The 101,094-nt window shown below is 37.0% G+C and overlaps 12 protein-coding genes across 22 annotated transcripts; 6 read left to right on the forward strand and 6 right to left on the reverse strand.

The window, feature by feature from the left end:
- The first annotated feature begins 642 nt into the window (after nt 1-642).
- Nucleotides 643-4,250, forward strand: LOC133862878 (transcription elongation factor TFIIS). Its single transcript, XM_062298787.1, has 3 exons — nt 643-1,027; nt 1,178-1,352; nt 2,993-4,250. The coding sequence occupies exons 2-3, from the start codon at nt 1,197-1,199 to the stop codon at nt 3,992-3,994; spliced, it is 1,158 nt and encodes a 385-aa protein (XP_062154771.1). The 5' UTR covers nt 643-1,027; nt 1,178-1,196; the 3' UTR covers nt 3,995-4,250.
- Nucleotides 4,251-5,361: 1,111 nt separating this feature from the next.
- LOC133862879 (uncharacterized) lies at nt 5,362-5,876 on the reverse strand. The gene has a single exon (XM_062298788.1). It carries the CDS (start codon nt 5,832-5,834, stop codon nt 5,406-5,408), a length of 429 nt encoding a protein of 142 aa, XP_062154772.1. The 5' UTR covers nt 5,835-5,876; the 3' UTR covers nt 5,362-5,405.
- A 951-nt stretch (nt 5,877-6,827) lies between these two features.
- On the reverse strand, nt 6,828-24,182 carry LOC133862877 (uncharacterized). Its single transcript, XM_062298786.1, has 20 exons — nt 24,031-24,182; nt 22,798-23,623; nt 22,445-22,651; nt 22,224-22,285; nt 21,198-21,702; nt 20,546-20,746; nt 19,707-19,962; nt 18,503-18,743; nt 18,215-18,384; nt 17,531-18,124; nt 15,874-16,040; nt 14,980-15,196; nt 14,729-14,893; nt 12,723-12,839; nt 12,294-12,536; nt 11,987-12,191; nt 10,610-10,824; nt 10,380-10,531; nt 7,590-7,854; nt 6,828-7,417 (listed from the first exon to the last, which is right to left on the reverse strand). The coding sequence occupies exons 2-20, from the start codon at nt 23,619-23,621 to the stop codon at nt 7,157-7,159; spliced, it is 5,067 nt and encodes a 1,688-aa protein (XP_062154770.1). The 5' UTR covers nt 23,622-23,623; nt 24,031-24,182; the 3' UTR covers nt 6,828-7,156.
- A 158-nt stretch (nt 24,183-24,340) lies between these two features.
- Nucleotides 24,341-33,865, forward strand: LOC133862979 (uncharacterized). 7 transcript variants are annotated; one of them, XM_062298926.1, is made up of 7 exons: nt 24,341-24,681; nt 25,587-25,971; nt 30,857-31,121; nt 31,662-31,790; nt 32,089-32,164; nt 32,986-33,112; nt 33,451-33,865. In XM_062298926.1, the coding sequence occupies exons 4-7, from the start codon at nt 31,677-31,679 to the stop codon at nt 33,650-33,652; spliced, it is 519 nt and encodes a 172-aa protein (XP_062154910.1). In that variant the 5' UTR covers nt 24,341-24,681; nt 25,587-25,971; nt 30,857-31,121; nt 31,662-31,676; the 3' UTR covers nt 33,653-33,865. The 7 variants fall into 7 exon arrangements, with proteins under 7 accessions (XP_062154910.1, XP_062154911.1, XP_062154912.1 ...); XM_062298927.1 differs by having other exon boundaries at nt 30,872-31,121; XM_062298928.1 differs by lacking the exon at nt 25,587-25,971.
- A 1,110-nt stretch (nt 33,866-34,975) lies between these two features.
- Nucleotides 34,976-41,648, forward strand: LOC133864949 (uncharacterized aarF domain-containing protein kinase At5g05200, chloroplastic-like). The gene is made up of 10 exons (XM_062301400.1): nt 34,976-35,240; nt 35,443-35,585; nt 36,135-36,248; nt 36,574-36,762; nt 36,846-37,001; nt 37,371-37,636; nt 37,738-37,835; nt 39,671-39,849; nt 40,482-40,598; nt 41,262-41,648. The coding sequence occupies exons 1-10, from the start codon at nt 35,033-35,035 to the stop codon at nt 41,439-41,441; spliced, it is 1,650 nt and encodes a 549-aa protein (XP_062157384.1). The 5' UTR covers nt 34,976-35,032; the 3' UTR covers nt 41,442-41,648.
- Nucleotides 41,649-42,611: 963 nt separating this feature from the next.
- On the reverse strand, nt 42,612-47,727 carry LOC133862930 (protein ENHANCED DISEASE RESISTANCE 4). 2 transcript variants are annotated; one of them, XM_062298852.1, is made up of 3 exons: nt 47,303-47,727; nt 45,776-46,027; nt 42,612-45,338 (listed from the first exon to the last, which is right to left on the reverse strand). In XM_062298852.1, exons 2-3 carry the CDS (start codon nt 45,894-45,896, stop codon nt 42,919-42,921), a joined length of 2,541 nt encoding a protein of 846 aa, XP_062154836.1. In that variant the 5' UTR covers nt 45,897-46,027; nt 47,303-47,727; the 3' UTR covers nt 42,612-42,918. The 2 variants fall into 2 exon arrangements, with proteins under 2 accessions (XP_062154836.1, XP_062154837.1); XM_062298853.1 differs by lacking the exon at nt 47,303-47,727 and adding an exon at nt 47,160-47,179.
- Nucleotides 47,728-60,468: 12,741 nt separating this feature from the next.
- On the forward strand, nt 60,469-63,915 carry LOC133862886 (methylesterase 17). The gene is made up of 4 exons (XM_062298798.1): nt 60,469-60,817; nt 60,938-61,078; nt 63,255-63,389; nt 63,492-63,915. Exons 1-4 carry the CDS (start codon nt 60,563-60,565, stop codon nt 63,771-63,773), a joined length of 813 nt encoding a protein of 270 aa, XP_062154782.1. The 5' UTR covers nt 60,469-60,562; the 3' UTR covers nt 63,774-63,915.
- A 183-nt stretch (nt 63,916-64,098) lies between these two features.
- Nucleotides 64,099-68,629, reverse strand: LOC133862885 (probable inactive receptor kinase At5g58300). Of its 3 annotated transcripts, none has more exons than XM_062298796.1 (4): nt 68,479-68,629; nt 68,249-68,374; nt 65,646-67,038; nt 64,099-65,110 (listed from the first exon to the last, which is right to left on the reverse strand). In XM_062298796.1, exons 3-4 carry the CDS (start codon nt 66,958-66,960, stop codon nt 64,491-64,493), a joined length of 1,935 nt encoding a protein of 644 aa, XP_062154780.1. In that variant the 5' UTR covers nt 66,961-67,038; nt 68,249-68,374; nt 68,479-68,629; the 3' UTR covers nt 64,099-64,490. The 3 variants fall into 3 exon arrangements, with proteins under 3 accessions (XP_062154780.1, XP_062154781.1, XP_062154779.1); XM_062298797.1 differs by having other exon boundaries at nt 68,245-68,374; XM_062298795.1 differs by lacking the exons at nt 68,249-68,374; nt 68,479-68,629 and adding an exon at nt 67,436-67,603.
- Nucleotides 68,630-71,861: 3,232 nt separating this feature from the next.
- On the reverse strand, nt 71,862-75,425 carry LOC133864719 (uncharacterized). Its single transcript, XM_062301128.1, has 3 exons — nt 74,656-75,425; nt 73,334-73,606; nt 71,862-72,432 (listed from the first exon to the last, which is right to left on the reverse strand). Exons 1-3 carry the CDS (start codon nt 75,268-75,270, stop codon nt 72,163-72,165), a joined length of 1,158 nt encoding a protein of 385 aa, XP_062157112.1. The 5' UTR covers nt 75,271-75,425; the 3' UTR covers nt 71,862-72,162.
- Nucleotides 75,426-76,766: 1,341 nt separating this feature from the next.
- LOC133862220 (large ribosomal subunit protein uL16-like) lies at nt 76,767-79,663 on the reverse strand. The gene is made up of 4 exons (XM_062297990.1): nt 79,505-79,663; nt 78,129-78,630; nt 77,230-77,311; nt 76,767-76,986 (listed from the first exon to the last, which is right to left on the reverse strand). Exons 1-4 carry the CDS (start codon nt 79,512-79,514, stop codon nt 76,918-76,920), a joined length of 663 nt encoding a protein of 220 aa, XP_062153974.1. The 5' UTR covers nt 79,515-79,663; the 3' UTR covers nt 76,767-76,917.
- Nucleotides 79,664-81,233: 1,570 nt separating this feature from the next.
- Nucleotides 81,234-86,305, forward strand: LOC133864527 (hydroxyacylglutathione hydrolase cytoplasmic). The gene is made up of 7 exons (XM_062300890.1): nt 81,234-81,491; nt 81,618-81,740; nt 81,894-82,055; nt 83,739-83,817; nt 84,380-84,493; nt 85,518-85,694; nt 85,941-86,305. The coding sequence occupies exons 1-7, from the start codon at nt 81,445-81,447 to the stop codon at nt 86,013-86,015; spliced, it is 777 nt and encodes a 258-aa protein (XP_062156874.1). The 5' UTR covers nt 81,234-81,444; the 3' UTR covers nt 86,016-86,305.
- Nucleotides 86,306-87,484: 1,179 nt separating this feature from the next.
- LOC133862891 (uncharacterized) lies at nt 87,485-95,207 on the forward strand. Of its 2 annotated transcripts, none has more exons than XM_062298802.1 (8): nt 87,485-88,203; nt 90,663-90,739; nt 90,852-91,020; nt 91,478-91,566; nt 91,676-91,834; nt 91,954-92,031; nt 93,856-93,959; nt 94,839-95,207. In XM_062298802.1, exons 1-8 carry the CDS (start codon nt 87,690-87,692, stop codon nt 94,942-94,944), a joined length of 1,296 nt encoding a protein of 431 aa, XP_062154786.1. In that variant the 5' UTR covers nt 87,485-87,689; the 3' UTR covers nt 94,945-95,207. The 2 variants fall into 2 exon arrangements, with proteins under 2 accessions (XP_062154786.1, XP_062154785.1); XM_062298801.1 differs by having other exon boundaries at nt 87,486-88,203; nt 91,670-91,834.
- The last annotated feature ends 5,887 nt before the right edge of the window (nt 95,208-101,094 follow it).

Consider the following 101,094-nt stretch of genomic DNA (forward strand, 5'->3'; position numbering starts at 1 on the left):
ATGTCATCACCCCACTTGAAATCGTACAAAATGTAAAAGATCGAGATCGAATCATATTTAAGTTTAAACTCAACGAAAAATGTGTCTATACAATTTTAGTTAAAATTCTCTTGATTGATTGGTGAAAATATTTAGCAATCCGACTGAAAGTCGATATATAATAGGTCGTTTCGGTTCATCCCATTTTCTTAAATTGAAACAAAAATGTAATACCTCGATTAGATATGGATACCTAAGATTCAGACACGTGACCCAAGTTAAACAATATTTTGATGTGATTTTTTTTTTTTTTTTAAATGATAGTAATAAGTGATTGATGTGATATAAAATAGAAAGAATTTATATAAAAAGTAAAAAAAAAATTGTATTATTATGAGTTTTTTTTTATTTAAATAGTAATAAAAAAATTATTGATGTGATATAAAAAATAAAAAAAATTAGAATTCTTTAAAGTTAATTATATATATTTTGTTTTTTTGATAAAAGTGAAAAAATAAAGGAAGAAAAAAAAGGATAAAGTTGTCAAACGGGACCAAAATTGCTAGAATATCTATCCATAACCAAATATAAATAACAATGATGATATAGCTATTTGGGTGAATCTAGGAATTATTCCACAAGAATCCATGACTGTACACCGTTAAGAAAGGCGCCTAAATCTGAATCCATGATCCATCCAAATTCGGCAACAAAATCCAATCAGACGAGTAGGAGTAGGAGTAGGAGTAGGAGTAGGAGTAGGAGTTGGAGTATGACCAGTTCCAAAGTTGGGTCTGAAAGACCAATCTAGATTACCAAATCTGCAAGTATCCTTACTTACACGTGCGCCAACAGCAGCCGTCGATCTCCCAACTCTCTTATGATACCTTCCCCTATATAGGTGACCGAAACCCTTTTTTGGGGCCTCTTTCCGTCGCTACCGCGAGAATCCACACACACATTAGGGATTTGGTTTCTGAAAAATCAGCAGATATCAAGAAAGAAGAGGAGCTGGCTAAAGCCCTCTCGCCTCCAACGGCCGATCTATGTTAGTGATTCACACCCTACTCCGTTTTTTTTTTTTTTTTTTCCTTTCTTTCTTTTCTTTTACAAGGGTAATATTTTCTTATGATGTTCGCTGTTGCAGGTTTGATATTGTTGTTTTTAATTTAATAATTTTTTTTTTTGAAATTTAAAGCGAATAAAGTGTGAGGATTATGGAGAGAGAGCTGGTGGAATTGTTCGAAGCAGCGAAGAAAGCGGCGGACGCTGCGGCCTCCGCTGACGGAGGGTCCGAGGAAAGTCGATGCCTCGATGCCTTACGCCAGCTCAAGGATTTTCCTGTCACTTATCAAGTTCTTGTCTCCAGCCAGGTACTCTATTTATAATTAAGTTGTTTTTGTGAAAGACTTTATTGTCGTTTTTATTTTTTGGATTGCTTAAATAATTTATGAAGAGCAATGGGATTTTGCACATTTGTGAAGAAGGTTCGGGCTTTGAATTTATTTATTTTTTGGAATTTGGGATTTTGCACGTGTGATTGATTATTCTGGTCATTTGGTGGGCAGTTTTGAAATTTTAGTGCTGAGCTTAAAATTTAGTCTAGTTTTGAACACAAAAGAAAACTGGAGACAGAAAAAAGAAAGTGAAAATGTTGCTTCTTGTGTCTCTTGATTCATATTTTGTGGATGATGTGCTTTCGTGAGGTAAATATAAAAGAGAAATGGTATTTTCCAAAATGATAGATCTCATGGGATTGTGACATCATGTTGGAACCAAATTTTAGAAAATTGGGATGTCTAGCCTTCCTCATTCAGATCATACTTTCTTTTTACTCTATTATCAATTTCATTATATGTTTTATTAGCATAAATAGTGATCATTTGATAAGCATAATAAAAGTGGAAAGAATAGACACCCCCCGTGGCGACTGCCTTTCGATTTTTATCTTCCTGCTTGTTGGATAGCCCCTCAACAAACTAATGTTGATAATCAACTTGGATGGTACTCCAAGGTAATTGTTAAAAACATGTAAAGAATGTTCATGGTGATATCTAAATTTGATCATGTAGTGGCACTCAATCTTCACCAATGTGTATATATACTATGTATTTTTTTTGGGTCTTGTTTTTTGATTTGGTCTTAAGAAGCACTTGGGATCTGGACTGAAAGATTCTTCCTGAATTTTTTTTTTTTGTGGGTCAAAAAGCTGTAGAATTTAATCTGCTATAAGGAGGATGTATACTGAAGCAATAACAATTTGGCTCTCAATCTTCACCTTTGGGTATGTTTGATAATGATTTTGAAAAAGTGTTTTGATGTGATATAAAAAGGGTGAGAGATGTTTTTTGGTAGGTCCTCATTTGAAAAGTGTTTGTGTTTTGAATTGTTTCCTAACGGTTTTGAGAACAGAAAAGTACTTTTAAAACCTTTACCAAATGAGGCCAATGAATACAAAAAAAAAAAAATTGCCGAGTGCTGACTACCTTCTGCATTCAGCAGTTTTCTGATCACTCGATTACTCTGTTGCATTGGATTATTTCATTTTGTTTTGTCTGCACAAAAAAAGTCTGAAACTGTGGTTTAGAATCTTATAACCCTTTATTTTCTAGTATTTCTCGTTAATTAAATAGAGTATTTAATGTCCTTGATAGAATGATATCCTGGTTCTTCTTTTGTGCCTTTCTCTTTTCCTAGAACTCTTTTTATTCATTGCAACTATCCTTAAGGAAACATATCAACCTGTTTCATGTCCTGGTGAAGCTCGTGTTCATACTTGCAATTGGATCCCACTATAGGCTCTATAGCTGGTGGTTGAAATACTCCTTTTATTATATTCAGAACATTTCCTTTTGATTGGTGTTCTATGTTCAGAACATTGAAATATTGTAAGAGAAATAATATTTAGTTTTTAGATCTATGCTTGTTAATGTTGCAGTGCTGTAATTTCTTTGATTTTATTCCTTGGGAAAATGGATTTGAGATTTGGTGTGTTCTTTAATATGAAATTCAGGTTGGGAAGCGTCTTCGACATCTGACAAAGCATCCTAGGAAGAAAATCCAATCGTTTGCTTCTGACCTGATGGAGATATGGAAGGACATTGTTATAAAGGAAACAAACAAAAACAAGAAAAGTGAAAACTTGGATGATAAGAATTCTGTCAAAGTTGAGTCTGTAAATGCACAGACTGCCAAGGCCGAGAAGGATCAGAAGACATCTTCCATCAAGGTTGAGAAGGTTTCAAAGGCTGAAAGCATTAAGGTTGAGAAAATTTATCAAAATGGTATGCCAAGCATGGAGAAAGTTTCAAGGCCAGATGCTGTCAAGACAGGGAGAAAGGTTTCAAGTGTTGATGTTGTCAAGGTTGAGAAAACTCATTCAGCTGAGAATGTCAAGGTTGAAAAGATAACCAAAGAGGAGAAGCAAGCTTCTGGAGTGAAGAAACCATTGCCGGGCCCTGGTGCTCCCCCAAAGCTGACATCAATGATTAAATCTAATGATGCCACACGGGACAAAGTACGAGAAATTCTTCATGAAGCTTTGTCTAAAGTTTCTGGTGAGGCTGAGGAGTATATTCAGGAGGAAGTGAGTGCATGCGACCCTATTCGAGTTGCTGTTTCTGTAGAGTCTGTTCTGTTTGAGAGATGGGGCAGTTCTCTAGGGGCTCAAAAGGTTAAGTATAGATCTTTAATATTTAACCTTAAGGATGCTAACAACCCAGATTTTCGAAGAAGGGTACTTCTTGGACATGTCAAACCAGAGAGGCTTATCAACATGAGCACAGCAGAAATGGCAAGTGATAAGAGGCGACATGAGAATCAAAAGATTGAAGAGAAAGCATTATTTGACTGTGAGCGTGGAGCGCCACCCAAAGAGACAACTGATCAATTTAGGTGTGGTCGATGTGGGCAGCGCAAATGCACCTACTACCAAATGCAGACGCGGAGTGCTGATGAGCCAATGACAACGTACGTAACATGTGTAAACTGCAATAATCATTGGAAATTCTGTTAGTTTTAGTCTCTTACCAGCTGCTAGCCATTTTTTATTGGTTACCATCATGAGATAATTTATGAAGCCGCTTATGATATTTATGTGAAGAAACTATGAATGTAGAATTTTATTGTTGTTTTTGTAGGACTGTTAGGTTTTAGTTGTCTGGAATTGGATCAACGGGTTTATTTGGTTCACCATTTACACGTTTGCTCTTTGTATGGATGTTTCTCTATGAATTGGAACAAAATGTATGCTATAACTCTGGGTTTGCCTAGTCTCTTGCAGTCGGAAGCTTTACTGGTATTTCGAGGTAAGTTGTGGCTTCTTTTTGTGATTACTCAATGATGGCCTTAATCACCTTTTCTGCGATTTCTGGTAAATCAGAACACATGCTACACGCTCGTTGGAAATGGTACACAGTACACAGTACCTAATAAGATGCATAGTGACACTTTTTTGCACGTGGATGGGGAACTTTTCCTGTTGAGTAATGTTGATGATGGCAAATAGATTATGGTTTTTTCAACCTTACACGCTGCATAAGAATTTCTAGATGTGGATGCAGAAATGTGGATTGTGGATAGTATTTGGTTTGTATGCGATGGTTGCATTTGGTAAGAGATGGGCAGTGAGAGAATACTTTGATTGATTTCTAATGGATTGTATGATGTTGGCAATTTGTATTCACTTGTCGGATTTAATAGTGTCGAGATGTGTATAACACTATATAAACTAATTTTAATTCAACACGTTCAATTAAATAAGCTAGACTTTTTAACCTTAACTTACAAATTTTATATTCATGATATTGTTCCGATTCGATATCGTCGAGATGTAATTCATCCCATTGAATATTGAATTTACATGCTAAAGATTTATTAGCTTGGGATGAGATTCCGAGTTATTGCGAATTAAATAAAAATGAAACGATGAGATTATAGAAGTAAATATTCTCGCATTTATATTGAGTTTGTGTTTAGTTCACGAATCATATCGAGACATGAGTAGGGACAAGACTTTTCCTCCAAATTAAGTTGAAGGAACTTCCAATCTAGTCTAAAAAAAATGCCGTGTGCATTTCACATTTGACAAGTATTTTTTACTTTCAATTGCAAAGAAAAGTAAGAAAGCAAATACATTTTTAATAAAATAATTTCCAACTTTGTTCTTGCAATTAAATAAAGTACGTGTTTTTTACATGCAAAGGAATATATGACATTTTTATAGACCGAGTTAGAAGAACTTATTTCAACTTAGTTTGGAAAAAAAAATTTGTCTAGTAAAAAACTACATAATCAACTTTGGATAATCAACTTTGGAGTAATTCGACCGGTTTAATTAAATGGGTCAAATTGAATTTTCTTGCTAAAAATTGCCAAATCATATATCATAAAATATCATTGCCATTATTGGATAATTCACTACATTTTCATGCGAGTTCTCTAGAAGAGGCTTTACGTTCCTTGAGAGCCTGGAAAACGCTGGAACTCTTGTGAAAGATTTGAGCCCGTCGGTTGTAGTCAGTAGGCTCTCTTCCTTCATCTTCTCCCATAATTGCTTCGCGTTCCAAACACTCCAACAGCTCCACCACACCTCTTTTCTCTCCACACTTGTGTCTCAACCACCCCACTGATGCCATCCACTCCTCCTTATCTGGGTTCATCTCAGCTTCCCATTCCTTTTCTATTTCAGCCTCCGAAGTTGCGCATCTCACTGCTAATCCACAATTCAATCCCCACTTGCCAACCTTAAAGCTCAAGCCAGTCTCTGGACGATGGTGTTTGATTTTGCGTTGGGGACGAAAAGAAGGGAGGTTGGGTGTTTGGGTGCCGTGACAGACCGAGACTTCCATGGCCATTTCTCAGCCACTCGTCTATGTTTCCGAGGCTAAGGTTCTTTGCGGATTTCATGTATTTATATGAGGTTGGGCTTGCTTGTCCACATGTTGCTTCTGGGTTTAGAATGCACGCGTCACATGCACAGTGTGCCACGTGTAACACAATTGATAGAGTGTTCGAGATGTTCGTAGTGGCCATTGAGCTGCAAGCGCTTCGAACTTCGAAGCCTCATTGCCACGTTCTAGTCAAACATTGTGTGCGCGCAGATTGTCTACTACACGAAATGTTTGAGTAATTCTATCCATCCGAAAGGGGAGAGGTAGCCCTGCTAATTTTATGACAATCAACAATAACATATACTCTAATTGGTTAATAATTTTTTATACGACCTACAATATAAACATAACATTAGGATATTAGGGTCGAGCAGTATGGACCGTCTAATTAAATATATCAGGTTAGAAATGACTTATATGATTTTATATATATGTTTTAATACAATTAAATGAGCCACGCTAGGATCAACTTATATAGTCTCATATATCTTCGTTTTGATACAACTCAAATCCAACACGAAAACGCAATCGCCAACCCTACTTTCAAAAAAGTCAAAATTGAAACATTATTGGGTCTCATGCCAAATCCTCTCCATTTCACGGTTAATATTTTATTTTGTCATATTTCACTTTATATATATAGTATCACGTCATTTAAAAGTTTTAAATGATATAACAACATCATTAAATTAATAAAATTTAATCTGAATTATACAATAGTTCATCATATCATATCAAAACTTTGCTAGAATTTGCTTTATCGTATTAGGGGGATTCCACCCGGATGGTACTTCCCTTGTCGTGAGAACTTGTCTCGATCTTAAGAATTGTTTTACATGTAATACACAGCCTATTACATTTCTTAAAAGAGAAAGAGGGAAAGCCAAATAAACTTCATTGGATTAGAACGAAGTTTTTTGTCCCCTCTAGTTGAGGGGGTAGTTAATAATTATCAGATTTTCCATAGAAATACATTATTTATTTACTAATGAATCAGTTTATTACAATGAATTCCTATTTTAAATTAGCCTGGCCCTCCCTATTTGTCATCACAGAGATCTCAACAAATTTTCTTTATCAAGGGAAAAAAGGAAGAAACATCTAAATATATGCAAAAAGGAAAATGATTTGCTACAAGAAACAAAATTTTAATTAGAGAACCTGGGGTGACACGATGCAATATCTTTGCCCTAACGGACACGGGGTTGCCATGCTTATGATGAGAACATCTGGCTGGACCCAGAAAATTGCTTTATCGCACATCTATCAAATAACTTGTCGTATGCTCATGAAGAACATGTCGCATGCTCCTTGAGTCTCCTCTCAGCTGCTAAACCAGCAGCAACCGAAGGAGGCAAATGTCTGAGACTTTCAGTTAAATTTTCATCATTTTCTGGTACAGCTGTCGCAACTGTTGCAAATAGGGATTCAACATCTTTAAGCGTCAAAACAGGCTGATCTTGATTTTTTGTGTTCCCACTGATGAATGAATTGGTATCCCTGCTTCTATTCAATTTGTATAGGCTCTCTTCAACAGTGTCTTTAACCTGTACAAGAAGAAGAGAGAGTTAAGTACACCACTTGTCCATGCATCTCTACTTGATCAAATGATAAAAGTATTAGTGGGGGCATCGTATTTGTTGTTTGTGAGAGGGGGTGTGTATGTATATTTCATGTATATATGTGACGGGATTTGCATAACTAGAAAGATGCACCTACCATAAAACGATGAACGAGTGTCCTATTTTCCTGCCCAATTCGGTGTACCCTGCTGATAGCTTGTGCTTCTGCTGCTGGATTGAGTAGCGGCTCCACTAGAACAACATGCTTTGCTTCTAAGAGATTGAGGCCATTGGCTCCATGTTGGATTAGGATCAATAACACCTGGACAAAATTTGATGCTGGTTGCTGGGCATGTGTTTTCCGAGTTCCCTGTGCACCGTTTTCGTGTCCTCTAAATTTGCTTATGGCAACATGTGATTTCCTGTACTTACGAAGCCATAACCATAAGCAATATGAAAACGTGCGCACGCACACATACTTGTCAAAGCCAGTAAGTGCATGACAAGTACTACTTCAAATCTGACAACTGAGGTCCCCCAGTGCAAAACTGTTCAATTTCCTTATGCATACCAAATGGGAGCTTTTATATATAAAGCATTATATTGATATTTGAAGAATAGATGCCAAGCTCTAAGTTCCAAATCTACCAATGTGTCTCTCACACTTAACATGTTATATTAGAAGGTTGGACAGATAACATTAGGTGCTTTATATCCTCATTACCAATCTTTTTCAATCTGTTTTCCATTAATTACAAGAAACAATTGCATCAAGAGTTATCAAAACAGAACCAGAAGTTGACATGGACAAGGGAATGGCTCCCTAGTTCACAGTTCAACTGTTAGGTCAATATCCATATTATGTTTACCTTTTACTTGTTGGAGTATTTAAATTTAGGGAAATTGTCAAACAGCCCCTGAGTTTTTGCTTGTTGCCAAATCAGGACCTAAGTTTTTAATATTACCAATTAAGGGCCTCGGTTTTAACCGATTACCAAATAATTTTTTCCGTCCTAATGGGAGGTCTGTCAGGTAGGGCTGAGCACTGGCCTCTCAGATTTGTGCTTAACCCCTACCGACAGCCGAGTTGATGGTCGTCGGTAGTCAGTCTCAGTACTGACTAACCGACAATAGGGATTGGCTATTGGGGCAGAACCGGCCCCCTTTGGGTTGGTAGGCAGTCAGTTTACTGACCAACCAACCCGATGGCGAAGGCGAAGGATTGATCGACAGTAGATTGGCTGCAGCAAAGTTGTAGATCGGCCTAGCAGAGCCAATCGACATGCTTTAGGAAGAAAAATAAGGTAGTCATCAGGGTTAGTTTGGATGGAGCCACGAGGTACTCATCCTCCAAACTGCCTGTCCTAGCTTCCCCTCTGTTCCTGGTTCCCAACTCCATATTTATTACACTTTTTCTTGCAGTTCTTCCTCTTCTTTGTCGTGCTTTTATTATTTTTCTTTTTCATTGTGTTCTATCATTGCTGAGAATAACTTCTATAGGACCTGGCATAAACTTGTGGAGATAAATGAAATTTAAAAATTCGTTTTCAAATCTAACATCGCAGCTCTCTCTACAAGCGGTATCGTGTTATTGGTATGACATGTATAGTTGGACACCTGGTAGATCTTTAATTAAAAATTAGACAGAATGACCTATTTGACAATTGACTAAAACTGAGGTCCTTAATTGGCGAAATTAAAACTTAGGTCCTGATTTGACAGTGAGTTAAAACTCATGGGGGTTTTCGACAATTTCCCTTAAATTTACTCTGTTTTTATGAGATATGAAAAATTAGTCCAATGATCGTAGTTGAAGTTAGAATTTTGTCAAAATCAACCCTTCCCCCCAAAGCACCCGTGTCATAGATTTGAAAGTTTTAAGGTTACGACTAAGGGTGATTAAGGGAAAGGGTTTTGGACAGGGACTGAGAGCTGTAAATTTGTTTAATTGAATGCTATCAAATATGCTCATTGCAGGTACCAAATAAAAATCTAACTTCATAGATTCTTCTAGAAAATTAAGGAGGGTGGAAGGGAGGGGGGAGGAATAACTGAATATCCTAGGAGATCACACCTATGAAAGAAAGAAATTGCAACGCTAAAAGGAGCTCAAAAGCTACTGGGAATTTTACTGTATTTGACTCAGTGACGTACTGAAAGACTAGATAAATCTGATCTATACTGCTGGAAACCCATGCTCTATTAAGACTACGAAATAGGTTCCCATTTATGAAATTTGAGTTTCAGAAAGTGTGTAATACAACAAGATGTAAACAACTAAAAAACCAGAGATGAAGACCCTATAATAGAAATGATCCTGACTTGTGAAAGCAGGTGAACAACCAATTTATGGAGATTGCAACAGGAAGTGTCAACGGAAGGCCTGAATGCCTTGATTCTACACCTATATTATGTGGCAAGATTAAGATTGGGGCCCACTTGGGAAGTTTCCTAGTCATTTGGCTGTGTCTAAGACTCTTCATTTCACTTCATCTTATCTTTGAGGTTATTTGAGTTACTTATATTTTTATTATGTTTTACTAATTTTGGGGTTATGTGATAATTTGGAGATTTTTCTGGAGTGTGCTGTACTAGTGGCTCATGCATCTTATATTAGTAATTTTTCCATTCAGATTCCTCTCCTAAAGAACCGGGTTGAACACATGGCTCTGCATAAACCTGTAGATTCAATAGGATTAGACCACATTTTGACTGGTTCACTTATGCAGTCTAGTGAATGGACAGAACCAAACAAGGGGCTGATTTACTAGTTTTCCGGCCAAACTGGCCTGTCTGGTCCTATTCTCCGTAACTTCATTTGTGACTACCTAATATACTAAAAGACTTGGGTCATTAACATTGGATACCAGATAAAGTGCTTTGTCTTATTACAGTCAACAAAATCTGCAAAGTAAATTCCTAATGAATTGTCGAAAGGATCTCTCACCTGCCTCCTTTCATTCGGATATAAGTGATGTCATTAGTCGTGAAGGCGTGTTCCAATACATCAAGGACATCATTCCAACTTGAGAAAACAAGAAGTTTGGCTTTTGGATCTGTATGCTTGATCCACAAGATTCTTCTTGTGACTGCTTCAATCTTCAGAATAACCAAGATAACATTAATATGGCACCAATACCCAACTAGCTTGTGATAAGGCGTTAGTAGGAAGCATACCTTTGTTCCATATGAACCCTGAACAAACATAGATGCTTCAGACATTGCATAACCTTGATTTGTATGCCCCACAGACGAACTAAAAGTTTCGTTTTGTCCATCATCAGCATAAGCAATATTTTCAAAATCTGTATGTTGTCGACATGTTGGGCACATTACCCATTTGGCTTGAAACTTATTATCATGTACCCTCTGCTCAGTCATTGAAAATAAACCTGCAAGAGGGGAATGTGAAATTGCAATTAGATGAAATTTATTAGAGAGGAAATTGATCAAAATGACAGGAATTACCAATCAAGAGAGAAGCCCACAAAAACCAGATGGTTGTGTATGGGAAACAATAATAAACATAGCCCCTTGAGTATCATGGTTTAGATTGCTGATATGAGCCTCATTTTATTATTGTTCACTGAAGGAAGTACAACTAACCACATCACAAATGGCATTTTCCTCCAATTAAGGGATCTCTGGGATTTTCTTTTTGAAGTGGTTAAGATTTTTCCAATAAAAAATTTGGGGTTATGTTTGTTATTGTATTTGGGTATAAGTGTTTTTTTGATTTTGGTTTGAAAAGTGTTTTTTTTTTTTTTTTTTTTTTTTTTTTTTTTTTAAGTAATCAAAATATTGTTAAAAGCGTAAGGCACCCTAGGTACACATGAAGTATACAAGAGAAAACACCTAGTTAATAGAAAATAGAATAAAGATATCATGATAACTAATCACCAAAGGAGAAACAAAAATAGATGTCCAAAGATACAAAGTTTTGAAGAAAGTTCTCAAAACTTTTGTCATTTCTTTCCCTCCATAAACACCACAAAAGACGTGAAAGTACCATCTTACACACAGCAGCACTCCGAGTGCTGCCGGTTGTCCACCAACAAGCATACAAGTCGACTACTCGTCTAGGCATAACCCAAGACAGCCCAAAATTACTGAAGAAAACATTCCACAAGGCACTAGCGACCTCACAATGGAGTAGAAGATTGTTCACGGACTTCCCATTTCTTTTACACATTAATGCCTATCAACCACAAAGATATGCCGATTCCTAAGATTGTTCATAGTAAGAATCTTTCTTAAGGCCGTCGACCAAGCAAAAAAGGCTGCCCTCAAAGGAAACTAAGTCTGCCAAACACTCTTCTAAGGAAGCCAACATTACAACCAAAGACACTATTGAAGGATCTTACATCGAACAACCCTCTTTTGGTGGGTTTTGCAGGTGTTTTTCATCTCTTCCCTCTTTTTTACTGTTTTGGCGTCCTTTTTGTATACTTTTTGTATGCTTAAGGGTGCCTTTACGCTTTTTATAAACTTCTTTGCTTGCTTATTTATAAAAAAAAAAAGAATAATGCATGTGCACAAGAGATGAAGACTTACATTTACAGCATGTAACGTGTCCACATTGAAAAACCATTTTTTGATTGCTCAACTTTTCTTGACAAACTGGGCATGTTTCCTCATGAGCTTTAGGTACACATCCACTTTTCAGTTCCGAAGAAGTTGACAAGCTACCTGTCTCTTGAGTTAATGAGGAATCATTTGGGCTTTCCCGTGGTGATCTTTGTTTTGACAGTGCCAAACCCTGGAAATGATACATAGACTTTTAGTACCAACAGCAACAAAGGAAATATACCGATGAAAACTATTCATAAACTTGAAACTTTCCAATAGACTGTGTTTGTACCTTCAAATAACGAAGTTTCCCTTTTATACGTGACACCAACGCCAAAGAGATGAACTTGTCATCAGAGTATTGTACACTAGCTGAAGGCAATTCCTCTTGACTTAAGGCATCAACAGTTATATCATTCTCATTTTCTTTAATGTGTAATCGTGTTGTTGCCATTTTAATTTCATCATGCGCACATAGAACTTGAGCTTGAGCTATTGCCAAGGACCGTGCATGGCCATACTCCTTTCGCATGCCCTTAACCAAGTGAAAAGAAAAGGTAACATATTTAAAAAATCTTTGACTTGCATAGTTGCATGCAGTATATTGACTAAGGACTCCTGGAAAGTTTTGAGCAGGTAAGTTAACAGGTCAATAAAATAAGGAATGAGGTTTTCTACTTCAAATCATTCAGGGCAGTGAAAGGGATTGATTAGGCTATACCTCAAGAATGTATAGCTGCTTCTTGGCTGCCAACATACCCTCTCTCCCTAACTGAGCCTTGCAATAGCTCTTTATAACTCCAAGAACAATTTCCAACTCAGATGGAGATCTTGAGACCTATCAGTCGATATCATCAACAGAAGGAATTATGAGAACAAGAGCTATTCACCTTTTTAAACATCACATTAAATACTTATCAAAAAAAAAAAAAATCACATTAATTGCCACGAATGAAAATGACAACAATAAATTCCCAGAATATCTGCATCAAACCCAAACCTAGTTATAGTTGCTCCCGGTACTTGTGGGTTTAAGGGGTAATGAACTGTGGATTTAAATTCTTTCATTGTTTGAAACATCATAAACAGAAAAATAACAAGGAAGACAGTGAGGGGGAGGAGGGCAACAAATATGTGGTCATATATAATTCAACTCCAGGCTGGAGAAACATTAGTTTTATAAAATGCACTCCAGACAATGATTTAGCTTTGGCTTGTTGTACACAACTTCATCCTATGAACACCACAAAATAAGGAATAAAAGACTACTGATGCAGATGACAAGGCACAAATTTTATTTTAGTTTAGATCTTATTAATTAATTTTTTCTTGATAAGTAAAGTAATATTTCATTAAAAAGCGCAAAGGGGCGCAACCCTACTACACAGGAAGTATACAAAAGAGCCCCTAATTAGAGGAGATAAACGAACATGAAAGTAAAAAATCAGCAAATGACATAAAACCCGGACTATGCGCCGATACCCACAGATATAACACATTGAACACATTTCTACAAAGAGCCCCAACCGTAATCTCCACATCCTCAAAAAGTCTAGAATTTCTCTCTCCCCACAAGCCCCACAAAACACATAAAGGAACCTTCTTCCAAATACGGATAGCAGAACCACGACCTAGCAAAGTGTCCCAACCACTCAATAAATCCAAAACACTACTAGGCATAACCCACTCCACCCCGAATAAGCTATAGAAATAACTCCAAACAACCCGTGCCACATCACAATGTAGAAGAAGGTGATCAACGGATTCCCCATGCTTTTTGCACATGACACACGATTCTACCACCACAATACCACGCCTACGTAAATTATCATGAGTTAAAATCTTTCCTAAAGCAGCTGTCCAAACAAAGAATGCCACCCGCTTCGGAGCTTTAACACGCCATATACCCTTCCACGGAAATAGGCCACTTCGTGACAGTTTAGATCTTATTAATTAATTAGGTTATTAATATTTGGTTTTATGATTTTGGAGTCAATGGTGTTTTTGGTAAGTCTAGCTTATTTTAGGTAATTCAATAAATGGCGTTGTCCTAGACCATGTTAGGTAAGTCAATAAATGGGCATTGCCCTAGGGTTTAGTCGTGACTCTATTGAAGCATGATTTGTGTTCCAATGAAAGCAGACTTTGATGGAATAAAATATGAGAAATTGATTCTCTCCCCCTCTTTCTTTCTTTCTCTTCTCCCTATCTTCTCTCTTCTCTCTTCTCTCTCTCTTTCTCGGCTTCCTCTTCTCTTGGCATCCTTCTTCTCTCTTTTGCACTAATTTCACTGTGTATTGTTGTTATCAGAATTTTGTCCCGCATTAACTACATAACAAAAAAAAGGGGTTGGTGGGTGGGGGGGAATTGGGTGACAAGAGAATACATAATTGCATTGTGTCAATATAAAAGGCCCACTTATGACACAATTCAGATAGTCAGAATCATAAAGTCTAGGGTCATCAATGGAGTAACACATGACCCTCTAGTAAATCATAGCAAAAATGTATACTACAAATAAAGCAATCTGCTTCAAACATCTAAACCCATAAAAGAAAGAACGAGAGATTGTTTCAAGGGTCTGAAATTCAGAAAGAAGGAGAACAAGGCTTCAAATATCTGGAAAATAAAATAAAAAATTCTCAATTTCATAGGTGTAAGCAAAACATGGATGCACTTTAAGCATCATTTCAGGATACATAAAAAGGCAATGAAATTATAACTAACCACAACTCTTTCCCCAGCATCTCTCTTCTCGCTGAGTAGCTTTGGTTTGCTCCAATCATAATGATTGAGCGCAGATTTTTTCTTCTGAAAATGTAAGGCCTCTTCAGCAGATGTAATCATCTCTCCATGTTCTTTATTAAGGCGAAAGAGCCTGGCTTCATAATCCTGGAGAAAGAAGTCAAGAATTCTGAAAAACCATCATGAATTTAATTGTCAAGGAGTTAAGGTTATAGAAGAGTTGATTACCAAACCTGAAATAATCCGTCCAATTCACATGCAACACATGCAGGGCCATCCCCATTAACATTGCAATTTTGACAGTATCTCACCCGTTCAATATCCTCCTCTTTTGGTTTCTCCATTGTTTGATCAATTTCCAGGAGTCGATCAAGTAACACTATCCTAGAGGCTTCCAATAGATCCAAACCAGTCTGGATATGATACTTTAGAGAACTTATGCTCCGAAATCTGGACTAGAAGCTACAAAAATTATTATCTAATAGAAACATAATATTTCACAAGGTCACATTTACTAGTTACCTTCTATTGAGAACAGTAGGCAAAGGGTTTTACCTTTGCCTTCTAACATAGTATATTCCTAGTTACAATGGAATTCTATGATTTCTAGCACTCTTTTCCTCTTTGAAAAGCCGGATACCGAGGGCCAACATCCATGTTTACACCATGGGGTGTATTGTCACTGATTCTGATGCAACTGCTATTAGATTTAAATCAAGAATTGTTTACATAATGACTACAATACATCACTAATTTTAATGATTCCAAATTTATGTAATTAATCTTTTTGCACAAAGTACCTGCATAGTGACATTCTGTAATCTTAGTAAGATAGGGAGTCAATATGAAAAATTAGAACTTGACCCAATTTTGAGTGTGTTCTGTTCTATGCCAAACACTTTTCAGAGACAAACAATTCAAGACTAACAAGTAGATGTCTCTTCACAATAATTGATGATAATAAGCGAGTATCCCTCAGCAAAAATATGAGGTGCTGTCTTGAGATGGAAAATATATCTCATTACAGGTTAAGACAATTACGAATAATGATTCAGGAAATAAAAAAGATAAAGTCAGAATATTTAATGCAAAATAATGTAATATAGAGGAGTAAAACAATAACTAACCGGGATGAAATTCTTGATGACCTTGAATTGTTTGGAGTTCCTGAGATGGCTTCTTCAATCTTTTTGATAAACTCACTTGAGAAGTTCTTGTTCTGCTCAGTATGATGCAGGGCTTCCAACCACCAAACTGTATGTTGATTTGTTCTGTCTCTAAGCGCATGACAAACCTCCCAAAAAAAAAAATCATACTTGATTTAAGATAAACTATAAGAAACAACCTTTAACAAATAAACATTAAGATCAGCCTGTTCCAAACATTTTTTTTTTTATAAGTATATTCAAAAGGCGCAAGGGGCGTAACCCATAGTACACAGGACGTATACATGAAGCCCCTAATTCAAAGAAAAAAGAGAGCACCTATCTATAAAATCAAAATAAGAACACTCATGCATAAACTGAAATTTCTCTCTCCACATAAACAACGTTTGTAACATCATTCTTTTCAAATGCATCAAATCAGTCTCACAATCTTCAGCCTGTTCCAAACATAAAAAAGGAACTCCTAAAGAAGTCAACTACCATGAGTTATGGTGATAAATAATGAAATCTTAAAATGTGTTGCACTATAACATTCTATCACATGGCAGTGATTAGTTTAACAGTAGATTTGTCAACCATAAGAATAAATAATACATCTTAAAAGTTTTCTAAAAAGCAAGAGAAAACATGTTTTTCTTTCTCTTTGTTGCTGCAAAGCAAAAACAAAAGAATTGTAGGGAAATTGCTACGGAAGATATTTCAATGAAAAAAAAAGCACTCAAGGATGTGTATTACTGTCCATTTTGTGCAGAATTCTGTAACAAGTTACTAATGGTGGTGGGGGCCTCCTCCTGTTGGTGGTGGTTGGTTGATAAAGAAGGTCATTACACCAGTGTGAGAAGTGGCTCCTAGGTAGGGGGTGATAATGGATCACTAGAGAAGGCTATTGTGCGCTCTCGCTTTAACTACTTCTCCTACATCAGTGAAACATGAGTGGGAATTTATCTGATTTGTCATGTAGTTGGGAAGTTGAAGAATTTGAGAAATATTACCACTGCTATTGACTCAACAAATGCAAAGGACTGTTGGTGATCCTAAAGAAGTCCCTTGGAGGGTGAGAACAGTTGTCGGGAAGATCTCTAAATTGGCTGGAGGTTTGATTCTTGGAGGTCTAGACATGCAACTTTATGTAGTTAGATACTATTCTTTGGTGAGCTTCCTCACGGAGCTTTGGTGTTGTATGAGAAAGATGCAAATGGATCTACATTTTTTAGATGATTCTTCAGCTCAATAGGCTAAATAGATATGGGATACAGAAGGATCGGAGGAATCTCGATTAAGCAAATAGGAAGGGACGGGGTAGCTCGTAGACAAGCGAGCGGGAGCGAGTTAAGCAAATAGAGTTCCACCTTGCTCAGCACAACAATAGACCCGCAGTTACCCACTTTTACAGTTTACTCGGGGGATAATTTTTCAAATTTCCCAAAAAACTCTGATTGCATATAGACCAGTCATTAATTGTAAATACATAATCAGATTGCAGCACAAATTGATAACAAATCCATACCATCAATGTGCACTATCCGCATTTAACATGATAAAATCGTAAAATATCACGAAATGATAATATCACGTCTTAAATCTCCATATGCCATGGAACATCATGAAGGAAACATACCAGAATGTTAGATTTTCTGAACTCTTGTTGAGCTATGGATAGCTTTGAACTGAACACAGATAAGTACTTCTGCTTTATATTCTCACACACTGATCTTAAATATTTTTCACTGATGTAACTGGATGATTCATGGGGCTCAATATCACGTTCTTGGTCACCATTTAAGCCATTTTCTGATATGACAGTTGTACAACCTGTTGCATTCCCAGCATCAATGGTGAAATCCATAGAGTCTTCCCCACTCACTTTTCGCCTCTTCACAACATGTTGATCACACTCTTCAATGCCATGTAATTTGGAGGCCTTCTTTTCAAAGCTTTCAGGGAAATGTTGTCCCTCTGAGTAGAGTTGTTCTGAGTAGTTTGAAGCCAATGGGAGTATCTCAGCAAGATTATGATGAATGTGAATATTCAATAGAGGGTCCAGATGGAAATCTTCGGAGTGCTCTTCAGCTAAAGTCAGTGCTTCCTTGTACAATGATACTGCTTGACGAAAATTATTCTCTATTATAGCTATCCCAGCAAGCCCGTTTAAAGCAACAACCATTCTCCTGAGAGCTTCCTCCCCTTCTATCTTCGTCTTACCAATGAGAACCTACAGAATACAATCTGTTTAGACAGAAAGAACTATTTGCAAAAGTTTTTCTATAAAATGAGACCAATAATTATCTCATAAGTCACCCACCATCAATATTTCCTCCATAGTCATGGGGGATTGTTGCAAAGAACGCAGCCCTGAGCTTCCCACTTGAGGATGGCAGCAGGCCTGGCGAAGCTTCAAGAGTGTGTTCAGCAGTTTTCCAGCCTCCGCGTGAGTTATGAAAGGATCAAAAGAAGCATCAGAAGATACACAACCTGGAAAAAGTAGCATGAACATAGTGTAAACTTTAAAAATTGCTTGTCCTAAATGAAAAAATTGGTATATTTCTTGTAACTGACTCTTAAATGAAGTCACAGAATAAAAATTAATAACCTTTGACTTTCCTCTTTAGAAAATCATCTTTCAAAGTTTCAATAACTTCACGGGCATAACTCACACAAGTTTCATGTTGCCTTTGGTAAAAGTGCTCTTCAATTGGTGAGAAAGTGAGCCAAGAGACACACTCATCCTGAGGGGGAAGCTGCAACTCATCTGCTAAATATCTTTTTGATGAACGCCACATGATTTGTTTAAAGAACTTATGTGTAAATTCCATAGCTCCTGCATCTCTCCTCTGGAAAGGTAAAAAGCAAAATTAAGAAACTGGAGCAATATACAAATATTTGGAACACCACAAAGACTCAGTCAAACCGCTCAAAAAAAGAGACTAAAGTAGATGACAACATGACGAATGTGAAAGCAAGGTGTGGGTATTTAGGTCATGTTTCATTACTTGGTTTTGCCCCAACTCCTGTGAGAAAAATATGCAAGGTATCTCTTATGTTAAATATGACCAATGAATTTATAAATAAGTAATCAGTTAAGAAGCAGTCAAAATATAACATTCGAATAGAACATTTGAAGAGTTTTTACATGCTACTTAATGCCCTTTACATGTCTTTACTGGAATCATTATATAAACTTACAAAAGCATAATTGCTTACTACTTCTGTCACAAATTCCATCATGTCAACTGTTTAGCAACCTAATGCTAGCTTATACATGTCATAGAGACGTGAATATATTTCATTTTTTGTCCTTGCTTTTGCATGGTTGTAAATGAACACTTCTATAAAATGTCATCACAATATCAAAGTCTATCTCTCATTTTTTCCGCAAAGGAGGAGCACCTCTAAAATGTTTTTGAAACCCTCCGAGATTGTTGACATCAAAAACTTTTCCTTCTATGTATGTTTAGCGTAAGTACGGCATACCTTACAAAAAATAAAATGGTCTTTTTTTTTTTTTTCCAAGGCTAAACCCAAGGTATAAGTGTTAACATGTATTAGTTAAGCCATCTGTAGAAATTTTGTGATGAAATATAAAATGGAGAAATTTTGTGAAGCCATTGAAAGGACTTTGGGGTAAAAGAGAAGGAAAAGCAAGCCAGTTTATCACCTCACAAGGAATTTGTAGCATAAAGGACTACACTTATTTCCAATCATACAAAATGCAGTACCAAGTGTAGCATGCATAACCCTTACAGTCACTTTGCAAATACTGGATCACCAAAAGATGAATATAGAGAACCGTATACCTCATATGGATCTCGTATAACCTCAATCCACCACCTAGAAACATCAAAAGGACTTGCTTTAAGAAATCGTAGAAGTCCATATAAGTCGTCCAGTTTGCGTTGTATAGGAGTCCCTGTTATGCACCAACGATGCTTAGCATATAACCGAAGAGCCATTTCAGTGGCAGCAGCAGCATTACTCTCCACCATTTGACCCTCATCCAAACAAATCCTCCACCAAAATATTCTGGTAAGAAGAGTTGGAATAACTGGAAACCTGCAACCAAATGACCTCCCATCGTAAAACATTCAACTCAGAGAGCTCTGCATCCGAAATCAACCCATTAATGTTTCTAGGGAATAGTATCGAAGGAAAAAGGAAAGTCTTTTTACACCTGGACTGCATAACTCTTTTGTAATTGATGAGTATTTATAGGTGACCTAGAAATGATAAATATTCATAAAGTGTGACCATTTTCTTAGCTGGCCTTCAACCTATCTAGGCCTCCTCCTCCTTCTGGTTTTGGAACTGACTATGCAAAAATCTAAAAATTGACCATGACAGAAATGGAGTTTACAACAGATAACTGTAGTTGACTTTAGGAACGACACATCATACTGAAGAATCAGAAATAAAACATAGAATACTTCTGAAAACTGAAATAAATATCATTACCTAATGTTGGTTGTAAGTAATCACATTAAAATTAATTTCTGAAGAAAAAGTAAATTTGGTGCAACTTAATACTTGTTCTCAGAAATTTGTACAGAGTAGAGTAAAATATTTCAAAAATAAGGCATGGAGCAAAGTTTGGGCAAAGAAAAGAGGTCATCACAAACAAAAACATTAAATCACAAACCTCTTCTGGAATCTCATGAAGCGTCGATCACCTTCATGCCTATCAGAGTCATGTGACAGATCTTCTTTAAGTATATCATATGTGGTCAATACGATGTCAGCACTAACAAGCTCGCTGATATCCACTATAGATGCATCTGAAAGAGAAGTGATTTTCGCGCCCTCGTAGATACAAGTTTTTAAAGAACCTGGACGTGTATGACTAGGATAATAGATTACAAACAATGCGTCAGTTGGTGCATATGGTATCAGCAAGGATGAAATTTAGAATCTGTGTGTGTGCAGATGAGCACAAGAATATAAATGTTCATGATCACACTTATGAGCAATTGTTCTCCCACAAACACAATGGTCGACCCATGTGTAGCTAAAACTTTTCCTATAATGGCTTCCCTATGGCCCTTAGTGCAAACGTGGTTCTTGGATGACCGGAAAGCTGGCTAAAGCTATAGGGATTGGAGATCTTCTCATCATGTCAAATGCTAAGGAAATCCAACATCTTATGAACATTAATTGTTTGCAACATATATCTCAAGAACAAGTTCATCTTACAATTCAACCACTTAAGCAAAATACGAAAATTAAGCCAAATGCACTATTAAGGGATACTGAGATTTAAGAAGAATGGGGGTTAGTAAACGCTCAAACTATACCGTATAATTTCAGCATGCCATTGAGACAATATGGGAGCCGGGCAGACTATAAGAGTGGCACCAGTAGCAACAGGAGAGTTAGTTGCTTGCATCAGTTCTGAGCATAGTGGGCAAATGTGTTCCCCTTCTCTCACAACTATGTTGGCCGTATTTTTCTTTCTTGTGTGCTTTTTTGTATCAGCCATTGACCTCTTTTCACATCCTTGTCCGCCAGAAACTTCACTCGATTTTAGATGTTTTCCTTTAGGTGAATACCCAACACAATCTGCATGTTGCCAAGCATCACACATGTCACACTGTACCCATAATCCTTTATACTTTCGACTTTCATTGACAGCTCCACAGATACACTCAACACGCTCCCTTTTCAATCTCTTAAGATCAGATTTCTGGTGACAAGGAACCTCAGATTCAGTATTAATAAATATGCCATCTTCAGATGCTGACTTCCGATGAGCAAAGATGCAAGCAAGCAGTTCAACTGTTTTCCCCAAACCCATCTCATCTGTGGAAGTCATAAGAGTCATAATCATCATGGTCAAATCAATCAGAGCCACACATCATATTCGAACAGACTTACTACACTTAACAATATGAAATTACATAAACCCAAAAAAACCATTCTCAGAAGATCTGTTTTATGTTTTTGTCTTCAATTAATTAATCACATTGAATCGAGGGAAAATAAAGCTTGCAAAAAGAAGTTCTTCAGTGTATTCCTCTCCTTACCTTCTTCATTTGCCCTGAGTGGCAAGAAAATAATACAAATTTTAGAAAAGGTGAGTTAGGACTAGTCAATATCATGACTAGTATTCATTCAAGCAGGCTTACACATCCAAGCTATAGAAACAATTTTGTGTAGGACACTAAATTTTCAAGACATAAATATGGCCAATTTTATGCATAATATCTAATTTTGAACAACATTAATTTTTTAACAATTTGTTAATGAAGTTGCAGAAAAAGAAAACAGAAGATATCATTAAAGCTTTGACATATGCAGGTCAGTATGGAAGCGGCGCCTACCAGCAAGAATTCCACCAAAGACATATGGCGAAGATTGCTCCGGCTGCAAAGAAACATTTCCACTGAAAAAAATACATTACAGAAGTAAAAGTAAGCATAGAGAGAGAGAGAGAGAGAGAGAGAGAGAGAGAGAGAGAGAGAGAGAGCTGAAGATAAAGTAAATCCAAATGAAGAATGCAAAAACTTTCCACAATACACAGGCTCAATTGAGAAAATGATACCTGAATGGATTATAGAACATTTTTGTACATGTGTCGAGAAAATCCACAGGCAAACATAAAGGAGACAAAAACAAACTTTTCCCACTTCCTACCAAGCTTCTTGAATCTCCATTCTCTCGTTGTACCATCCAGTAGGCTGCACGACGCTGATATGGTCTCAGCTCAGTAAGCAAGTCAGGTATGTCATCTGCAAGCATTGGATCCACTCTGTACAGAAAATATGCCATTGACTTAAAAAGGCAGGATTAAACCAGAAAATTTAGAAGTTGGAAAGAACAAATGAAGGTATTGCATAACATAATATAGCATTAAACGAAGAATAATGGTAAGAGAGACACGCCACTATTACTCACTTGGATGGCTTAATGGCTTCATAAAACCCAGCAGCATCAAGCCTTGCACGCTTTTTTGTGTTGAGATTACCATCTCCCATCTCCGTAAGGAGATCATTTTCCATTTCTGTTGATATACTAACGCCATACCTAGCCTCTGAAGTCATTACTTCTGGTCGCAGCCAAGCCATGACATTCATCATACTCCTTTTCCATTGTTGCCTCTTATTCTCCAAAAGTGACTCACAAGCTTCAAAGACACTTCTAAGAATCTCCACCCTCACTCTGAGAGATGAAACGTTCTCTAATGATGTAATTCCCATAACTGGCCTAAGCGTCATAAACTTCAAACTTCCCAAGTGAAGAAGACCAGAAATACCCTCATCCGGTCCATCAAAACTCCCTGATAAAATCACCGAGTGTGTCTCTGTATCATCTCTTGTGCATATTTTTATGAGTTCTAAAGATACATCACTAGAGGATAACACAGGCCAATGACCTAGTTTAATACGACCAAGAAACTCATTTACATTGCACACCTTAAACCTTAAGGTATACTTCGAATCCTGGAAAAAATCCTCACTCACTTCACACCCAGAAAACCCTTCCCGCAAAGTCAAATCAGTTAGAACAATTTCCGAAACATCAAGGTGCTCATCTGAAACCCAAGAAGCTCGATCAACTTCCACGAAATACGGCTCCTCATCAACTATATCAAATTCATTATTTTGCACTTGCTCGGTATTGATAGCTTGCTGATTCTGCAGCCCTGCTTCACGGGTATCATGGATTTCTACTATTACCCTACCCGAATGATGGGGATGTCTTTGCTTCCTTCTACCCATCACTATAAGCAAAAATTACTCATAATTGGCAACTTAATTCTCAGATGGCATCGATGTAAATTCAGATAGGAAATTTCATAATTCAAGTAATTATCAATGTGCAACAACAAGAAGAAAGACATAGTAACGAGCATACGTTGAATTGAAAGGTAAGGAAGAGCACCCAGGTACTCTTGACTAAAATTAGAAACAGAATATGAAAAAACAAATATAGAAGAATGGCGCAACTCAGGCAATTGCTAGAGTTGGTAAATAACTTTGATACAAAGAGAATGCACGGAAACATAGCAAACATATTTAGTATCTGTATCAGGGAACAATAAAAGTAATTTAGGAGCCATAATACTAAAGAATGAGTTAAGAGCGAATTATTTTTAAGGAAAAAAGAAAGCAGCCATAGATTTCGAACCTGAAACCGGAGTTGTGTTGTGCAGAGTCGTAACCAAGAACAGGGCTAGATTGAAGTCCAGTTGCAAATTTGCAACGTTAGAATTAGAATGCAGAGACAAAATATGGTTTTTTGTAAATATGCAACATTCTTGGTTGCTTCGTGTACTTACTGTTTAGGGCTACGCTAACCTGACAGGGTACTCCAGTCACCTGCAGGTAAACGTTGCGAGTCCCTCGATTATGAAATTACCATTATACCCTGGAGGGCAGTCCAATCGGATAGATATATATATATATCATTAGGTAAAAATATATAAACTTTAATGAGCATGTTTGGTGAAACGTGAGTTTCTGTGTCTCCAGACTCCTGGTCTCTCCAAAACTCCCCACCCACGGTGCGCACACTGCAAATTCTAAGAGCATTCCATTCCCAACAAGCTTCTTATTTTGAGACTTTCAACAAATATTAGAGAAGAAACTCTCTCCAAGCTTTATATCATTTTTTTTTTCCCTTTCTCACGCTTCTACACTTTCCTTCTTCGCGCCTTCTTCCTTTCTGTTTCTCTCTCACTCTTTCTAGTGATTTTGAGAAGAAACCCAAGCCTGCCGCTTCCAGCCCAGCTTCAACAGAGATACCTCGGCGCCGCTTCCAGCTCCGCCGCCTGCTTCGGTACTTTTCTCTCTCTCTCTCCGTCTCTCCCTTTGCTATAAAATACAGAATATGGAAAATTTCAATTTTTTTTTGACAAAGATATAATTTTCTTTTTTTCATCCGAGTGATTTTCTGCTTTCAAAGATTTAATTTTTTCATCTAGGTAATTTTGTTAATATAAATAATTGAAACAGTCAATACCAATAAATAACCCCAAGGATAGCTCAATTGATTAGAGCATGGGACAATAGGTTCGAATCTTTATCTTCCTCTTGGGCCAGCCACCTGAGTTGTGTGGGAGAGTTTTTGCGGATTTCTGACTATCTGCTCATGATTTAAGGTCAAATGTCTAGAGTGACGTCGAATATTATGTTAGGATTTAGTTTTTCATTTCCGGACAAAGCAGTCATCGTGTTCAGAAAATTTGGTTACCACTTTAGTGAGATAGTCGTTTAATGAACGAGGTACATTCCGACCTACATGGTTGGAATACTGTAATTAAAAAAAAAAACCAATAAAGCTGTGTAATTTTTTGCACAGTATCTTTGTTGTTTGTTGTTGCTTATGCACACTATTGGATGATTGTTTTGTTCCCGCCTTTGATTTGGAAGTGTGGCTTTCTTGATTTCTTAGATAAATTTTATATAAGAACATTTTCAATGAGGTAGGCAACTTTAGGCTAAAATAACTAAAAAAAAAAAATTTGAGAATGGATTGTTATACAATTTTTGATACAATTTTTGTATAACTGTTTTTTTAAAGTTATTAGAATTATACTAAAGGACTACTAAATATGTAAAATATCAAGTCTCAAATGTAAAACAGATTTTTAACCCATTTGTTTACATATGGGTCTTTATTTTATTGTTTCTCCGCGGGCGAAAAAGACGGAAAGTTCTGATTTTTTTTTTTTCCTTTTCCAGTTTCCCTCCGCCTTTTCTTTCCCTCATCTCCTCTCTCTGTCTCGCAAGGACACTGCGTCTCTCTCTGTCTCTAAGAGGGAACAGTATTGCTTATCTTTTGGCAAGCCAAGACCCCCCATATTTCTTCCCCAGTTCCTCTGCTTCTCGCCCATCTCCCTCACGCGTCTTTTCCCATTCTGCACACCGAAAGAGAGAACGGTGACGAAAGAGAGAGAACTGAGACGTGAGGCGTTGATCGGGAAGTTCAGAGGCGGTGGACACGCCTCTCACCTCCTCTCACGGTGGAATTCCGAACTGCTGGTCCTGCCATATCCGGTGGTTCGCGGGTGCTGCTGAGACCACGATTGGGCTTCCCTTAAACAGCATCATCTTCACCAAATTAGGGGTAAGTTAATTCTCGAATTTTCAAGGTTTCTCGTTGTTTAATTGTAGATAGTAGTGGTTGAACGGTTTGTGTTTCTGTAACGGTTTGGGTCAAATTTGTTTGGGGTTTTTGAAGGATGGAGTGACACTTTGTGTTCCACGCTGTGAGTGGCATGGTTTTGGGTCTGGGAGAGATTCTGTCACGGTATTCCTTAGTGTATCTCTTTGTTTACTTTTCTTTCAGAATGAGTACTGGGAAATTTTTGTGCAGTCATGCTGAAATTTCCCAGATGTATCCTTCCGGTTTGCACTTGTATTGGTTTCAATATCAAAAGACGGGCTATCTCCCTTCTCGACCAGACGAAGGAGATATGAATTCAATTCAGGCAGAACCCCAAAAGAGTCCCATTCGCTTAGCTACAGGAACAAACTATGGATAGCTATCAAAAGATAAACTACATCTGTTATGAGCCTAAATTGCTGAAATTGAAATGGATAGAAATAAAACAGTGAATTGACACTTCGAGGGGTCAAGGCCTCCTTTCTTTACTTCTGAACTTTTCTTCTTGTTTCATTCATACTCATAACCAGCTTAAATACAAGCTAAATTTCAACTGAAGATACCTACTAACTGTCGTGCATACCTAATGCTACGCACCACTTACCCACTAACAACCTGAATCACATGCAGTACCCAAGTTCCTACTTCTGAGGAGAAGTGGACTGGTTTTTAGGGAAAGACAACTAACATAAGTAACTAACACCAACATGAGTAGTCGGCAACACCACTAACACGTGTACTTAAATGAACGAAGGCGAAGAAGCAGCATCCAGCTATCTCCAACTGCCCAGCTGTCCAACTGAGGTCCATGCACGTGTCCCATGAAGAACTGGATCAATTCCACAAGTCGCAAGCTGAACTCCCAAGAACACTCTAGACACCCAAGATACCAGGCACATAACAACATCCTACTGTAAGGAAAGACATCTATCTTCTCCTTGCTTCCATCCCTTTTCCTTGCTTCAAAGAGGCACTTACTCAAGAAATGAAAGAATTCTTAAACCTGCCCAGTAATATAGTAGATGCCTTTCCCAAAAACCACTTAACAATTCAACATTTCTACTCTTCTGTAGGAAAAAATACATTACAATAGTTGTTACCCTTTAGAGAATAATAACTACGGTGGGTGTTGTTACTCTATAGGGGAATACAAGAGTTGTTTCTCTAGAGGGAATAATCAATTTTGATTGCTTCCATCTGCCTATCAGCTCTTTTTTAACTGACCTGAAGGGTTGTTTTATATAATAATTTGGGAAAAATTTACATTTAATTATTGTGCTACTTACAATTGACACACTTTTTCTGCTTTGAAAGCAAAATGTAAAGAATATAGCACATCTGATATCATGTACAAACTCCTAAAGTGGTTTCTGATACAAAAATGGTCATATTCTGATGGCTCCTACACTTCTCTGCAACCAATGATGCAATGATTTCCTTGTGACCTTTAACCTCTGTACAATCACATTTAGTCTCAAGACACGGTGGTATTTGTGTTTAGATATTTCTGTTGTATTGGTAATTTGGTGACTAAAAATAAATAAGATCTGCATAGGTAGCAGTTGATAGGTAATCTGCTTTTTAGGGTTGAATTTGTATTTTACAGCATCTGACCCGTTATAACAGAGCTTGGTCCCTCTGCTTAAGACGTAACCTTATCATTTTATAACGTGGGAAGTTGGATTTCATTTGACATATGACTAAAGCAGGTTCCATCATTGGCCCTTGTAACAATGTTACATTACATAGAAATTTCACTATGTACAGAGCAGACAATATTTTCAACTCTGAATATGGTAATAATTATAAGTATAAAATTTCCAAAGTAGCCTGGCACAGGCAAGTCTAATTTGCAAGCCTGTTGCCAAGATCTTTGCTATATGCCTGAATTAACCCACTGTTGTCAGCCGTTTGAAGCTTCTCATTTAACATGGCCTTGTATTCAAAGGGTTTGAAGGATTCGTGACCAACACCCACTTTAACTTATAAATTGAGTTTTTGGGCTTGCTGATAGCTAGGCATCTCCAGTGCACACCTAGTAATTCTGAAGTCATTTGAACTTGAGCAAAAAGAACCAATGCCATTAGAATGATTCCGGTAGTATTTTGAACTTCAACATTAAATGATTATTAATGTCATGCAAATACAGCACCAGGGAAAAATATTTATAAATATGCTTGATATTGGTATAAGGATATTATATTTATACTTATCATTGGCAAATACAATTGTTAAAAATATTAGTGTTAGAAAAATGATAAATTTAACAAAACGACTACTGAAAAATGACTGTTAGAAAAATGGTTGTTTGAGAAAAAATGACTGTTGAAAATTTTGCGTTAAAAAAATGACCGTTTTAACAAAACGATCGTTGACAAATATGACCAAATATGACCGTTTGAAAAACATGACAGTAAAAAAATACGATAATGAAAAAAGTAATAAAAAGGAATAAAGAAAGAGTATAGAGATAAAAATAGACAATCTTTGAAAGATGAATATTATTCTGATGGAGTGGTATTATATGTGTCAGGCTTCTGGAGAGTTCATTGATCATTTGTTCATGCATTGTATGGTTGCTACAAAGTTGTGGAGTATGATCTTGCAACTGTTTGGTGTGGTGTGGGTAATGCCGCGATCAGTGAAAGATATGTTGGGAAGTTGGAGGGGGCAAAAGGGCAACCAGACGTTGATACTAATTTGGCAAATGGCTCCATTGTGTGTGATGTGGTGTGTTTGGAGGGAACAGAATGCACGCAATTTTGAAGACTGTGAGACTAGTTTGATTAACTTGAAAAAATTAGTGATACAAACTTTGTTTTTGTGGAGAGTGAGACTACAGTCTATGTCTGAATATTCTTTTTTTTTTATATATAAGTAAAATGTATTGAAAAGGCGCAAAGGGGCGCAACCCAAAGTACACAGGATGTATACAAGGAACCCCTAAAGTAAGGAAGAAAGAGAACAACTATATAAGAATTCAAAATAGGAACATTCATGCATAGTCTTAATTCTATCCCTCCACATAAACAACATTTGAAACATCTTTCTCTTCAGATTTGACAAATCAGTCTCACAATCTTCAAAGCAGCGAGCATTCCGTTCCCTCCAAATGCACCACATCAAACACAACGGAGCCATGCGCCAAATCTGTAACGAGGTTCGATTACCCTTCTGGCCCCTCCAACTCCCCAACATGTCTTTCACCGACTTCGGCATTACCCACTCCACCCCAAACAATTGCAAGAGCGCCCTCCATAATACATTAGCCATTATACAATGCAGAAATAAATGATCAATGGATTCTCTAGCGGATTTACACATAGAGCACCAATCCATTACGATAATGTTTCTCTTACGAAGATTATCCAAAGTTAAAGATTTTCCTAGAGTAGCCGTCCAAACAAAGAAAGCCACTCTCGAGGGAACATTAACTTTCCAAATACTTCTCCATGGAAATGAAGACTGAGTAGGACTCGACATCAACTGATAGTAGGACTTTACCCCAAACGATTTTTTACGTGCTGGCACCCAACACAACTTATCCTCTCCCTCGCTGCTAACTTTGATGTTGTACAAAATCCCAAAAAACCTACTAACCGCTTCGACCTCCCAATCATGAACAGGACGAGCAAACAAAATATTCCATGAGATGATGCCATTTTGTCTCTGCATAATATCCTCTACCCAAGCATCCTTTCTTCTAGCAATAAGAAACAACTCAGGAAAGAGGATCTTCAAAGGAATTTCCCCACACCAAACATCATGCCAAAACAGAACTTTTGAGCCATTCCCGATCTCATATCTCACATGCGCAGCAAAATCATCCCATCCCCTCCTAATGCTTTTCCACACGCCAAACCCATAAGGACCCCCAACCTCCTTAGAACACCAACCACCCCTCAAACTACCATATTTGACCTCCACCACCTTTCTCCAAAAAGCATCTCTCTCCATAGCAAATCTCCATAACCATTTACCCATCAAGGCTTTATTGAATCTAACCAAACTTCTCACTCCTAACCTCCCCGAAGCTTTAGAAGAACAAATCGTACGCCAATTAACCAAATGAAATTTGAATTCATCTCCGACACCACCCCAAAGGAAATCTCTCTGAAGTTTCTCCAACCGATTAGCCACACCCACAGGAATAGGGAAAAGAGAAAGAAAGTACGTAGGTAAGCTAGAGAGAGTGCTATTAATCAAAGTTAACCTCCCCCCTCTAGATAAACACACCTTCTTCCACCCTGCTAGTCTAGCTTCCATCTTCTCAATAACATTATTCCATATATTAGAATCTTTATATTTAGCACCCAACGGAAGGCCCAAATACTTATTCTGATTTTCTAGATAAGTGCTCTCTTTTATCTTTGAATTAGGGGTTTCATGTATACATCCTGTGTATCATGGGTTGCGCCCCTCTGCGCTTTTTGAAATATACTTTACTTATTAAAAAAAAAAATTAGCTAAACTAGATAAAGTAGGTTTTGGTTAGCTATTTTACATAAAAATTTACATAAGCCATTGAGAGTGCTCTAACTACTATACAGGAGTAGGAAGAAGTGCATGGAGGTTTTTCACCCCCCCCCCCCCCCCCCCTCCCTCCCCCTTCTGTCCCTACCCCCTTTTATCCCCTCTTCCCTTTGCTTTTGTGGGAGTAGAAAATAATTGAAATGTAGTTGCTGGCTCCCTTTTCTGTCCTTCAAAATCAATAAAAAAATAATATTTAGTTAAAGTCGAGAAATATTTAGAGAGTTTGATGTATGAAGTTTTTTAAAAGTGAGAGTTAAAATAACAAAAATAGAATTTTTAACTAAAATTTGGAGATCTTGTTGGGAATGCTAAGTTTATACGCAAATAGAGTGCCCCTTGGAGAAAGAAAACGATGGAGCCACAGAAGCACTTGATCAAACCTCAATCACCACCATGCCGGTAGCCGATGAACCAGCAACAAAGACGTGGAATCTTTAGCGAGGAAAACCGGCGCCGAAGCTTCCCATTGGTGACAGCGACAACCTGAGAGTTTAAGAGAATCTGAGTAAGAGCGACATGGAGATTTGGCAAGAAAAAAGGGAGGAAGGAGAAGAACTTAACATCTACTTATTCAATCCGTAAGCTTTTTGCTCAATCTCTTTCTCTGTACTTGTTCTTATACAGCGGATATTCGAAAAAAAACCCAATGGCATGCGGTTCCTCTTTTTGTTTCTTTTTAGTTATTTGTTTCTCTTTTGATTGTTTCCCTTTCAGTTTTGTTTGGTTTTGTGTGGAAGGTGTTGAATAGTTGTTGCCCACTGTTAGCTATAGAGAAGAGGAGAAGATAAAGGGTACTTAAGATCAAGTTGGGTGATTGTGCTGACCGTGGAAAATAAAGGGTAGTTCATAATGTTTGAACTACTCTAGACTTTTCAATTAACCATCACTTTTTGGACAATGTGATTATATATATATAAACCCTTTAACTTCATGCATCTATAATTTTTAGAAATATGAAACTGGGGATATGACAAGATGCATCCGAGTGGCATAAAAGGGTCCATATCTGACCCCAATTAGTAGGGATTGTGATTTACTCGAGTTGAGATGGTTTGGCATGAGCAACAAAGAAACTGGTTTTTTTTTTGGATAAATAATTCAATTCTTGATATGCGCAGAGTAAGAAAGGCGACATGAAAGGAGGAAGGAAGAATATGAAGAGGGCAGCAGAGGAAAACAACTTGAATCTGCGGGATGGGCAGGGCATTATGCAAGTGCTCTCTCTTCGAGGTTCTAATCTCATTGAGGTACAAAGCCACCCTTTTTTTCTTTCCTTTTCAACTTCTTTTACACGATGGTTGCTTTCTCTGTGTGTGTGTGTGTAGAATGAGTGCTGGCCCGAGAAATGTCTTAGCTTTTCGTTTTTGACCTTTTGGTCATGCCCATGTAGTTGATTCTTTATCAATTCTATGAATTGCAAAGTGCAACGATCTTATGGAATTGGATTCTACCCAATATTGATTAACTAGCACTTTTCTGAAGAAACATATCTCCCCTCCTTCCACTGACATGCTTTAATCCTGCTACGTTTATCTATCTCCTAAGGTAATGGATGCAAAAGGCGAGAAATCACTGGCATTGTTTCCGGCCAAGTTTCAAAAGAGCATGTGGATTAAACGAGGTTTGCTTCATGTTAACTCAATTCAAATTCAGAAAAGTCTTGAATCCCAAGTAGTTGAGCTTTCTTCCATGTAAATTTACAGATCATTCCTGCAGTTTTATGGAATCTTTGGGTCAAGCCAATTTCCATCTGGAAAGCCATCAAACTTATACGTTGTTAATATTATGATAGTTGCTTGTTATTATTTGTCTGTGGTTGATCAATTACTTTTGTGTCATATATGTTTTTCACTTCCATGAACTTCATGATATAACCCTTTCTGTCAGTGAATTAACTCTTGGACGGAGCTTAAACTCTGAGTTAACCTTTGTCTTTGCTTCTGGTTTTTCTTTTATCAACTAGCCATCTATAGATGTTATCAGTCCATTTTACTTTTTAGGAAATAGTAGGTCATTTGGTGGAGGATTAAAAGAAGTTATGTTCCCAAACTTTAAAAACATATATTATACAGTTATCTTTTTGCAAGTAAAAAAAGATATTATAAATGTTGTTTGGCTGGATTCAGAAACAGTTTTCTGAAAATTTCCTGAATGCCTTGTAGTTTTCTGTACTTTAAGCTTGTGCTGGCCTTCTAACCACTAATTATCTGAGAACAAGAAGCTCTCAAAAATGAAAAGGATTTAATTTGTAATCGGTTTTCCAAGTTCAAAATCCAATTTGGCTTTGCTACTAAGATGGCCCTTAGTTACTGAATGTTTAAAAGTTGGTGGGGGCTGGAAGAGCATTAAGATGAATTGTTATTTTTAGGTTTGTGTGTTTGGGGTTGACATCTTCTAGAGGACTAAATTACAATATGGAATAGCTCTTTCATCAATATGCAGGTAGTTTCGTTGTGGTTGACATAAGTGGAAAGGAAAAGGCTCTTGAATCAGGTAGCAAGGTGGCATGCATTGTTTCCCAAGTTCTGTTTTATGAGCAAGTTCGTGCAATTCAGAAATCTCCAGAATGGTGAGTTTTCTTCGCATCTTAACAACTCTTCTTTTTATGGTTTTGTTGGTATCCTTTCTTCCTTCAATATCATAACCAAGAGGTACTAGTGAGTTGAAATTGAGTCCGGGCAGTACTTGAAACCAACAGGCACCTAATATGATAGCTTTGTGGATAATGCAAACCTTGTCAGATGTCAATGTTGGCTTGTGAAGTTTGACGCAAATGAATCAGTTAACTAGTAGATGTAGCAGTTTATTTTCTCTATACTCTCATTGGGAAACATGAGCATGCAGGTTTCCATGTTTGTTCTTTTTGGTTCCACGTTCCTTATATCCTGCTTCTACCCCTCATTGCAGGCCAGAAATATTCAAATCTACAAATGTGGATGATTCTAATGGGAGTTTGCATGGGCAGACCTCCCAACAAGAAGAAGAACTTGGATCTAGTGATGATGATGAGGGACTTCCCCCAATTGAAGCCAATACCAACAGAATCAAACCCTTTGATGAATTTCAACCAGATGCGGAATCAGATTCCAGTTCAGATATAGATTCTTAAGTTATTCTATACGAGACCCCTCAGCTTTATTGTAACAATTGCAGCCGCAGCCAACATGACTAATCTGTGGATGGGAAAGAATTTCGTCTTAACTGAAATTTGTGTCCAATTTGCTCGATGGGATTTTTGTTGAATTGATGATGTACACAAATCTTGAGAGTGAAAACACACCCAGCAATAGATTTTTATATATTTGGTTCAAAGTGGTGCTCATATGATTCTGAAATGTCATAATTAAGTGAGCTTGAATATTTTAGGTTGATCCTTTCAAGCAGTTCATCACCAAAACCTTTGTCCTTGCATTTGAATTAAGGTGGACAATTTTTTACACGAACAACAAAATTGACACAAATTCAATATGAAATTAGCAGATTAAGATTGAGGAGTTCGACCCTTTTAATTAAATTGGTCGGATTATGGTTAACTACTATAATCTTATACTCATGTTTTGGTAGGATTCAAACTTGGCATGCTACATTTGAGCTAATAATTTTTTATGCAATTTGCGAACTCAACACGAAATTAGAATGTTAAGGTTGATAGGTTTTGATTCGTTTAATTTAATAGGTTGGGTTACGATTAATTTATGCATTCTTATATTTATACTTTGATACGATTCAAATTCTCATCACAAATTGCAAGAATTCTTTTGCTGCCGGTAGAGTCACAACATGTGCATCTGTTTGTGGTTTGTATGTATTAGTAAATGTTGTCTCTGTGAGCTCAATCAAGCTTTTAGCCGGCCGAGTGCCGATAATGAATGCACTATTAAGTATTAAGGTTGCCAACAACTCTTTCCAAAGCCTTGTTATGTGTAAAGAAGTATGGTGCAACATGAAAATTGTGTCCATCTCATTTAACTAATCACGTAAAACTAAAATTTTAGGAATGTATTAGTTGCGCATCATAAAGGTGCACAATATTTACACAACAAAACATATTGGTAGGACTCATACATGTGGTATTCACATGCATGTGAGAATGTGTTAGTTACATAATATAAAGGTGTACAACAAGATATATTGATGGGACTCATGCACGGGAGATCTACATGCATAGTCTTATTAATGTTGTAAAAATTATTTTTCGAAAATCTGGCAATGGAGGTGCCACGTGGTGGTCTCACTTTCTCGGTTCTCCTTATTCGTTGTGTCGGTTATGCGTAACGAATGAAAGGCCCATTAGATAATTTAGATGCAGAGGCCGCAGAGCACACAACTAGACAAACGACGTCGTTCGCAATTTGTTTGTGAGCCGTCCTTTCCTTCGGCTGTATTACTTCTCCACGTGTCAATCAATAATAAAAGAAGAGAAAATAAAATAAAAATTTCTTGGATTTTGGACGAAAGGCAGCGTCTGGAGCTGAAGTTTGAGGAGGAGATGGCGGTTTCAGCTGTGAGAGGCAGTCGCTTACCAATAATACCGGTGTTCCATCTTCATCATCATCTTCATTGTCCTCAGATGTTATTCTCGGAAAAAGATAACTCTTCAAAAAGAAGGCAGCCGAATGGTCGTGGCTCAAAGCGTTTCACTCTTTCTGCCCGTTATTCTCAAGCCCAGGATCTTTTCTCTTCCACCCGCCTCCAAGGTACTTTTCTTTTTCTTTCAATGGGCATGTTTCTTTCAAGACCAGCGTGCTAAGTAGCTGAGTTTATCGAATTTCAGTGGCAATCCAAATACTCATCCGACTATCATTTCTTTTGTTAAGTTTGGTGATTTTCATGATCCAAATGTAAAGTTGTATGCTTAAATCGATATATATTTTATTAAATCATTGTTGTTATTTTCAGATAGTTTAGAGAGGCTGCCTAAACTGGTTGAGGATATTGTCCAGACATCCGTAGACACTGGTCCACGTGGTGCCATCAGGCTGGCCCAAGGTCTCCAAGCATTTATCGGTGTTGGCGGCGAATGGCTTTCTGATGTGTCCAAGGTACCTCTTTCACACCTCTCTCGCTCCTTTTGGGATGTTCTTCCCGTTCATTATCGGTATCTCTTTCTGGGAAATTCATCAGGTGAGAAAAGAGTGCGTAGAAAAGTCAAAGCCCTTATTGCAGTGTGGCTTTGAAGGTGAAGAAAATGAGCACTTGTGATATGCTTCAATTGAAAGCAATGCAAAGGTTATTGCCAATGATGTGTCAACTTAATAAAAGTGTAATTGTATGTCTATGAGATTGTCTTTTCCTTCACTGTCCTATGACCTGATTCTATCTATTATCTTGTTTGGAATGAATGGATATGCTCAATAATAATTTGGCGTCCTAAACCTCAAACAAATCTGGTGACACTCTATAAAGTTAAGTTGGATTGGTTTTGATGATGTTAAATGGGTGTCAAGTCCCATAAGTGATTTTAGAGAGCTGTAATTGTAACTTTGGCTAGTCTTTTTGGAGTATAATACAGATATGACTAATGCTTTCCTCGAGTTGTGACAAATTTGACGATGTTGACAGAAATATTGACAGCTTTTCATCTTTTGCAGTCAACAAATTCATCTGCTGGATTACCAACCCAATTGCAGCTTGGACTACTTTCCCCCCTTTATTTGAGGAGATTGTTTGAACGCCTGGGGGCAACTTATATCAAATTAGGTCAGGTAAGTCTTGATGGGTTTTTTTCCAAGAGTTCTCTCTCTCTCTCTCTCTCTCTGCATTCCCCCCCCCCCCCCCCCCCCCCTCCCCCCCTTCAAAAAAAAATCATTGAGTTATACAAAAGTAAGATGTACTTCTTAAGGCTGAAGTGAAATATTTTAGTTATATGACAATAAAAAATGCAGTCGAACTTGTATGGCCACTTAATTAAGTGCATTCCTTCCCTGTAGGATATAAATTTCTTTTGTGATTCTCATTCTTTGCTGTTAATTTATCTTCTATATGCGAGATACATTGTAACTAATGAATAACTTGGCTTGCAATTGGTAGTTCATAGCATCTGCACCCACATTGTTCCCACCAGAGTATGTCCAAGAATTTCAGAACTGTTTTGATAGAGCTCCTGCAGTTCCTTTTGAAGACATTCAAAGCATTTTGCAAGAGGAATTGGGGAGACCCATAGATAGTGTCTATGAATATGTTGACTCGACTCCTATTGCTTCAGCCTCAATAGCACAGGTTCATATCTTCTTTCCCCCTCTCTTTCGCCTCTTTAAATAATATATTTCTGACTGATTTAGATTAGAATTTACTATGTCTAGGTTCATGGTGCAAGGCTTAGAGGCTCCCAAGAGGATGTAGTTATAAAGGTCTTGAAACCTGGAATAGAGGATATATTGGTGGCAGATCTGAATTTTGTTTACGTTGTTGCTCGCATATTGGAGTTTTTGAATCCTGAATTCAGCCGTGCATCACTGGTACAAATTTGGAACTAATTACTTTAATGATTATTTTGGATGACTAGTATAAACACCTCCTCAAGATATTTCATACATTTAACAATTATCTTCCATTAGCATTTTCTTTAGTTCTACTTCTGCATTGTTGCAGTCAAATTTGGGGGTGTAAATTCAAGTTTTAGTTACACCCAACTTATCAGCATGTGATAGTCTAATGCAGTGATGACATATTATGTTTTTGTTGTGGTGTATTTACTTTTCTGCCCTTATTGGAAAGGATCATTGACATTTTCCTTATTATTCATGAATTTTGTTTGATTATTTTTTCACTGTTTCTAGAATGATGATAGCTTGAAGCTTTCATGTAATTAAACTTCCTTTCAGTAGGTTGGTATTGTTAAAGACATACGTGAGTCTATGCTTGAAGAAGTTGACTTTCACAAGGAGGCTGCAAATATTGAGTCCTTTAGGAGATATTTAGAAGACATGGGACTGACGAGGCAGGCTACAGCTCCAAAAGTGTATCACCACTGCAGCACCCGACGAGTTCTGACAATGCAGAGACTTTATGGAGTTCCTCTTACTGATCTAGAATCTATAAGTTCGCTTGTTTCTAGTCCAGAGGCTAGTCTCATAACTGCCCTTAATGTATGGTAGGACCAATGGCTTATTTTCCATGCATGTGCTTGCAAGGTTGATGTTTATTTCAGTCTAGGTGTTAAAACATGAATTTCTTGATGAAATGTTAATACAGGTTTGGTAGCTTGCTTGCCTGTGAATCCTTCCATGCAGATGTGCATGCAGGCAATTTGTGGTTGTTACGTGATGGCCGTATTGGGTTTCTTGATTTTGGTAAGCATTTTTCTTTTATTATGGGTTTTAATTCATGTTTTAGTTTTAGCTGTGATCTTTTAGGATATAATGTATGCTAGGACCAAAGTCTTAGTATGTTTTTACATTACTCACTCGCACATTTACCGGTCAAACCATCTTAAGTGGCACCCCTTTATCTTTTAGGAGTCACCCCTAAGTTTGAACAGATGAATTATTTCCAACAAAAAGAGTCCCGGGACTTCCTTGTCACGTCTCGAATGAATTCAATGACATATTCGAAGAAATTCTGACTGTCAGTAGGAATTGTTTGTGGATTACGAACTGGGACCCTCAGTAGCATCTAGCTTTTGGGGCAAGTAGGTTTCCTTGGTCATTCAAGCTCCTCTTTCCGTCCGCTCTCCCCGAAGTGAGCTAATTGCATGTAGTGATCCGTAGGTAGGAGATAGCAGGATTAGACGAACAATGGTTTACAATGGGGAAGGAATCAATGTCTGCACCCTAGAAATCACAGAAGCCCTAGGGATAAGTGAAAAAGACTTTACCCCTTGTATCACAACCGTCAAGGGTCAACCCAAGAATCACTAGGGACTATTTGCCTTAAACTAAGGGAATGCAATCGAGAGAGTTACACAATTTTCCATGTAGTTCAGTGCAAGACCACATTCTATGCTTTTAAGCAAGCATCATTTAGATAGATACGCTCCAATCGAATAACCTAAGGGGCAGGATTTCATCAAGAAGAATAGGATTTTTTGCGTTCCGAAGAAGGGGGGGTCGACCTGAGCTGCGTCAACTCTCGCCTTGTACCACCACGGCAATAAGCCAAACAAAACAAGCTTTAACCCGAGAAAAAGCTTCATCAGGGTCTTGATCTTGCATCTGACCTACACCATACAGGTACTATGTGATCTGTCCTGTTGGTAACTAAGATGAGGCAGAGACAGATCAATAGCTCAACTCGCAGTAAAGGAAAGACAAGCGCAAATAGATGACTATTAAGTGGATTAAAGACAATGTATTACTTAGCTTTAGTAAGATGAGGAAGACCTTGCTCTCAACATAAGAGAAGGAAGCTACAATTATTGGGATATCAGCTACGACTATCGAGTGAGTAAGAAAACCGTTCCATCAGGGGCTCCCCAAACTCTTTCTATTGCGGGCTTAAGCATCTACTTCTTTGTCCGTAATCACTGGCTTTCAAGGTGTATACTTAGAGCAAAAGGTATTATTATCGCTTAGCGCGTGTGGTTGCGATCCATTGTGATTCGGTTGCTTGGTGTGGATGAAAAATGAGAGATAGACAGGCCACTTCACCTCAGGATACATCCAACGATGCACAAGAATCAGATTCTGACAGTATCTGAAAACATATCTTGGGGACGCCCTAAAGCGCTCATGGTATCATATTTATAAGCTTGTTTACCCTATAGACTTTCAAACTGGAACTTGCAACCTTTTCCATAAAATTCCCACTGCCAAGGTTGCGATATCCCCTCAGATGATATGTTAAGCACATTTAATGAAATAAATTCACTATAATGTAATATGGAAGTTACAAATTAAATTGATTCAATTCCTAGAAAAAATCCTTTAGTTAATATTTAATGGAGCACAAAGGCAAGGTGACTAATTCCTGCCTGCCCATCCCAGAAAAGGGGGATACTTAAGTGAATCCGTCCCTTGGAGACAGCTGATTCCAGAGGAGGCTTGAAGCATTGTCACATTAGCCTTACCAAAACAATGATTTATGAGTACTTTAGATTTGTGAACTGATTCTTGTTATTATTAACATCAAGTATTTGTACATGAAAGCATTCTTGCATGTAACACAAATTACATTTTTTAAATTACAGGAATTGTTGGGCGTATATCCCCAAAAACATGGGCTGCTATGGAAGTATTTTTGGCATCAATTGCAACTGAAGAGTATGAGTCAATGGCATCTGCCTTGATTGAAATGGGGGCTACAAACAAGGATATTGATTCTAGGGCCTTTGCAAGAGACTTGGAAAAGATATTTTCGTCAATACAGGCAAGAACTGTCTACGTATGCAGTTGATATCTATTGAAATTTTTGGTCCAAAACTAACTATTATGTTTAAGAATGCCATGGCTTTACATGGGTCCGAAGTTTACCTAACAGTGGTGAGTACACGAAGTGGCCATACCTTAGAGAGATTCCTTGTCATAAAAATAAAATAAAATAAAAAAATACAGACGAAGAAGAAGAAAAGAAAAAAAAGAAAAAGAATGCCATGGCTTTATAGCTCTATGAAGTAAATGAGTAAGGGTCCTAGGTAAAGTAGTTATTTTGTAATAATTTTTTGTTCCATAAGTTTGTGGTGCTTAATATGAAGCCTGCGATAGTTTAATTTGATGGTGGGGGAAAAAAGGGAAATTCGAGGCTAAAGATAAACTTGTTTCTTTTTTCTTATAAAGCTTTATTGCTTATCAAAAAATTATTATTATTATAGGTATTGTTGTCATTGTTGTTATTGTGGTTGTTGTTGTTTATTGTTATTATGTGGTGAAAGAATATGAACTGTTAGAGGTTTCCTTGGCCAAGTATATGTATTTCCACAGTTGGGTGATTAATAATTTAAAATGTACAACTGAAGTTCTAGGTCCAGAATAATTTTTTTTTTCTTTTGATTGTTAATGCAGGATTTGGATACAGAAATAGTTGTAGCAACAGCCAGGGGGACAACAACAGGGGCAACTGCTGTCTCTGCTAATCTAGTTGTTGATGAGAGGCAAATGAATGCACTCTTTCTTGATGTGGTAAGCTGTTTTACAATATATTGTTCAATACAAATGGCTGCTATTTTTTTTTTCTTTTCTTTTTATAAGTAATCGAAATATCATTAAAAGTGAAAAGTACTACTCAAGCACATGGGAAGTATACAATAGAAACACTTAACTAGGAGAAGAAAAAAGAACAAGAAAATTATGAAAACACCAAAGACGCCTCACGGTCCTCAAAATTTGTCATTTCTTCCAACCTTGTTTGGACGAAAACTGTCCTTAATTTAAACTTAGATGCCGGACTTGGAATTATATGCAATACATAGAATTTCATGAAGAATCCAAAGTTATCATGTCATGCATTATGGAGCTAAATGTGCATGGTTACTTACACAGGTAAAAGTATTATTTAAGATTTCCAATAGCCTATTGTCTGCTGACAATCCCTGCCTCTCCCTAAAGAGGAGGCTGAGGTTCTAGTTCTGCAAGGGGCATTGATTGGGGATTGGGGAGTAGTTCTTGGGGCACCCAGCCTGTGGGCTAGGTTGGGGGGATAAATTGTCCTGTACTATAAAAAAGGTATTATGTAAGACTAAAAACGTTGGGGAATTTCTTGTATTGGTAGGTGACTGTATTCTTGGGTCTGCCAAATGGTAATCACTAGTTTTAAACTGTTTTATATTTTTCACTGTTCCACAGGTTCGGGTTAGTGAATCATATGGATTGAGATTTCCTCGTGAATTTGCACTTCTCATGAAGCAGCTTCTGTATTTTGACCGGTACACCCGGTTGTTGGCTCCCAACTTGAATATGCTTCAGGACCAAAGGATATCCATTGTTTCAAATCGAAGAAGCAAATATGGAGACAGTTTCAAGTGAATCTCAGTTGTATAGATATACATCCTCCTAGGTCAAAAGGCTTTATTTTGTTTTCACTTTTGTAGATATGACTAGAAGTACTTCAGAGTTGGAATTATACACATCCAATAATACTAAGCAAGAAGGAAAATATTTACTTTGTGATTTTACTTTTTAATTCAAGTACTCTTGATGATTTAGTAATAATGGGACTATTGTTATTTCTGCCGTATGAGCATTAATTTGGTTCCTCTCTATTTATGTGCTTTCTGCATCTGATGATTGTATGAACTCCACTGTAGCCTTGGCTTTAACCAACTATTCTCATGTCATTGCGTTGTTCCAGATTTTCGGAAAAGGCTCCATAAGTTGGCTTTCTCCAGCTGGGTTGATGACATCCTCTTTCTTCTGTATCTTGCCTCTGGATTTTTCAATCTATATTAGATCACCAAGTATGTGGCTTTCGTTACCACCTCGTTTGACAATCCTAAGGACTTTTCATGTGCAATAGCAACGTATTGCTACAATGATCTATCACACTCCCACCATACGCTTTAATGGCTGATTGACTGCTCTGCCGGTGACTATAAGAGCGACCAATAAGCCTGACCTGTTATTTTATGGGGGTTCGTTAAGAAGAGGAAAATGACATATTTAATTTGACCCTTTGTTTTCATCGTCATCTTATGATTTTCAGAGACCCACTACTTAAAATACTCGAAATCGAAGTTCCTTTGAATCAAATGCAATCTTTTTACCTTCAATTTTATGATCTGAACATCAAGCTAATCATGGTCTGTTGATTGTGAAACCAGACAGAATGGTCAGTGAATAGAAAGGTCTCTACCAGACCAACATCAGCTAAACATTGTTTCATGTTCAAGAATCAAGAGAAGCAAACTTAAAGTGGGTATTGAGCCCTTGCATCATAGAGCTGCATAGGCAGCATGAGGTGCACAACTATGATACCAAAGGAATATCTTGAGAGTATGTCGGATATAAAAAATTACACAAAAATGAAACTGAAACATTTATGAGGCAAGGTGCAGCCTTGATAAAAAGAAGGCAACGAAGAAAAAAAGAAAATAGCAAATAACACTTGAGAATCCATCTCTTTAATACCTTGTTTGTTACCAGATTCAATGGCACGTATCTCTCTATGATATGATAATCGAAATCAAACACTGAATAGAGATGTGAAGTTTGAATATTCATTACAGATGCCAAACTATAATATACACAAATAAACAAATTTAAATAGAAATCTGGGTGACCATCTACATATACAACAATCAAAACCTTTGGTTTCTATTTCTATATACTTCAGAGCAAAGAGATGAATCTATGAATCTTATTCCACATGGCACCAAGTAACCCAGTGAGAAAACAAATCAACGGTGTTGGTTTCTCAGACTCCTCAATGCATGCTTCACCCTTCAAGAAAATGGGTACACTGTTTCCATTTTTAGCGTATTCCCCACAACTGTCACAACATCCCTCATCTCCTTGACCTTCCTCCTGTGACAGAAGGCCCAGACCCATTTATGACCTGGCTCGGTGAAGAATAACCCATGAGCCGATGAAGTGGGGAGCTTGATCTGGCCTCAATTTCTGAGGAGGATGGTATCTCTGCTATGGACGTGTTGGAGGAAGGTCCAGCTAACTCATACCTTTCCACGAAATTCTTATGTTTGTTATGGGACTGCTTCAAAACAGATTCCTGTCTCACACCCACAGGCTTGAAAGGATCAGACAACATATTTCTTTCATCTACATTGCCTTGGAGGGCATGAAAGGACGTGGAGGGAAGAGGATCTCCATCAGTGGAGCAGCTTTTACAGTAAGAGAGCCCGTAATCATCAGAACATGACACAGGATCCACATTTGAAGAAGCAATGACGTGAGATGCTGAGACCAACCTCCTATTAATGGCATCACTATAGTCATCGGCCTCACTTGGAGGAGGGTCCATGGCATTCGGTGCAAATGGTACTAAATGGGTTCTGTTTTGAAGGGAAAACTTGAGCAGCTCTGAACAAGCACCGCACCTTAGCCGATGAAATCTCTTTCTAAAGAGAAGAAAATCTGCAGGTAACTGCAGTGGGCTGGAGCAATTATAGCAAGTTATGAAAGGGGCTCCACCTGCTATGGGTCGGAAATGTCGCTTAGCCAAATGGTATTTCTTCGCCTCATGATCTTTATGCCTCTGCTCTTCAGACTTTGTTTCACGTGTGCGTATAGGGAAGTCGGAGTTCAAATACCGTTGGGGACTTGAAGGCAAGGAGCTGTAGGAAGAATTGTAAAAACTGTTACCGGTATGGGGCCTACATAACCGATTATTATGGAAAAGGGTGGAGGGAGGAGGCAACTGTGCTGAGCACTGCCAGTCCTGGGGATAGCAATGGAGACAAGAGTGATGAGCTTCATGTCTACTGCTTGTTGCCTCCCCTGAGAAAGGTATGTGCGAGAAATTGCCATGCTGGAGCCGGCTGCTTCCCGGCCTGCCTCTTCCAGGAAACCTAGGATGAATTAAGTCATTACGAAATGCCCTCTCAGGTGCCTCATGATCATAGTAAGCTGGAATATGCTTTTCCTCCCAAGTGGAAACCCTTCCATTTAGATAGCATCTTTTGTTAATTTCATCCTGCAATTCAGAAACCATTTGCAGCAATTTCGTCTTGTCCTGTTCAAGGTAATCAGACCTGTCGGATGATTGAAAGCTTGTATTGTGGTGGAACTGATTATGCACTTGATTTGAAGGGCCGCCATCTTCGTAGCCAGCAAGGGAACCCATTCCATAGAAAGGCACCCTAGATGGATAATTTTCTCTCTCGTGTCTCCTCCAGTTTCTTTCTGGGCGGCCATGGGTTGTGGGTTCCAGCAATTCATCTTGATGCATTTTGTTGTGTTTATTGGCTGAATACTTCTTAGTGGATGAAAAAACTCCTTTACTGACAAGATACTTCTGATCCATCATGCTGTTCACCAGAAATTTGTCCTTTTTTTGCCTTTCTTCAGAAAGAATGAAGTTTGCAATACGCCTGGATGAATGCATCTGATGTTCAGGGAATTGGTCATCCGTCCCATCATAAGAAGATACACTGCCCTCATAGGCATAGTAACTTGTTGTTGGGGATTTAGACATCTCTCCAAATCTACTGCTGAGCTCAGAGCAGGGAGTGGCAAACTCTGTGGTTTCTATCGTATCTGTGGACCTTAACCGGTCAAATACACGAAAACTTTTCTGAGGTTGCTCCAACTGTTCATTAGGGGAAGATCTAAGGGTATCTGGTGAAATGCTTTCCCTTGCTGGCCCATGATGAGTAACAATAGAAGTACTTCCCGTTGTAGCCACTATATTGTCAGTACTCAAGCTTCTGAAATTAGAATCACTTTCATTGGTACCTACTTCTAAGTTTGCTCCGGCCAATGGTAAGTCCTCACCATTTTCCTTTACTTCTGAATTTGCTCCTGCCATTGGTGATGGCTCTTCATTCCCACAAGGAACGAGCTCAGCTGACAAACACACTTCATTGGAAACTCCAGGCTGTTTGATATTGCAGTCCCAAGATTCAATTGTAGCAATGTCATTGTTTTGGTCGTCATTTGATAAGTTTATACCTCCAAGCTTCTCATCGTTGCTATCCCTAGACTGGCTTTCATCCTGCTCACTGTTCTGGTCTTCGTTTGATAAATTTATATCTCCAAGCTGCTCACCATTGCCATCCCCAGATTGTCTTTGATCCCTCTCATTGTTTTGGTCCGAAGCACATTCTCCCGAGGAAGGAAGAATATCTTTATGACTAGAGTAGCTAGGCTCTTTATCTTCAGGAACAAGATCCAATGCATTAGTCCGAGCAGCATCTGTTTCATGTAAGCCAACTTCCCTGCTTTTCACGTCATCTTTTCGATTTTTTGCTGCACACAGGAAGAGGATTTAAATAATTAATATAAAACTTTAAAGTTAGAAAGATTATCTGTAGAAGGCAGATAAAATGGGTGAACGTGATGGTCAAACCTGAAGATGGTAAAGAAGGTCCATCAAAAGAAAGCAGTAGTAGTAAAGGGTCCATACAATGGGGAACAACACACTGTTTTAATCTTTTATATTGAAAATTATTCCAATACAAGGAGAATAACAATGTCTGTTAGCTTATTTTCATTTGATAAAATAATTTTAAAAAATTACATGAGGTTGAGATAGTAGAGGATTATAATCATCCTAAGCCCACATCTTAAGTTTTAGAGATTTCCTGAATTGTTTATTTCTACTCCCAGCACTAGTCATGTAACCATAAACTAATCTGTATTCTCAGAGTTCATCTATCTTGTTCTTAAATCTTTTAGATTGTTACCTTGGAGAATTGTGTCACATCCACCGCACTTGAATATATTATGGCCTGGCAACTCTGGAAGAAGCTGACGACATTTGGGGCATCTAACCAGTCGAACTTTAGTAGTCAACCCACTGGTCATCTTCGTCCAAATATGTGGTCGTGATCAACCAAAGATTAGGCTTCCAACACCCACTTTGACAGAAAATTATATATTAAATACCAGATTTATCCATGAAAGTTTTTGCTGAAATAATATGAGGCTCTCACCATCTGCATTCAGATAGAAACAAAGATATACAAGCATGAGATAAATGTACAAATGACAGATTTTGTAATTGCAAATTGTGGGACAATAAAGAGCAAAGAAAATTCTACAGATGACTTAATATTAGTAGAAGCTATATCGAAAGGTTGTAGTTTTCAATTGTCTTTGATGAAGTTGCCCAATCATATTAACTTAGTAAACCATTAGATTTGGTCGTGTTTTAACTCATTAATCTCTGACTCAATGATCGTCCCAAAGATTTCTAGGCATAAAAAACTAACTCAAGTAACCTGAAAAGCTACTTTAATACCGGGTGGAAGTTCAGGCAGATGCAGCAATGCCATTGTCAGAGTAAATTTTGCCTTCTAAGTCAGATTCGAAGAAAAAAAAATTCACTTTACTGCTAATTGCATTTGGAATTAGCTTGACCTCTGTGACCTGTTAAAGTTTTCCATCAACAAGTAGATGCCGTGGATTTGCATTTGCATTTGCTAGCATTCAAGTCTTTTGTTTCTTTAAAGAAAAATTTGTATAAATTTCTGAACGGATACCCAAAATACATGGAACTTGTGGATGAAAAGGGCTGCAATGAAATTAAACATAAAGAATTAAGAGGACTCAGACCTAGAATATAAATTAAATGATTAAATTCATCCATCCCTATCCACTTAAGATTTGGAACAAGTGGTAATTTAACACCCAGGAACTTAACTCGAGAGGAATTGATTCAGTAAGGTCAACCTTCAATTTACACATGAGGTAGTTGCTTAAGCTATGCAGGAGCTGGAGTTAAAGCCAAAAAAAAAAAAAAAAAAATTGAAATTGAATGCCAGTGCTACAGAAATGGGTTATTTTTAAATGTACCAAGTTGGAAAATGCTGGATCAAGGTTATAAGGAACTATAGATCATCATGAGCAATTAAGGAGTTGAACTAAACCGATTATTTAACAAAGCCAAAAAAATATGAGATAGGGTGGGTTAAACACAGGGAGATTCTAAGAACAGCGAGTTAATTGCATAACAATGTAACACGAAAATTAGAAAAGAAGCAAAAAGTTAGAATCTGCAAAATTTGAAAATTGATTACAAAGGAAAGCAGTGAGATCGGGTCGAATTATAGTTGATAAAGCAGATACCTTGAGATTGGAAGACGAATATATAAGATCCAGAGATTGTGTGTATGCTACTTGTAATTGATTTAGTGTAACGAAAACAAAGAAGGGAGGGCGTATCTTCTATAATGTATATGAAGGTGAGGGAAGGGGAAATGAACACGAACCTGTGTGGAAAGAGAGAGAATTGGAAAATTTGAAAGAATTCTATTCTTTCCCGCAAAGTTGACGACTTCTGTTCCACGAATTCCTTCTTCTTCTTCTTCTTCTTCTTCTTCTTCGTTCACATTTCGTGTTTGGAAAGGTTTTACAGTCAAACCCCCGACCCTCCAAAATAAAACTAAAAGAAGAATATTAAAGAGAAGAAAAGCAAAAGGAGCTGTCTAAAGTCCCTTCTCTCTTTCTGTGTTTGTTTCTCACCAAAGAGAGAGAGAGAGAGAGAGAGAGAGAGACGGGAAGGTGAAGGACTTAAAGAAGGAAGTTTTACAGGGAGAGAGGCGCCGATGCCATTCAAAGCGCGAACGACGTGTCATCCTACGTGTACGACCATTTCTCCCTCTTCTTTAATCTCGCTATTCTACTTTTGGCAACTGGCAACGCGCTCTCCCCCCTCCCTGCCCTGCGACGACCGTTGCTACTAGTAATTTTTACGTTTGTTTCGTCAGCAACATTTCTGTGCAATTTACCCCAAAAGTCAACTCTAATTTTCTTTTCGTTTTGTTTGTTACGACTTATGATCTTGTTGTGCGGCCATAATCATCCTGATTATTAACAACGCATCATTTGTGGTCCACCAATTAACCAAACCAAATCTCATAATAGAGCAAGAGTCCGTTGACTGGGGAATGGGGGTCAATGGTGGTGGGCACCCTGGCCAGCTGGTGCCTGACAGATGGCACTTTTACCAGCCACTCGCTACTCATACTATTCATTAATTCAAATATAAACTCTATAACATTTTTTTTTTTTTTTCTCGATTGATATTTGATACCAAAAAAAAAAAATTAAAATTATTATTAATTTTTTTTTCCACAGATAGTGCCAAAGGCGAATACTCGTCTTAACCCCACCGTCCACGACAGTCTCTCATTTTATATGCTTTTCTTGACCAAACGTCATGAATATTTGTTTCCTAATTTCCTTTACCTCTCTCTTCTTTAAATCCTAATCCAGACTTACTTTTTTACATATTAATTGGCAACGCAGATTAAATACCATAAAGGGGGAGACAAATTATGAGATCTCGTTTGATCTTTTCCTCTTCGCGTAATTTTGAAACGTAACAGTCTTTGAAGTACTAAATTTGCCTTGTGTTTTTCAACGCTCAATCCTTTTTTTAATCATTTCAAACTTGCTTCTTATCATAGTTTTACCAGTGACAAAATAAGCGCTTCATATAATTACTAAATTTTAAATAATTAGAAAATTGTCAGGCCAATACTGTGAGATAATTATAGTATTAAAAAAATATATATATATTAAGACTTAAAGAGTGCTACGCCAATATTATCAAGATAAAAAAATAAGATATATAACATTAATATTTCTATAATCGGTAAACAAAACCAATCATAAAATTAATGAAGCAAGTGTAGATGACCATTGACCGTGTCATGAATTAATATGGCAGTTAAAATATAAATGTTATGCGGGTAATATTACGGGTCAAAGATTGGGAGAAGAAGGAATTTTTCGAATCTGAATTAAGCCTGAAGGGTTGGAGTTAACAATAGACCACGACGTGCTCGGAAATTAAAATAACAAAAATAATAAAATGACCATAGACTATGACAAAGTCAACACACTTTGGTCAACAAAGATGAATGACTTATCGTCCTGAGCCCACAAGAAGAAATTTCTTCCTGGCCTGCCAAAGGAATCAAACCATTTTTATTTAAAAAAAAAAAAAAAAACACAACCTATCACGTCCGCAATGTATCTTGATGAACAGAAGTGGTAAAATTCTAATTGGTTATGAATTTATTTCGTCTGAATTTTCTTTTTTCTTTTTCTAATGTATATAATTCAGGTGTTGAATGGTATTGAAGTAGCAAGCACCAACAAATTTCGGGAATCCATTTCAAGGGGCAACGCAACCGGGGTTTACTGGGACCAAAGAAAATGCTAATTATACAAGTACCAAAATGGTCAGCTACGAATATAGGAACTACGAAGGCTTCTCAATTGACCTAAGCTTAAGAGTTAATTGGTCAGAATCTCAAGTCTCTGCATTCAATAGTTGTTTAATTACCAGTGTTTCCCAACACTGCTCCTGGAGTTGGAAGAAAATCCTGCAACTCAGGGTCATTGCTAAGAACTTTATTAAGTTTCAAGTGGGAGATGGGCATAATATTTTTGTATGGTATGATAACTGGCATCCACTTGGTTGTTTGTATGACAAATTTGATTATAGGCTTTTGCATAATGCATAACATTTTGTTGGCCCTAAACTATCTTCAATCATTAGAGGTGGTTCTTGATTTTGGCCGAATGCACGATCTGAAGCCCTTTTGGAGATTCAAAGCCGGTTGCCTGAGGTCAGTATTGGTGAGGTGGATCAGCCGGTTTGGGGCACTAGAAGTGGGGTTTTCTCTAGTTCTGAAACCTGGGAAGAGTTAAGAGATAAAAAGCCTAAAGTGGAATGGTATGGGGTAGTCTGGTTCTCTGTGGCTATTCCTAAGCATGCTTTCTTTCTATGGCTTGCTTTTCAAGATGCTATTACTACTAGAGAGAAGATGTGTAGATGGGGTTACACGGGTGATATTCTCTGCCTTTTCTATAGGTTTAAACAGGAAAGTTTAGCTCACATTTTCTTTGAGTGTAGCTTTAGTAGGAGGATATGGAGATCCATCATAGCTGACTGTAAGGTGCTGGATCCTCCAGATGATTGGGATTTGATTGTGAAATGGAGCTCGGCTAGTATGAAAGGGAAGAATTTACACTCTACAGCCCGTAAACTCTGTTTTGCTGCTACATTTTACAATTTGTGGATGCAAAGAAATTGTCTTGTTCATGGTAGAAATCCCAAGACGGAAGAAGCTCTTCTTTCTAAAATTAGATGGAAAGTATAATCGAGGATTCTTTACAAGTTTCCTCAAAATTGCTAAGAGATCGGGAGTTGTGTTTGGACATTGGGATGGGGTTCTGGTCTGTTTGTGTTAATGGTTTGGATTTGGGAGGATGCTTTTTGCAGAGTTGCAGTCTCGGCTCGTTCTCTTGGAGGCTTTGTGTCTTTACGGTTGTAAGGTTTTGTTTGTTTAGTATGTTCAGTTGCTGGTTTTTCTAATAGAAATTGTGTTGAGCCTTGGTTGGGGGGTTTGTCCCTAACTAGGTTGTTGGATCCAGTGGTTACTGGAGAATTGTATTCTTGAGTTTGGGCTATAAAAGTATTAATTCATCCAAAAATAAAAAAATAAAAAAGTTTAATGTTTGGCCTTTACTCGTTCGGATGGGTGAAAAGATAAAGTAGAAAAGTGATTGACCGCCAATAATCAAGATGTTGTGTTTTAATGGGTCGGGGTTCACTTTGTAATTTTAATTTTAGGAGATTTCGGGTAAAGAATGAGAGAGGGTCAGGAGCTTACGGTGCTTCGGATAACTCGTGATGCAGGACTTACTTGCCTAGAACACCGCGAAAGCCTGAGCCCGAACACAAATTGAAGCCCCTTTCAATTTCGATTAGGGATTGCAATCCACGTACAGAAACATAATTCTTAAGCATGGAGAGAATAAACACAATTATTTTAATATCAGCCGTGTAAAATTACCACTTATTCTAAAAATTTAAGTTAATAAAAAAATAAATTTCATCATTTAATCAATATTTTAATAAGCTGACTTTAAAAATTACGAACTACACAGTGACCTTTGGTGGTAATAATCATAAACTTGAAATTTTTGGTGGAAATAAATCAAAACATTGAGAGGTGGTAGTTTGTAAAACGGTATGACCGAGAGGTTCAGGAAAAGGGTAGGATCCAGCCAAGTGACCCAGTGGCCGAGACAGTCGGCCCGAACCGAAAAATAATCTTCAAGCCAGCCCAAAAATTTACTAGCCCAAATCCAGACCGAAAAAAGAAGTGGGCTCACCATAGGAGGACACTTTTTCACTTGTTTAGTTGTTTGCACTCGGACGGGCGACTGTTCACTCTTCCGCAGTTCTTCTTCGCTTCGGAAGACAGACGGACGGACGGACCGACGACAGCTTCAGTTCTTCTTCGCAGAACGCAGTTCTTCTTCTTCGCAGAGTACTAATGACCAGCCAAAGATTGTCAAACCATTACATTATGATGGTATATTGGCGGAGGAAATCAAGTCAAACACGGTCGATCGGGTCGTTATTCTTTTTGATTTGTCAATATATAATGCAAATGGATTACATTATGATGAGAGGTAATGGATATTGCTACCACAATTAACCCCTTTGGTTTTGTAACCAATTATTCACCTTCCGACGTCATTAGGCATAGATGAATTATATATTTTCTTCTTTGAGGTAGAAGTCTTTAACTCATTGGTGTTGTATTTAGTGAGAACCAAACGGGAATGGAACCTTCCAAAAGAGAGTTGTTTGGTGTTAAATCCTTATACAGTGTCATGGGTTATCAGGATGGTTTTCGTTTCTCTTGAAAAAGTGTTTGGCGGACTAAGGTGGTTTCATTGAGGGTGGCCTTTTTTGGTTGATCGGTGGCCCTAGGAAATATCCTTATCGTGGACAATTTTTGGAAGTTGTGCAGCATGCCATCGTGGTTAATTGGTGTTGTATGTGTAAAAGCAATGAGGGGGAGTACGTGAAAAAAAAAAAAATAAATAAAATTCTTTCTTTCTTGGGCACCTTTTGGCGGATCATACTTCTTTTTTCTTTCTCCTTTTGTAAATTCAGTTTGGGAAGTGATGGTGAGAGAGAATCCCCATTTTTTCAGTGTGTATCATATCAGGTTATCAGTAATGAAGCAAGAACTATTAGGGAGACAAAACATGATGTGTTTTGCACCCTCACAGATTCCTTAGGCTCCTGCATATACAGATCATCCCATGCCTGGTAATTTCTCATTTCATTATTTCATGGCCATGAAAGAGAACTACTGTCATTAAAATTTTTTTGGATGAATAACTGTCACAAACCCTGTTACCAGTCAACCTTACCTCAACTCCACAAGTCAAGGAGCATCCAGCTTTCACGTGATATATGGAGACCTGTGCTTGACAATCCTGCTATGGGCGCGACACCATGCTCATGGACAGCTTCTAAACCTCCTGTTATCAATCAACCTTATCTCAACTCCACAAGCCAAGGAGCATCCAGCTTTCACAAAATAGAAACCCTTGTGGTTGACAATTTCCATTCCTCCAACGCTGGAAACAAGTAAGAATTTTTTATTTATTTTTTCTGCGTTTGCATATTCTTTAATTGCAAAGTCATCGTGCCCATTTAATTGGTTCATGTTTGTGCAAGTAGTTATGCTTTTTATATTAGTATTTACTTGTAATTCATTTTGTCCAACTTGCTACTTAGTTCATATATAATTCATTTATTTCATAGTCTTGTTGTACAGAAAAAGCCTTTCATTCTGACTCTAAAATGAAAATTAGGTAACCTATATAGCTACTTTTATATAGACAAAAACAACTCGAGTAATATTTTTTATCCGTTGATAAAATGTTTTGAGGTCGAAGAAGAGATCTTATCTCAGTTTTCTATTTGAATATTTGGCTTGACAAAACTATGTCCTTGTTGCAGTACGATGGCTCCTTTTGTCCAACCAACTAATTAAATGCTTCACCATAATTATTCGAAGAGTGCATAACGGCATGAATAAGCTCACACTAGCTCTTCAATTTGGGATCCAATTAAGGATATTCCTTGAGAGGCATCGAGAAGGAATTGGAATGTAATAATATCTATTCCTACAGATACAGAAGAAAAGGTTTTCTATTGATTCAAACGTTATACCTACAGGATAGGGATAGAGAAAGAGGAAAAAATCGATACACACAGCGTCTAGTATCCATCGTTTACGGCTAGGACTACTGGGGTATCTAATCTCATTCGCTCCCCTAGCTTTCGTCTCTCAGTGTCAGTGTCGGCCCAGCAGAGTGCTTTCGCCGTTAGTATTCTTTTCGATCTCTACGCATTTCACCACTCCACCGAAAATTCCCTCTGCCCTTACCGTACTCCAACTTGGTAGTTTCCACTGCCTATCCAGAATTGAGCCCTGGGATTTGACGGCGCACTTTGGGATTATCCGTTAGAGGCGACGTTGCAGCTTGCACCGAATAATGAGGACAGCTTCTACAACGATCTGCCAACACTGATTGACATTAATTATTGGTGAGTTTTAATGATTTCTGAGATAGAATTTGCATAATCATAACCTCTTGATTTTATTACTAGAAGACCCCTTTAAAGTTCTCGTCTTTCGGACTAGAAACTTGTACACCATTTTTCTTAGATATTTGAATACGTTATTCTTTGATTTTTTGTGTGGTAAATACTTTTCTATATATATGGCGCATATAGTTAAATGAACCATATGTGAAAAAAATGGGAAAAAGAACGAAAGAATTTGAGAACCACTTTTGGAAGCTGAATTAATTTCATGTAGAATCAATCAAGTGTGTAAGAGAGAATAGAGTTTTGATTGAGGGTAGTGTTAAAGACAAGAACAGCGGAATAGGTAATTTTGTCATTGTTAACAGGAAGCTCAAACTCTCTCTCATCTACTCTTTCTCAGCTCTTTGAAGAAAAAACAAAACTGCCCTGCAAAAATCTTCCCGTTCTCAACCATGTAGGAGGGCCTCCACACCACCACCACCCTTATAAACGTTTTCCATGCCCTTTGGTTTCCTTCTCTCTTTTCCTTTTAGTTTTCAACAGCTTTTTTTGTTTGCGGTTTGGATCTTTAGATCTACCGCAACCTCTCCACCCACACAAGCCATGTGCCCCTCCTCTACCATTTCCAATTACCTCTCCTTCCACCAATATTGTCCTTTGTTACAGCACGTGTATGCCACACATTGCCACGACACACTTGGCTACACACGCCACCACCCTCTTATGTTTCTTAGGTAGATTTGATGAATCTTTACCCTTGCTCCTCAAGCTCTTTTCTGGTGGAGCCTTTTACTACAAAGAATATTTCATATCCAGATCTGAACTTCAGGATACACTAACTTTGTTGTCATTTGTCTAATAGTCTAATGTGGGAACTCATTATCTACTTGTACATATATCTCTTAGACGTCACAGATAATTCTGCAGTTGGTTTAAAGCTAAGAACCTTTTTGATGCTGTCCAAGACACTCGTAGATTTTCACATTGGGCCGCTACAACTAGCACTGTTAACAGCATTCCCGCATCCTCTTTCCATCTTAAGGATCACTCTCCGAGGCTGTGGAATAGATTGCTACATAAGTAGTGTTATTTTGTTGGTCTTTGATTTGGTTTCTGTAACTTTCTTATTTTGTATTGTTTTGCTGTTGTAATTCTTATACTCATCTATTAAAAAAAATGGATAATTTTGCCATTGAATGTGGAGAAAGTACAATTTCATTATCAATTAGAGAATATATTAATGAAATCTTTAGAATAATGCACGTGCTCCGCATATCTTTTCGTGGATTCTACGATCCCTCGGCAGTCGGCACCATACCCAATGAGACAGAAGTCTTGTAGCGGGGATAATCCTTTTTTTCTATGAATGATTCAAATCAAGTTGGCCGGTAGAAGAAGACTTCTTTTTGGGGTTCTAGTCCGTGCAGAACACATTTGAATTTATGAGTTCATATATAGTAGTTGACTTTTATGATATATAGTTAGTTTATATGTAAATTGGAAATTGATCTTTTTTTTTTTCTTTTTCTTTTTTGGTATTCTGTTAGTGTAGACTTAAACTTAATTAGCTGGAGTTTCACTTAATTTCAGTCTCTCATTCAAAGATCTTCGAGTGCATCCAGTTTCAGTTGCTTAAAAAGCCAAGTCATGCGCGCATGGCCACTTTCTTGGGGTTGGGAAACTCTCTTTCACTGCTTTGATTTCCAGACCGTATGCGGCAAATACCTATTTGATTAGTTTTTAAGGTATTTTTTGTAATAATATATCCGTTGAGAATTAGAAATTTTATTTATAATTGTGTATTTTTGTCTTAAATTGTGTATCTCCTTTGAACTACTCTTTGATGTCCTGTTAGCAAAGATGAGAGTTAATTATAGATTGAATCACTCTATTATTCGTAAAACAATTTGGCAAAAATCACTCATTTTTTTAAAGGAAAGCAAGGACAACGATGGTAACATTAAGTCATTTCAAAAAATTCAAGAACTTTATTTATTTATTTTTTTTACATGTCCACATAAAAGAGAGGATGAGAGATTCGAACTAGTGATCTCCCCTTCATGAGGTGTGGTCCCCAACCGATTGAATTACCTCTTGAAGACTTTAAGAACTTAATTGAAACAGCCAATGGTTTGACATATTCTTCAAAGGCCATAATTATAAATTGTCTGATAAAAAAAATTAGATTTATGCTACCATCAATTGCAGCATTAGTTTTTACTTTTACTATTATATCACGTGACTCTTTGCCCATTGGTGTATGTAATGCTTATTTAATTTTACTTGCGAAGAATTGATAATAGTGAAATTGTCCAAAAAGTTATTGACTTTTGCCTTTATAATAGATTAAAAAAAAAAAAAACCAAAAGAGTTTCCAACTTTGACAATTAAATTAATGAGTTTTACTCGTTTGACAAATAGGTCCATCGATCTGTCAAAATTTTCGTCCAATCTATAATGAAAAATTTAACATTTATAGATGGTTTTACCTTCTACTCATCTCTATAAGTTTACCTCTGTCACTTTGTAGGGTGAATCTTTACCCCTGTTATACCTTTTGTGAGCTGGACGGGGTTGAAGTCACTCTCATTGTCCCTTTAAGAGGTGGAACCCCCTTTCACGGCCTCCTTTTGTGGAAGTGGAGGGTGACTGTCGGTGAATCTCCACCCTTTTTTTTAAAATATATATATTATAAGGCGTAATTACTTATGTGGCAAGATGACATGTTTGGATCATTGGTTTGACGTGGACGAATGTAAGTGGTGGCAATTTTTCATTTAAGAACATAATTTTATTTTAATTGATTTCCTCATGTTTGTTTTTTTTCCGTAACGAGGTATTGGATTTGGATTTTATATTTACGGAATAAATTTGTTGTCACGAAGATATTGGAACTGATTTGCACATTTCGGTTTCCTAGGGCGAGTCCACGTGAAAACAGGTTTCCGTTGAAATTTTGGCATTCCCCTCCCCCCAGTTTTTCATACATCTCACGTGTGAGTAGTGGGAGTTTGAAAAGTGTGGTATGGGGGAGGGGGGAAGGTGTGTCATGTGTGTACTGTCACGCATTCATACAAATTAAAAAACAACAAAAAAGAAATAAAGGCTTCTCTTCTGTCACGCACTCATGGAGACAATCATGCGTGGACTGACCACCTCTCGTCTGTTAAAGACGCTTCCATTGAGCAAAATTGTCTTCCGGTGCCCCCCACAGTAATTATTCAAAAATAATAATTAAATGACGTGGTATATAACTTAAGGTAATATATATATATATATATATATATATATATATATATATAGATAGGAATGCATATATATCTGCCACCAGAAAGAAATAAAAAATAAAATAAAATTATTAATGGAGTATTTATTAATTAAGAAAAGGGTTGTGATTCATGCACAACTCTTAGCGCAACTCCAAAGGCACATTGAGGTTGGACTCACACATGAGTTTCACTCTATATATATATAAATTGTCTTTTTAGCATTTTTCTTAAAGAAATATTAGTTATCCCCTGTTTTAGGATGATGGATTTTGGCAGTTAAATCAAGTTCTGAGCTGGGGACCATTCTTTTTCTAATTTTCTCGATGATAAGTGATAACGACTTCCTTTCTCGGATGCTAAACTGTATGCTTTTTATATCTCAAATGCCAGCCGCTTAAATGATTATCTAATTAGTGCCTTTTTTCTTTCTTTGACTTGTAATCAATGGAGCCTTCCATTCAACTCTTACTTAATCGTCCACTTCCATTTAACATGGCGTGCCTCATCCATGAAACCCCTTTAGGCTTTAGGCTAGCTATGGTAGTTATTTATATATTTATCTAGAGTGGAAGATCAACTTGTAGCTCTAAAGAAATCTTGAAACAATATTCAAGTGGCCGGGTTTAAATCATATAATATCTATGTTTTATATATATAGTTTCAAATTGTTATACAAGATCAAATGACAATTAAATGGGTGTTATCTAAAAGTCAAACTAAGTTGAAAAGACTTACTTTAGCATTTGTGAATGGTAAGTTAATAAATATCCATTTGATCAAAATCTTTTTCATTTCATTTAAAATGAAAAAACTCAACTCTAAAATTATAAGATGAACATTGCTTTAATTAAAAACCAAAATTCAAAAAAAAAAAAAAAAAACCTTGTAATTGTTAGTTCTACAACAAAGTAATAAACAGTAGTTGCATGTACATCTCGTTTATCCTTCTTCCTCTCGATCTCTTCACTTTACATGCTTAATTTTAATGGCGTCTAGTAGTTGTCAGATTCTGAATTAGAATGCACATTTTTCAAACCAAAATCCACATTCAGATATATTATTATTATTATTATTATTAATAACAACAATAACAACTCTTTTATCGTCTGCATTTCTATCAGAAGCATCCAAAAGGACAATGGTTGACGACTTCTTTTTTATTCTTTTGTTGAATGGCTGACAGCATATCTCCTATTAATAAGATGGGTGAAGATTGAAATGACTTTTTCTCCACTAGTTAATTTGGAAGTAGCTACTAGCTAGCTAGACCCCAATATCTGAAAGCTACGTACGTACCCCCTCACCTTCAATCATTCAAAATTCAAATGCTGTTGCCTCTGAAATGAGAATGCCAATTTTCTTCATCAAATTCGCACACACAGTAACTGGTTTAGTGTGAATGAATTCATGAGTCCTGCAATAATAACCCAAGTACAATTGAGATGGGCAAGCTACCGGTTACTCATTGTTAGAGCACTAGCAGCAGATTCTCAACCATTTTTCCTATATTTAGGGAACAAAACTACTTTTTACTTCCCTATAAAAAAATACCCCACAATAGATTCTCTTACTTTTCCCTATATCAATTAAATATTATTTTTTTACTCTTATTTTATTATTTTTCTCTCTTTCCTACTTTTTCTCTCTTCCCTATATCAATTAATTATACTTCTTTTATATTAAAATAATACATAGGGAATGAATAGTAGACATGTATACATAGGGAATCACTATTCATTCCCAACTCCCTCATCTAAATATAGGGCATCTGCTGTGGGAGGTTTTTTGATGTTTTTCATGAAATTTTCCCTAAATATAGGAAAGGGAACCAATATAGAGTAACTGCTACTAGTGCTCTTAGGGCTTAATTTGTGCCCCGCTCGTAATCCAAATTATCCAACTCAACCCATCAAATCCGAATCTGCCACCGCATTAATAACTAGCTTCCATATTCTATAGAAGAGTTAATCTACTAATAAATATGTAAAACTACGTAAAACAAACCACCACTTAAAACAGTTATACTCTAAAAACAAACAGCACACGTAGGGTAAAAGAAGACTTCCGTCTCCTTCCTCTCTTTCGAGTTTTTTGAAGTCATTGTCCTTGTTTTTATTAAACATTTTCACTAATTTAAGTACTGAAATTATTTCTTCAAGCTTTTTCACTAATTTGTTTGATTATAACTAATCAACTTTTCTCTAATTGAAAATCAATCGTTTGAAGCTCTGTTGCCATTGGATAGACTATTGTTTTTAAAGATGTTGAGGTCATGAGCTCATTTCCCAATGCAAGTTTGTCCCAGCTGTTCTTTTTCTTTATTGTCCGTACTTTCTCGGAATTATTGGACGGTATGACTGTTGCCTGTTGGGGCTGTTGTCAGGGGAGGAACTTCTTTTACTATTCAATCACGATCCGGATCCCTTGTTGCCACCTTCTTCCCGGCTAAATGCTTTTGCTCCTTTTTCCCTCCTACAAATTAAAATATGCACTAAAAATCCCCCAACTTTCTGGAGGCTTCACTAATAAAAATTTTTATTTGTTATGTTAACATGAAAAATCATGTCGATCACCTGAAAAAGAAAAAAAGGAAAAAAAATTATAAAGCTTTTTCCTTTTTTAATGAGCAAAAGTTTTATTTTCTACCGGAGCCGCTAATCTAACTTATCTAAGCCTACTACCCTAGTGCTTGCTGACAACATGAAATGAATTGGACAGATAATGTCGTTCTCGTTAACCTTATTAGAAGGAGTTGATTTGGTCAGAGGTTGAATATATTATTATTGGATTTTTTTTTTCTTTCTTCCTCCGTGTTTCTTTCTTCCCATTGGCTGGGCGGAGATTACGATATTTTGTGGCATTTTGTGACCAACGGGGGACAGTGAAGAGATAAGGAAAGCATTACGTTCATCAAATCCATATATTAAAATAACCTGCAAGCATAAACAAAAAGGATGTTTTTTTTTTTTTTAAAATCCCTTCTCATATATGAAAGAGACGAACTGGTCAAATGTTCAGGGTTCTAAAGAATCCCTAATACACAAAGTCACGGCATAGCGATGAGAGTTTCTTTCACCCAAGCAAAATAGACTAAGACCATTACATAATAAAGCTGCTTAAAAACCTAGACAACATAAAAATGCATCTACATCACTATAAAACCCTACTTGAATCGGGAGAGGCACACAAACTAAGCTATCAAACATAAACAAAAAGGATGTTTTTATTGTTGGCATCCAATACGTGTATATATTAAACAAATACATTTAAAAAATAAATAAAAATCACTTAAAATAAGGAAATATAATTGAGTACAATACTGGACAAATGCATTTTTAAAATCAACTAGTTAATAGGATAAAAAGAAATTCATTTCTAAAGTAAGATGACCGAATTTCTGTCCAACTTGGAGAACTTAGTGTATAAAATTATTACGTGTTTTTTTTTTTGTTGGGATTACGTGTATTTTCAGTATTCAAGAAGTAAATGCTTTTTTAATAGTTGTGCATTTCTCACGTCTTAATTTGGTGCCATATCAACCAGTCGATAAAACCATGTACGTTGACTAAAAATTTGTTATGATGGACCCGAGCCCATGTTGACAAAACTCGAAAACTATTGGAATAATGGGATTAATTAGAAGATTAAAAAAAAAAAAAAAAAAAAAAAAAAGCAAAAAAGCAAAAATGATGGCCCCGTATGACTATCCCCAACTCCATATAAACATCAACATCCATTCAACAACCGGGAAGAAATTGTAGATCAAGATATAGAGCAGGATTGAAGGAGGAGGGCTAGCGCTGGCATCAATATATATATTGGCCATGGGAGATGAGGGTGGTATGACGGAGATGGCGGTACCCTTGAAGCCACACTTTGTGCTGGTGCATGGTATAAGCGGGGGAGCTTGGTGCTGGTACAAAATCCGGTGCCTCATGGAGAATTCCGGCTACAGGGTCTCGTGTATTGACCTCAAAAGCTCCGGAATTGATCAGACCGATCCCAGTTCCCTTCTCTCTTTTGATGATTACAATAAGCCGCTCATGGACTTCATGTCTAATTTGCCCGACAACGAACAGGCATGTGCTGGTCTTTAATTCTCGATCGTTTTAATCGTGTCATTTTTATTTTTTTTTAATGGTACGGCTTTCGCAATCTCTAATGATGTTTTTTTTTTATTCTTCTACTCGATCGATCAGGTCATATTAGTGGGGCATAGTGCCGGAGGACTGAGTGTAACTCAGGCGACTCATAAGTTTGCAAAGAAAATTCGGCTAGCTGTGTATGTGGCAGCAACGATGCTAAAGTTGGGCTACCTCACAGATGAAGACGTCAAGGATGTAAAGTCTTTCCTTACCATGATCACCCTTTAATTTGGGTTTTTTTTTTTTTTTTTTTTTTTCCATATATCTCATTAATTACTTGAATCAATTGGCTAAAGCATTGAAATGAAGCTAAAAGTCATTCAATTCAGGCTAGCTAGCTAGCTTGGTGTACTGTAGAGTTGTAGGGTGTGGTCCTTCCTAGTGATGGTGATGGTGAGCAGAGTTTCAAAGAGTGTTAGGCCTTGTGGGGGCAATTCAGAATTCACAGTTACCCACCTACTCTGCTCTACAAGCGTTACCGGCCACAAGAAAACAAAATGAGTGGTTGTCTTTGCCTTACCACTTACCAATTACGAATACTCGATAAGGCGGCCAGGTACGTGTGAATGCTGCTCCCATAGGCACGTGGCTCGCATGCACCTCATAGGAATCCAAAATACTAACGCACCTGCCTTACCTGTGACTATATCCCTAACCGCACGTCTCATGGATTCGGCTTCCCATCGGTATTTTAAAACTACCGAAAGTATTGTAGTGGAAAATCCATCAAACAGTACTGTTTTTCATTTTAAAAAATTTAATAAATTTAAAAATTATAAAAACAATAATAATTAATAACAAAAAATATTAAAATAAAAAAAAGCTTAAGGAGTGGCCGGCCACCCCATTATTGGCCCCCTTGGCCGATTTGGGGTGGACGAACCACCCCAGTTGGCTTTGGAGGTGGTCCGGCCACTCCCAAAAGGCCAAAAAACAAAACAAAAAAAAATTTAGGGTTTGAGGGGTGGCCGGACCACCCCCAAGAACTTGGGGGTGGTTTCGACCACCCCATACAGCTGATCTGGGGGTGGCTCTTGCAACTCCCAAAGCCTTTAGGGGTGATCTGGCCACCCGCAAAACCCAAACCTTTTTTTATTTTATTTTTTTTTTCTAAGCCTTTTAAGGGTGGCCGGACCACCCCCAAGGGCCTGGGGGTGGTTTCAACCACCCCATACGGCCAATCTGGGGGTGGCTCGGCCTTTGGGGGTGATCCGGCCACCCCCAAAATCCAAACCTTTTTTTTTTTGTTTTTAGTTTCTAGGCCTTTTAGGGGTGGTCGGACCACCCCCAAGGGCCTGGGGGTGGTTTTGACCACCCCATACAGCCGATTTGGGGGTGGCGGGCCTTTGGGGGTGGTCCGACCACCCTAAACCCCTAACTTTTTTTTTAGTTTTGTTTTTTGGCCTTTTGGGGGTGATTCGTCCACCCCAGATCGGCCAAGGGGGTGGTCCGACCACCCCCTTGGCCAATAATGGGGTGGCCGGGCACCCCCTTGGGCAACGCCGGTCACCTCTTATTTTTTTTTTTAATTATTATTATTTTTATAATTTTTAAATTTATTAAAAAATTTGCAAATTTTTTTAAGTGAAAAATGGTACTGTTTTCCACTACAGCACCATGCAGTAGTTTAAAACTACCGCATGGAAGCCGGATCCGCGTCTCAAAATTCAGTGTACTGTCAATTATCGCATGTTAAGTTCGAGTCATATTGATTCTGTAACGATTCACCTCTAATGATATAATATTGTTCGCTTTTAACTCCTCAAAATCAGATTTTTCATAAAATCACTCATCATGATACTACTCTCGCAAAAGCACGCTTAACCGCGAAGTTATGATAGGTTTACGGTTTTATAATGCGTTATGTCAAAGATAAATACGTTTATACATATAAGCACATTTCCATTCTCAAGGGACGTGAAACGTCACAAATACATACATATAAGTTTATATTGGCCAATTTTGAATCGTCCCATTTATTTAAACTCGCTTTCTAGTTCCCACCGCCTTAATTACAATCCTCTCTTCAATTATTATGGCTAGGCATGTCTGGTCGTCCGATGACCACCAAATCTTAATTTAAGCTTTTATTCTGTTCATTGCCAGGTGGAAATGGAATGGGTGTCAGCCGAATGAAAGCGCTCGTGTGCTAGTTTAGATTAGTTTAGTTTAGTTTAGTTTAGTTGGTTTTTTTATTTTCCCCTCTAACTAAATATTGCACATTTTCAGTACCTTTATTCAAGCTGCCTCCAATGATTGAGAATTGAGATGGGACAAAATTCAAAAGTTAATTCAACTGCTATCTAGGAGTATGAAATAATTAGGGTCATGAGTTAAAGTAATATTTAATCCTTTATTTTATTTCAAACAGGGAGTACCCGATTTATCTGAATTTGGCAATGTATATGAGCTACAATTCGGATCGGGTCCTGATCAACCTCCGACAAGCGCCCTTATCAAGAAAGAATTTCAACGCAAAATCATCTACCATATGAGCCCTCGGGAGGTAATTTTATTATTATTATTATTATTTTGTTGTCTTCTCGAAAAAATATATAATAATAATTTCCTCGATCATGACTTGCACGGGCCTGATTGTTTCCCTTAGGATTCGACACTAGCTGGGATGCTTTTGAGGCCAGGGCCGATCAAAGCATTACTGGATGCCCGTTTTGTGGACGATCATAACGTGGATAAGGTGCCGCGCATCTACATTAAGACAAAGCATGATCGAGTGGTCAAACCGGAGCAACAAGATGCGATGATCAAGAGGTGGCCTCCATCTGAAGTGTATGTCTTGGATAGTGATCACAGCCCCTTCTTCTCCACACCATTTCTGCTCTTCGGCTTCCTACTCAAGGCTGTCGCTTCTCGTGGTATAAAGCTATAAATTTTTTTTATTTTTTTTTCTTCTTCTCTTATTTGGTGGGTTGGGGTATTAATGGCAAATTAGTGAAGCGGTTTGTTTATTAGACATGCATTGTATTGGAATCAAAATAATTCAATAACATTCTCGATCATGTGTTAATTAAGATATATACTACTAAACTTTCCAATACAACAATATAGGATTGCAATTTGCAAATTTAAGAATTGAGCTGGAAGGAAAAGTGCCTATGCAGTAAAGATGGGCTTTTGTTGAGCATATCGGCCTAATTCTAATATTTTCTTAATATTCAAACGAGCCCAATCAAAGTGGTCTGGATGTTTAAAACTGAAAAGAAAACTGGCTATTCAATTCAGATCCAAGGCAACAACTTGATATATGCAGCAGGCAGCAGCTAGCCAAGCCAAGCCTACACATATTGTTTATGTTGGCATCCAAACTGCCTACACATATAGCTACAAATTTAATTACTAGCTTACCAGTACTACACGCAAATTTAATTACTAGTTTGTTCTGATGGTAGTAAGACTAAGAATCTTAAAACAAGACCTAGAATTGGAGATTATTTCATACATGAGTGCACAATATGAAGAAAGCCTTACCACTAAGCGGTGGCATGCATATATCCATATTGCCTTCCAAATTAGATGAAAATAGCTGTCGCTGAGTACCGAAACAGTCTTAGCTAGTTCCATTTAGCAGATCGAATACTAGAAGGCTTCATGGGGTTTGCAAATTAGACTCAGATTCAGAAGATGGGCGGTTCATCACCTCAGATTGCTGAATTTCCTCTATCATCCTGGCAACTTCATCCATATTGGGTCGCATGTCAGGCAACTTTGACACGCATGCCAGTGAAATCTGAAGCATCTGCACCATCTGCTCTTCAACATGTTGGTGTCTCAGCAGCTCCACATCAAAAACCTCAGCTGTCCATTCCTCGCGGACAACAGACCGGACCCATCTTGGGAGATCAACAACCACGTCATGGTGTCCTGGATGTTGGAATGGGACTTTGCCTGTCAGCATCTCAAGGAGGAGCACACCAAAGCTATAAACATCAGCTTTCTGAGTGAACTTCCGTGTTTCGACCACCTCCGGCGCACAGTATCCTGTGGTTCGGGAAATGGTAGCCGGGAAGTTCATTAGAGGAGTCAAGCCAACATCGGAGATGCAACCATCGAGGTCTTGAGTGAGTAGGACATTGCAGGACTTGATGTTGCCATGGCTACATTTACCGCCACCCTCAGAATGGATGTGGGCAATTCCCCTGGCGGTTCCGAGGAATATCTTGACTCTTGAATCCCAATCCAAGGGAGTCCTTCCCTCACCCCCGTTTCCTGTTTTATGTGTGGAAACATAAGAGTGGGAAAAAAATTATATGGTATCTTTACCAATGACGTTAGACAAAAGACACGTTTGACTGAATGTTTCATGTGTTCAGCCAAGTAGAGCTTCATTTTTTGGAAGCTGCAACTGCAAGTTTGATTCATGACAATGCCTATTGCCTTGGCGTTTAAGCAGATTACAACAAAAGAAGCATACGGTCTGCATATATCAATATCTAATTGGGTGATCTATCCCCGTTTCCCTATTTCGAATAAGTAGCGATTTAACATAATATTAGAGTACAAGTCTTGAGTTTCAACCTTATTTGCCGTCATTAATTTGTTAATTCAATTAAATATTTCATGTGTTGTATTTTATGTATTTAGGAGAATTTTGAACTTACATGTGAAAGAGAGTGTTAAAATATTAATTAAATGATTGAATTCACTATTTATTATCGGCTTAAACTTTTGGGACCAATGGAAAAGAAATGCAGAAGTCCAGTAATAAAATGATAGGATTTAACAGGGTTAAGCTTAAGCATACCATGCAAGAGTGCAAACAAGCTGCCAGCAGGCATGTAGTTGTAAACCAAAAGCTTCTCATCCTTGGAATAGTAATAAGCGCGGAGTGGAACAACATTTGGGTGCTGTCCGATCCTCCCTACAACTTCCATCTGTTGCTCAAACTCTTTCTTTACGGCAACAACTTCCCTCAACCTTTTCACTACCACTGTAGTCCCATCGTCCAAAACAGCTTTGTAGGCTGTTCCATAACTCCCCTTTCCAAGAACTTCGGCTGAAGCCCTCAATAAATCCTCAAGATCGAAGTTATAAGAGCATCCTTCAAAGAAGAACAGTTTGTTCTTCTCAGCTTCCTGAACCCCACTCCCAAAGTCCATAGGCTTCTCATTCCTTCCACTATGAGAGGCCTTCCCTTTGAATACGCCTTTGCCATTAATGCCATCACCATCACCATCACCAGCTTTCCTCTTCAGGCAGCATATGAAGATGATCAGAACTAGGAGAGAAAGCATTGCGGAGGCCCCAACAGCCAGAGCAATAATAGAACCAAGGCCAAATTTCTTGCTGGATATAGAATTATGGTTCTGTCGGGTCGTCAAAGAGTTTGACGAGTGAGATGGGGAAGGGGAAGGTGAAGTGGAGATTGTAGAGCAATGCTTGAGAGGCAGCCCACATAATAGAGAATTCCCAACAAATGAAGAAGATGGGAACTTTTGGAGGGAAAACGGAATCGAGCCATTTAAGTTGTTATAGCTCAGATTCAGAAGCTTGAGGTTTGGGAGATTCAGGTTGGGGATAACTCCAGAGATGGAATTCTTTTCGACATTCAGCACTGCGAGTCGTGTCAGATTCTGAATTGTGAGTGGTATATTACCAGAGAAGGAGTTATAGGAGATATCTAGCACGCTGAGTTTGGGGGAGAGAGAGGCAGGAAATAGACCAGAGAAGTTGTTATGCTGGAGGTATAAGTATTGGAGGGAAGGAATGGAGGGGATATCAGGAGGAAGGCTTCCATTGAGGTAGTTAGATCGGAGGCTAAGGAATCCAAGTGCATCTAGCCTCCCCAAGCTATTAGCTGGGATGGAGCCATATAGTCCAATTGCTGGAATATGGATGGCAATCACACGGGATCCATTTGAATTACAAGTAACGCCAACCCAAGAGCTGCAAATTGGAGCTCCCGAATTCCAGTTGAGTTTTCGGGCAGGAGGGACAGCAGCAGCAAAATCAAGGAGGGCTTGTCTGTCGGATTTTAAGTCGGCAATAATAATCACGGGAAAGATAGCGAGTATGAAGAGAAAGAGCATATGCATGGCAATGAAGGAGGGGGGCTTCATGGATATATATTTTTTTCCGTTTGAAAATGAAGAAATTATGCTGAGTCTTGACCTCAGCAATTAATTCTTGATGTTCTCCTGATTCAGCAAGATGAAAACCATTAGACAAAGTTAGCTGATCATGTTTTTGGGGGAAGCGGGGATCATTTGCTTGCCACCTTAAATTAAAAAAAAAAAAAAAAAACAAAACAAAACTACTGTCCAACAGTTTCCTCTAATATAAGCATCGAAAGAACCACTCAACTGAAGATGTGTTTGTTGGAGAAATTCACTGCTGATGTTGCCTTAACTTGAAGGCGTAGCAGTTACAGAGCAAATTATTCACTCTTTTCATTTAGAAATTATAGCTTTCTATTCTATTCAATGGAGAATAAAAGTTGCATGGTAATTTTTTCCTTAAAGATTACGAGGAACAAAATATATAGAACAAGTCAATGAAGAAATATAAACCACCATGATATTTGAAAACACTTACAAGAGACAGGTTCCATAAATCTGACAGGAATGTAAGTGAAGGATCCTCCTTAACCTTCTATGTACAACACTGAGGTTTCCTAGTTATTGAGAGAGAACATGCATTTCCAAAGCTTCTTTTACATGGAGTGGATTTTTCTTTAAACAGCTTTCCAGCTCAACTCTTTTATTTTGGGAAAGCAAAAGAGCACCTTTTTATAAAAAAGAAAGAAAGAAAAGTTGCAACTCGTATTCAGTACTTGGAACTTTGAAAAAAAATATAAAAAATCGACATACAAAAGCAAAGTGATTATAAAGAATCCAAGGAAAAAAATATAAACAAAGTCATGGTAAAGAAAAAGCAAAAGTGTGATTCTTCTTTGTTGGGTAAAAAGGGAAGGCATCGGCATCGTCTGCTTAAAATAGCTGGCCTGTTTTCTCCGAGCATTAATTAATTATATAGTTTTCTAATGGGCGCCAATAGAACATTACAGAAGAATAAAACATAATTAAGGATATCAACAATTAAGCTTATTGCACCTGCAGCTAATTAAAAATGAAAATCTGAGTGATCTTTCAAAAACTTTGGCGGTTATGTCCTGTGAAAAGCGACACTACCAAAGTCCTGATAAAAAACAAGATTTTCGGTCGCTTTCCGGCCACCTTTAAAAGGATTAATTAGTAGCACTCCTGTGGCCTCCATTTTGTTTAAATCTTTCTCCCCAAAAACGAGAGAGGCCCTGTTTAAGACTTAAAGCAACACACATGGCTTAAACATTCCCATGCATACACAACAATGCAGAAGCAAAAATTTCTTCTCAAATTACTCACTTACTAATCAGTGCCTGCGCATGCAGTTGAAGCTAGCTAGCTCTCAGATTGACCAGTTTTCTTCCATCCTCAACAAGCAACCACGTTGCTTCTTCCACTATCAACGAGAGAGAGAGAGCAATGAAAATATCTGGAAGGAAAACCAAAAAGACAAATTTTCATCTCTCAGCACCGATGTCGGCAAAGGTAAAAAAAAAAAAACAAAATAGAAATGCGCCTCTAAAGCTGTTTTACCCAACCAACAAGCAGCATTGTTTAAATGCCTTGCCGTCGTAACCGAAAAGAATATGGTAGCATTATTTGATTGAAGAACGAAAAGAAGAAAAGAAAGCATTCGTCATGCGTGGCTATCATGGTATTCGGGTTAGGAGGAGAGAGCAGAGATCGAGTACAAAGAAGGAAACGGACATGTGATGTGCTGCCTTTTAAGGTGACGGTTTTTGTTGGTAGAACTAACCTTGTTGCTATTCATTTACCATTTATGAGAATGTAAAATTAGGAAGAGATATAAAATTAATTGAAATTGCTTGCCTTCCTTCTTGCCTGCATGGCACGAAGCAGAGAGGGACAGGTGTCAGGTTTTTCTTTAAAAATGGTAATTCAATCCGGCTGGCTAAATCTGACAGGTGTCAGTTCCTGGGGCAATTTGTAAATAAGTGTGGGAGAAAAGTTAATTAACCCCAATTTCTTTTACAAATATTCCAAAAAAAAACATAGATGATGATGATGAAGATGAATTTAGAAATGGTTGATTAAAAACAAAGGAAAATTATTACGCATCATTCCTTGTTTTGACTTGATGCTCCACCAAAATTGAAAAAAAAAAAAAAAAAAAAAAAAAAGGCCTATTAATAAAGACAACTTGGGCTCACATGGTAGGACCCTTAAAAGTAAAGTACTTTTAGCCAACTCCTTAATTCATGCCTGAGACCCTATATAAATAGGCTCCCATATATATATATATATATATATTGTTAGTTTGTAGTGGCAGTTGACATGAATTTTGTTAGTTTGGTGTCATTTTCCAAGTACTTTTACGGAATAGAGAAAGTTAACGACAGAGGGTTCCCAAACCTACCAGGAGGCAATAAATTAAACTCGCATTAGAGTGAGACTCAACAATAACAATAATGCATGCTACCAATGCCAACCGCTATCGGTCATCCATAATAGAAGAACTAGCTCATAGGGATTTTTCACTATAATTTAAATTTAGAATTTTAACGCATTTTTATTGTATTTTTTTTCATTATAAATTAAAAAAATGTTTGTAAAATATATATATATATATATATATATATATATATATATATATATATATATATATATATATATATATATATATATATATATATCACACAATTTTCAGTAAAAACACAATAAAAGTTAAGACCCTTAATTTTATTTTAACCCCAAAAAAGTAATTTTTTTTTAAAAAAAAATATTTGGTCATGTAAGTGTAGTTTATAACGAAAAGAAGTATATAAAAAAAAAATTAGCAAAAAGAAAATCTAAATTTCAAATATTACAGCATAGATACTGTAGTTTTATCAATGGTCAAGATGGTGCTATAATTTTTTTTTACAGCACCTGAGCCAAATCCTACAAAATAAAAACAAAATTTTTCACTCAACATTTAATGCAATCAAACAAATCCTCTCACATTACGTTCAATGCTTAATCAAATAAATGTTTGTCTTATTTTGCTAGCTTTCAAAAGTAGAAAAACACTTCAAAAATTTTTTTTAAGTGAATCATACAAAAAAAAAAAAAAAAAAAAAAACCATTAAACATTCAAATATATTAAAAAAATTAAACCCTTAATTTTATTTTAATCTATATAAATTAAAACATGTTAAAATCTTTGTGCCCATATGAATAGTTTATAATTAACTCTTTAATGTTTTAAAAGCATTTCTATGAAGAAGAAAAATAGCAAAAAAAAAACCATGATTTTGATTATCAAAGCATAAAATAGAAAATTAGCAGGAATTTTTTATATTGTCGATTCCATACCTATTATATTTCAATTATATATAATTTTGAACATTAGAAAAAGCAAATGAACGGGGAAAAAAAAAAAAAAACTCATAAACATTCAAATGAAGAATTGCTCAACCAAAAATTTCACAAACAAAATGAAAACATATTTAAATCTCAACCAAAAATATAAAATACTAAAAAAACACCTGTCTTCATAAAAGAGTCCTACTTGTATTATTAATTGAGAGAGAAACTACTTGTATCATTAATAGAGAGAGAGATATATATTAAATAGACCGGTTCAATTTTATTTAAAAGAGCGGTTCAGTACTTGAAGGACCGATTTAGTCACTAAAAAATATGGGTTCATACCACGTGTCACCATTCTATGCTATTCTAAGAAGAAAAGAAAAAAAAAAAAACTCAGCTTTTTATATATATATATATATATATATATGATAAGATGGTAGTTGGCTGTTAGCACCCAGCTGTGATCCAATCCTTAATACTGGTGACTGGTGTTAATCCTTACATAAGGTCGACGCTTCTTCAGTTTAACATATATAGCGGCATGCCAGTAGACGCAGACGGAGTATGTCACTGTTAGTAAAAGTGCATGAGAGCTTATAGGACAGAGATAAAGAGTAACTTCTTTGTGCTTATTAACCATATACGTACTGGACTGGCTGCAACTCCTCGATCAACATTCATGGACATGAAATTTCATCTCAACATACTATCTACTATCCAGCGGAGGCACACTTGTGAACCCTCTCCAAATTTCATAACAGTTTGACTCTCAATCTTCCAAGTCCAATCTCAACCCTCCTCCGATGGAAGGAAATAAAGGAGGAAAAAAAGGTAAGAGCCCAAGGGAAGGAAGAAGGGAGCATAGATAACCACCTCTCTTCTGCGGGTTTTTTTTTTTTTTTTTTCAAAAAAAAAATATAGGCAGTCAAGAGGGACTGACAAATGATATTTTGAGGTGGGAGAGATAGAGAGAGAGAGAGAGAGAGAGAGGTTAAAAAAGAGATCCGTTCACGAATTCCCTTCCATTTTTACCCAGTTCCCAAGCGAAGTTTTGTTTTGTTTATGGTTTTTATAAAGAAACGAGTGTCTTCCTTGTCCTTCCCTCCTTCCCCTTTCCTCGCATTTACGACCAAACGGATCGTAGGACTAAAAAATGGAGCCGCATTTTATTACAGCCTGCCAATAAAGATGACTAATAACTACAGCGAGCTCTAAACCGATTCAGAACCTCAAACAAATACTTCCTAGAAGTAGTTCAAACTGTTTTTACCTCTTATCAACAGCTTCCGTTAAGATCTTTAAAAAGTTAAAAGACTATAACAATTAGTCCCAAATTCAGACATCACCTACTTTTGGGAGACCTAGAAGGATCATTATGGAGGTATAACATGATGATTCAGTTGGAGTAACAGTGTTTCTAACCTCACCTTCTCCCCTACAAGACATCCAAAGAGGTTACTGGAAACCACTGCAGGACCCAGTTGCTATTATTCCTAAAAGTCATTTCAACAACTTTGTAGAGCAGACAGTTCAAAAAATAAAAGAATTGTTGATGCAATAAGATGACAAAACTTCAAAAAAGAATGATTTCCAACGAGGTAAGATGATCAGAAATTTCAAAAAATAATTTCCATGTCAGTTGTTGGGCACGTTACCTCAACTGTAAGCTTTATTTGTCTCGGTCCATCTCAACTGTAATACTAAAAAATGCATAAAACTTCCAAAGATGGACATAGCAGCTCAAGGTAATGTAGACCTTGCAAAGCTCTACTTGATACAGATGCAAGGCACCCCTATACCATTTCCATTTATCTGAGATGGTCAAAACCTCAAGAATCTTTAGAGAGCTCCAGCGGTAAAACAAAACAGAACAGAATGGAAAGATAGGAAAATCTTAAGAAGCAATCACTGCGATCCACCTTTTTCAAGCTTCTCAATTTCTTCACGGTGCTTCCTTTCTGCCTCCTGGAGTGCTCTTTCGGCGTCCTCCTCTTCTTCAATTTGGTCAAGATCATCAAACTCCTTGGTTGCTGTCATCGCTTTCACTACAGGATCTCTTAGCTCAGATACTAGTCCACCACCAACCTTGTACTCTTCTTCATCCCCAATCAAAAATAATCGCTGCTCAGGTCCTGATGCCATGGGAATGTCGACTGCCAATAGCTTCATATCATACTGCGAAAAAAGATGACACCAAATACTTACATAAGCATAATCAGAGCATTCAAGTGTTTCCCTATATGCATCCTTTTTCCTCTTTATAAAAAAAATAAAACTGGATTTTTCAAGTTCCTGGCTCCATAGGACCATATCAGAAGAAAAAGACTGCAGATCCTAGTGATTTATGCAAAGACAACTTCTAGACGTTTATATATGAGAGGAGGCTGGAGAAAATTAGTTAAGGTTCTAATTACAACATATAGTTAAGTGAAATGTAATGAACCATTATCTATCTGTCTGATGGTCTGTCTGTCTACTTGTGGGCGTGCATGTGTATGGCTATCTCTGTGTGTGCATGCATGCCTTAGCCTGGTTATCAATTGGTTGAGCTGTCAAATATCCATCTCCTATTAACTAAAGCTGCAGTAACATTCAGATTATAGTTTGAGAGAAGGCATTCAATATCTCCGCCTGAAACAAATGAAATATAGAATTAGCAGGGCCAATTGAAGTTGCCAGTTGGTTCAACTAGTAAATCTCTTGCCATCATACCCAAAGCTTGGGATCGAATACTCCATCCACTGGGATTATGTAGTCCATAGGCTTATTGTACCCCCAATTGACCAAAAAAGGAATTAACAGCAGCATGATTTGACTAGAAGAATATGTGGAACCTAACTCTTGCAACATAACATGAAACCATTCTAGCAGTCACATGTCTCAACAATTGCGACCTGGAACAGTCTATGGACAAAAATACCATTGGAACTTCAAGAAACACTCCCATTTGATGTTACAAGAAGATGTTGAGGCAGAATAACAAGCACAAGCATATCTGACTTATACAAACACAGAATGTTCCACTGACTCGTCTGATGTGAGAAATGAAGGGAGAGTGGCTAGCACAGAAGCAAACCTGGCCTTTTTTCTTCTTGACTTCAACGCTGACAAGACCCTTTCTCTCAGAACCATGTATTGGAAAGATGAGAAAACACCGCTTGCTCCTACGACTTGGCTTGAAGTTCTTTAGTGTAAGCCCACCTCCTGACATTACATAGGCTCTCAAGTCGCTTCCAGTAAGAGGGGCACCCATAACCTCAAGGATCCCAGCAGATGTATTAAGCCTCCTCATGGCCATTCGATAAACTTTATCAGGATTGATTGTGAATCTTGCGCGGATATAAAGGCCCTTCAAGTAACAAAAAAAAAAAACTTATGATCCATAATAAAGGCATTCAACAGCAACAATGTCAACGGTAGTTTATCCACATTTCTTTTTCTTCCTGGTAATAGTTGATCCACATATATTAAAAATTCAAATTTCAGGTCCTACATATGGGAGTTACATGAGGGTTTGTGTCTGGACTATAAAGATGCACTACAGATGAGACCCAAATGATGCAACAGAATGACCTACTGAATAATGTGGCTGGAGGTTTTGGATTCAAAACTTATTATTTGCAAAAAATATCAACCAGTTTGCCTTTGGAATCACAGGGTTCATAAGATGGCATCAAGGGAATTCAGCCCCACCTGCTAGCATGCACACCATTCTTAGAGATTTTCTTCATCTGTGAATGTTTTCAACCTATAGCCCCGAAAGTAAATATGAATTGATTACTGCAGTAAATTTCTTAAGTACTTCTAAATCCAAAAAGTCCTAGCAAACCTTATAAAATTACATTTCAAAGTTTTGAATCAAATTATTCATCACAACTTGCAAGGTTTTGTGGTTTTTATTAAATTAAAATTGACAAGTAGACTCTATTCAGCAGGAAATCAGAAACAACCCTCTTCCCTTGTTTGAACAGACAATTTTCATCGATTGCACAACCTCAAATAGTAGAAAACTGCAAAAAAGTGCATATCCCCTAACAAGTATGATGTGAATTCAGATATCAATTTACGAGATTATAGTGCCCCTTACAAAACAAAATAAATCGAAGTCGCGATACTGAAAAACCCAAAAGTAAGATAAGAACAGAACTAGCATTGAAGCCTAATGCTTGTTTCTAAGGGAGTTAGGTTGCCAACTGAGATGGAGAACCACAGGTAGCAAATGCAGCAAAACACACTATCCGTTGGTGCATGATCAGATTGGAAGCAATGAGGTTAAACATTTCTCTAACGAGAATGAGAGTTAAAAAATTCTATCTGCAGATTGATTGAAGATACTAATAATAACAAGAAGAAGTCAACAACGATAACAGGGTTGCTTTGAATTAAAAAAGAACTTACGGCAAAAGCGACGATAGCAGAAGAGAGAGCGAGAAAGCCATACTTAGCCATGCCTTCGGAGAAACCAACGAAGGTGCTTGCTACTCCAAACATAATCCGCCAGAGCAAAGCACAAACTAAGACTCCTCCAGCCCCAATCAGAAACAGAGAGTTCCTCTTAAAGAAAGCCTCAATTTGCAACCCGATTGCCTCGCGGTAGCGGGAGAAAGTGGAAGTAATCGCAGTGGCGGGCTTATCGAAGAAGACCCTTTTGGCAAATTTTGGTGAATTCACGGAGAATAACCTAACCCCGACCCCAGTTGTAGAAGAAATAGGGTTATGAGCTGGTTTTCTCAAGAGAAAGGGCAAGCTTCTGGTAGAGGAAGATAATGCGTGAGGATTGAGGGCATTTGAGGAAGTGGGCTTTGAGTGGAATTGGGAGATCAAGGTGGTTCTCGAATTGCAGGGTACAAGAGAAGAAGAGTAAGCTCGAATGGTAGAGGTGAAGACATTAATTGCGTTTGAAGAAGAAGAAGAAGACGAAGAGGATCGATTGGATTTGGACAGAAGATGATGATTGTAGCGAAGAAGCCTGACAAGGCCGCCTTGGATCACTCTTGCTGAGGGCTTTGACATTTCTATTCTACCACGCAATGTATAGTTTAGGAATTAGATTCATCAAACACAAACTCAACTTTCAGCGGTGCGGGTGCAAAATATATATATACATATATCTTACAACAACAACAACAACAACAACAATTTCTTCTTCTTCTTCTTCTTTCTGTTCTCTTGTTAACTCTTATTTTCGTGCCTTTTATCTTTTCCTTCCTCTAATAACTGGTAACTGTTTAAACTGGTTATGTATGAGTGTTAATTGTTTTTTTTTTTTTTGCTTAAACCATACTTAATCATCTAATTCTAATTCTAAACCAACTCGATTAACAAAAGCGCCAGCAAAACCTTAAAAACAATTGATAAAAAAAAATAAAAAAAAAAGGACGAGAAATTATGTTTACCATATTTTTATGGGGCAATGCCCACATGCCAATCTCAATTAAGTTTTATATATATATATATATATATATTTTTTAATAATGACCAATTCAAGAGTCGGTTGGAACTGGTACATCAGTATTGTAAAATAATTATAAAATAAAAATATACTTTCTAACATTACTCTAATAAAATATGACTCTTGATTTTATCAAATTACAATGTATAAGAAGTAGTCAAACCATCCTTTATAACTTTGTAAGTGGTTTGGTCACCCCGTTATTAAACCACCTACCGCCTATATATTACTAAGAATATAAAAAGTTTGAATGAAATGATATTTTTATTCTTTTGTTTGGCGACAAAACACCAATATTTTTCACTGTAATTGAATCAAATTTATTAGAATACCCTAAATCTAAAAATCATTTCCCAAACAATTATTATTTTTTTCTGTTCTTTTTTAAATAAAAAAAAAATTGGGTGCCCAGAAAAAAAAATAATACTAGCGGTTTTCTTTTCTTTTTTTTTAAGAGGAATAACTATTCCTTTTTTTTTAGGGAAATAGACATTCCATGGTAATGGTACACAAGCCAACTAGGAATAGCTATTGCATTCTTGTATTTATTCATCATCCTACCAACATGCCCTTATTAATTCTTTTCAAAACTCTAGGGCTATTTGGATAAGTTTTTTATTTGTCATCCCCTCTCTTATTTTGTCAATAACGGAGACGCCCGACTTCTTTCAAGTTGAACATGAGCCTAGAAAATACACCCGGAGAAGCATCCTGCTCAATGGGTACCCATGGCGAGAGAGCGAGTACATCTCTTTCATCAATACATGAATTAACGCATATCCTCAGCTGTTAAGGCGCCATTTTCATTAAAAAAAAAATCCTAATCAATGGAATTTGACGTTGGTCAGCTCCATAGATTGCAGGATTTGACAATGCATATGCAAATTTGGTCAAGATCCTCGAGCATAATAATCGCCAAACTATCAACACCATAGACTTTGGAAAAAGAGACACCCACAATATACAAACGGCAGGCAAACCACAGCATTCAACTGCAATATAACTAGGAAACCTCAGGATTGTTCCACACACACACACACACACAGCAAGTGCAAAATAGACGGGTAAACAAGACAAATAGATTGACATAACAAAAGTTTAATATAATAGAGTAGCAAAACACAAATACTATTCTCAGACAAAACTTCTGCATAAAATTCTCAAGAGTAAGTCCTGCTATTTTCAGGCAATGAATGGCGCGGAATGGTCTAGGCGGTGGGAGGTGGAACAGCTCTCCCAGGTTGACGTCGTGCCAAAGATCCATGACATCCAAGAAGCTGCAGAATCCATTTAAAAAAAAAAAGAAGCTAAGTTACTAGTGCTATCAAAACGCCTCAATCTAGGGCAAAGTGAATTTCTTGAGAAAGTCAATTTTGAATGAAATTTGTTAACGAACTGTTCACATAAATGGAGTAGGAGCACTGTTCACATAAATGGTTTTTCACTCCAATATGTTGTGTATGCGTACATGCACATGGGTAAGTGGCCAAGTACATATAGGTGTGCAGTTTTAGGATTACCTTAGCATTGACACCATCTGGAACAATCTTGTTTTCTGCCTTGTACTTCATATATTCGACACGGCTGAACTTGGTGAATCCCCTGAAGGAAATCAATTACAATGATGAGAAACATTCCAAGATCAAACTCTAGAAAAGCAAATAATTTTACATCTTTCACAAGTTTCAAAAGAGGGGAATTATGTATAACCCAGAAAAAATGTTAACCACATATGCGCTATCACTCTAACAAGACTAGTCAAGTTGCAATTGGAGTTCCCTAGAAAAGCCCAATCTCACATTGTAAGGAACCAATGTGGGACTTAACATCCATGAATGTCTTTATAATTCATCCACTCTATGTGAGCTATTCATCTCCAAAATGAAGGATTGGAGTGTTGCAAATTAACACCACCCACCCCCTAACCCAACACACAAACACACACACACACACACACACAGATTCCATTACAACTCTAGGAGTTTCCTAGAAAAACTAGTCAAGTTGCAATTGGAGTTCCCTAGAAAAGCCCAATCTCACATTGTAAAGAACCAATGTGAGACTTAACAACCATCAGTGTCTTTATAATTCATCCACTATATGTGAACTATTCATCTTCCAAATGTGGGACCGGAGCGTTACAAATTAACACCACCCACCCTCCACCCCCCAACCCAGCACACAAATACACACATAAACAGAGAGAGAGAGAGAGAGAGAGATTCCATTACAACTCTAGGAGATTTTTAAAGGTCTCCTGCAACTGGGATCTATAAATTAAGCTGGGTGGCACGTTACAAAATCTTTAAATACAAAGGTAATGTGCTCAAAAGAGTTTCAATTGCACATCCTATTTAACATTCACAAGATGCATAATTCAATGTTAAAGATAAAAAGAAAAAAGAAAAAAAAAACGTACCACTTCCGGCTAACAATAATCTTTTGACGGCCAGGAAACTTGAACTTTGCCCGGCGGAGGGCCTCCTGGGCATGGTGGCTGTTGCTATCCTTGCAGCGCACAGAAAGGAGAACCTGACCAATGCTAACCCTTGCGCATGTCCCTTGTGGTTTGCCAAAAGCACCCCTCATTCCAGTCTGGAGCCTATCAGCCCCAGCACATGAGAGCATCTTGTTGATCCGCAGAACATGGAATGGATGCACCCTCACTCTCAAATGGAATGCATCCTTGCCAGCAAATTTGGCCATGTACTTGTTGCAGGCAATTCTAGCTGCTTCCAATGCCTCACTTGAAACATTTTCCTTCTCCCAGCTCACAAGATGGACACAGAAAGGAAACTCATCGACACCTTTCTTCTTCATTCCAACATCATAAATTCTGATCTTAGGATCAGGAACACCACGGCAGTATCGTGATTTTGGGTAGGGTTTGTTTTTGATTTGCCGATAACACCTTGCAGGTCCTAGAAATGTGTCAACAGCGGCAAGCATCAAATTATGATAAGTATGATATAATCGGAGTAAGACAATTAATTATCATACCATGCTCATAAAAAATAATCAATTCTAGAGATAGAAGGATAAATTATGGTGACTTCATAACGAAATATGAAATCAACCACATTACCCCATATGCACAAAAAAGTATAAAAGTCGACACAAGATTTTATCATAAATGAAAATGCGAAACAAAAAAAAAAAAAGGGAACAGCCATATATAGGGAAATCAAGCAATTGAATTGAGTTCTAACAATTCGTAGTACACAATATAACTTCGGTTCAGAACCTTTTTTTTTTTTTTAAATAAGTAACTTCCGTTTCGAACTTTGAAACCAAATACTTGACTGGGTATCAGTACATTCATATATCCTATGGGTTTAACAATTACAAGGCCCAAAACCAATGGTTAAAAGGTAGATCTGATAATAACAAAAATCAGCACCGCATACACATCAAAAGCTTAACGTGAACACCAAAATCTTTCGATAGCTAAAAACTGTATCACACGTGAAACTCCAGGGAAAGAAAGGCGCACCTCCACAACATCAAACCATAACTCATATGCAAAACATAAAAGGGTCCTATACATCGTAATCTAAGTGAATATAACAAAAGGGATCAAGCAAACATATAATACGGATTAAAAATGCAACGAGATTGGGATTCAAAACCAATGCATGTTCATTCCACAAAAAGAAAATAAAAAGAAAACAGAAGAAAAAGGACAGAGAGATATAGAACAGGTTGGAAATCGTAAATCGTAAATCGTACATCGTAAATCGAAACAGTAAACGGAACCATAAGAAAGAAAGTGCGCAAACTAAACAATGTACTCACTCCTCCCCATGGCGAGCTTCCGGTTATGTCCGGCAATTGATTTCCTCAGACTGAGCCACAAACCCTAAGACGCTCTTTTTGTTACAGAGACAGTAGACCTTTTCTTTCGAAGCCCTACGAGGATGGGGTGTGGTGTGGTGTGGTGTGGCCCATTCCAATATTCTCCAGAGCCCTACATGTGACCGTCTCATAGAAGACTCTCATTCTCATATCACGAGCTTGGCCCAAAGCTGAAAATAATTACAAAGGCTGTCTAGTCCTCACAAGCCCATTATATGTTGGGAGCCTCTTATCCCGTTATCAGATTTGGAGCCGGCCCTGCTGATAAGAGTTTCTGTCTCTGTCTCTGATTACAGCATCTCAACTCTCTCTCGTCCTTAAAAAACAGATCTTTCTTTCTGTATCCTTTGTCTGCACGTGTTTTTTTTTTTTTTTTGCTTATTCTTTTAAATTGTGGGCTTTTTTAAATTATTGATGATGGTATTTAACATTACCGTGTGAATTTGAGTAATTCCATGATAGTTTTCAATCATAACGGGAAAAAGCTTCGTACATACCAAACAATGAAAAATATTTTCGATATTATTTTAAGGGTTAAAACCAAACAATGAAAATTTAGTAATTTCTCCTCAAAACATTTTTGAGGAACTAAACAAGTACTCAAGGAAAGTGATAATATTCCAGGACTTGTTTGGTAAGTGATTGTGAATTGGAATATTTATTTGAATAGTAGTAAAAAATGATTGATGTGATAGAAAATTTGAGAATGTTTTATAGAAAAGTGAAAAAGTTTTGTTTTGTAGTGGGTTTTTTTGGTTGAATAATAATAAAAAATTATTGATGTAATGTAAAAAGTGTAAAAAAGTAAGAATATTTTTGATTTGATATTTTTGGGAGAAGGAAAATGAAAATGAAAATTTTGTGGATGATTTACCAAACAAGCCCCCAGATTTTACGCAAGTTCTCGGCTTTTGCCATCAAAAGGTTGACATTTAGATTTCGGAGCAAACACCTTCCTTGTGTTGTGCGTGATTTGTTTGGCATGAATATTGATTAGCACTCTTATTTGCGTAAACAGACACAAGTAAACTTTGCTTCTTGATCCCTAAAATTATTATTCAGTTCCACATCCTTCAATATCATTTTGTTCAAATATTGCTAGCAATTGAGAAAATCTCTGGTAGCTAACAACCAAAGTAAAACATGTAAACGTCTGTGAACTTTGGGAACAAAGTCTATCATGGTGCAAAATATCAACAAAGTTGCAGCTGAAATGACAATATTTCAGAGCTCTTGTTGAATTTAAAATACAGCTGAAATGACAAAATGCCTTTCAAAAATAGAAAAATTAGAATTTTAAAAACTTATGCCAATTTCCAAGTCCCAATTCTGTGTTCATATATACGTAAATTCAGGCTTTCAAGGGGGAAGAATTTCATACAAATATATTACGTGGAAGATGGGAAATATAAAATACTATATATTTCTATTATATATATAGAAATAATAATTATTTCATTTGACTTTAATTTCTGTATAGTCGCCGATCGAGTGCGTGAGCTTCTTTGATAGTTATATTATTGACAACAAAGCTTCTATACAGTCGACGTTTCAAGTAACTTTTAAGGCGTTGGATCAGCTTAAATTAATCCGTCTTTAATTAATTTGTACGCGGTAGGCTTTCATGGGGGAAGCTTATTTTTTGTTTGCGGAGTATGGCATATCTCTCTGCAGCCAAACACTGTCTTTAGCTCGCGGAACATGTCAGCTGGGTGATGACGTGGCGAGTTATTGGGTTAGCCATCTATCTATTGGGCCACGGCCTATGTCGATCAGCACTTTGAGAATAGAATTTCAGGTGTCGCGCGTTGGGGTTTTGGGTGGATGATAGCCGAAGAAAGATCGCAGTGAGACTTGGTGCAAATCGCCGGCAGACTCAAATGAAAGTTTACCACGTTCCTTGCTTGGAGGATAACTACTCGTATCTGTAAATGGAACTCACTTTTTCTGAATCAAATTTTCAAAATTGCTGTTGATTAGGTTGGTTTTTCTAGTTTATGATTATCATCTGTTGCTGAGAAATTAGTACTTCACTATTTGTTGGGGGTTGCAGCATCGTCGATGAGAGCTCGAAAGAAGCGGCAGTAGTAGATCCAGTGGAGCCCGAGAAGGTTCTAGAAGCTGCCAAACAACACGGCGTCCTTCTCAAGCTCGTTATCACCACCCACCATCACTGGTATCTTTATATGTGTTATCTAATTTTCAGTTGTTAGCCTCTTGATTTTGTTATGTGTGATTTACGGTTTCTGTCTTTGTGAAATTAGGGCACTGAATCTTCCTTGCCTTTTGCGTGGTTTTTGATATTCAATTGCCGCCGATGTTACTATAGGGATCACGCAGGTGGAAATGATAAAATAAAGCAGCTGGTACCTGGGATTAAGGTCTATGGTGGTTCCGTCGATAATGTCAGGGGTTGCACTGATAAAGTGGAAAACGGTGATAAGCTCCATCTTGGCGCTCATGTCGACATACTATGTCTTCACACACCTTGGTATGATTGTTCAACTAGTTCCCAGCTTATTTATTATTCTTCCTTAATTATTCTTGTTAATTTGTTTTCTTATGGACCATGTTTGGGATGAAATCTAATTCTAGTTCGAATATTCTTCGAATCAGAAACTTTTCTGAGGGAAAATACATTTTACCACCTATGGTCGGGCCACAAAATACAAAGCTCCCTAAGTTTTAGTTTATCACACAACCCTTTGTGCTAACTTCCTGAAAATGTAGCTTGTTAAACTTAACCCCTTATGGCCTTATGCTCATGTCCAAAGTGTGAAAGTCAATATATAAGCAAAACATTACCTCTAACCATTCAGGAAATGCTATGTCACTTACACATTTCCCCATTGTATCAGTTATTCATTCATAATAAAAAACTAAATACAATAAATAGTTTTTCCATTTTCAGGATGATCATCGTCCTCATCATCATCATTTGACTATACAAGATGATAGTGAGGGTGAATGTGTATAATTATCCATGATGTGACTTAATGTGATTGGTTATAGCGTAGATGTTTTGACTACACAATTTGAACCTGACTACAAAATCGTTGTGTGATAAAGCACTAGTAGCAACTTCTTCTTTCTTTTTCTTTTTGATAAGTAGAGCACTAGCAACAACTTCTCTTAGATTTTCCTTAAATATAGGGAATTCAACTACTTTTTGCTTCCCTATTCAAATAAATTCGACAATAGCTCCCTTGAGTCCCTTATCATTTCCCTATACTATTTAAATATTCATTAAAATAATGTTAAGGGGAAAGATAAATCATTTAAATATTGTTTCAAATAAATGCTAGAGGAAAAGGAGAGGAAAGAGAAATCTTTTTTATATAAAAATAATGTTAAGGGAACCGCTTTTCCTTCCTAGATTTAGGGTACAACTTTTTGTTTCCTTGGTGTGCCCTTAGTTTAGAGAACAAGAAGGGAATTTGTTTCAAGAGATTGTTTTAAGTGTTTTCCCTACATTTAGGGAAATGAATGAGTTTTAAAGAAGTTGCTGCTAGTACTTTTACTAGGTAAACTTTGGGGAGGCTCCGTATTCTACAGCTTAACCATAATGGTTAAAACGCATTTTCAGCATGCACGTGTGTTAAAATCGGCTTGATAAACATGATTGGAAAATTGAAATAAAAGATTTTCACTTCCAAGATTAACATGTATAAATGTAACTCATTTTGCAAATTTATCTTCCGTGCCATCTGCTTCTGTTTTATGTGAGAGTTAAACGGTTTTTGTGTCTGCTGAACCACTTTTCTGTACTCGTCAGCGTCTGTTCAGAAATTTGCATGTTGTCTCACCTAATCTTTTGAATCTTGAGTTCTTACTTATCAAAAAAAAATCTTTTGAATCTTGAGTTCTGCTTTTGCTTGGCTTATAACAGGAGATGCTTTTGATCTTCCTTTAAGGTAGAATTTCCTTTGTGTATAATTTGTATGATATGCCGGAGAATTTAAACCTTGCATAGAAAGAATTGAACCTTAACCCTGCCCCTGTGGATCCTTGCCTCCATTTTAAGATGGCCTCAGCAGATTATTTATTCACATACTATCCTTTGTTCTTGATGGTTTATTTAGCAGAGGAATCTTACCTTTATCTTTTTGTAGAGGTACACTTCACTCCTTTCTTGTTTATAACTTTATCTCTGTCTTTGACTTGCTTTCATCAGCCACACCAAAGGTCATATTAGTTATTATGTGACTAGCAAAGAGGAAGAGGACCCAGTTGTTTTCACTGGAGATACATTGGTAAGTTGATGGGAAACTTTCTTTTGTGGGGTTGTGTGTGTTATCAGTTTTCATGAAAAATGTTAAATGAAGGAAGCCTTTTATTTTTCTGTTCTGGTATTTTTCTTCATTTGGGGAGGGTTGCGGGTAAGAAAAATGAGGGAAATCAATTAGCTTAGGAATATGAATGTACTCACAGTGGATCTATTTTTTCTCCTTTAGTTGAAATAGTGAGCAATTGCCATCAGCTTCATTTGTCAAGAGGGGAAGAAAAAGATAGAAATCTTAAGTTGGGGTACCTAGAATTTTTGGGGTTAGGAAATTATACTACGCAGGGCTACATGCGTTATTTGTCTTGCCTTGTGAAGTGGGATATCATATATGTGGATATGAAACAATGTAAAATAATTTGAAGTCTCAAATTCCTAAACTTATCAAAAAAAAGTCTCAAATTCCTAAATGATGTCCTCTTGGGAAGCTTTTTGCTAATGACAGCGTGTCTCCTTATCTTCTAAGTTTTGTATCTTTCATTTATAGTTGAATAGTAACAGGCAGCAAATAATAGTCTCTTGTTTATATGTAGTTTATTGCTGGTTGTGGGAAATTTTTTGAGGGAACAGCGGAGCAGATGTATCAATCGTTATGTGTTACATTGGGTTCATTGCCAAAGCCAACTCGAGTATATTGTGGCCATGAGGTAATTCACCTCTTTGATTTATTTTCTTCTGGTTGATCTTGAAATGTTAAATTAAAATTTTCCAAATATTTGTGGACAATGAGTAGGGGCATGACTGTACCATGTGTTTTAGATTATTTAAACTGTTGATGTTGTTAGAAATGTGTAGTATCTCCATGTGACATCAAGAATGCTTGGTTAGCATCTACAACCACTAGGTGTGCACATAGGTCAGTCGCTGTTGGGTTACGGGTAAAACCGTCACCCAACTTCATCATGTTGGATTGAGAAAAGCGGAAACTGATGATGATACAAAACCTTTAAAACCTGACCTGTTGAGCTCTTTTGGGTGGTTGAGCTGTGTCGGTTGGATCTGTTGGTGGTCAAGGGCGTAAGTTAGTAATTAAAATCTGCTAAATCCAAAGAAAAAACTTCCTAACAACTTGTTTTCATGTGATTGGGAGTAATTCCACATTTGTTTGTGAAGGATTAACTTCATAATGTGGCTCACCAAATTCATTTATCAATATGAAGTTTCTTCAAGTGCAAACTGGAGACTGGAAGAAATTCTGGAGTCTAGAGAAGAGTAAAAAGTTTGCAGAACAACTTTTACTGATCATTCTGGAGTCTTTGGAGTGATCTAGGAAACCAGAAAGAAGGTAACAAAAAGTTTGTCACTTTTCTGCAGTTGCTGAGAATGCCCAGCTGGGGCCTCATTCTGACCCACAAATGTTACAAATTTATCAACATTTCTATCCTGCGCAATCCGCAAGATTCTTGGGTCTCTGAGAGAAATGCCAAAGGAGATCCTATTCTTTTAAATATGGCCATATAAGAGTGGGACAAACAGGCACCGATGATCATTACTCATTAGCATTTAGTGAGACGGAAAATTGAGAAAGTAGAAACCTTGAAAGAGAAAGGGAACATGTCCTCAATCACGTTTTTTTTTTGGTTAAAATCATATTTGACTGATCTTACTTCTGCTCCCTGCCAGACTTTACTTTGTTTGGAATTTTAACGCTTTTGTTTTGTATTTCTCCAGTACACGGTGAAGAACTTGCAGTTTGCTCTGACAGTTGAACCAGAGAATGTGAAGATACAGCAAAAGTTAACTTGGGCTCAGCATCAGCGGCAAGCAGGCCTCCCCACTATTCCCTCAACTATTGAGGAAGAATCGGAAACAAATCCATTCATGCGGGTTGATCTGCCAGAGCTCCAGGTTCACTTTTCTCTACTAATTACTAGTTCATGATGTTGAATGAAATTAATGAGGAATATATTGTAGGAGGGATTGCAATATATCTGCTTATTGTAGAGTTGGAATTCCAGACACATTTATGATGTGTTGCTACTTGCTAGGTTCTTTTCATTTGGTCTTCATCAACGATGACATAACTGCTAGAGAAAGCTTTTGGTATGTCTCTTTGTGATATACAACTTAATGTTGGCATTGCCTCTTTTACAGGCGGTGGTTGGTTGTCAGTCTCCTGTGGAAGCTCTCCGGGAGATAAGACAGCGGAAGGACAACTGGAGGGGCTAACTGATGATCTGCGTGATGTTGTTCTTTCTTTGTATGTGTGCCTCGGTCTGTATGTGTGATTGTGAATATAGTCATGCGGTTTATAAAATACTACACCTCAGTGCTGCTTTGCATGGGTTGAGGATACTGACGTCTGTGTTTATGACGGACAAGTTGAATAAACCGCATGGGTTGTTTTTCATGATACAATTTTCATAATTGCATGTAGTTTTTGTATTTTGCTGAAACGTTGGAGGTCTATTACCCCTGCACAGGAGAAAGTGAAATGGTACACCTCTGTTTGGTACTCACAGGAGAGAAAAAACTGTCGCATAATTTCTATGTGTGGGTAAATTTATGTGCTCTTAAATCTTTGTATGTGTGCTTTACAATTATGTCCAATGAAGTGCCAGGCCTTTCAAAAACTTCAAGTAATTGAAGCATCACAATCGAGACAGCAAAAGCTTTGGGATGAGTTAATGAGATTTGTGCTAATCAGCACCCATTAAGGATGCTGGCTCGCAACAATTCTCTCCTATTTGGTATATTGAATAGAGAGCAGAGCAATAAAGGTTGTGACACCAATTCATAAAGCCTGAAACGTTGTGATTGGTATTTCTTTGCTGTAGCATTTTTTTTTTTTTTTTTTTGGGCTTTCACGTTGAGATCGTCTGGGGAAAGGTAGGATGGTTGCTTTCACAGCTGTGCTCTTACATAAGCGAGTGAATTTTTATGGTAAAAACAATTTTTGGCATGATAATAATAATTTAGGCTATGTTTGCTAATCTACTCTTCTTCTTTTTTTCTTGCTTTCTGTTTTCAATTTGAATTTTCCACTCTAATATATTAATAAACAAGTCAATTAAAACATTGTTTATACAAAATTTCACACATTCTTGTAGGAATATATTTTTCAAGAATATTTTAATAACACAGGTGTATAATTTTTCTAGAAGTAGAAGTTTACTTACTATTTAGAAAAAATTAGAGCGGTCGTGGCCATTTTCAGTGGAGAGTGACTAGGGGTGGCCTCATAGTCACCCTTTTCCTCAATTGAGGGTGACACACAGTCCATCTCTTTTCTAATTTCTTTTTGATTTTTTAATTTTTAAACTTTTATAAGGAGCCACTTCTACTGTTCTACATTTTATAGTAGGTGTATTCCATAAGCAATTTTTTTTTTTTTTTTTTTAAAAAAAAAAATGTAGATCCCAGCACATTACACTTTTAAAATATTTCTCACATATTTTTTCAGAAAAAAAAAATATATATATATATTTAACCAAATACTCTGTGTCGCTTTCAAACGTATCTCATATTTGAAATTTGAAGAGATAAAGATTGATATAAAGTCGGGTTGATGCATAATGAAGGGGATTTTTTGTCCGAAGTAGATAACTACGCTTTGTCGGATGCAGTTATTTACAAGGGGAAAAGAAAAAAGCATCCAGCTGGATTTAAAGTAATAATAATAATAATCAGTCGTAGACTTTTCCTCCCCGTCCACCTGGGGGTCAAGGTCAATTGAGAACCGCGTCGCTCTCTCTCCTTCAGCCTCAGCTTCAGCCGAGGAGTTGCGAACTGTTGATAAAACCACCTTTCGATTAGACCAGGTAACTTTCCAGTTCATTGTGCATAAAGAATGAATGAGAGAGCTGGGAGTAAAGGGGGTTAGGGCTTAATTTTGGCATCGAAATGGAGACGAATTCTTCTTCATCCACATCCCAAACACAATCCCCATCCGGAACTCCTCTTGCTAGAACCAGTACTAGTAGTATTTCAAATTCAACAACCAGATTCGGTGGTCTGCAGCTGCCTTCTCTCAGTTTCTTCCAATCGCCGCTTTCCGTTTTACTCGAATATTCCGGTATTCTTTCGGCGAGGTCAAACCGCGACCATGATACCGAAACCGAGACTCTCGTCGTCAACACCCCCGATTCCAGCGCCACCACCGGGACTTCCGGCGAGGTTTCTATTCGCATAATTGGTGCCGGAGACAATGGCAGTGAAGACGTTGGGGTGGCCGAGAGAGTCCCCGTGGTTCCTCCGTCAAGTGGGCACGCCCAGGAGAATGGCCTGGAAGATGGCGGCGTCTCTAGCGATTCTTCTCACCAGCGATATGATATTCAGCAGGTTGCCCGCTGGGTTGAGCAGATTCTACCTTTTTCATTGCTCTTGCTCGTTGTCTTTATTCGTCAGCACTTGCAAGGTACCCTACCCTACTCCCCTTCTTCTCTCTATTCTATTCAATGTCTCTCTTCTTCTTGTGTGAACCAACAAATATTTCTATAACTCTACGGGCTGCAAATAATGTCTTGTGCTCCATCCAATCAACAGAGGAAACCCTGAGTAAATTTTTTAACATATAAAACAAATTTATAATGCCTACTTCTCAGTGTATTGAATGCCATTGCCACTGTACGCAAATTTAATGCAACGGACCAAGGTTTATACAAGATATCTTGATGATAATTAAGAGCCTCCTTTTTTGTAAAGCTAATGAAGAAGCTGGGAGAGAATGAACTTCTATTAGTCGTAACCTTGATGGAATTGTGCTGATGCTGAGCTTACGTTTTTTCTTGTGAGTGGCTTGTGTCGTTGGCTCACTAAGAGGAGATGAATCAGCTTTCTGCTGTCTATGTATTTGAGTCTTGAATTTAATGCCGGGATTACATTGAATCAATGAGGCGTAGCCAAGTTTTGTTAACCAACTCCAGTTCTATAATGTGTGAGCAGCACGTTCATCAACTACTCCCTCTTCATAAAATTGCTTATAATAAAATACTCAAATCCCTGACGAAGATGTTAGGAATTTAACTGAGCCATATTGTGATACTTCAAATTGTGAAAGTTAAGTTGTACATTGGATGGGTGGATTACGAAGGCATCTATGTGTCAAGTCCCACATTGATTGTATATTAGGTGAGATGGGGTTATGTAAGTCACTTTAGGGTACTATAATTGTAATTTTGACCAATCCTTTTGAGGTATGGTGCATATGTGGATAGCGCATTCCTTTGGTCATGACGAAGATCGATGACTAATCAATCTAAGAAATTCAAAAGACTCAATAAGAAGGCATTATTTTCATTACTGGAATTGGGAAGGTCAATGACCGCGTGGAATGAAGGCCCTTGTTTTTTCTATTTAGTACTTGTACAACTCTAATATAGTATGATGGGTGAAAAATCATTATTTGATTAAGGGCTTTTGTGTAGGTAAAGATAGCATATCTGGGTGTTGCAGTTCAGCATTATTTTCATAAGTGGAATTGGGAAGGCCAATGACTGCATGGAATGAAGCCCCTTGTTTTTTCTATTTAGTACTTGGACAACTCTAATATAGTATCATGGGTGAAAAATCATTATTTGATTAAGGGCTTTAGGGTAGGTAAAGATAGCATATCTGGGTGTTTGCAGTTCATGAATGGTAACTATATGATCCTTTTAGAGATCAAGACGCATGATTTTTTTTTTCTTGGGCAGGACATGATTGTTTGCATTTAAAGTTAACTTACATTTTGACATTAATGAAGACCTTCTCTCTAGTGGTAAAGGGTTAGAGTGGGGTTGAACTAGGTAGATGTATGTACGTACATACGTACTTATGTAGGCATGTATGAATATATGTCTCACCCTTTTAATGATATTTCGCTTACTTATCAAAAAAAAAAAAAAAAACTGTATGAGTATATGTCTACATTTTGTGCTATATAGTATGCATTATAGCGTAGTTCCGTTGGCATATGAAATACTGAGGCTTTCCTTTACCTGGAGATCCTACTAATCTGGCCATAGTATTGTTTAATCGAAGATTGGTGAAATGAAGAAAGATTGTATATGCTTGGGAGGGATTAGAATTATAAAGTTGGATTTAGCTGATTTTTTTTGCTTCTTATCCTTGTTTAGGATTTATTTTAGTGTGGGAAGTAATACTGTGAATACACCAAGTGATGGACTTACTTTGGAGGGGCATATGCACGGTGGATACTGTTTCTCCAACATTATTTATTGGTCTGTTCAAATTTCGTGATTACATGAGGTATTTCATCCTTTTAGGAAATCATGGATGAGATTAGGTATTCAGGAATTTCCATATCTTGGATTACATTGTCCATCAACTAAGTTTTTTTTTTTAATAAGTAATTGGGATATCATTAAAAGCATAAGGTGGCTCCAGGTATACTAGAAGTCTACATGAGAAAATACTTGGCTAGAAGGAGAAAAAAATACATTGTCCATGAACTTAGTGCCAGGGTTGTTATCCAAACAGAGAGCTTCTGTATAATTGAAGAACTTAGTTGATCTGTTCGCTGTCTCCTTGCTATTGCCATTTTTTTTTTGTCGGTTCTGCTTTTTTGGTGCTAATTTTCTTCCTGTATGGAGGTTTTCTCGTCCTTCGCTATGCTTCTTTTGTGATGAAGTTTTTGCTTATCATCAATGGCATCAAAAGAAAAAGAGAAAATATAAGTAGAAAAAAAGAAGAAGAAAAAAAGAACCAGTATTTTGGTAGTTTGACACCTTTATGCATATTGATTTCTATCTCTGCAATTGGATAAACTGGTGATGAGCTGCTTTGGAAATATGGTATCGTTTTGATCCTGTCCTGTACTTATGGTTCTTCAAACATTGTTTAGTTGGTGACAAATTATTCTTTGAGAACTTGCAGGTTTTTTTATCACAATTTGGATCTCGGCTGTCATGTTTAAGTCAAATGATATTGTTCGGAAGCAGACAGCTTTAAAGGTCCTATAATGTGTTCATTTCTTTTCAAACAAAAAATTATGATATTCGTTCCCACCACTCTAAAACCCATTGTAAACAAATAAAGAGACTTGGTAATTGTTCTTTTGTGCAGGGAGAGAGGAAAATCTCTGTTCTTGTTGGCACCTTTATTGTCTTTGCGCTTCACGTGATAGGTGTTTACTGGTGGTATCGAAGTGATGATCTTTTGTATCCATTGGCAATGCTTCCTCCAAAAGCAATACCAGCATTCTGGCATGCTGTATTCATCATCTTGGTAAATGGTATGGATTTCACTAACTTTATTGTGATTAACTTGGCTTTGGTAGATGTATGGTAGAGACTTCTTGATCTCTTGCAACCTGCATTTATGCATCTAATTTATATTTTTGAGATGAAATTTAATAAGAATTAAGATCCTTGTTTATTGTCGCAATTCAAAATTTCTTCTATTGTCTGTAGTGGTTTGGTAGTTTTTTTTTCTCCCAAATAATTTTAATTATTCTGTGGACATATTGCTTCCTCATCTTTATCAGCTCTAATGTTTTTCACTTTGTTAATGTGGTGTACATCAAGTTCTGTTGATGAAATTGTTGAGGTTTTATCCTTGTTTTGGTCGTTTGTTCTGCCTTTTGTATTATGTGTCAGGTCTTATATTCCTAATCCTATCCATTATCATGCCCTCTATCTTGCATTTGTCGGGGCTTCTGGGTCATTTTGTGTAATTTCTGTTACTTTCAGATACACTGGTGAGGCAGGCAGTGATGGCTCTCAAGTGCTTACTTCTTGTGTATTATAAGAATGGCAGAGGCCATAATTTCCGTAGGCAGGTACCATGATGCTGAGCATTACAAGTTTCAGTAAGAATATTACGTGCCATTATCCCTTTTAATTTGTCAAAGCTCTCTGACAGTTCTAATGTTGTCTTTTAAGGGTCAGATATTGACTCTGGTTGAGTATTCGCTGCTGTTGTACCGTGCCTTGTTACCTGCACCTGTCTGGTATCGATTTTTCTTGAACAAAGAATATGGTAGCCTCTTTTCATCACTGACTACCGGGCTATATTTAACTTTCAAGCTAACATCTATTGTTGAGAAGGTATGGATTTCATCTTGCGTTTCTGTGCTCTTTCTGCATTCTTACTTGAAGATGGTGAGATACTTCTTGGCACTGAAATTAGTTGGATATGCTGTCTTGAACCTTTGTGTTACTTTTAGGTCCAATCCTTCTTTGCTGCCCTAAAGGCATTATCACAGAAAGAGGTCCATTATGGTTCTTATGCCACATCAGAACAGGTAAGTGCTTTTCTACAAAATGCTTTAAGTTGGCTTTCAAAGCCAGATTAACACAGTCAAGAACCCTTTCTTTCTCTTATGTTATGACATCTTGTTATTTTTTAAATACTTTAGGAGGAACTGTAGCCCATGGAGAACTACTCCATCCCTCTATTTTTTCAGTTTGGTATCTTGTTTAGCTTACTGAGATGGTATTTGTACTGGCATTTAATTTTGATTACTTCAACGCCTTGTCTTTCGGTTAATACTCATAAGACATGGTTCACTGTCCCTGGAACTGACACGTCCTCTGACTGTCTTCTTGGTATTGGAGCTCTCCTATTCTTTCATGTAATTCATACTGAGCTAACAATTAGTCAATATCCCTTCATGTCTGATCAATCAAGTCATCTTCCTTGCACCTGATAATGATTTTATTTGTCTTCCAACTGCTTGCAAATACTCTAGTGCATTATCTTGTTGTCTGGGGCAACTTTGATGGGGGCCTTGGGTCTACTTCTAGTGATACTTTCACTTGCTCAACCTATTAAATGCTTAATATCTCTTTTGATATTAGTTATTCAACATAGAAATGTGGTTTCCCATGTTGAGCATGGTTGAAAAAAGTGAATTGGTCTAATTATTACCACCAAAAAGAAAAAAGAAACTGTTCTGTGGTAGAGGAAATAGTTAAAATGCCTGAAAAGAAATTAACTTTTAAGCAATTTAATGATTTTGTTTGCTAGTTGTTTATGAGGTTCAAAAAGAGCCTAATAATTTGCAAGGTGGAATATTGTTCTTTGGATTTGTTGTGAGCCCTTGGAATATCTCTCCATGTGAGAAACTGAAATCTGTTCTAGCGTTTTCTGCTTCCAGAAGTTTCTCTACTCTCTGTGTACTCCTACAGCTTCATTCTTGAACGAGGAAGTTGATTTTGTAATTCCATAACAGGTTTATAGATGTTTCACATTCCTTGTTTGTGCTTGTAGTCTTTTACCCCGGTTTGTAGCTAATTCCCACAAACTGGTTTAATAGGTTGCCAAGTGTCCTCAAACATGTGCCTTTCACATGTGAGTTTTAATTAACTTTAATGGCTGAAACCAGTTTTAACTCTGTTAACTCTCCTTCTCTTTCTAACCTAATCTGTATTTTCTTCTGTCAATCGACAATGCTGTTTTTACAGCTTCAACCCTTCAACACATAGGTCTCTGCCGCTGTGCCATCAGCCATGTCCAAAGTCCAATGGCTGGAATTTTAGCCCGTGTTTAATACGAAGTAACTTCCTGCCCTCTAGGTTTAACAAGTTCAGAGATATTTTAGTGCATGAAAAACCTAGTAATTCAAAAATTGGGCATGGTCTTTTGGTAGGGGATGGGCAAGAGAGTACTTTCAGAATGTGCCACAATATGCCTTCTTCTATTTTTAGACATTGCCATATATAATTTTTCTTGTGGTACATTCCCGGAATCTCATCATCTGGATTCAAACTTTTCAACCATAAACAAGCAAGTGCCTGTTTTCATAACTCTTTATTTATTTTATCACCGGCAAGTTACACACGGTAGGTGTTGAAACGATGACCTTTACATCCACCTTGTTCTTGCAAGTTGAGTAAGTGCCATTTTAGCAAGAACTCAGTGATGCCTCTTGGTGTGACTTTGCTCTTCTGTCATCATATATTTCTCTTGGTTATGTAAAGAAGTACCCGGATTACTTTTTTCATGTCTTGACCCACAAATAAGTACCGAAATTACATTTTTTTTCCTGTTACTTATCGAATCAGTTACTCTTTTGGTAAATTGGTCACAACAGTATATCATACCGTTAAGTCGTATCTCAATGCAGGTAAATGCAGCTGGAGACCACTGTGCTATTTGCCAGGAGAAGATGCATGCTCCAATACTGTTGCGCTGTAAACACATCTTTTGTGAGGACTGTGTATCAGAATGGTCAGTTTGATGCATTCTGTTTCTTTTTTTTTTTTACTCAAATAAATGTTGTTCTTGTCGTTGTTTTTAATGTGGATTGTTTCTTGCATCTAAGTACCCATTTATTGGATTATCAAATGAACTTGTGAATTTTAGATTACCACTCATAGTTATAGCTTCTATATAGGGCTATTTTGTGCCACGTAGAAAGAAGAAAGAAGACTGTACTTTTCTAGCTAATGCTAATTTAGTTTGTAGTGCCCCCACAGCATTTTTATAATAGTGAGTGATTGGTAGGGGAAGGTAAGTGCCTTTTAGCTTTTTCTTTGTGTCACTCTTGTGATTTGTGTCTTTCATCTTTGGAAGGAAGAAATAAAGAGCGAATTATATGAAAGCTTCCCTTAGATGCATCTTAATATTCAGTTTAGAGAAGAGAATGTGAGAGAAATTGAATGGGAATTGTGTGCAATTAGAGCTACACAATTTTACTTTTAGTTGAATTTATGACATACTCTGGGCAGAAACCCGTCATAACTCTTACCTTGTTTTGTTTTTATGGTTTTGGAATATTAGTCAAGATTATCCCACATTGTGGAATATGATTATTAGGGAAAGAAAATATAAAAAATGACTGATCATTCCTCTGTTCTTGAGGGAAAATAGTAAAATTGCTTTCAAGTTAAGACTATTATCTTTAGGATTTATTTGAGCATTGCTGTCTGATAACTTCTTTGAAAGATGAGGGTCTTTTGACAACATCATGCCTTTGGTTTCTTAATCCAACTATGATTTGTTTTTGCCTAGTGACCAGGAGCATTGGTTTAATTGAATTTCCACTTGTGATGTCTTAAGTGGTTCCTATCAGCGTTTGTCTTTTGACAATTAACACTTGTTTGTCAGGCTTGAGAGAGAAAGGACTTGCCCTCTATGCAGGGCGCTGATTAAACCTGCGGATCTGCGAACATTTGGGGATGGATCGACAAGTCTGTTTTTCCAGTTGTTCTAAATTCCAAGTTGTCTGTTCCGCGGCATATTTTGAGAGGCATTCTCTCTAAAGTTGCCTTGTTTCTTACATAGTTAAATGGTGATGTATTTTGGTTTCCTTATCCCATCATTGGGTTGGTAGAAAATCAGATGGAAGAAAACTTTCTGAGATTGCAGGTTCTATACATACGAGAAGATTTACTAACCACACTTGTATACATACGTTACAATCTGTGATGGGATATGTTATTATCCTTTATAAAAATGTTCATCTCTCTCTCTCTCTCTCTCTCTCTCTCTCCCCAGTATCAAGTATTAGCGTTCTTCTTTGTGAGCTGCAGTGAATGATGAATTCACGTGTCAGGAATTTGTTTAAACAAACTAATTAATTATGATTAGCCCTAGGTCCTCAGCAGTGAATCATTCTCAAACACTGAATGATGTTGCATGATTTGAGCTCCCAACTCTCGCTATTTAAAAAAAGAAAGAAAAAAAAAATGCTTAGTTTTCATCTTTCTAATCTCCATGCATGTTAGTCTTTACATAGAAGTCAAACACAACAGATGATTGTCTGGCGGAAATGAATCTATAATGATCTAAGCTGGATCACAATTGTGCATCAAAAAAGAAGCATTGTGATCCGATAATAGTGTGGCTGCAGTGCTGCTTCGTCTTAGAGGGTTGTGGGTTCTACTTGCATGACTGGCTGTTACATTCTTGTTATGTTAGTGCCGCTAGTTAAAATGTTTTTTTCTTTTCTTTTTCTCTTAAATCTTAATTTATTTCTTTTGGGAGGCCCCGCAGAGGACCTCAGCCTCTGAGGTCGGTACCTTTACAGTCGTTCGTCGTCTTCATTCTCATTACAATTGACATTAATTGGCATCATTACCTTCTGGAGGTGTAGATGCTAGTTTTCGTATATTTATGTTACACTTATATCACATTGGTTGGCGTTGTGTGTTTTGAAGTAGTTTTTAATGTCGGTAACTTAAAAAAAAAAAAAAAATGATACTTAAAATGAGCTACATCAAATATATAGTATGACATACTTGTGATAAATAGTAGCATTATTCTTACTTGTAATTAAATTTCAAAGTGGCGTTTCCTCTTTCTTCCATTGTTCATGAGCCATTGTTCATGAGAGTCCAACCATCTAGTTCTGGTGTGCTAACGAGATTAGTTGCTACTTCAGCCCACTTAAGTACCAGGACAAACACATTGAGACCGTCTGGCGCCACCAACGCATGATTGTCCTTGAGCACATTGATTCCTGTCCACTAACACTTTTACCAGGCTTATGATGCCTTAGCAAACATGTATAGCAGCGCGGACAATGTACATATGATGAAAACTAAGACTGGGAATTGCACGGATTCATGGGTGGTCTCCACAGTCCACAGAGCCACTGTCCCTGATGCAGCTGGCAGATGGCTACTGCTAAAGAAGCAACACATACAACAAATCTTATATAATATAACCCAAGGTTTTTTTTTTTGTTTTTTTTTTTTGTTTTAGATGAATGGTACTAATCTCAGAGCTTGGTATATTTGTATGTATGTTTATAAAGTCATCTCTTTATATCAATGTTTATTGCCGTATATAACTTCTAATGCTTGCAGTTTTTCACCTGCGTGCAAAATCATCCACTTTTAGCCTGTAAAATCTGGATTGAATGTCTATGCTGATTCAGGCATTGTTACCAAAAATTAAAAATAAAAATAAAAAAAATAATATTCCTGGCCTTGTCAATAATAAGTCGTAGAACATATGAGATTATTGTGATCTTCCAGATTGAAATTGGAAGGTATAAGAAAGAGTAACGTTACTCTTCATACTCATTTTATATCGGTTGATATGACGTGTGGAATTGATTTCATATTGGAAAAAAAATTGCTCTATCCTAATTTAGAGAAGAAGAAAAAATTATCCAATAAAAAAGTTTGACGCATAAGGCAAGTGAAGTGGAATTGATTTTATTATAAAATAAAGTTTGACGAGAGCAATGTGGGGCGATCCAAAATTGTGGAACACCATTTATCCATATCATATAACAGGATGGAAAAGTATTTGTGGTGCTACAATTTTTTTTTTATAAAGTTATTTACAAATTGATATAATAGTTCAAAATTAGTAAAATAATTAAGAATGTATAATTAATCTTGTAAGTGACAATTTTTTTTACTTAATTTTTTTACTAATTATAAACTTACTAATTAATTTGTAAATAACTATACAACAAAAATTATAGTACTTTTAATTAGGGTAAAAATATGGATGCGGATCCGGATGCGGTTATTAACAATATTCACATCCGCAAAATGCAATGATCACTTTTAGATATCTGCATTTGCATCTGCACTATGTAATTACTATCCGCATCCGTACAGTTTTTGCGGTTATTATCTGCTATCCACATATGAGGTAGTGAGCATTTTAAATTACTAATTAAATCTATATACAAGATTAAATAATGCATCTATTACTATATATATGCAAGTTTAAATAAATTAAGATTTAACTTATTACACAATTCGTGATTATCATGGTCATTATTTCATAGAGTAATTGAAATTTGAATTACCAAAAAAAATAAATAAATAAATGCAATGAGGTATGACTTTGAGATAATAGTAAAAAAGACTTAACATAACCTAAAGATTATAAACTTACCAAATCCAAATCAACGTCATTTTAGTGAATTTAATATTATATATTATATATAATGAGAATGCAGATGCGTTATTAACTGCATCTGCATTACCTAAAATCACCATCCGCATTCACATATGTAAATATTATTGATTTTTGTTAATCACATATGCAAATATTAACAATTAGATGTAAATAATAAATACGAACGGTTATTATTCGTCTACATTTTCCCTATCCCTATACCTTTAGCTCCATTTATATATGGCTCTCGTATCATATAAGTGAGCCCTAACATTTTTATTATTTTTGGTTATATAGATATAGGGTAAATAGTACATTTGTTATTTCACCCGAGATAGGGAGAGGGGAGACGTTGGGTGTCGGTTGTCCTTGTCCCCCCTATCGTAAATCATCTCTCCTCAAAGAAAGAGAGCGTTTTTTAATGGTCAAAGTTAACCCCGTACCATAGTCACTATTTATCTATCTTCTCTTCTCCTTCTCTTTTCTTCTGGTCAGTCAGTGTGAAAGTGAAAGTGTCACTGTTTGACAACCTCTTTTTTCTTGGCATCATCATCATCCGTTAGAAAATCTCCTGCTGACAGAAAAGCAAAGCCCTTCATCTCTGTCCCCCGTCCCCCTCTCTCACTCTCTTACTCTCTCTACTGTGTTAGATTCTTTGAGATCTTGAGTCGCTTTCTGTCTCTGACTCTCATGGCGACAATGACTCATCAATCTCCCTTTTGCATAACCAAAAAATAAAGAAAAATCATTCACTCCCTCGCTCTTTCTCATTTTTCTTCAACTTCCTTTTCTTCTTTACAAATACCCTAGTCTTTTTTTCTTCATCAATACGTCTTTTCTTTCTTTTTCACAGAGCTGTGGAGTGACATAAACATATGGATTTTTAGGGTTTAAACAACAGCTAGCATATCCCTTCAGATGTAGGGTTTCAACGTACATGGAGGAGACACTCACCTTTACTTTACATATGAATCTTTGCAGCAGCTAAGTTGATTAATCGTTTTTCTTTCTAACATCTCTTATTATTACCTTCTTCTTTTTCAATTGGGTTCTTATGTATTAACTCCCTTTATTTTGCTTCCCGTACTGGTCAGGAAAAAAAAAAAAAAAAAAAACCCTGTGAAATCCTTGTCAAGGTTTCCCGGGATTTCCCGGATGTGTGTTTGTGTGTTGGGCCGGGGCTTCTTTCCTTTGAATAATTTGTTTATTTATTTATTGAATATTGCAAGGTCCCCCAAATGCATTTAGTTTCCTTACATGGCCTTGCCGTTCGATCATAACAAATATCAATGCATTTCATCTGTTTCTTTTTTCTTTTTCTTTTTCTTTTTTTGTTGTTGTTGTAACTGATCCATGTTGAACGGCTGTAAATGGGTTTCTATAACGCTTTCCATGGTTACAATCAATCTGTGTTTTTTGTTTCACTTTTTTTTCCTTCTTGTTTATCCTTTTTCTTCTTAAGCTCTTCTAGAACTTAAAAGGCTTTCTTAGATTTTTCTTTTCTTCTGATATTTAAACCATTAGGAGGTTGGAGGTTAGTATCTTCGGATCGATGATTGAGTTGTTGTGTTTGTTAAGGTTAGTATCCTAAAGATAGAGAAGGAACATATATCTTAGTTATGGTATATATATGTCGATGTTTGTAATTTCTGTGCATAAAGATTTTAATCTAAGAAGATGTTGATCTTGTGTTTCTGATGTAATAAAGAAATTGAATTCGAAGAATTCCTTTTTGTAGTCTGGTCTGAGATTTTTAACACAAATTAACCAGAAGCAATAAGTCAAAAACTACGTACATTCGATCTATATATATATTACCAGTTTCTCAAGTAAATCAATGCAGTTGCTCATAATCATAATAAATAGATGGCCCCATCCTGGAATCAGGATGTCCCCTTCAATTCCCTTTCTACCAACGGAAACTCAAGCCAACCTGTCTTCTCGATCCGGGAATGAAATAACCATCTCTATTTTACAATAAAAAAAAAATCCTCTCTTTTCTGATAATTAATTTTGTGTTTGTGCGTGTGTGGGTGGGGGTTTGTATTTGTGTTTGTAATACGAAGTAGTTATATATTTTTCTATGATCAGTCTGAACTCAATTCTTGATATTTTTAGATAGTCAACAGCTAGCTAGCTTTCGATATATGTTGAAGCTTGTAATTAATTGTATCCATTCACTAATTTGTTTTAGGAATAGATAATAGAATATAATTTCAATGTAATTCTGAAACACACTGCTTGCTTTGTTTTTTGACAGTGCATGTGTACAGGATTGGCTGTGACCTGAAGTTGAGGTGGGGTACTTTGTAAACAAGGTATTGTATTGTTTTAGAGGGAAGGAGCTTCCTTCAGCCCACTCATGGATGGGAGTATGGGGTTGTTGAAGTAACTGCCGACTCATTCATTCAAGCACTCAGTAGAAAAAAGGGTAGATTTGTGTTTTGCTACTGTGATTGCGTGAATGATGCGGGAGATATTTTGAATCCCTCCTCTGTGCTTGGACTGAAGGGAGCTCCTTCTTTTTCTCCATTATTTAATTTGTTTACTGCCTTTTATCTACATTCATTCATTAATATGTTCTCTCTTATATACTGTAAAATTATATATATATATATATAGCAGCATATATATATATATATATGATTAATTTTTCCTCTTTGCCGCATGGCTTTCAAAGGATGATCAGCATTCATATATTGACACGTTGGTTAACCTCTTGGATCTTTTTGTTCACAGGAAAAACAGAAAAAACGAATATATATATATATATATATATATATATATATATATATATATATATATATATATATATATATATATATATATGAATGGACAATTTCACTCATCAGTCCAAATGAATTCTCTGTATCAAATTTATATAAGATTTTGATAATGATGGCCGGTGGAGGGCCATTTGAGTCTTCCTTGTATTTTACCTGACAAAGTGACGAGGAAAAGTAAACTTGGTGTTGGGTTTCTGCATTTCATGCACCCGCGCGCAGCATTTTGTTCTATGTTAACTCGTCAACTTTCTTTCTTTCTTTCTCTTTCTTGAGTGAGTGAGCGAGCTATCTCAGATGAAAAGCTTTAATATTTGAAGTGACAGACAGTACAGTACAGTCATAATGGCTGGCGTTTCCATTATTAAACGCCTTGATATGGAAAGTTTGGTAGAAGCAGCTTTCTTTCATGAGTAGGTGTGTCACGTTTAGGTATCTAGTAGACTAGTACAGGTAAATCTGGGCTTTCTTTCTTTTATAAATTATATATATATATATATATATATGTTTATTTCGCTCCTTTCAGGTTTTATGTGTTCATCGAGAGAGCGAGTACAGTTCAGTTTTGTTTCTTTATTTCATTTGGAAATTGTGCCAATTGTTTAATATATATATTTTAGTAATAAATTATGTTATCAGCACAGAACTTTTGGAATCGGGCGGTGGGTAGTAATAATATTGTTTTATGTGTTTATGGGTCATGTGAATTGTGACAT

Source organism: Alnus glutinosa, chromosome 3 (assembly GCF_958979055.1).
Source record: "Alnus glutinosa chromosome 3, dhAlnGlut1.1, whole genome shotgun sequence".
NCBI classification, from domain to species: Eukaryota; Viridiplantae; Streptophyta; class Magnoliopsida; order Fagales; family Betulaceae; genus Alnus; species Alnus glutinosa.

What these genes read in the sequence shown, in the direction of transcription:
- LOC133862878 (XM_062298787.1), top strand. Translation starts at nt 1,197, where the DNA reads ATGGAGAGAGAGCTGGTGGAATTGTTCGAAGCAGCGAAGAAAGCGGCG. An exon ending in AAGTTCTTGTCTCCAGCCAG is followed by an intron (nt 1,353 to 2,992) that starts GTACTCTATTTA and finishes TATGAAATTCAG; the next exon opens with GTTGGGAAGCGTCTTCGACA.
- LOC133862879 (XM_062298788.1), bottom strand. Translation starts at nt 5,834, where the DNA reads ATGGCCATGGAAGTCTCGGTCTGTCACGGCACCCAAACACCCAACCTC.
- LOC133862877 (XM_062298786.1), bottom strand. Translation starts at nt 23,621, where the DNA reads ATGGGTAGAAGGAAGCAAAGACATCCCCATCATTCGGGTAGGGTAATA. An exon ending in AATTGGACGGATTATTTCAG is followed by an intron (nt 14,894 to 14,979) that starts GTTTGGTAATCA and finishes TTCTTTCTCCAG; the next exon opens with GATTATGAAGCCAGGCTCTT. An exon ending in AGCAGCTATACATTCTTGAG is followed by an intron (nt 12,537 to 12,722) that starts GTATAGCCTAAT and finishes CACTTGGTTAAG; the next exon opens with GGCATGCGAAAGGAGTATGG.
- LOC133862979 (XM_062298926.1), top strand. Translation starts at nt 31,677, where the DNA reads ATGAAAGGAGGAAGGAAGAATATGAAGAGGGCAGCAGAGGAAAACAAC. An exon ending in GAGGTTCTAATCTCATTGAG is followed by an intron (nt 31,791 to 32,088) that starts GTACAAAGCCAC and finishes CTATCTCCTAAG; the next exon opens with GTAATGGATGCAAAAGGCGA. An exon ending in ATTCAGAAATCTCCAGAATG is followed by an intron (nt 33,113 to 33,450) that starts GTGAGTTTTCTT and finishes CCCTCATTGCAG; the next exon opens with GCCAGAAATATTCAAATCTA.
- LOC133864949 (XM_062301400.1), top strand. Translation starts at nt 35,033, where the DNA reads ATGGCGGTTTCAGCTGTGAGAGGCAGTCGCTTACCAATAATACCGGTG. An exon ending in GGCTTTCTGATGTGTCCAAG is followed by an intron (nt 35,586 to 36,134) that starts GTACCTCTTTCA and finishes CATCTTTTGCAG; the next exon opens with TCAACAAATTCATCTGCTGG. An exon ending in AGATATTTTCGTCAATACAG is followed by an intron (nt 39,850 to 40,481) that starts GCAAGAACTGTC and finishes TTGTTAATGCAG; the next exon opens with GATTTGGATACAGAAATAGT.
- LOC133862930 (XM_062298852.1), bottom strand. Translation starts at nt 45,896, where the DNA reads ATGACCAGTGGGTTGACTACTAAAGTTCGACTGGTTAGATGCCCCAAA. An exon ending in ATGTGACACAATTCTCCAAG is followed by an intron (nt 45,339 to 45,775) that starts GTAACAATCTAA and finishes TCCTGTGTGCAG; the next exon opens with CAAAAAATCGAAAAGATGAC.
- LOC133862886 (XM_062298798.1), top strand. Translation starts at nt 60,563, where the DNA reads ATGGGAGATGAGGGTGGTATGACGGAGATGGCGGTACCCTTGAAGCCA. An exon ending in CAGATGAAGACGTCAAGGAT is followed by an intron (nt 61,079 to 63,254) that starts GTAAAGTCTTTC and finishes TATTTCAAACAG; the next exon opens with GGAGTACCCGATTTATCTGA. An exon ending in ACCATATGAGCCCTCGGGAG is followed by an intron (nt 63,390 to 63,491) that starts GTAATTTTATTA and finishes TGTTTCCCTTAG; the next exon opens with GATTCGACACTAGCTGGGAT.
- LOC133862885 (XM_062298796.1), bottom strand. Translation starts at nt 66,960, where the DNA reads ATGAAGCCCCCCTCCTTCATTGCCATGCATATGCTCTTTCTCTTCATA. An exon ending in CTTGTTTGCACTCTTGCATG is followed by an intron (nt 65,111 to 65,645) that starts GTATGCTTAAGC and finishes CACATAAAACAG; the next exon opens with GAAACGGGGGTGAGGGAAGG.
- LOC133864719 (XM_062301128.1), bottom strand. Translation starts at nt 75,270, where the DNA reads ATGTCAAAGCCCTCAGCAAGAGTGATCCAAGGCGGCCTTGTCAGGCTT. An exon ending in CTGCTATCGTCGCTTTTGCC is followed by an intron (nt 73,607 to 74,655) that starts GTAAGTTCTTTT and finishes TGTTACTTGAAG; the next exon opens with GGCCTTTATATCCGCGCAAG. An exon ending in TCAAGAAGAAAAAAGGCCAG is followed by an intron (nt 72,433 to 73,333) that starts GTTTGCTTCTGT and finishes CTTTTTTCGCAG; the next exon opens with TATGATATGAAGCTATTGGC.
- LOC133862220 (XM_062297990.1), bottom strand. An exon ending in ATTATTGTTAGCCGGAAGTG is followed by an intron (nt 77,312 to 78,128) that starts GTACGTTTTTTT and finishes GATTTCCTTCAG; the next exon opens with GGGATTCACCAAGTTCAGCC. An exon ending in CAGATGGTGTCAATGCTAAG is followed by an intron (nt 76,987 to 77,229) that starts GTAATCCTAAAA and finishes TGGATTCTGCAG; the next exon opens with CTTCTTGGATGTCATGGATC.
- LOC133864527 (XM_062300890.1), top strand. Translation starts at nt 81,445, where the DNA reads ATGAAAGTTTACCACGTTCCTTGCTTGGAGGATAACTACTCGTATCT. An exon ending in TTTTCACTGGAGATACATTG is followed by an intron (nt 83,818 to 84,379) that starts GTAAGTTGATGG and finishes GTTTATATGTAG; the next exon opens with TTTATTGCTGGTTGTGGGAA. An exon ending in GAGTATATTGTGGCCATGAG is followed by an intron (nt 84,494 to 85,517) that starts GTAATTCACCTC and finishes GTATTTCTCCAG; the next exon opens with TACACGGTGAAGAACTTGCA.
- LOC133862891 (XM_062298801.1), top strand. Translation starts at nt 87,690, where the DNA reads ATGGAGACGAATTCTTCTTCATCCACATCCCAAACACAATCCCCATCC. An exon ending in GGAAGCAGACAGCTTTAAAG is followed by an intron (nt 90,740 to 90,851) that starts GTCCTATAATGT and finishes TCTTTTGTGCAG; the next exon opens with GGAGAGAGGAAAATCTCTGT. An exon ending in TAACATCTATTGTTGAGAAG is followed by an intron (nt 91,835 to 91,953) that starts GTATGGATTTCA and finishes TGTTACTTTTAG; the next exon opens with GTCCAATCCTTCTTTGCTGC.